We start from the raw sequence: 144,179 nt of genomic DNA on the forward strand, positions 1-144,179 counted from the left end.
AAATTTTCTATAAAATTTATAAAAAATACTATGTTTTTATTTTTATTGTTTAATTTTTTAGATAATAAAAATTACTTTTTTACCAAGAGGAAATGCAATTCCAATATATTGTTTGAATATTGGTTTTTAATATTGTGGTCAAATCAATTATTTATATATATATATATATATATATATATATATATATATCATTTATATATAATATATATGTTATTTATTATTTATTTATAAATATGTTATTTATATTGCATTTTTATAAACTTCGTATATGACAAAAATGGTTGAAAAATACTTATATTTTTTGTTTTTCTTTATTTCAGCTATTATATTTTCTTTTACTTTTAATAATTTTATTATTTTTTTAAATTAAATAAGATCGCATTAGATTCAGATATCCAACATCTTGATTGGATTCAGATTCAAATCAATATTTATGAGATCCGATCAGATCTTCGGATCGAATCAAATTCGAATATACCCTTATTCAAATCTAATCCAATCTATTTGCATCCCTACCAAACCACTTGTATACAATGACATAGCTAATTAAATCATTGAACCATTTGGCAAGGTTAGTGGGAGTCATGTGTTAGACATTAATGCTTTTTATTTTTTATCCTAATTTTTATCCCATTTCTATTATTGATGAAAATAATTCTCATTAATCACACTTTTTTATATGATGAATATATAATATTATAGAAAGTAACCAAAATTATCTACAAATTTTTACATTTTTTATAAATTTATGTATTTTATTATTTAATAATAACATCAAGTGTTGATCCATTTGGCATGGATAGTTGAACCACTGGCCCACCACTTGGAGGGAAAAACCATTTTTTTTCTTTTTTCGATTGATTTTAAATCATGTACTACATTTTCATCATCAACAAAAGTAATTCTTATTTCCGCATTTATTTTTACTGTGGCAATATCTAATGATGACGATGATAATAATTAGTAACCAAAAGACCTTACTAGTTGAACTGCTAACCTTATTTAACCAGGAAAATGGACTATGATTAAGACATTAATTCATTTTTTTCTTTGTATTTTAGTCATTTCTATCTATACTAACAATAATCCTTATTTTTTCAAACATATTTTTGTTTAATATGAAGAATATATAATATTAATGTATGTTCAATTTTTTTTATGAAATTTGTAAAAAAATCTATATTTTTATTTTTTATTATTTAATTTATGAGATAATAAAAATTACTTATTTACCAAGAGGAAATGCAATTCCAATATATTGTTTGAACATCGGTTTTTAATATTGTGGTCAAATCAATTATTTATATATAGTATATATATTATTTATATATAAAATATATGTTATTTATTATTAATTTATAAATATGTTATTTATATCGCATTTTTGTAAACTTTTAATATGATGGAAATAGTTGATAAAATACTTATATTTTTGTTTTTTATTTCAATTATTATATTTCTCTTTTTCTTTTAATAATTTATTACTTTTTAAAAATGAAATCGGATCGTATCAAATTCGAATATTTGGCATCTTGATTGGATTTGGATTTGAATCAATATTTATGATATTTGGTCGAATCTTTGGATCATATCATATTTGAATATACCCTAATTCAGATTTGAATCAATATTTATGAGATTTGATAGTTTAACCCCTAACCCACCACTTGGATGAAAAAACCATTTTGCTTTTTTGATTGATTTGAAATCATGTATTCTATTTTCCTTATCGATAAAAGTAATTCTTATTTTCACATTTATTTTTGTTTAATTTGGTGAATATATAACAATAGAATTATATCCAAATGCTTTATACAAATCTTATATTTTTCTTTGAGTTTATATACATATATATATATATATATATATGTATGTATGTATGTATGTATGTATGTATGTATGTATGTATGCATGTATGTAATATTTGTTACTTAGTTATGACATCATAGACTTACCCATAACCCATTTGACCTGGTATGTTAGATCATTGACCTACTTACTATCTAGGTATGGAAACAATTTCATTTTCAAACTGGTTTTAAATTGTGAATTTCATTTATATTATTGATAAAATAATTAGTATTTATCATACTTATTTTTGTTTATATTATTAGTTTATAATATTATAGATGTGCTCAAAATTGTTTCATACTTTTTATACTATTCTATTTTAAAAATTTATTTTTAATTATACATCATGGGTTAAACTATTTGATCTGAAAGGTTGAACCACTAACCCACCCCCTAAATAGGAAGATGATTTAATTTTCAATCGGTTTTAAGTTGTCTATTTGATGTCCATCATTAATAAAATTATGTCTATTTTATCATAGTTATTTCTTCATATGACAAATATAGAATAATAGAAACATGTCCAGTTTTTTTACAAAATTTCTTTCTTTTTCTATATTTTTTATATTTTTAATTTTGTATTATTTATTTATGACATCATGAAATTATCCATTTGACCCAAATAGTTGAAATACTTACCCACAGCCTAAATGGAAGATATGATTTCATTTTTAGGTTTATTTTAAAAATATAAAATTTCATTCTATTAATAATTATTGTGTATGGATTTATTAGTGGAATTTAATGATGATAAACAAAAGTACTTTTTATACTTCTAAAGTTGTATTATTTATTTATGACATCATGAAACTATCCATTTGACCCAAATGGTTGAACTACTTACCCACCACTTAGATGAAAAATATGATTTCATTTATATGTTTATTTTAAAAACATAAAATTTCATTCTATTAATAATTATTGTGTATGGATTTATAGTGTAATGATGATAAATAAAAGTATAAATATTGGATTGAATGAGAGAGAATGTGATTTATTTAATGACTTAAATCTAAGACTCAATGAGAGGTAATTGAATGCACTTAATGGTATTCTTTTAATTGCATTTTTTGCCCTTTCAATGGAGATGATCTAAATTTAAAAGAAAGGGTATTTCAGTAAAGAAAAATTCCAGAAGTTTGTACATTCTAGGAATTTGAAGAGCTTTTTTAGCGAGAATGTGAGCTACTTTATTGCACTCTCTAGGAACCCAGTGAACTGAGTAGTGAGGGAGATGATTTAAAAAGAGTTTGCAATCCGTTATAAGAGATCTGATGTGCCATGGAGGAGCAAAGTTTCCTTCCAACAAACTCTTGGGCTCCGTTTGGTTTGTGGGATAGGGATGAGAAAAGAGAATATTCTAAGGAAAATAGGGTGATGGGATGAGAAAAAAGTGAGACGTGAGATCCCAAAATTGTGGAATTGGGGTCGCACCAAAACTTTGCCACCTAGGTGGAAAAACTCGAGAAAACTCGAGTTTTTTCATCTTCATCCTCTGCCCCACCATTGTTGGTAACCACTGCCACTGCTAGTAACCACCTTCGTTGCTGGTAACCACCACTACTGCTGCTGCTGCACCATTGCCATTGCTAGTAACTACAACCGTTGTTGCACCACTGCCACTGCTGGTAACCACCGCCGCTCCTAGTAACCACCGTCACTGCTGATAACCATCGCCGCTGCTGCACCACCAACGCTGTTGCACCATCGCCGTTGTTGGTAATCATCGTTAAAGATGTTTTCACCATGGTAGAACCCTGATTGATGCAAACACAGATCAAAGGTTTTCTTCCATGGTAGAACTCATATCTAGGTTTGCAGACACATGTCGGAGTTTCAGTCATGGAGTTCTTTGTCTCTCCCTCCATCTTCCTTTTCTCTCTCCTCCCTCTTAACAATGTTTTCCTATTATTTTCCCATATAAAACCAAATAATGGAAAGGTAATTTTTTACACTTTTCCATCCCACAAAGCAAACAGAGCCTTAGTAACCACTTGAGAATCTCCCTCAATAATGACAGAAGTAATCTCAACATGTAATGCAAATTGACGGCTAGATAGAGATGCTTTTGCTTCCACTTTAATAGGAGATGCTACTAGGATTTTTAATGATCTACCAAAACAAAAGTCACCATTGTGATCACAGATTAAAATTCCAACCTATCCCACACTACTATCCAAAGCCCAATCAAAGTTAATTTTGACTGCAGGAAAAATTAGTTTGACCCAATAGGAAGGAGAATTTCTAATTCTTGTGGATTGATGCCTATTTTAATGAGAAATAACTCTAGGTAGAAATTTCTATGCTCCATCACAGTTTTGCACCTAGCTTTCCATATATGCCACATGAGGATAGCACAAATGGCAAAGATTGATGGTTGAGCTTGTTTTGTTGGATCTTCTAATTGAAACCAATGAGAAAACCAATTTTCTAATGACTAGTCATCATGCAACTCCAATTTGATGGATAGTTGAGATGCAAACCAAACCAAGTGAGAAAACCAATTTTCTAATGACCAGTCATCATGCAACTCCAATTTGATGGATAGTTGAGATGCAAACCAAACCCTTCTGGTAGTAGGACAATCAAAGAAGAGATGAGCAATATTTTCCACCGCTTCACCACAAAGAGAACAGATAGGATCTAGACCATGAGAGTCTCAAAGAACCATTGAACCTAAAAGCTTAAGTTGTTAAGTGAGGTCTTTGAATAAGTTTAATTAACTATAATGGAGGTGACAAGAATCGAACACTAGAGCACTTGGTCAAAGTGGCTTTGATACCATCTCAAAAAAACATTGAACCTAAAAGCTTAAGTTTGCAAGTGAGGTCCTTGAATGGGTTTTATTCTCTAATAGAGTATTTAAAAATGATTTTAGCATAAGGTAGAGCACTAATGTAGGCGCATTCAGCTGGCCTATACAAGGTTGATGCATGTCGACTAGAGGGCGACAGCATAAGGTCACCATGAGGACGCTCGGGGTTATCCGAGGTGGACCTACTGGACCCAATCGCAGGGCGCCGCGTGGCTTTGGCAGAACATTTTTCCAGGCCCTCGTATGGCTTGCATCTGGACTATCTGAGCCCAACTAACCCCTAACAAGTCCGAATTTAAATACAAGGCATCCCCTACAAGGTAATGGAGTCAAAACCTTTGTGATCTCTAGTGCTCTCTCCTCTAAGGGCTTAGTGTTATCTGAGACCTCATCTAGACCCCTCGACTCTGGACCATTGGAGTCTTTGCCTCAGGTTCCCACCCGAGGCCTCTGACACCTTCTCCCTTGCAGAGATTCACTACTGCGGGAGCCGTATCTCGTCCCTCTTCGGATGCCCTTCTTAGTACTAGCCCTCGGCCTCTACAATATCCAAAGGAGCAATTAGCCTCAACCTCCAGCCTTCGGCCTCAGCTTACCTCCTCTGGACCCTGAAAGCCTTCAGCCCTCCTTCAAAGCTTGGGAGTGAATTTGCTTTGTTGCCCTTGGCTAATCCAAGCATCAACAATTAGCGTCGTCTGTGGGAAACGTCGCTAAGACATTCCCATCTAACTTAAACTTTAAAACTCCTAAGCACTAATTACCATGGTACAGAGAAACAGGAACCCCCAGAACCTGGTCACCAATGAACAATTTCAGGCAGTCCTCGATCATCTGAATACCTCATGCAGTGCGTTGAGCAAGTCTACCCCCAGGAACCGCCTCGCTGGGTTGTTAGATCACCAGGGCCGATGTGAGCATGTTGAGCCCCCAGCACTCGGCCTAGCCGGCCCCAACGAGTTGAGCCCGCCGAATCCGGTAGCAGCCGACCTGCCAGCCCGACACTTGGAAATGTGAGACCTCCCAGCTGAAGAGAGGAAGAGCCAACGCTGTCCAAAGACAACCGCTATTCCTCGGAACAGCACCATCGACGCAAGAGGGAGAACTCCCAGGATGAAGGTGGGTACCTCGGCCGTCGTAGCGCCCACTCAAGGGCTGAGGGCTGGATGCCGTGCCTCTTCCGCACCTATCTCGGACCTCCGTGATGTCCTAAACGACCGCCGTGCCATATGGGAAGTGTGCATTCCTGCCTCGAAGCATTCCGAAGTCTGTGTTGACCCTAACCATTCCCGTGAAGATAGAGACGGGTGGTAATCTCCAGTCGACCCTCGGATTGCGAAGCTGTGAGCCGAGCTCGGGGCTGTCAAGGACAAACTTTTCATGTCCGAGAGAGCCAAGTCGGTTCCTCGGCCAATCAAAGCAATCTGACGGGAAGAATGGATGCCTTCAGCCTGGATATCATCTTTGAGCCACTTCCCCATCACTTCAAAGCTCCTACACTGGAGATGTACGATGGGAATTCAGACCCCGATGACCACCTGAACGTTTTAGAGTGCTCATGATACTTTATGGGTATTCCAACGCCTTGTCGTGCCGGACTTTCTAGGCCACCTTCTGGGGGGCCACTCGTCATTGGTTCTCCAGCCTCCCTCGGTCAATCAGCTTGTGGGAGCAATTTTCCAACCTATTCCTTGCTCACTTCATAAGCAACAGACGATGCCAGAAGAGCGTAGTTTCACTGGTGTCCATCAAATAGAAGCGGGGCAAGAGTCTACGGTCCTACATCAACCGCTTCAAGAAAAAAGAGCTCGACGTCTGAGACCTCGACCTTATGGTCTCCATGCACGCCACCATCAACGAGATCCTTTCTGGCTTGGCCCTCAAGTGTTTGGTTGCCAAGACCTCGCTGAAGACAAAGATCAAGTTTCTTAAGAAGGCCCAAAAGTACATTGCGACTAAAGAGGCTTCAGCTGGGGATAACTAGGAGAGGGAGGCCGAGCGCCACAGCAGAGCCCCCAAGAAGAAGAGGAAGAGTAGGGACCACCAACACCATAATAGCAACAACAACAAGGACAACAAGAAGCCACTGGCCTCGACCCTGACTTATACTCATTACACGCCACTCAACTCCACACTAGGACCCAGATCTTGATGCAGGTTGTGGAGAAGAAATTCATGAAGTGGCTAGAGAAGATGAAGAGGAACCCCAAGAGGGAAAACCCGAAGAAGTACTGCAAGTACCACCGCGGCACTGGCTATGACATAGAGGATTGCTATGATTTGAAGAATGAGATAGTCCCTCGTCCGCCGCGGGAACATCAAGCAGTACGTCGAGGGTGAGGTTGGTGCCTCGTCCTCCCTGTAGCAACACCAACAAAAAGCTAGAGTCATGACGTCATCACCGGGGGAACAACCTCGGGTGGAGCCTTGGCTTTGGCTTGCAAGGCCTACGCCAGGCAACTAAACATCCAAGGGCCTACCCCTAAGAAACCAAAGTAGCAAGAGACCCTCTCCTTACAGCCCCGCATGATGACGCTTTGGTGATCTCGGCTGTCATTGCAAACTTCATAGTCAAGAGGATTCTCGTCGATAGTGGCTCTTCGGCCGACACCCTCTTCTATGAAGCCTTCCAAAAGATGAAGATAGCGCCTGAGCGTCTCCAGCTAGCCGATGTCCCACTAGTTGACTTCTCCAGTAACGTGGTCAGACTGGAGAGAAAAATTATCCTACCTGCCACGGTAAGGACCAAGCCTCGGTAGGTGATGAGGATGAATGAGTTCTTGGTCGTGAAGATCATCTCGCCCTACATTGCAATCATGGGAAGGCCGACCATTCATGCACGTAGGGCAGCCATCTCCTCATACCACCTCGGCCTCAAGTTCTCCATCGAGCACGGCGTTGGAGTCATTCATGGGGACCAACAAGATACCCGCCAGTGCTATGTGGCAGCACTTAAGGGCAAGAACAAGGAAGCATCACCACTAGAGGGCCTCGACCTTAGGGAGGAACCAGCAAGCTGAGGCTAGCCATCCGTGGACCTCATCTCGGTTCCCCTCGACAAGGCTGAGCCCAAGAAAACAGTCCACGTTGGGTACAACCTTCCCCCAAAAAGCCTATCCGAATTGATAAGTTTCCTCAAAACCAATGACGATGACTTCGCTTGGTCCACCGCTAACATACCCGGAATTTACCCTTTGGTAATCACTTACATGCTAAGCGTGGATCTGAGCTCTAAGCCAGTTCGGTAGAAAAAGAGGAACTTTGCACCAGAGCGTTGGAACGCCATAGGAGAGAAAGTTGGCAAACTACTTGACGCCGGGTTCATCCGAGATGTATAGTACCCTAACTAGTTGTCAAGCATGGCTTTGGTAAAGAAAGCTAATGGGAAGTGGTGGATCTATATTGTTTCACAGACCTTAACCAAGCCTACCCTAAGGACAGTTTTCCTTTGTCGACGATAGACCACCTTGTTGATGCCACTGCAGGGTACGAACTACTTAATTTTATGGGTGCCTTCTCTGGGTACAATCAGATAAAGATGCACCCTGAGGATGAGGAGAAGACTTCATTCATCATCGAGCATGGCACTTACTACTACCAAGTGATGCCTTTCGGCTTCAAGAATGCAGGGGCCACTTACTAATGCCTCGTCAACAAGGTGTTTAAAAATTAGATGGGGAGGAATGTCGATGCTTACGTAGACAATATGGTGGTGAAGAGCCTAAAAGACGAGATGCACCTTGGACCTGGCCGAGACCTTTGACACCTTGCAGAAGTTCAACATAAAGCTTAATCCTAGAAAGTGTGCCTTCCGTCACCTCAAGCAAATTCTTAGGCTTTGTCATTACTCAAAGTGGCATTGATGCCAACCCTAACAAGATACAGGCCATATTGGACATGACACCCCCTCAGATGGTGAAGGAGACTCAAAGACTCACTAGTCGAATAGCTGCCCTCAACCGCTTCATGTCAAAGTCGGTCGACCATTGTCTGCCCTTCTTTCGCGCCATCAAGAACCTGAAAGACTTCTAGTGGACGGAGGAGTGTCATTGTGCTTTTGACGAACTCAAGGAATACCTCTCCTTGCCTCCCCTCCTCGCTCAGCCAGCTCCAGGAGAAACCCTATATCTATACCTAACGGCCGGGGATGAGGCAGTCAACTCAGTTCTGGTAAAAAAAGACAGAACACAGAAGTCGATATACTACATCAACAAGGTCCTCTGCGACACCGAAACCAAGTACGCTAAGGTGGAGAAATTGGCCTTCGCCCTTGTGGTCTTGGCTAGAAAGCTTAGGCCATATTTTCAAGCTCACACTATAGCGGTCCTAATGAACCAACCCCTTAGGGATGTCCTCACTAAACCCGAGACCTCAGGGCGCTTGACCAAGTGGGCCATCGGGCTCTCTGAATTTGACATACAGTACCAGCCAAGGCATGCCATCAAAGCACAAGCCCTAGCAAACTTCATAGCAGAATGCATCTTTAGCCAAGCCCTCCACCGAGCTCTCGAAGATGCTGAAGGGAATTGCCCAACTGAGGAGGCCCAACCTAAATGGAAACTCTTTGTTGATGGTTTGTCTAACGCCAAAGAAAGTGGAGCAAGCCTTATCCTCCTCACCCTAGATAACGCAGTCATCGAGTATGCACTAAGGTTTGACTTCCCGACATCCAACGATGAAGCTGAGTATGAGGCCCTCAGCATTGGATTGTAGCTTGCCAAGGACCTCCACTCCCTACACATCGAAGCCTTTAGCAACTCATAACTACTGGTGAACCGAGTCAACGACGAGTACGAGGCTAGAGAACAAAGCATGTCCAACTACCTTGCCAAAGTTCATGAGCTAGCTCGTCACTTCCAGCGCTACTCCCTACAACAAGTCATGTGAGCCGAGAACATAAGAGTTTATGCTTTTTCCAAGCTAGCAAGCACTTCAGGCGCAACCCTCGACTGCACGATTCGTGTGGAGAAGCTACCTCGACCCTTTATAGAAGAGGCCCAAGTCCTCCTGGTAGAGGCCAAACCATCATCGATGGACCCCATCATCAACTTCCTTTTAATTGAGCAGTTGCCTGATGAAAGGAATGAAGCTAGGCAACTTCGATTTCAAGTAGCCCACTACACCTTGCTGGAAGGAAAATTGTATAGAAGATCATTCACCTTGCCTTACTTCTGATGCCTCCACTAGGAGGAGGGTGAGTATGTGCTCCAAGAGATACACGAAGGCATCTACGGCAACCACCATGGTGGAAGAGCTCTAGCCTAAAAAACACTAAGGTAGGGGTACTTTTGGCTGACCCTTCACAAGGACGCAACCGAATTGGTACAGAGTTGTGACCAATGCCAGAGACATGCCAACTTATGCCATCGGTTGGCCACAACCCTCTAAGCTCTTAGCAGCCCCGACCCTTAGGCAAGTGGGGAATGGACCTCCTCGCCTCCTTTCATCAAGCAACGGGGGTAAGAAATACCTCTTCGTCGTCGTGGACTACTTTACTAAGTGGGTAGAAGCCGAACCCCTAGCTACCATCACAGCTCGGGCAATTCAGAGTTTATTTTCAAAGAATATTATTTGTCGCTTTGGCCTCTCCCACATGCTCGTCACCAACAATAGGAAGTAATTTGACGATGCCAAGTTTTAGGAGTTGTGCGCCTCCTTCGGCATCAAGCAATAGTACACCTCGGTACACCTCGGGAGGGGCAGAGACCCCTCACTAAAAAAAAAAAAGAGCAAAAGAGAGAAAGAGAGAATACACTGCACAAAAAATGCTTGTATTTTTCATTTATTCACCCTAAAGCACTTAGAAAAAATTTGTGGCCTCGGTGGCCGAGCACATGTACATCAAAAAGCAAAAAGAAACAAAAAGACAAGCAGGAAGAAGAACCTCGCCAAGCTTCGCCACCAGTCGGGGGGAGGGCAGAGTCCTCGGCACCTTCAAGAACCCCATCAATGACCATGACAGACCATTCGGGGGAGTCTAGAATCACCTTCAACCCCTTGACGTCAAAGTTAGGCATCATCTGTAGGATGACCTTCTTTGTGTCCTTGATGACATTCAGGTACGTCGCAGACGCATAGTCCATGAGGGCCTTCTGGTACCTGAAAGACTGTTTGAAGGCCTCCATCACCTCAGCCACCCACTTCTTAGCCTTGGCTGCCCACTCCTTGGCATGCGTTGCCCGCCGCTGAGCCTCCACAACAATGTTGTTGACGCTAACCCGGTCCTCCTCGGACTTCCTCAATGCCTCTTGCACCTGGTCGAGGCAAGCCTTCACGGTCTTTAGGTCATCCTCCAGAGTCTTCTAGAGTTCCTGCTTGTCCTTGTGAGCTGCCCTGAACTTGTCCCGCTTACTCTTGCCAGTGGAAACTGCCACCTAGAGCTTCTTGTTGATCTTCTCCAATCGGTCCAATCACTCTAGGGTGAGGCCCGTCTAGTCTCCCAGGTTGACGAAGTGGAAACAGACCTGCATCAAGCACCACCGGTAAGAACTACAACAAAGAAAGGAAAAATGAGAAGTACAAAGGAAAAGATGAAGACTAAAAGCTTACCTCAGCCAAGTGATAGAGCCCCTTGTCGCGAATGATCTGGGGGTCACTTTGCATCATCTCGAAGTGATCCCTTGGAAGGATCTATTTAACTCAGTAGGGCTTTTCCCACCCCCTCCTCAGTGATGGAATCCCCCTCGTGGATCTACCACTGGGGTGAAAGATTCTAACAAGCTGCCCGACCCCCTCGATGGGAGGTTTCTTTATTACGGTGACCCCAGCAGGACAATCACTATGGGCCACCTTCTTCGGCAGTTGCTCTCTTTGGGCCTCTTCTTATACGCCTCAGCCACCTTGGTAGGCCTCTTGTTCACCCCGGCCGGCTTCTTGCCTTCCTTTGTTGGTTCTGTGGATTAGCCCCCTTGGTGGGGAAAGACACCCACTCATCCCTTGTGGGCATCCTCTTGGCAAGCCCTTTTAGCGTCTGTCCTCCTGGCTTTTTGTTGGCTTGGGCCTTCTGCATGGCTCGGGCACTCTCTAGTAGCAACTTCCAAGCATCCATCGGCACCTATACAAACAAAAGAAGACAAGTCAGTATCATAAGACGAGGATGAAAGGAACGTGCTGAAAGACTACGGGACCTTTCCTACCAAGGGTGGTGAGCCTCGCGAACACTAGAGGGAGTTCCCCCTCCACCAAGGGTTGGGCTCGAACTCTCCCCAGCATGAGTAGATGAGCTAGATCAATGGTCTCCTCATCTCAAAGTGTGGGGGGACACTTCTCAACCATCATGCAGGCCTCTCCCCACCTTGACTTAAATGAGCAACCCTCGGGGTAGGACACAAAGAAGAACTTGCCCGTCCAATTGTGGATAGACGTAGGGTTGTCGACGGGTTTACCCCTCCGAGGCTGAAAGTAGTGCATACCAGCCTTGGAGTAATGATTCCTCGGCACAAACATGGCCCGAAACATCTTCGGTGTCAGCTCCACTTCTTGAAGCCGAGCCACCACCAACATGGCGACTATGGGTCGGAGAGCGTTTGGGACTAGCTGGTTGAGGGTGATCCCGTACCACCTCAACAACTCATAAATTAAAGGGTGAAGGGGGAATATAAGGCCAAATTGGAGAAAATGCAAATAAATACAGATCTCCCCCTCTTCGGGAGTCCACGACTGGCCACCTACATCGGGCACCCTAAGAGAATAGGACCGAGGTATGTAGTATCGCCGAGCCAAGGACCTCACCTGGTCCACATCCAGAGAACTATCAAACTCTGAACGTGGTAGGTTAGTCATGGCCACCCCTCGAGCAACGCTTTCGGCTACCGTCCTTGGGATAGGCTCCACGGTCCGCTCCCCCTTGGCTTGGGGGGACCCCTCTGGCTCCCTTGGCATCACAGGTGCAACGCTTTCACAGGGAGGGTCATCGCCTCAGTGGCTGCCCTCGTCACCCCTGGAGGCTACCCTCTCCCTCAACACCATCACCTCTCGCTAAGGGGAGACGATAGCTAGCAGACCTAAGGGAGAGAAGGGGTAGGAGTCTGAGGAGAGCTCCCTTCCAAGCCAGTCTAAAGTTCATAGCATTCGCAGCCAGAGTCAAAGTGAGACATGGTTCGAAGTGTTACCTAAAGATGAAAAAGAAAAAGAGGAAGTTGAGGTGTGTTGAAGAGTTGATGGTCTAGGAGCAGTGTTCACTCAATAGAAAAGGGTGCCTAGAGACAAATGTCGAAGAAAAATCGTGGCTAAGACCCCTATTTATAGAAGAATGGACGGCTTAGGTCCTACCGGATCCAACGGTCGCGAACCCTTTGCCTTCACTAACCATCCGCAGCGTGACACTCGGTGCTTAACCTCGGGGAGATGAAATGACGCCGAGCGAACCGATGGGCCCATTCTCCACAACCCACCGGTTTGGGTGCACAGGCTTGGTGGATGCGTGGACCAATTCGCCCTGAGCGCTTGTCCCCCCTACAGAAGACTCTCCCCGCACTAAACTCATATTAGGAATGACCCTGGCATGTTAGCTTTCGAATCTCGTATCGCGCACGGCCCCAGACCATTGCCGCATTAATACAAGGCACAGGCTTGGATTCTCCAGGCCCCCTCCACCTTAGGCTCCCTAGCCGGGGCCGAGGCATCCGCAGTTTCAACCATCTTCCACTAACTAAAATCAAGCCGAAGAAAAAGTGAGACGAATGTGACGCCACTACAGGGTACATTCCATTGAATGAACCCGATGGCAACTACCAACATCGACACTCCCTTGGGCCAAAGCTGGAGCCCCTTTCTGACCCCCACCTCGGCCTCGAGAGTGGGAGACAAGTGATGTAAGAACATTTGGATGGCCTATACAGGGCTGACGCGTGTCAACTAAAGGGTGCCAGCATAAGCTTGCCATGAGGATGCTCGAGGTTACCCGAGGTGGACCTGGTGGACCCAATCGCCGGAAACCGCATGGCTCTGGCAGAACATCTCACCAGGCCCACGTACGGCTTGCATTTGGACCATCCAAGCCCAACTAACCCCTAACAACTCCGACTATAAATACAAGGCACCCCTCACAAGGTAAGGGATTTGAAACCTTTGTGATCTCTAGTGCTCTCTCCTCTAAGGACTTAGTGCTATCTGAAACCTCATATGGACCCATCGGCTCCAGATTCACTACCTTGTGCATATACTAACTTGATCGTCGGAGTCTTTGCCTCGGGTTCCCACCCGAGGCCTCTAACACTTTCTCCCTTGCAAATTCACTACCGCGGGAGCCGTATCTCATCTCTCTTCGGACGCCCTTCTCAGTACTAGCCCTCGGCCTCTACAGTATCCGAAAGAGCAATCCGCATCAGCCTGGTTTACCTCCCGGAAACCCTCAAAACCTTTGGCCCTCCTTCAAAGTTTGGGAATAAATTTACTTTGTTGCCCTCAACTGAGCATCAACGAGCACCAACTAGGCATTGCCACAAAAAAATATGTACTCGTGGAGGTAAATGTCTTATAGTCCAAAATTACTTGCAAGAAATATTTCCAAATGCCAAACTTGATGATGGGGAATGTGCATACTGATCTGATAAGAACCGATAATTAAGCTGCTGATGAAGTAGTAAATTTACCATTGGTGGTAAGAGTCCAAATTAGTTCATCCCGAGAGTTAAGTGGTAAGGGCATATTTGTGATGATGTTCACATCTTTATCTGCAACAAATCCCCGTAGTCGTGAAGTAATTCAAGAGCTGGTGGACGGGTTGATGAAATAAGAGACTTTCCTCGTATAACCCGAAGGTGGTGCATCACATACTTGACCAAGTCATAGTTTGACGCGCCTTAAATTTAATAGTACAAAAATTGTCGGAATTACGAATATATTTGGAAGATAATACTTTCTCACCCAAAGTTTTGTTGAGGGTCTGTCAAGAATCTCCAGCACAATTTAAATAATAGAGCCCAATTTAACAGATGAAAATCTTTGAACCCAAGATCGCCAAGAAATTTAGGGCCCGTGTTTGTTTTGGAAGATTTTTTAATGGTTTTGATAGTCAAAAAATATATTGAGTTGTGTGAAAATTTGAACAGTCTGAAGTATATTTGGCAAATGCATGTCTTTTCGTGCATCTTTCTGTGTATTATCATATAAAAAAATATAAAAAAATATAAAATTTCATTTGGAATTTCCCGAAATTGGGCTTTTGACGACTAAATATTCCACGAACCATACAGAAATATACTGAAAATTGATCTGCTCAACTTATAAACAGCCGAACCATGCGGAAAGACACGCTAAACAGGCCCTTAATTAATAGCACAAATAGAAATCCACTTCTTTAAATAAACATGATGAGTGTCGTCATTAAGCCCAATTACCTTGCCCAATTACATCGGGAGCGTTGATGCCAAAACTACCCTTCCAACTCCATTATGAGATCTAATTCTTTCCGTAGAAGACGTTCTTCCTCCATCATAGCTGTAGTCCAGTTTGAAGTCTGAATAGTAGGTTGCAGAAGGTCTTTCTTTCAGTTTAGCATTTGGAATTTTTTTCTGTTCAACCAATGTTTCTCTCATATCACGAACTCTGATTTCCTTGGTTTGGCATTTGGCATTTGTTTCACAATTGGAATTTGGCACTTGGTAGACCTACCGGCGGCAACCAGAGGTGTTGTACTGGACTAGATTGTGAAAGAACGGGTACTGTGTTCGCTTGAGCCGTTGAGCGAACATTGTAGTTCTGAACGTGTTGGGAAGATGATACATATGGATCGTATCCAACCCATTTTCTAATTAACCCGTTCAAAACCCAACTGGTCATGTCCTGTTTGGAATTAAAGTGGCCAGATTTGGATCCATATTTCACCCTAACCCGAACGAAACCTGGCTACATTAATTTAAATTTTACTCATTTGTATTAATTTAATAATCCAATTATTAATTATTAGCAAACTATTAATTATTGATTATCAGTAAATTATTTCTAAATTCACGGTAAAATTTTTTGGTAAAATAATTTCAAATTATTGATTACTATTGTAAAATATTAATTAAATTATTGAAAAATAATAGATAATTATTTTTAAAATACAATTGTCATAATTTGAGTAAACTATTGATTTTTTTGTTAACATATATAGTAAAAATCACAAAATTTAATTTGCAAAGATTAACAGTAAATTATCAGAAAATCATTATTTATTAAAAATTAGAATTCAACAGTAATTAACATTTTTTGGGTAATCTTATTTTACTATTAATAAATTATTAATTTCAGTAATTTATTGTATATTTATTTACTAAAATTTATTGATTTAAATCTAATTAATTTATTGATTTTAATTATTGATTTTCCACAATTTAATTACTATAACTTTTTAATTTTAGTTATTTGTTTTAACATTTTCAGTATTTAGTTATTGATATATTTTTGTATTTTAATATTTCTAACTTCAGTTACTAAAAATTATAAATTCCAATAATTTTAAGATCAGTAATTAATATTTTTTAATTATATATTTCAGTGATCTTCTAGTTATTTATTTTAATATATTTTCAATAATTAGTTATTACCATTATTTTCAGTAACTAATAGTTTTGATTGTTTATTAATGCTTTTTACTTATTTGCTTCAATATATTTGATCATTAGTTTTTTTTAATTAATTCATATTAAAATAATTAAAAATTTACTCAAAAAGTATTAAAATTTATGGAAATACGAAACTTGTTAAAAATACTTAAAATTATTGAAAACTTACTGAAAATTCAACAAAAAAAATCGATTTTTGCTAAAATTTATGTTCCACTAAAAAAATAATTGAAAATAGTGGAAAACTAAGAAAAAATATTTACAAATAATTGAAGACTAAATATTATTTCAGTAAATAAAAAATATTGAAGAAAAATATTTAAATTATTTTTGGTAATCTTAATTTACTATTAATAAAGTATTAATTTCAGTAATTTATTGTATTTCTATTTACTGGAATTTAATGATTTAATTTAATTTTATTCATTGTCTTCAATTTAATAAATTTATTGTATTTTAACTATTTGGTTTCCATAATTTAATTATTTTAGTTACTTGTTTTAATATTTTTAGAAATTAGTATTATTTTTATATTTTAAGATTTCTAGGTTTTTGTTACTAAAAATAATAAATTTTAGTAATTAATTAATATTTTTACTGATATTTTAGTTATTTGTTTTAATATTATTTTTTAGTAGCTATTTTTTTAATAATTAAAATTTTCAAATTAAGATAAATAAGAAATATTAACCAGAATTTATCGAATGACACAAAACCGAAAAATAGTTTGGGTTGGATTTGGTACCACTTGACCCAATTGATATTGTTATAGAGCCCCTACCATGATTTCTTTTAACAACACCTATGCATCACACATGCATGGTCCAAACTAGTATATTAAAGCGAGGATGGACTCATGGACATGCCAGATGGCCTGCCTTTGCTTCATTACCCCAACCCTACAATTATAGGGGAGATGCATTATTCCCTTACCTAAACCCCTCTCTCCCTCTCTCTACACCTCTATAACCTTTCCAACACACTAGGAAACTTCTGCAAATTGCATTCTATTCTTAGTGCACCTTTCTTATTTTTTCATCAACCTCCTAATGTATATATCTTTCCATTTTCTTCTTCCTTCTCTCAACATATCCCTCTTATTCTCTCTTCTCATTGGAATGGTCACATGTTAGATGACCCATTTTTAAAACAATGTTGCATACACATGACCCATTAAACATAATTATTGCCTTTAATCATGTAAGGTTATATATACATGTAAAATTACATAACTAAGATGAACTACCCTAAATTAATATGAACTTTAAGTTAATTTATCTTAGATTAACTTAAGCTTCCCTAAATATAGCTAATTTAATTTACATAATTAAACATAATTATCCTAATTAAGTTTCATAACTACCCTAAATTAACATGAACTTAAGTTAATTTATCTTAGATTAACTTAAAATTCCCTAAATAGAGCTAATTTAATTAAAATAATTAAACATAATTATCTTAATTAAGTTTCATTAACCTAATAACTTAATTCAAGTTTAATCTTTTCTTGATGGGAAATTGTCTAAAACTCACCATGTCACTAATTTGACGTTAAACAGACTAACGAGTGTTAATATATTACCATTTTAATATTTAGACATAAAAAAAGAAAAAGTTCAAAAAATATTTTCAAATATAAATACATAAAAACATAGAAATTGCAAAAAATATAAAAATTATAGAACAAAATAAAAAAAAATATTTTGAAATTATAGAAACTATAGAAATTGAAAAACAAAATCAGAAAATAAAAAATATAGAAAAAACACCAAAAATTATAAAAAAAAACACAGAAATTACAAATAAATAACAAAAAATACAGGAAAATTTATAGATTGTAGAAAATAGAAAATGTAAAAAAACAGATATTATAAAAACATTGGAAACTATAACAAAACACTAAAAATGCAAAAAAAAAAAAAACAAGAAAATTGAAAACTGAAAAAGGCCATTTTTCTTCTAACGCGCCATTCAAGGGTAATTTGGTCATGAAATTTGTTATTTATACTAATATAGACACCTCTGTTAAGAAGCATTAACGGTGCACTAATGGAAGGTGAGCTTTGGAAAATAAAAACTTATTGACATGGTGAGTTTTAGACATTTTGAAAAGTTGTGGTGAGTTTAAAGAAAATGTTGAAAACTCATTGTGAGTTTTAGACAATTTCCCTTTCTTGATACTATCTTGTAAAGTTACCTAATTAAATTATGGCACTAATTTATTTTAATTAAGAAATTAACTAAAATTAGCTAATTAATAAATAATTTATTTGATTATTAGATAATTAAAGTATTACCTAGTTAAATTGAGTAACATAGCTATCCTAATCAGTTCATTTAATTAAGTTAAATGAACTTAAATTAACATAACTAATCAACTTTAAATTAAGTTACCATAATTAACCTTCACAACCTAATTAATGAAGTTAACCTTAACCCAATGTTTTAAAAGTCAAATTGAAAATGAAACCATTCTTGCCTCAGGGTTCTAGGTTGGCGGTTAAATTATCGGGTTTGAATGGATCCACTCATGATATTCATCAATGTTTTAAAAACTGACCCAGAATTGGAACCGCTTTGGTCATCGATTTTGGAGTCAATGTTTCGACCATCCAGTTTCAATGGATAACCCATTCCAATTTAAAAAAATAATAATAATTAAAATAAAAACAGCCAAAAACTATTGCCTAGGCCAAATGGGTCACTGGCTTGAGTGCCTTGGTCATTGACCAAGTCAATGTTTTTTGGTGTGTTAAGGGGGAAATGGAAAGCCTATACAACTTTCAGGCCGAATGGTTAGATCGTTCAGGTCAACAACTGTTTGAAAACCATGATATTCATCATAAATATAACAAAATATTTAACTCAGTTTGTGAACAGTTGTCCATTTCAAACAGTTAAATGATTATACAATCTAGATCAAAAGTCCATTGACCAAAATCAACTATATTTTACACAAAATTAATTCAACTATATTCATCATAAATATAACAAAATATTTAACTCAGTTTGTGATCGGTTCTCCATTTCAAGCAGTTAATGATTATACAATCTAGATCAAAAGTTCAATGATTAAACAAAAAATTTTACCAATTTCCCATTGAAAGAGCCAAGTTCAATGAACTTTGGTAGGGGAGGAGCCAAAACTTTTTATACTGGGGCCAAGACCTAATTAAATGGATGGAGACGAGAATAAACATGGATGGGACTTTAGGAGGAATAATCATTGGGTGGGAGTGGAGGGAGAGGGGAAATTTACATGGAGAGGGGTAGTATAAGTGGAGATTAGGGTTCCCCCAAGTCACCCTTGCTCTTCCTTTGATCTTTGGGGTTGCTTTACTCCTTGCTTATGTTAGAACCTTTTTCCTTCTTTATCCCAAAAAAAAAAGGTGAATTTGACTTAATTTGACCTAATTAGGAATGCCATAAGACTCCTAAACCTTAAATGGATGTTGCCATATAACTTAATTTACATGTATTGGAAACAAAGGTAAACCAATATGGCACCTGTAAATCATAAATGAGTAGATGAGATCATCCTAGTGGCCTAAAGGAGCTCCAGTCCAACAGTCTCGCACAGAATATGTGATTGCTTTATCGATATTTTCTTTTCTTCATCCTTTTCCTCTTCTACTTTAATCCTTTTCCAAATCATTTTCCTAATCACAGTTCTCATGCTTTGTAACCATCCTTATTTGGTTATCCGTTGAAGGACTTCTACACTAGGCTTTTAATTTTGGAAGAAGAGGACACACACACAAAAAACAAAAAAACACCAAGAGCCAAAATTTAATCATCATACAGCCATTTAAGGGGTACAACATGAATCGTTTATTTTGTGGTCAGTTTTAAAAACAATTCAAAACCATTTAATTTGCAAACAGAATGTTTCTTAAAACAAAAACACAAGAACATGTTATTGATTGTTTTTGTTTTCAAAACTGAAACCTAAAACATATTCTTGAGTCTAGTTTCAAAAACATGTTTTCGTCTGATTATGCAACATCATTTTTTGTTTTAAAAACCAATATATTGTTAGCGCCAGCCGCCCCCTTTTGTTTCTCAGAACCGAGTTTATATCTAGTCCCAACACACGAGGGTCCAACAACCGGTCTCAACAGTCACTGCAGCCGTGCATTGGGAACATTACCCTTGTCTTTCATAGTGAGATGTTTCCAATGCACAGCTGTGATGACTGTTGGGACCAGATCCGGATCACTCCGAAGTCCGAACCAACCTCTGCTAGTAACTCTTTTCTGAAACAGAACCAAAGCAACTACGTACGAAGGAAAGCCCTCTCAAACAGGCCAATTGCATTTGCTCATCCTACTAGTCTATCAAAATTATATGGAAAAAGTTGTTTGTTACTATGTTCGCTATCCTTAGAAAACCTATTCAATCCATCAGAAGTATACAGAAAGAACAAAATTACATGTTCTCTTATAGAGTGTGATTAAACATACTGATGAAAGGAATATTGAGGCACCAGGGAGAATCAGATAATAGATAAACTGATGCCATTAAATAAGTCAAGGGAGGCTATTAGACTGAAATTTCACTACCTTGTTCAAGGTCTATGACATTGAAAAAAGAATTAGAAACAAGGATCTAAGATTCAGGTATTTCTTCAGTTATGCTCGTCCCCGTTTGCATTAGTTGTATTACTAAGGGCATTTCCAGGATTTATGAGGCCATTTTTGTACAAGATAGCCAGCTCATGAAAATATGGGCATGTCTTTGCATTTTCAGGACGTGTCTTGCGACTTTCTATTGATCTCTTGAAGTATTTGTTGATGTTCTCCCATTTTTCTTTACACTTCTTAGCAGTCCGGCTATAGCCCATGGCAGACATTGCAAGAGATATCTCTTCCCACAAGGGGACTTTTGGGACAGTAGTTCGGAACTTATGGTCCATTGAGATTCTAAGCGTGATAAGGGCTTGTACCTCAGCTTTTGGCCATCTCCTGTTACTGGGATCAAAACTGTAATCTGTCTTATCATGTTTCTCATCTTGTTCTTCTCTAAGGTATGACAATTCTGGAGACTGTGGAACGTAGAACTGCTGACCCAAAACCTTTTGTATGAAAGAAAGGAGGGCTAAGCTACGAGATGTCTCTTGGGCCCTCATCTCCTTATCCTTCTTAATCCTCAACATCTCTTGCTTCTTCCATTCTTCTTCTCTGATCATCCTATCCCTCTCCCTCTTCTCTAATGTCTCAATCAAGTGTCTATGCATCTCTTCTTGCTTCTTGATTACCTTCTTCATTAAATTATCCAAGAAAAGATCAAGCTCCTTCCTTGTTTTTCTCTTCCTTTTCCAATTCATGGATTCTGTAATGTCCTCTGACATTGAATCATCATCATCATCATCAGAAGAGATGAAGTCAGACAGGAAATCAACTGGGTTGGTATCCGAGCTGATATTTTGTCTTGGATTCTGTACAGGTTCTGGGCTTTGGATTCTAGTAACATCCAATGACAAAGTTTCAGAACTAGGATTCTTGTTGTTCTGATTAAATAAAGCTTCAAGTTCACCAACAAACTTGTATGTTTTATCACCTTGGCCACCTGCTTGTCTTTGCTTGGTTCTCTTGTAATACTTGTAAATGTTCTCAAATTTCTCTTTGCATTTTTTTGGGTTTCTGTGGTACCCCAATCCCTCAGGTTTCCTGACCAAGTTCATAAGAACACTTCAGGGAGCCAAAGAAGAGGAAAGAAAAATAAAGATCAAGACATAATAAGCCTCAGAACATATAGCTGAAGCAATGGGAAATTGAGATGTCACAATTCATAAACAAAAAGCCTTTCAATGCTCATTCATCCGGTATCCAACTGATGATAGACCTCTTAGATTGGTCATTGCCTGAGAAAGAACAAAACGGCAGTCACATTTTAACCTATGGTATAATAGAGTTCAATGTCCAATTTATTCGATGAAGAGGACCATCTCATCAGTTTAACTTTTGTGTTATGGCCAAGGGAATAAATGCACCATTCATTAGATGAAGAGATCAAGGAACTGCTCCAACAAACAAGAATAAAAAATCTCAATTTCTGTAAGCAAAGGTTTAAGTCAGAAACAGTTTAATGAAAAAGAACAGCATAATCAGCTATCCTTGCTTTCCATTTTTATTGATCCAGTCATTTGAAATACTAGTAAAAACTCAAAAAGGAGAATATGCTAATAATACTATGACTTCCTCACTACAAAAGAAAAAGCTGTATATTTTTTGCTGCTGCAATGTTTGGAATGACTTCCAAAAGCATTGTTTCGACTTTTTGGATAAAATGATTAAGATGTCTCAAATTAAGTTGCTTCTGATAACGGGAAAAAAAGGAGAAAGAAAATGGGGAAGGGAGGTGGAACAAATAGCTTCGGGAGTGTCTTAACCACATAAAGTCAGGGTCTTGAGAATAGTGGAATGTCTCAAGCACCATATTTTAATAATGGGGAGGAGCCCTTTAACTCTTGAATTTATTTACCGTCTCACAAAAAAAGAAAAAAGAAAAAGGAGACAAGAATCCCTCTAGATTAGGAGGAAAGGAAATAACGATTCATCAAAAAAAAAAAAGGAAATAACAAAATTAGTGGCCTGATCAAATGCCACGTAAAATGGAAACATCCCTTTAGTTCTGGATATCATTTGAACAGACAGTGCCATCATCTCAAATGGATTCAGTTCAGGATGATCTAAGAAAAGGCAAAAATGAGTTCACTTCAAAAAAATAAAATAAAAAATGGTCTCTTTTAAACATTTTTTAACAACCTTACATCCCTAAAGAACAATTGGGAAGGGGTCTACTAATTTAGATGGTGAATTTGAACTGTAAAATTTAAAGAAAGAGCACAAAGGAATCCTTTCGTTTCAAGCGGCGTCCAAACAGGCTATATGCTTATCAATTAGGTCTTGCAAGTATATAAAACCAGTAGGAGAACGTATACCAATCCTCTGAAAAATTACTGCGAAATTAACAATTATTTTATCTACTATTATTTCCGTACTTATAGTTATAAGTAAAAAAGAACTCTTAGGGTAACAGAAGACAGAAAAGGCCTTTGCAAACCTCCTTTAACACACGAATTCCAAATTCAACCAACGGTCCAACGCCGTCTCCCAATGAAGAAAAGGAAAAGGAAAGGTTACCTGGATACGATCTCCCAAAGAGGTCCCTTAGGCTTTGCATTCCTGAACTCCGCATCCATCTCTGACCGTATTTTCAGCAGCGCGAGCGTTTCCGCTTGCGGCCACCTGTTTCCTGTGTCAACTACCTTCAGCAGCGCAAGCGTATCCCACCTGCTTCCAGATTCACCTTCCTTTTCAGGAAATTCTATTACTTCACCAGCGCTCGCGGGAGAACTACAACACTCCGTATTATCTCCACCGGTTCTCAGTGGAGGGAGCGTCTGTATCGGTAGCGAGGGCTCAAATTCGATTTCTGGTGGAAGAGCAACAATCGACTGGTGACAATTCAGTAAGTTTGCGGATTCAGCCTTTTCCCGGAACTCAACTTCATGGAAATTCGCCGGACAATCTGAATATTCAGCTGAATCTCCTCTGTTACCTCTAATTGGACGAAGCTTCTGGAGAGGCAACAGCGATCGAAATTCTATCTCGAGAGGAGATGAGATGGCAGTCCGATTGCCACACAGTAGGTCTTCGGCATCGGGAAATGACGATATGTTATCAGGAAAATCGGTGTGTGTCATTCTCCGCTCTTCGGTAAATGGTTGCAGAGAGGCTGTTATGGTAAAAAAAGGGCATACCAAGGATAAGGTTACCACTTACTAGGTCAGGATTAGGTATCGGGTGAAAGGCAAGTAAATAGGATATAAGATAGGGAAAATATCCGATAGGTACCTGTACTTTAGGCGAGTGCCAATTCCCTCCCCGAATATTAAATTTAATGCGGCAATCTTTTATCTTAAAACAATTAGTATCGGACTTCACTTACTTTTAACTGTCATGGAAAAACATACAAATGCCCCTTATGTTTCATCCAATTTTTTACTGTTCACCATCATTATAATACCGATATTGTTTCTCGCGACAAAAAAGAAAAGCAGAGAAAGAAAATTAGTATTCATAGAGTCAAAATTAAACAAAAGTTCACCGTTACTGTTCCTGCATGTTCATAGCCATTCTTCCGATCCGAACCATGGTTTTCGCATCATACTGTTCATCGTCACTGTTCCAGTCTGAACCATAGTTTCCACATCATACTATTCATCACCATTATTCACCGCCACTATGCATATGCTGCCACCGGATTCAGGGGATGGAATTTGTTATGGCCACACCATAGGCCGCACAGCAGTAGGCAGCGCCGCACAGCAGTATGCACAACCGATAGCGTGCAGCATGCACTCTCAGGCAGAAGCACGCACCACACGCATTGCATGGCAACATGCACCGCGCACACGACCGGCACCGCACGACAGCGGCATCATGAGTCGTGCGCACGCACTGCACGACAGCAGCATTGCGTGCACGCACCACGTGGCAGTGGCACCATGAGTCGCGTGCACGCACCAGGCAGCAGCAATAGAGCAGGGCCCACATGACAGCTCATAAGGGTGGGCCCACCCTTATCTGGACACGTCAAGCCAACTCGCCGCCAGTTTACCTGATCCTTATCTTATCCCTTATCCCTTATCTTTATCTTATCATAAGTAAGAGTTACCATTAGGAGTAGGTAATTAGGAGTTTGAGTTCAAGTTGGAGTTTGAGTTTAATTAGGAATTTCCTTCTGTAATCTCCTATTTAAGGAGTTACGAATTGAAATAAAGGCATTTGGTTTTCGTAGTCAAGAAAGAGAGTGAGGAGAGTTCGGGTGATCTCTTGGACAAATCACCTATTAGGAGAGTTCGGATGGTCTCTTGGACAAATCACCCACGAGATAGTCAAAATAGGGCCTGTATGCAAGGCCAAGGGCAAGGAAAGATCTGAGGTTCCTGCGGTGGAGCGACCCGTGACGCGATCCTACGCTCGGGCCCATAACATTTTGGTATCAGAGCCAAGCGTCATGGGTGACATGGAGCAGCTATCGTCCAAGGTTCACGAGTTGGAACACCATCTTGTGGAAAATCACGCGGAGGTAAGAGAAGTTAAAGAGGACGTCAGGGAACTTCGGCGTCTACGGGAGTTATACTTCTCCACCAGGGAAGGGAGCCCTAAAGGGGCAGCCACTAACCACAGCTGCCGCCCAAATCGAGTAGAGGGCTCCGGTGAGCGACAGAACGACACACCGACAGCAGCAATCATACCCAAATACAGTCGTCTGGAGTTCCCCTCATACAGCGGCAGCAGTAATTCACTTGGATGGTTGTACCGCTGTGAGCAATTCTTCCGCAATCAGCGCACGGAAGAGAAGGACAAGGTCAGCCTGGCAGCATTCCACTTGACCGATGAAGCACAGCTCTGGTTCTACCGAATGGAACAGGAAGAAGCAGGCCTTAGTTGGGGCCAGTTCAAGTCGTATTGCCTCCTCCGGTTTGGGCCCCATTAACGAGCAACCCCTTGGATGAGCTCATTAATCTCAAGCAGATCGGGACCATCGCGGAGTATCAGCGACAGTTCTAGACCCTTCTTGCCAGGGCCTCGTCAATACGGCCAGACCAGCAGGTGGATATGTTCATAGCTGGTCTAACCGAACCCCAAAGAGTTGATGTAGAGATGCAGAGCCCGCCTAACCTGGTCATGGCAATGAATTTGGCTCGGGCCTTCGAGCACAAACTACAGATCAGCCGAGGGCCGTTCAACATGGGATGCCCAGCAGGAACTTGGACAAACCTGAAGCCTACTGGAGGAGGGTCTTCGCTGGCAGCCAACAGGGAACCACTCGGAATGGCTCCATATCCAGCAGCCAGCCCAGAATGGTAGCCACAGACGAGCACTAATTCCAGATTAGCATCCAGCGTGGGGAGTAGCAGCGGTACACCCCCTATTAAGCACTCGACCAAGGCGGAGATGGCAGAACGTAGGGCAAGGGGGCAATGTTTTAATTGCGATGAACTCTACTTAGCAGGGCACAGGTGCAAGAGACTTTTCTTCCTCCTGGTAAAATAGAGGAAGATGAGGATGAACCCCCTCCATGGGAACCCAATCCAGGAGGGCAAAGCCATCTAGGATTCCTTCGAGGGTGTCTTCGACACCCAATTTGAGCTTGAGGACAAGCTCGTAGTTTGGGAGGGGTGTGATGTTATGGTCACACCATCCGGCAGGCCGCACAGTAGTAGACACCGCCTGGCAGTGCCGCACAGCAGCACGCACCACTGATAGCGTGCAGCATGCACCGCCAGGAAGCAGCACGCACCGAATGCACTACACGGCAGCATGCACCGCACACACGCCCGACACCGCATAGCAGCGGCACCATGAGCCGTGCGCACGCACCACGCGGCAACGACACCATGAGTCGGGTGCACGCACCAGGCAATAGCAGTAGAGTGGGGCCCACACGATAGCTCATAAGGGTGGACCCACCCTTATCTGGACACGTCAAGCCAACTCGCCACCAGCTTACCTTATCCTTATCCCTTATCTTTATCTTATCTTAAGTGAGAGTTACCATTAGAAGTAGGTAATTACACCCTAGTTTGATTTAGGTCAAACCAAAGTGGCTCCCACTGGCTTTCATAAAGCCAGATTTCGGTGGGCCTTAAATCGGCTAAGGTTCCGCACGTAACCTCTTGATGAGGTGTGGGGGCCACCACTGAGAGAGGTCATCCAATGACCAAAAGGGACACCATGGCAATGATGTGCATTCAGCCATGGTGTGCGCAAGAGCCACTGTCGAATGAGCATGGGCCAAGCACTTATGGCCCATGTACGCAACACATCACACATCCATACATCTCATGCAGGGATAAATTGATCCAATCAATTAATTATCTGTAAGGCCCATTGGAAGCCCGTTAAAATTCCATAATATTAACCATTAATATTATCTAGGTATATGGGCTGAATTAGGGTTACCCAGTTTGGCCCATATAGCTTTATCCTTTAAAATGGGCTTTTGCAATTTTAACTATTTAAAATTGGGCCTTTACAGGTTGGGCCGAATTAACCATTTAATTAAATATCAATCCTTAGGCCCATTAGTGGGAAAAAATAGGGCTGACTTTCAGCCTTGATTAAACCCTAGAATTGGTCCAAATAGTTTGAACCAATCTTGGTTCGAATGGGTCTAGGGTTTGATTTTTAATTAAATCATTAATTCAAAATAATCTGAAATTAAATAACTGATAAAAGAAAAACAGAAATTAGTTAATCAGGGTTGTTCACACACTCCATCCTGCAAAACAAAGGTTAGACCACAGATTGCAGTTTCTCAAACTGCAAATCACAGATAGCGAATCTCCCATCTGCGAAATCTCCTTCTCTGCGCCGCCATCTTCGATCCAAAAATAAAATTAAATAGAAATCCTATTTCTATTAATTATTACATCAGATCAAATGCCTATACATTGAGTCTAAAAATTAAAAAAAAATTATTTACAGACCAATTGTAATAAATAAATTCAATAAACTGCAAATCTTGCAGTTCTCCCTGCGCAAACCAAGATTTCGATCTCCTCTTGTACGAACAGCCCATGAATCAAGAAAATTATAAAGAGCTATTCTAAATAATAATCAGATTTATTTAAAATTAATTTCAGATTATTTGCCCATCTGTTTTGGGAACAAATTTCCCAAAACCCATATATGCGCAAATTAGGTAGAACGCCTTCTGCCTATTTGCGCAAGTTCAGATCTGAAACAGAATGGTTCAAGATTTGAACCATGGCTCTGATACCACTGAAGGGATAGGAAATCCATCATATGGACGCCCAAGATTGCGGAATAAAGGGGGCGAATTTCAAAAATTTTTTCCTTCCCTTCAATTGGGAATCGAATTCCCTATTTAGAAAATCATATTTTCAATGATCATTCTTGAACCATAAACTGAACCAGATCTGAACCAAAAGGAGGAGAGAGAGATAATACCTGATACAGAGAAATAATATCTCTCAATGGAGGTGTTCACACCCAAGGTAGATACCAAAATCTGCTCCCACTGAAGATGGTGCAGTGCAAGGTGGAGCAGAATCAGCAGTCTCCTTCCTAAGAACCTGATTCTTCCCAAGAATCACCTGGACGACTTGTGAATACAACTCCTACCAATCTTTTCTCCAAAAGATTGGAATCAAGATCCAATCTTGATTTCTCCCAAGCAATGGAGATCGAACTACTAAAGGCGGCGGCTGCAGGAAGGAGGCGGCTAAAGAGAATTTGTAGGGTGCAGAATTCTCTCTTCTGTGATCTCAGCTCTGAAGACAAGACTGTTGCTGGTGATTGTGTTGGGATGTCTGAAGGTTGCCGCCCCCTCTTCCTTTTATAGACTTAAAGGAATCAGCTCCTAATCCCTTTAGGAGTTGCTAACCCAAATCATATCTGGATTAGAAGTCCCTTTAAGATAAGGGATAATCCTTATCTTATCTGCAGATTAGATCAGCCATCTCATAATCTAATTAGGAAGTTTCCAAATCTAAATCTCATTTAGATATTGGACTCTCTGAGTGGATAGGGTGTGAGCCCAATCCTATCAGCTGATCTTATCTCAAAATTTGCCCCTTAAAGACTAATCAAATTAGCCCAGTTCGAAATGGGCTTAAGGCCCATTTAGGGTTATGTATTCATTAAGCCTTCCAAACTGCTGCCCAGTTAGGCTTCCTTGTATGGCGTGGGACCCAAACATTGATCTACACATCAGCCACATGGGTTCAGCCCAGCCTTTGTTACAAGGCCTGGCCGAATACACTGTTATGGACAGTGCACCCCCTGAAACCCATCAGATGGGCTCTATGGGCCCAACACTTACCCTAACTGGTCCCTGGGCCAAGCCACCTTGTAACACACAGGGACTGTGGGCAGATGCAAGATTAGCCCATTAGGTATTATCCTCAATGGCCTTACACTTAACCTCTCAGCCCATAATGATCATACACTGCCCGACAAGAGAGGACCTCTCCCTCGGCTGCAAGGAACAGTGTTGCACTCTCTCAAGTATGGATCCCAGGAATTAAAACCTATTTGCAAATCATTTCAAAACCATAAATTATATACTTTTATATCTCATATAAAATATATTTTGCAAAACAAATTTCAACGATTGAAATCGGCTGCCGGCAGTCTTGGTTTCCATTAGTGAGAGTGCATCCCCGATCATTACCTTTGTCCGACAAAGGGGCTGATCCTGTCACTATGATCACCCACTCAGATGAATTATCAGACTGTCCCAACATACCCAGGTTTTGACCCCCGCTAAGGATCTCACTGATTGGTACATCAAAGACAGCCTAATCCGACACTTAGTGCAGTATCATAATCGAGTCTAGGGGTCGGGTGTAACTTTTGAGTTTTGCCCATCAATCTCCAAGGTCCAGGGCAATACTGGAAATCTGGTCCAGTTCAAAGATTCAATTAATCCCACACTGTGTGTGCCTAGGGTCTCACCCTGGTAGCTGAGACAAGCCACCCCAATCGACTTGGTGGCACCACAGTGTCAGCCTTGTCAGGATAGGTCTCCCCAGACCAACCCACTGGCTATGAACATTCTAAACTAACACGAGTCTCATTAAGTGTCCGGTTTAAGGGTATTACACAGAAACTCATAAAGTGCATCATTTTGATTGAAGCTAAGGGCATACAAAACTGTCTAACAAGTTCGGGTGGTCTCTTGGACAAATCACCCACGAGATAGTCAAAAAAGGGCCTGTACGCAAGGCCAAGGACAAGGAAAGATCTGAGGTTACTGCGGTGGAGCAACCCGTGACGCGATCCTACGCTCGGGCCCATAACAGAATTCTTGCGGTTTTAAATCCAAAATTGGCAGTGGAATCAGAATCCTTGCAGTTTCAGTGAAGTTACATGTAAGGACTCCAAAGTTTCAACTCTTGATCTTAGTTCTATCCTGTTAGCCTCCGATTTTAAGTCTATTGCTTCGACTCTCTTAAGCTTGGAGCATTTGGAGTCATTGGTGCTGAAGCGTATGAATATTATCAGGAACCTCTCGTCAGCTTCGGGTTCTCGGTGTAGTGAGATGTTGAGCGAATTGGATCTGATAGAGAACGGTTTGTCTAGTTCCCTTTTGGACATTTCGCGTTTGTCTTCATGTTCGAGCTTGAAATCTCTGAACCTCTCGAGGAATTTGTTGGGTCCTTTGAATGGAGGGAAGGATAAAGTTTGGTTTCAGAATGAGACATCGTGAAGTTCATCTGCCTGTACCTCTGCGAAGCTACAAAGAGAGAGAGAGAGAGAGAGAGAGAAGAGAAATACAGAGAGAGATGGTGATGGGACCTATAAGTGCAACTCCGCCTGCATTTGCTGCCACTTGAATGTAAGAGTGTTGAAGTAAATAGGTGAGTAACAGACAAAGAGCAACAGAGAAACAGAGCAATGGAGATGAGAAAAGCAAGAGTGGTTAACGATGAAGATCACGATAACAGCACGCATGTGTTGTCCATTAGACGGATAGTCTTAAACTCTTTATCCTCCTGTTGGCCATGGTGGTGGCTAGCGACGAGCCCTTTGGATTCTGTTTCATTTTCCTTGAGAAAGAAGATGATGAATAGTGCATTTTTTAAGAGTAATTTTGACATTTTCAAATTTCTTAAATCACACATGAGGTCACGTGATATACATAGCTGATGGTCCATTAACAGTAGGTACTAAGTTGTCATATTTTAAAACTCGGGTACTAAATTGGTAGTCCGCCTAAAGTACAAAATACCTATCGGGAATTTTCTAATTGTTACTAAAATGTTTTGAAAATTAGGGTAAATTACTGAAACCTTCCTAAAATTTTTGGACCATTGTAAAAGCTTTCCCTTATTTTGGAAGGAGTATAAATGCAAGAGGGGGCTGCAAATTAGATTTCTGTGGGGGATTGCAGTCCAAAAATCCCAAGTGTAAAACCTTAAATTTTAGGGTGAAATACAAAAACCTCTACTGAAGTTTCTAATAATCATAAAAACCTCTCCTATAGTTTTATTTTAGTAAAAACCTTCCTTGGATTTTTAAATAATTAGACAAAAATCTCATTTCCGTCAATGACCAAAACGGAAAGCATCACCATTTTATGAAATTACTTGTCTACATTTACAAAATTACCCTTATCATACACCCAAACTCGGGGAAAATTGATGCTTGTTTGTTTGTATCACACACACCCAAATCCTCTATGCCTTCTTTCTTTTCTTCAAGTAGTGTTAAAACTAGGGGTGATCATTTTCTCCCAGCTCGGAAAATCCGGGCTTGGGCCTAGGTATTTTGTTAAGGCCCCAGGCCCGCATCAAGCCCACAAAATTTAGGGTCAGGTTTGGGCCTAATTTTTTAGGCCCAGCCAGGTCCAATATTTATAAATAATATATATCTTTATGTATATATGTTATTTAAAAATATTTGATAATTGATGTTTTATGTGTAAAATAGAGATTAATAGAGATTTGTAGGAGATTAAAGATTTTAATCCTACAGTCTTAGATCTTACCAAATTCTAATATAGTATTTAATGGAATATAAAAATTACTAAACCCTAATCTTCTCGGCTCTCGCTCTCTCTCACCAATTTCACAAAACCACCGCCACGCCCAATCTCTTTCTCTCACAAAGGACAAATTTTCTAGTGATGAAGACTCCATTGATGAAGATAAATCTGAAGTTGTGGTTGCAAGTTTTGGGTAAAATTGAAACCATTTTCAATATTTTATTACTTATTTATTTACATTAATTTGAACTATTTTTTTTAGTTTGGTAATATCTTTTTTATTTCACTTTTTTGTAGGAGTTGAATGGAAGATGGAGCCCCTTATAGAGATGTTTAAAATTGTTTTGTGGATATTACATGACAATGGATGGTTATTTTTTGATAGATATTATAGGTTCTAGGTTGATTTTTTGTTGATAGAAGAATTGGTTTGTTAAAATTGTCATTTTTGCATACCAATGACCAATTGAAACTTATAAATTACAAGGTATAATTATTTAATTTCTTTAATGTTAGAAGCTTTTATCTTGATATTAAGTTTAAAGTTTCTTATAGGTTACTATAATCTCTATGGCAATTAGTGAAAAAAATACAATTGTTTAATTTTAAAACTGAAATACACTAATTAGGCCCGGCGCGGCCTGGGCAAGCCTAAACCCGTTGTTATGAAGGCAAAGCCCTGCCCAACCCGGCCCATGATCACCCCTACTTAAAACATCTATTTCTGAACACGACAATAAACCAATGTTATCGATAGTGTTGTTAACATTCCAAACATCACCCTAAAGTTTAAATGTTGAACAACATCAATTTATGAACACAGTAAATTAACAACATATCAAATATGAACTTAGCTCTTTATTGCCAGATGACCGTTATACTCTTTGGCGAAGACAATAGGGGCGATCCCTTGAGGGAGCTCGACCTGTAAAATTGCGATGTGGAGGAGCTGGCCTCGTAAGCCAATAACAATGGAAGCCGCAACCATTACTACTGTTGGGCCAGTTAGAAAATGCACTGGCCATGACAAACGCTGCAACCGAGTTCCCACATGCTGGAGCGCCATAAATAAAAATTCCTTCTTTCGATAACTGAACTAATGCAGTTTCAGTCATGGAGACCTTCTTCCGATAACAGAACCGGCGCAGTTTCAATCGTGGAGCCGACCAACACAAGACCAGGAAGACCACAAGCAACGTGATCGTTGGTCCCACGTATCGGGCAATGGACATGGGATAATTGGCACACCTCTTAATTTACCAGAAATGCCACAGGCTATTGCCATCCAAGGAAGTTGTCGCTTGTAGTAAATGACTAATCCCATCAAACCTCAGTCAGCTCTCTGTTCAATCTTCTTGTGGCTAGAGAAGATTAACCATGGCCCACAAATTGGATGGCCATGTTCTCTTTGCTATTTTCAAATGGCTGAGAAACCAACGATTGAGCGCAGGGGACCGTTAATAAGTTATTAACGCTGGTCATTCGAATCCGACCAACACTCAGGCTGAATCCAACATTGTAATATAACTGTCTATACAAAGTACATACACGTTCAGATTCATTGACTGAACCTACCTAACCAGAACATGGCCATCCCAAGACTGGCGTCAGAGAGTATAGAGATTGATCCCTTTATTATTTGCCGCATCGACACGTCCCACTTGTATTAATGAAAAAGAAATACTCCATAAGCCAACGACCCAACGAGCATAACGACAAATAGTTAGATAATGGAAGCTTAAAGGGAAAAATCAGTTTTTCTTCGCCGAAAGCTCACCGGAAGGAAATGATGGACCAAATAACACCGAGGAGGCCTGAATACGTGTTTGCATGGTTTTTAAAAACGAACTGGTCAGGGGTCCGATTACTGGGTTGAACGATCTGACTGTTTGACCCGAACGGCTGGCCTATTCTGACAAAAAAAATTAAAAAAAATTAAAAATTTGAAAAATGGTCAAAACCGTTCAAACGGTTAACCAGTCGGTTCAGCAATTTGCTGACCAAAATCAACGGTTTTGGAGGAAAATGAAGTGACCGGTTCCTGGTTTTTCCGGTTCGACCGTCCAATCCGGTCCGGTTTTGAAAACAGTGCGTGTTTGTGCCATGTTACTTAACAAAATCTTTAAATGATGCCTCAGGGGTAATTTTGTAAATACAAATGTTTTCTCTTTGGGTTAGCTTGAGGGGTAATTTTGTAAATATAAACATTTTCTGTTTGTATTATTGACAGAAGGGAGGTTTTTGTCAAATTCTTTAAAAATTCAGGGAGGCTTTTGCTAAAGTAAAACTATAGGGGAGCTTTTTATTATTGTCAGAAATTTCAGGGGAGGATTTTGTATTTTACCCTAAATTTTTCATTATTTTGTATGTATTTGCGTTTATACTCTTTGACAACACTTGCATGTAGACCCCTCTATTAGAAATTTAGAATTCTCTAAAAAAGGTATGAAATGTCCAAAATTCCCATACAATTAATGGTGAGAATGATTTCTACAAAAAATAATACAAACTTTATGAAAATAAAAAGGGGAAAATTCCCAATTAGTACTCTATACTTTGGGCCTTGTGCCACTTTGGTCCCTAAACTTTAAAACGTGACAATTTAACACCCAAACTTTCAAAACATGTCAATCTAATACCTATTGTTATCCAGCCATTAAGTGGCATTTAAAAAGGCACAAATGCCCTTCGAATGTCATCTAATTCTTTTTATCAACCATCCAAACGTCGATAAAAAGTGAAAAGTCCCAATTCTTTGCCTTTTCTATTTAAGAAAGTTGGGGTCATGTCTAAGGGCTTGTTCGTTACCTCTTAACTCTTATCTCTTAAAATGAATCTTTTAATTTTAAGAGAAAAATGATAGTTCATTTCTTCTTATCTCTTCTCTTAAAATGCAACCATACAACTTTTTGTTTTCTAATGATATCCCAAAAAGACAAACAAAAACTCTCATATATGGGGTCAAAATGAATATTTGGTAATTTTCAGAATTCAGAATTCAAAACAACATTCTTGCATTCAGAATTTAGAGGAAAGAAAAGTCCACCAATACCAATAATCCTCTTAATGTAATTATGCAATTTCAGATGTTAAGACTTTAGAGCAAACGATCAAGCACTAAGTGGGCATTCTAGTGACCCCAACTTTCTTGAATAGAAGAGGCAAGGATTTGGTACTATTCATATTTATCAATGCTTGAATGGTTGATACAGAGAATTAGATGAAACTCGAAGGGCATTTGTGCCTTTTCAAATGCCACTTAACGGTTAGTTAAACATAGGGGTGAACAAATGGTTTATTCGGTTAAAAATCGAACTGAATAAACTGAAATTTTAAATGAAAAACCAAAACATTGAAAAATCGAAATAACCAAAACTGAAATTTTTTGTTATTTCGGCTAAAACCAAATTTCAACACTATATTTTAATATATATTATAGTGTATGTTTTAATATAGCATATATTTTAATACATAATATAATACAATATAACATATTTTATATGTATTATATGTTAATATATATATATATATATATATATATATATATATATATATATATATATATATATATATATATATATATATATATATATATATATATTATAGATAATAAAGTTCGATTAATTCAGTTTTTTCGATTAACCAAATTTCTAAACCTGAAAATTGAAACCAAAACCGAAATAACCGAACCAAAAATCGAAAAAATTGAACCAAAAAAACTGAAACACAAATTTATGGTTTTCTTTTTTGGTTTTAACTGAATAATGCTCACCCCTAGGTTAACAGTAGATATTGGATTAGCATGTTTTGAAAATCCGAGTATTGAATTGTTGCATTTTAAATTTTGAGGACCAAAGTGGCACTAGGCCCAAAGTACAGGCTACTAATTGAGAATTCTCCCTAAAAAAAGAGAAAATTTAAAACTACAATTTTAGCTTTGAATAGTTGATATAAAGGACAAATTTAGAAAATAAATCAATTTTAGAAAAAAGATTAAAAGGATTTAGGGTAGCCATACATATGTAGAAAAAAATGGGAATTAAATATTTTGATCATAGTTACCGAATGGGTATTTGGACATTTATACACCTCTTTTTAGAAGATCTAATAAAAGGAATCTACTTACAACTATGTCAAAATATTTAGAGGAAGTGATTGTAATCATCACATTTCAGTGGAGATTTCAGCAACAATCAGAAATTTGATGGGAAGTTTCAACGATTTACCCCAAAAAAATATTTGGTTCTCCCCACATATTTCATATTTACTAAATGGTCCTTGGTTTAACCAAATCAAAGTGTATAGTCCTTGACAGGAACACTCCCTATGGTGTAAGAAAATGGATACGCAAATTACTTCAATTATTTCGGACATTTTTTACGATTGACAACCATTATTCTTACCGTAGCTCCTCGTTAATATCCGTCAGCATATGCTATCATTTGATATTATTATATTTTTAAAATGTCAAAATTATCTTTTTATGATCGAAAATACCCTTCGGTCTTTAATTACAAGTTCTCTTCAAATTATTTTCACGAAGATATCCCTACCGCTTATAGATTCTCCTCCATCGACTGTATCCACAACCACGGCAAGCCGGGAGTTGCAGTGAGAAAATGGGGCTAGGTGGCTGAGTTCGATACTTTGTAATTTACATTAGACTTCATATTTTGTATTCAGCCCGTATGGGAATGGGGTAAAGCCCATATATGATAAATCTCAAAGCTGGTATCACATTAGCTCTTTCTTTTGCTGGATTCGTTTATGGAATCATCAGAAAAGAAGAAGACTATTTCCTAGAGTTTCCTTAGAAGAAATTGAAGAGAGTTTGTCTGAAACTGATAATTCCTTGGAGGAACTTTGCGATGGGGAGAACCTTCATAACCTCAACTTAACGTCTTTACAGTGTAGAAAAGAAGAGGAGCTCGACCCAGATACTGAGGTCGATGAATCAATGAAAAACTCTGTAATTCAAGATGGGCCTGATTTTGAAGTTGGAATTTTCACGCCTAAAGAGCTGAGCCATTGCTATTCAGGAGAGGGAACGAGAGTTAGAGACGGAATTTCTGAAAGACCAAGAAATAGAACTCCGGGACATGTTAAGTACGATTTCTAGTTTTTTGGTAAGAAATGATTTTGGGACTTAGATCTTTAGTTGATAGGGCAGATCTGGGCGGAGAAGAAATGTTACATTTTGAAAATTTGAAGAAAATCAAGGGTAAATAGTTTTTTTTATCTTTCCAGTACGGGTTTTCAATGGTTCTCCATTGTCAAGAAATGTCCAAGATATTTTAAGTAATTTCTTAAGACTCAGTTTGGAAGGAGTACAAATATAAATATGTGCAATACAAATACATACAAAATAATACAAAAGACAAGGTTTTACACACTACAAATTTCTATTTGTACTCCTTCTAAACTGAGCCTAAAGAGTAGGATAAGTTTGTGCCTATTTGCTAAGTATATGTTTGGCATATGCAACACTGTTTTCTGATGTGTGGGTTGGAAGCAACGTTTTATGAGAAAACGGTACCTTGTGTTTTCACCACCACCATCGCCGCTGCAACATGCAGTAGTGGTGGTTCGATGAGTAAAAATATTTAATTATAAATTATAAATTATTTTAATATTTTTTATTAAACATTAATTATTTTTTATTAAATTTACTTGCGTTATTTATTAATTATTAATTATTTTTATTAACTAGTAATTTTTAATTATTTCATTAATTTTGAATATTTATTTTAATTTTTATTTGTGTACATTATTAATTAGTAATTATTAATTATTTTAATATTTTTATAATCATCAATATTTTTTAATTTTAATCATTTCATTTATTAATTAGTAATTATTAATTTATTATTTTTTATTTGTATTGTTTCAATATTATTTGGAGGTTGAAAACTATTTTTTATGAGATAATGTAAATTGAATTTAATATTTCCAAATAGTATGTTTTAAGGATAAAATAGTAAAACTAGTAAATTTCATATGGTAAAGGGTTGATCCAATGCATACAAACTTATGGATTCAAATCCTCTAAAAAGTAGAAAAACATATATGCCTCTTTTTAGATTTTAGACACATTTAATATCTTTTTACTTTTAAGATCTGAATTTTCAGATTTACCGAACCCCACCTTAGTTAAAAACTATGATGTTTCCAACTACTTCAATTGCAAAGGAGAGTGTACTGAGGTATTTGATTAAAAAATGTTTTTATAAGAGGTAATGACTAATAAATTGGTATAATGCACTAATGAGGAGTGTTTGGAAATGTTGGCATTAGATTAATTATTGTTACATTTTGTGTTCATCAATATAAATTTGTAAGAAATATGTGTTGTCATATTAAATGAGTGTCGTTTCAATTAAACAAATGCATGTGTTTTATTAATCATTGCCATGCCATTTATGGTTGTGACATCAAATTTGACATTTTAGGTATAGAAGCAATTGTTTGTGTTAATCAACTAAAAAAAACTTATTCCTGTGGAAAAACCTCTCCCACACACAAATTTGAATTGATTAATCCAAACACCCTTAAAGTTGGTGCATCATTCTCCATGGATATTACTCCATTGCAAGACATATGTCCTATCTTCCTCTAATTTTATTGCATTTTCTACTGTTGCACAGAGGAATAAAGCTTGCTAAATCCCAACAACCAGTTAAACCTCTTAAGTTTGTAATTAATGTTTAAATCAGAGTCACATAAGATTTATGGCATAAGAAGGACTTGTTCTTTTGGTGTGTTTTGCACATATGATGTCTGAAAAGTAACATTTTTTCATACTTGAAAATTTTCTTTTAAGACTTCTTGTCACATTGTTCTTTTACTACTATATTATTATTAATATTTTTTACTATTTTATTCTTTTATTGTTTTTTATTATTGTATTATTTGTTTATTATTATTTAAATATTTTTTGTTAATATTTTTAATATTATTATTCTTTAAATATCCATTCGTATTCAATCATATATGGGTGCAAAATGATAAATTATCCACTTTCAGAATTTAGCATTTGCATTATAAAACAATATTTTCTACATTCAAATATTAGACAAAACAAAAAATCATGAAATTTTTAAAGTACTTTCTTTTAAGAGTTTTTTTTTCTTTTTGCTGTTCAAACTTCAAACTTTAAACCAATAGAACGCCACCTAAGTTTAGAAGGTTTTTCCAAACATCATTATGAGACATATATCATGAAAAACAAATAATCATTTTGGTCCTTGTATTCACTCCCGTTGATGGAAAATCTACAAAAGCAATTAGGGACGAGCTTCTCTTACACTGGAATTTTTCTTGACTAAAATATCCCTATTTTGAATTTGGTCCCTCTTTATTATGAGAGCAAAAAGATAATTTAACTACTACTTTTATTAAAATCATTCTATTCCCTCTCATTAAGTCTTATATTTAAGGTACTAACTTCCATTTCCTTTCATTAAAACCCATATCTAAGGTACTTTTTCTTGACTAAAACACTCATACTTTTGAATTTGGTCTATCCTTAACAATGAGGGCATAAACTATAATTTAAATTACTATTAATTTTTATTTCATTAATTTCCCTCTCATTAAGGTGTTAATTCTCATTCTCTCCTTAGATTCTTTATTGAGGTGTTTTGACCTTTGGTTTATCGCCAAAATATTCTACTAATTAATTTTATATATAACAATTTAATAACATATGATTTGTATATTCAAAATCAACATGAAAACTAAATTGCCTTTCATTTGGGTAGCGGGTAAATTGTCCAACAATCCGCCTCCAATGGGTCAACCAATGGTCTCATAGTTAAATAGTAAAAAATTAAAAATAACAATAATTTTTTAAAAATTATGCACATATATAATATTATATTTATCATATTAAACAAAAATAAGTTTGATAAATAAGAAGTATTTTTACTAATGGTGGAAATGAAATGAAAAACTTATAATTAACCTGGAAATGGAATTATTTTCCCATTCAAGTGGTGAGTCAATGGTTTAACCTTTTATGCCAAATAGGTAAACCCATGATGATATAATTAAATAGTAAAAATTAAAAAGTATATATAGAAATTATAGAATTTTTGTAAAATATATTTGGATACATCTCTAATATGTATTCATTATATTAAACGAAAACAAGTGTGATGAATGAAAAGATTATACACTTGAAAGGAAATTTGTTTTTACATCTAATTGACGGTTAATAATCCAAAGGGTGCAACTTAGGAAAGCTTAACTCAAGTCCAAATTGATAGAGCTCACAATTTTAGATAATATTGATTTGGATTTGCAGTCCTCGAGTTGGGCTTAGACCCAAAAGTTTGGGCTTTTTTCTTTTTGGGTTGGGCCCAAGCCTAGCCCTTAGATAGATAAGTCAAGCTTGACTAAATACATACATGCATATATACATACATATTTGCATACATGGATGCATAGCCCAAGTCCAAACCCAACCAGAGTGCATAATTTAAGTTTGAATTGGGCCTAGGGTGGATAGATCAGGCTAGGCTTTGGGCTTGAGCCTAAGTGCCTGAAGCCTAATGCAAAGGGTTGGGGCTGGGTTGAGCTTAAACTCAACCCCACTTACCTAACTTGCACCATAATGGCCCGATTAATGATGTCATAATTAAATAATAAAAACTTAAAAATAAATAGAAATAGAAAATTTCCAAATTACACAACAATTATAGCAAACTTTGCATATCTAAAATATTATGAATTTATCATATTGAACGAAGATAAGTGTGATAAACACGGATTATTTTTAGAATTAATTGTGGAAATAAAATAGGAAATTTAAACCTGCCCAAAATGAGATTATTTTGTCTTTCAAGTCAAATAGGTCAACACATGATGTCATAGCTATATAATATAAAACTCAAATAAAATAGAGAGATATATAAAATTATAGAAAACAAAAAAAATTGTAAAAAAAATTATGCACATGTATAATATTATATATTTATCATATTAAACAAAATAAAAATGATAAATAAAAAGCAATTCCTATTAACAGTGTAAATGAAATACAAAAATTTTAAATCCACTATAATACCATGCTTTGATGACTTATCTTTTTAATGCATTTTGATAAAGACATTAAATTATTATTGTTATCTAAAATTACTATATATATATATACATATATATATAGCAAGATGGTCCACATAACCTTGCTTCTCCTTGCTCCATTACCCCAACCCGGCATTCTCCTTGATTCTCTCTCTCTCTCTCTCTCTCTCCTTCCCACCACTCCCAATTACCCATTTCAGCACCCTTTCTCTTCATTACTCTCCCTTTACATTGGGTTCTCTCTCTCCTCCCACAACTCATGCCTCTCACGTTTTATAACAACCTAACTTCTCTCCTTAATTATCTCAATATATGTTTTATCCTCTCCTTCACTTATATTTCTAATTCCCCTCTATTCTCTCAACTTTCCCATAAAATAAGGCCATAATTTATTAAGACATGGTTTCCAAATCAAACAATATTTATATCTATAGATGTGATTTCAAGCAAAAAGAGGGGAATAAGGGGAATTCGATATTTCCTATATATTCATGGTATTTTCCATTATTGTTAAATAATCTATTCTTAAATAACAATCAATTGCCAAATAATTCATTAGTTATGAAAATTATTAAAAATTTCTGGAAATATTCTACCAAAAATTAGTAAATAATTATTTTTAGAGAAACAATCCATTATTTAACAAATACTAAATAATTTAATCTACCAAAAATTAATAAACAATCCATTGTTTAATAATTTTTTGTTATTAATAAATGTTCAAAATTTCAATGTTTAGTGTAATTTACATTAATCATTGTAATTTAATAAATTTTCATTAAAATTTTACAATAATAATTTATTGATAAAAGATATTAATAATTAGTGTAATTTGCTAATTTCTATAAAATCAATAATTATAGTTAACGATTATCAAATAATTTAGGGAAACTCTTTAACTAATAATCCATAATTATTTTTAAATAAGTAATTAATCTATGAAAAAATATTCTCCAAAACTATTTAAATAATAATCCATTATTATTATTCAACTAGATAATTATTAAAAAATTTAGGGAAATTAAATTTGGAAATTAATATATAAAAATTTATTTCTTAATTATTCAAATAACAATCCGTTATGTTCTGGACCGAACTGACTTGTTCAGTTTTAATATTTAACCGTGCCAAAACCAAATTGATGCAACCGGTTAACCGGTCGATCGATTTACTGCGGTTCAGTTTTTTGGTTTTTTATGCCCTAAAAAAATAGGGAAAAACAGACAATCGAAGAGAACTGAGAGATACAATAGAGCCTCGAGGTTGTGGAAGCAGGAGGGATTGCCAGTGTGACCGAAATAGGAGGGATTGCCAATGTTGTGGAAGCAGGATGGATTGCTAGTGTTGCCGAAGCAGGAGTGATCGCCAACGTTGTGGAAGCAGGAGGAATTGCCAATGACGCTGAAGCAGGAGGGATCACTAGTGTTGGAGCCCGTCGGTGATTTGGTTAGAGGGTTAAGCGTCGAAGGCTGTTAGTCCATTGGGGAAGAAGAGAATCGGGAGAGTGGGAGTTTGAGAGAGAGAGAGAAAGAGAGAGGGAAAGAAATTAATGGAAAAGGGAAAGGCGTAGTGGGTGTTAGACAGGCTGTTCGCCAGTATGCCAGACTAGTAAACTGAAACCTGAAAGTCTCAGTTCAGCAATCTGAACACTCTTAGACTGTTGAACTTTTTTATTTGATTTTCAAAAAATATATATATATAATATATAATATATATAATAGTATATAAATATATTACTGTATATATATCGGTTGGTTCGGTTAATCACTGGTTTTTTTTAAATGGTTAACTAAAATCAAACCGGAACTATCAGTTTTTTGAAAACATCGAACCGAAACCGAACTGATCAGTTCAGTTAACCGATTTTCTGTTTAGTTTTGGTCGGTTCAGTTTTTTTGTTTTTATTTCTCACCCCTACTAATCAATAGCAATTTCAATAATTATCATAAAACATTGTAATTTATTCTTATTTAATTAGTTATAGAAAATTATTAGAATTGTAGGGTTGGTAATTTTACCTATAAAACTAAAGCAAGGTCTAGTTGAACACTTTGGTTGTTCAGTAGGCTATGGAACCAATGATAAGGTTCCACAGCAGTAATAAAATACGTGGGACCCCCACCTTTCATAGTGGGGTCCATGAATTTTATTACTATTGTGGAACCTCATCATTGGTTCCACAATCGGCCGAATAGCAAAAGCATAAATGGGGACAAGGAAAATATTTTTGCCCAGGGATGGGTTTTGCATATAATTCCTCGAACCCGATGGTAAATTAGTAAAATATCCATAGATTTAATATTTGTTTTTAAAATATCTCTAAGTTTTCCTCATATTCTTATAATCTTAGGATCCCATAATTTTATTTATAAAATACCCCCACATTGTTAATCCCATTCCTAAAATACCCCCAAATTCTCATATTCTTATTTATAAAATAATCATAAATTAGATTTTTTCAAGTAATTGCCTTAGGGTGGGGAAAATTTGGGGATTCCTCATCACTGACGGGAAATGGGTGCCTTGTCGAACCTACCTCGCCACTAAGGTTCACCTAATTGCCACGTACGTAGGTCATTGGTTTCAATGTACAAGCAAACGTATTGATCGGGCATATTTCACTTTAAACAGGGATACCAGTATATATATATATATATATATATATACATTTATATTTTTGTTTGTCATCATTAAATCCCACTAATAAATCCATACACAATAAGTATTAATAGAATCAAATTTTATATTTTTAAAATAAAAATAGAAATGAAATCATATTGTTCATGTAGGTGGTGGGTAAGTAGTTTAACTATTTGGGTCAAATGGAAAATTTCATGATGTTATAAATAAACAATACAAATTTATAAATATAAAAAATACTTTTGTTTATCATGATTAAATTCCACTAATAAATCCATGCACAATAATTATTAATAGAATGAGATTTTATATTTTTTAAAATAAACATAGAAATGAAATCATATTTTCCATTTAGGTCGTGGGTAAGTGCTTCAACCATTTGGGTTAAATGGATAATTTCATGATGTCATAAATAAATAATACAAATTTATAAATATAAAAAATACAGAAAAATTTTGAAAAAATTGGGCACGTTTCAATTGTTATATATTTGTCATATTAAAAAAATAAGTATGATAAAATAGACATAACTTTATTAATGATAGACATCAAATATACAACTTAAAACCGATGGAAAATTAAACCATCTCCTTATTTAGGGGGTGGATTAGTGGTTCAACCTTTTAGGTCAACTAGGTTAACCCATGATGTATAATTAAAAATATTTTTTTTAATAGAATAGTACAAAAAAATATGAAACAATCTTGGGCACATCTATAATATTATATACTAATAATATAAACATAAATAAGTATGATAAATAATAATTATTTCTTCAATGATATAAATGAAATGCAAATTTTTAAACCAGTTTGAAAATGAAACCATTTTCAATGATCTAACATTCCGGGTCAATGGATCAATCTATGATGTCATAATTAAGTAACGAATATTAAATACATGCATACATACATACATACATAAAATCAAAGAAAAATATAAGCTATGTATATAGAATTTTGATACAATTCTATTGTTATATATTTACCATATTAAACAACAATAAATGTGAAAATAAGAATTACTTTTATCAATGATGAAAATGGAATACATGATTTAAAATCAACTGAAAAAGCAAAATGGTTTTTCCATCTAAGTGATGGTGGTTAAACTATTCATGTCAAATGGATCAACAAATAATGTTATTATTAAATAATAAAATACATAAAATTCTAGAATATATAGAAATTTGTCGATAATTTTGGGTATATTGTGTAATATTATATATCCATCATATAAAACTGTGTGATTAACGAGAATTATATTCATTAATGATAGAAATGGGATAAAAATTAGTATAAAAAATAAAGAGCATTAATGTCTAACACATGACCTGACTAACTATGTCATGTGGTTCAATAATTTAATTAGCTAGGTCATCGTAGGCAAATGGCTTGGTAGGGATGCAAACAAGTCAGATCAGGTTTGAATTAGGGTATATTCAAATCTGACTTGATCCAATGTTCCGAACCTGAACCCAAACCCGAACCCGATCAAGATGTTGGATATTCAAATATGATACGATCTAATTTAATTTTTTTTAAATAAAAGTTATTAAAAGAAAAAAAAAATATAACAGTTGAAATAAACAAACAAAAAATATAACAAATTTTCAACTATTTCCATCATATAAAAAGTTACAAAAATGCAATATAATTAACATATTTATAAATAAATAATAAATAACACATATATTATATATAAATAATTGATTTGACCACAATATTAAAAACCAATGTTCAAACAATATATTGGAATTGCATTTTCTCTTGGTAAATAAGTAATTTTTATTATCTCATAAATTAAATAATAAAAACTATAAATATAAATTTTTTTATAAATATTATAAAAATTTGAGCATAAATTAATATTATATATTCTTCATATTAAAAAAAAATATGTTTGAAAAAATGAGATTTATTGTTAGTAAAGATAGAAATGGCTAAAATATAATGAAAAAAATGAATTAATATCTTAATCATATTCCATTTTCTTGGTTAAATATGTTAGCGAGTCAACCGGTAAGGCCATTTGGTTGCTAATTTTTATCACCATCATCATTTGATACTATCACGTGCAAAAATAAATGTGGAAATAAGAATTACTTTTATTGAAGATGAAAATAGAATACATGATTTAGAATCAACCGAAAAAGAAAATAAATGATTTTTTTTTATCCATGTGGTGTGTTAGTGGTTCAACTATCCATGTCAAATGGATCAACACATGGTGTTATTGTTAAATAACAAAATACATAAAATTCTAGAAAATGTAGAAATTTGTAGATAATTTTGGTATATTCTATAATATTATATATTTATCATATAAAAAGTGTGATTAATGAGAATTGCTTTCATTAATGATAGAAATGAGATAAAAAAAATAAAGAGCATTAATATATAGACTATTAAATCATGTATTTCATGGCAAAACATCTTATTTTCTCTATTCCTAATAATGTCATGATGATTCAAAGCTCAAATGTTCCCACTTGAAACACCACGGTACCAACTACCAATATACAAAACATCGTAAAAATAACTTTGTTTAATCATCTTCTCAATATATAGTTGTGTTTGGTTGCGATATAATTTTATTTGCATTATTACAAATGTATGGGAGTGCAAATGAATAGGATGCAAATTCTGATTTAATTTTATTTTAGGTTTTACTTTATTTTATTTCAGTCTTATTTTACTTCATTTATAATGTAATTAAACAATATATATAAATTAAAATTTAAAATAATAATAAATCAGAATTTGCATCCAAATCATTGGCCACCACCATAATTTTGTATCACCGTAAATAAATTTGCAATGCAACTAAACACAGAAGTACAACAAAACAAAGTCTAATACTTTTGTACAAAGAACTTTGACCGACTCTACGGATCGATACTGTTTTTGTTAGGTCTAAATTATAACTTTTGTTTATCATAGAAAGAAAAGGAAGATAATAAATCAATAAATTATCTTTATTTTCTTTCCAAAAAAAATGCCAATGTGGGTATAGATGTGGAGTCAATCTTCCTCCCTCTTCATTTTGAGAGTACTGTGTGTAAACCAATAGACTGCTTATTAGAGCAAAATCAATTCACTTTACATCTATCGCTTTAAATATTCAAAAACGAAGTTGACCTCCCTGGTTGTTTTTTTTGTTGAAATAACCTTAGATTAAACAGAAGAGAACAACAAACAACAACAGAAGAAAGAGAATCCAACAAAGCAAACAGAAAGAAAGGAAAACAACGAAACCACTAAGAAAAACTACAGCCTACAGGAAAGCACCAAAGCTTAATGGAATTCGATCCACAAATAAACTAGACGAGCTGAGTACTGCAACAGCCAGCCTGTGGGCTGTCATGTTGGCTTCACAGGGAACCCAAACAAACTTCACTATTTATCTAATGAAAGCATTGCACTTTGACCCAGTTCGTTGTTTATCTCCAACAACCCCCTAACAAAAGAAGCTTTCCATCTTCTAGTATATTTCTCCATCCCAACACATGGTTTTTAAAATCAACCCGGTGATCGAACCGGTCAAGGGGTCCGGTTATCGGTTCGAACGGACCGACTGTTCAATCTGAATGGTCGGCTCATTCTGACAAAAAAATAAAAAATTAAAAAAATTAAAAAATGGTCAAAACTGTTCGAACGATTAATCGGCCGGTTCAGCGGTTTGCTAACCAAAATCAACGGTTTTAAGGAAAAAGTGGTTTTGGGAAAAAAACAAAACCAGTCAGGTGATTAGTTCCTGGTTTTTCCGGTCCGGTTTTGAAAACCATGACCCCAAGACTGATTTGCTATTTTCTTTGCATAGAGAAAATGGTCAGTGGGCTAGTACCTTGCTTTCAAAGTTCTAAATCTTCACAAAACCTCCAAGCAAGCTTAGCTAAGAGGGTTAGATTGAATAGATGACGATCCCTAACTCCTAGGCGACCATCACCTTTACTTTTGATAATTTGGCTCCAAGATGTCCAATTCAATTTTCTTTCCCCCACCAAAAGAGTTTCTCTGTAATTTTTGAAGATTTGAGCAAATTGTTTTTGGCAGGAGAAAGCTAGACATACATTACTAAGTCAGGACAGCAGTGACCATTGATTTGAGAAGGATCTCCCTTTCCAACTTGGGAAAGTAAGGAGTCTTTCTAGCCTAAGACTTCTAATTCCACTCACTTAGATAAAAGGAGAGCAAATAATAGGATCTAGCTCAACTTTGGCTCGACTCAAAGCTTGTAAGCTCTAGCTTGACTATGGGCCAAATTTCCTATAAAATTAATAGAATACAAATATAAAAAATATTTTTTATTTTATATATAAAATTTTAAGAATCATAAAAAGTAGTTATTATTATACATATAAAAACTAAAATATTATTTGTATATATGTATATGTATATATGTATGTATATATGTATCTATAGGCCCGATTAGACTTGGGAGCTTACGAGCTAAGTTATATTAGACTTGAATTCGTCTCTCTTTCTCTCTCTCTCTCTCTCTCTCTCTCTCTCTCTATATATATATATATATATATATATATATATATATATATATATATGTGAGTGTGTGTGTGTGTGTGTGCGTGTGTGTATGTATGTATGTATAGGCTCGATTAGACTCACGAGTTTACGAGTTAAGTTATATTAGACTTGAATTTGGCTAGAAACTTGATTTAAACAAAATCGAACCGAACTTTTCGTGAACCAAACTTGAATAACTCGTGAAAGGTTCTATTCGTTTCCACCCCTAGGAATAAATAACTAAGAAAACAAATTCTTAACTTCATTTAGTATCATGATGATTGCCAAAAAATAAAAAATTTATGTAGATAGATGTGTTTATCATAAGAGTGCTTGGAAGGAGCATGGAATGAGCATAGTTTTTCTGTTTATGACCTATCAATTAGATAGGCCCCACCAAAAATTGCCTAAAATCCAATTACTTGTAACCGTAAGCCATCTGGCAAAGCTATGTCGAATAGGATTATGGGTCCTTGTAAATATATTTTTTAATTTTTGTTTAAAATAATTTTAATGTAACCGTTGAACAGATGGTTAGGTCAAATGGTTTAACGATTCAACTGCCCAAATCAACGGTTTTTTATTATTTCAACATTTAAAAAAAGGGTAAATTACAAAAACTCCCATGTACTATGGGGTCTATGACAAAGACCCCCTTGTACTTTATTCCCCTTGCATTATGACCGTGAGACAAAGACCCCCTTCCGTTCGTCTTTTGTCCGAAAAGGCTATTGCAATATTTTTTAATCCTCATATTACCCTTGTAATAACTATTCGGACAATTAGAATAAAAATATTATTCATCATCCCTGACCTCACAATATTACAGTTCACCTCTGTTCCTTCTTCTTCCTCTTTCTTTTTCCCCTTCTTCTTGTTCGTGACATTAGAGATCATCGACTACCGAGATTATACAGTTCGTGACTATGCCTATAGTCAAATCTTTAGAGCTCCGGCTTAGCCCCATAAATTCAACTTTTATAACACCATGCTCGCTGATCATTGACACTCCCTTGGATGTCAATTCAATTTCCTATAATCTGAAGAAAATGATTGGTGTATGTGTATTTGCTTGATAGTTTTTGTCTTCTAGGTGGGTAGATTTCTGTGGAATATCTTCTCTCATACCTACTGCGAACACTAGGTTTGGGAACCTTGTTTTTTATCTCTAACATGCTTTAGAAGGAGGTTTTGCTCAAAATTTTGGATTCCTTCTTTGTGATACTTTTACTGATCGTTCTCTATGATATATAATGTTTAGATCAGCAATTAAGTTGGTCAATAATCAACCGTTATTTCTATTTTCTTTAGTTTGTTTTATTGTCCGGCTTCAGTACATGAACTTCTCTTAGGGGTGAACTTGAAATGTGTGAGCAAAGATGAAAATGACGTAAGTGATTCAAGAAGCAGGGCCTCAGCTACTTGTTTTATAACTCTAACTCCTTGTGGTGCAGGGGAGATCATTCCGTTTTAGTTTCAGTGAACTCAAAATGGCCACAATAAACTTCCAGCCTGACAGTGTTTTGGGAGAAGGGGGATTTGGATCAGTTGGATTGATGAAAATGCACTTACTGCTACCAAGCCCATAACAGAGATGATTATCGCCGTGAAGAGGCTTAACCAAGAAGGCCATTAGGGTCATAGGGAATGGCTGGTGAGTATTCCCCTTCTTAGGCCTTTCATTGTTCAATATCTGGTTCATTCTCCTACTTTAGGGGATTGTATCTTCATGTTCAAGTGGTAGTACCCAGAAATTCTTAGTTCAGTAAGGATTTCCCATCACTCATCGAGGTGATTGACATTGGAGAGACCACTTCTAATACCTCTACCTGCAAGTCAGAAGCTATGGATTGGATATAATGTCCGTTTCCTCTCTTGTTTACGTTAAGCAAAGCTTCTGTGGTCATTTTCTCGGTGGATGTTTATATTGTCACGGACAATAAGAAGGGGAAGAAGAAAATGAAGAAAAAAAGAAAGAGGACGAAGAAGGAACAAAGGTGAACAATAATATCGTGAGGTCAGGGAAGATGAACAATGTTTTTCTCCCAATTGTCCATTATCACAAGAATAGTATGGGGATTAAAAAATATTGCAACGGCCTTTTCGAATGAAAGGCTAACAAAAGGAGGTCTTTGTCTCATGGTCATAGTAAAGGGGGTCTTTATCGCAAAACAAAGTATAGAGGAGTCTTTAGCACCGACCTCATAGTATGGAGGGTCTTTATAATTTACCCAAAAAAAAAGCAATTCAAAGGATAATCAGAACCGGCATGACATCATGACTGACTACTGGGTTAAACAGTTTGACCATCTGGGTCAATGCCATTTTTAAAACCTTGTCTTAGCTTGTTACGTGGGAGAAAATTCTTAACAAAATTTATGAAATCCTTTTAAAGTATTTCCCCTCAATTTTTTTGTTTCTCTTTATATTCATTCAAACCAGATGCAACCTCGATGTTGTTGCTTAATTGTAAGGAGGTCTTTATAATTTACCCAATAAAAAGTGATTCAAAGGATAATTAGAACCGGCACGGCATCATGACTGACTACTGGGTTAAACAGTTTGACCATCTAGGTCAATGCCATTTTTAAAACCTTGTCTTAGCATGTTACGTGGGAGAAAATTCTTAACAAAATATGTGAAATTCTTTTAAAGTATTTCTCCTCAACTTTTATGTTTCTCTTTATATTCATTCAAACCAGCCACAACCTCGACGTTTGTTGCTTAATTGTAAGGAAATTAGGTGTTCAAGTTCAACCACAAGGAAATGCATCTGAAAAAGCTTTCACTAGATGGAATTCTCAAAAAAAAATTAAGGCCCCGTTTGGTTCGTGGGAATAGGGGTATGGAATTGGAATCGGAATGGACTATTTTGATTTCAACTATTTGGTTGAGTAGAATTGGAATCCTATTCTCATTCCTGCTGGAATAGAATTCTTCTATATGAGAGAATAACCATTCCCTGTTCCTCTCTTGAGAATGAAATCCTATTTTCATTCCTGTTTGAACCAAACAAACTATGAGAATAGATCATTCCAATTCTAATTCTGAAAATTTTCTATTCTAATTCCGATTACAGCTATAAACCAAACAAACCCTAATAAAATTGATCAAATGGAACCATCATCTTCCTTGGATAATGGGTGTGTAAAACTTCCCTCAAGAAAAATGGGTGTGTAAAACTGCCCATAATAATGCCACCCTAATAAAATTGGTCAAATGGAACCATCATCATCACTATTCCCAATCTCACTAATTGCAAAGTTCAAGCAGATACCTCTGCTTTCCACTCCAAAAAGTTACACGTGGAGTTCATTATTCTTTTGTGCAAAGGGAAAAGTATACATAGGATCCATTGACACAACCTGGAAACTGGAAAGCCTGCATCTACCTTTGCTTCTATATATGTGGTCTGAATCTGTGCTTTGTATCAAAAGGGTGCCATATGATCAATTCAACTAATCCTACAAAGTTACTCCAAATTTTAGCTTGAGCCCTTTACTGTTTGTTTTGAAAGAAAAGGTAGGGAAACCTATAATAAATTATAATAAATTTGTATAGAAAAGGAAAAGTAAATTTTAATAATGAATGAGAGGCTTTTCACCTGAGAAGGTATGTGCCATTAAATTCTCGCATTTTCTTATCTCTTAAGAACTCTAAATATAATTCATTAATTTAAGCATCGGAATATCCACTCTGGGTAAAAATAACTCGAGCGCTCTAATTCAACATCTTTTGTAGAACAGTACAATTCGACCATCCTTAGCTCGGCCATCGACAAGGCAAGCATCTGACTTGGCGTCCAGGTCATCAGACATGTGAGAGCTGCCAAATCGTACTACATCAACAATGATATAATGCATCCCTTTAATGCTAATAAAATAAAAAAAAATTAAAAATAGAATATCAACCATATCGATAAGCACCATTAATACCCACTTACTAGTATTGGGTATATGAAAGTTTTGATCCTTGGTTACTTGCCCCATTCAATATTGCATCAGTGATTAGAAGAATGCAATGCCTATCATCCTATAGTCTAAAGCCTCTAAGGCTAAGCTGGTCACTAATCAGTTGGCATCCCTCTCATTGAGGAGGATTGATTGAAGTTTTTTTTCCTAGCCATTAATCATTTGGCATTCCTTGAGATCCCATTCCAAGCAGATTCCAATTCTCATCTAATTAAACTTATATAGTAGTGGGAACAAATCATTTTGATTCCAATTCCAATGATTTGGATTTTGGTTTCAATTCCAATTATAAATCAAATGGATTCTAGCTATATACAGTGCATCTGTACATGCCCCATGGCACTAAGGGTGCAAATGAATTTGATCATGATCCAATCCGATTTGAATCCAATCATATTTTTCTTGGATTTAGGTCACCCTATGTCATATTTTTTGATTGGATAATGGGATCCGATTTTAATCGGTTTGGATTCGAATCACCCCTATTCGATCTAAAAGGATCCAATCCAATTTGACCTATACATATGTATATATTTATAAACATATTTACTTATAAAAAGACATATATATTAATATATTTATTAGTACATTTATTTATAAATATGTTTATGTTGCATTTTTTGTATTTTTTTATAAAAAGACATGTATATATATTAATATATATGATGAAAATAATTAAAAAATATTTATACTTTTGTTTTTATTTATATAAATTGTTATGTTTTTTCTTTTAATAATTTATTAAAATTTGTAGATTTTGAATTAGATCGGATTCAAATATCTGACATTCTTAATGGATTGGGATTCAAGTAAGCATTTGTGAGATCTGATCGGATGAAATCTCAAATTTGTGTTATTGGATCGGATTCAGATATACCCTGATCCAAATATGATTCAATCAGTTTGCATCCCTACATGGCACATCTAAGGCTCTAAGCATGCACCCGAAACATCTCTTGTAGAATTTACATGAGCACCCCACAAAACATGCCCAAAACACATCTCGAACATGTATTGGGAACATCTTCCATGACAAGTGTGGGAAGTATTTTGAGTAAAAAACTTAAAAGATACATTGGATTTCTAAAAATTGACTTAAACATACCTTGAAATTTAAAATAGGCATAAACATACTTTGTGACTCTTTTACCCTTCATTTTATTGCAAATTTTCAAAAACAACCAAAAGGAAGATACTTTTATTGACTATTTATTACGTTAATGGGTGGACCTAAAAAGATTTTGCGGCTTCTCCTAATGGGTGCTCCAAAGGAGAAGTGGACCTCATAAGAAGGAATTGTCCTTAAGGTTGGGATTAAGGAACAAATGAAGCTTGATACTGAATCAGTGATGTCTTGTCTTTGCATTCAAATGTGGATCTAAAGGATAGGACAAGTGGAGGAGCATATTTTCATGGCAAATGGATGGGGATCGAAGGAGGCGAAGGCTTGGTTAGCATTCAAAAGGAGCCAACAGATCCCGAAACACGACCATAACCCAATGGCACTCGATACAATGGTTCAAAGGGATGAAGAAATTGTTGATGTCAAGCCTCTTGCAATCTTTTGTGCTGACACATTGAAGATTGCAGGCCTGAAAAAAATACATCATAAATGTTGGGCAATCTTATATTAGAATACAACCAATTTGAAGGAGCCTACAGTTCTAACAAGACTTCTATTGTTTTGTATATTGAAGACTAGTGCTGGGCACCACCAAATTTCAAGTGGTTGTTGTTTAAAGAAGTTGAAGTTTTTGATAGAAAGTGGGAAATTGATTAAGGTAAAGCTCAAGTAGTATAGGATCTCACTATGGTCATCATCTTTCCTAGAAAGTAAAAACCTCCAGAGTGCTAATACAGGAGAGAAGTAAAAGGGATTATTTTAGAGAGAAAAAATCCCATCTATTAAAGGGATATAAGGGTAAAATAGGATTTTAAATTTACATATGATGTTAATTGGTTGAGGGTATGTTTAAGTTTATTTTAAACTTTAGGTATATTTAAGTCAATTTCTAAAAACTTAATGTTTATTTCCGTTTGATTCGCAGTTGAAATTGGAATCAGAATAGTCCATTCCCATAGTGTGTTTGGTTCAGACAGGAATGAGAATGTGAATTAGAATCAACAGGAATAGAATTTAATTCCTAAGGGAGGGGTCGGGAATGGCCTTTCTCTCAAATGGGAGAATGCCATTCCAGCAAGAATTGGAATAGGATTTGAATTCCACCCTAACCAAACAGTTGAAATCGGAATAACCCATTCCAATTATGATTCCAGACTCTTATTCCCGTAAAACAAATGGGGCTGTAGTCTTTTACCCAAAAATTTGCAATACATGTTGAGATCTACTTGTGTGGTGTCAATTTGAACTCTTTCTTATTCACACGCACTGTTGAGATGTTTTGTGGGATAAGGAGGAGCTACACAAGCCTAGGGGTAGCACAGTCTCAATGATCACACCAACAAATGAAATCTAAATGCCTAGGGAGAGAGGAGGGGCTTAGGATGAGAGAGAGTTTGCTTCGAGAGCTTTGTGCGCCATCCAATCAGTAGCCTAGTTTGCTTCATGGAATGCATGAGAATACACTGCTCCATGGTCCAGCTTCTCCTCAAGCTTTTTGCAATCGTTAATGATGATTTTAATTCTCCATGGAATCTCGATTTTCTTTTTAAGGGATGAAATGACAATGAGAGAATCTCCCTCGACGCAGATAGGCTAATATTTGAAGTTGAACGCCATGTTATGGGCTTTCCAAGCGGTCCATGCTTCAGCAAGATTGATGGTGGTATTTCCTATTGGATAGGCTTTTAAATCCAAGACATCGCCCGGTGGTTGTGAGCAATGCAATAAATGATGCATCAAAATTGATCTTAATCATGTCTGAGCTTGGCTTTTTCCAAAATATAGATTTTCATTTTTTATTATCATTGCACCTTGTAAAATGAGGGCAAGAGTAGCCTAACTCTTATAGAAGGAGAGAGCTTGCTCAAGAATCCAAGAGGATCATTGCTTCTATCATTAAAGATTGCATTATTTCTATTCTTCCACACAAACCACAAAATAATACCAATTGTTTCTCTATCAAAGTAGATTGTTTGGTGCACTTTAGCCACCAACTCTTTATGGACTACTTTTCCAATAGATCTGCCAGACTCGGACCTAGTGGCATTCAAATCTACTTAGCTAGAGGACAATATTTGAAAATGTGATTAACAGTCTCGTCAACTCCATAGAAACTACAACCTTCCTTTACCAGAACCCCTCCTTTTTTGAGGTCCTTTGAAGGCAGCCTATAATTCATAAGCAAATAAAGGAACATTTTAATTTTTGGGGGAATATTCAATCCCCAAATTTTATTAAGGTAGTTACAAGATTATACCTGTCGTTTGTCCATCACGCAAGTCTCTTTGTAAGAAGTTTTTAGATTTCACACCTGCGCCCTACAAGGGGGCCCCACAACGTTCCACGATACATTCCCTTTAGACCTATTCATGGACCGGGCTGGGTCGGGATTTCACTCTATATTAATAGATTTTTCTAAGGCCTGAGCCCGAATCCGGCCTTCATAAAAAGTCCAAAGTCTAGCTCATGCCATTGCTATTGCTGAAGCGGCTGAATAGAGAGAGAGAAATTATAAAGAAAAAATAAAAATGTATTCTAATAAATATTATATATTTTATATTAATATATATTCTAATAAATATTATATATTTTATATTATATAAAGTACATATTATATATTTTATAAAATATATAATGCTAAGTCGGGCTGGGTCAGGCTTTTTTGATGAATCTCGAGCCTGGCCCGAAACATAGTCGGGCTTGCTATTTTGGGCCCGAGGTTAGGCCCGTGGGCCTAATTACATGTCTAAGCCTGATCGGGGTGTGGGCTGGGCTGTTGGGCTACCCGGTCCATGAACAGGTCTAATCCCCGTCGTGTACTGGGAACATTTCTCGGTGATAGTACTAGAACCAGTGATATCATCATCGGGAGATGTTCCCAATACATGGTGGGAGGTGTGCTATGGGTAGACCTATTCATGGGCCAGGCTCGGGCCTAGCTTTTGCTAAAATTTATATAGGCCCAACCCGAAGCCCGAGCCAAACATAATGTAAAGTCAAACTCAAAGCCCAGCATATGAACAGGTCTAGCTGTGGGATGTTGTGGGAAGCATATTTGAACTCTAGTTTTTACAGTAAAGTTTCCTTTTGGGTTCAATCTCTACACTAAATTGTCTTCTTTGGGGTCATTAAGGGATGGAAATACTCCTAATTTTACTCCAAACAAGGGAACTAAACTAAAGACCCGGGTTCTTTCCAAACACCCCTATCATGGTCAATGCAATCCACTATTTCTTCTAGAGCCTAATCCCTAGCCCATCTATCATTCCAAAAATTTATTGATTTTCCATTTCCCATCATCCCCGGAGGATTCCCTACAGGCCCACGAAACATTTTTTTCCTTAGTTTTCCAAAGGTCCCCTTTACCTACGTATTTGCTCTTAATAACTTTGACCCAAAAGTTGTTGGTATTTGTAATGATTTTCCATCCGAATTTAGTAAGATTTGCCCCATTAACCCATCTTAGGGTTTTAACACCAAGGCCATCCCAATTTTTGGCAAGCAAACGTTGTTCTAATTCATTAGGTGAATAGGTCGTCTATCATTTTTATTAGATCATAAGAAACTTCTTTGACATCTATTTATTTCATTAATATTCACTAAAGAGATCTTAAAATATCTCATTACAAATTGGGGCATAAAACTTATGGTGGAGTTAAGCAAACTAACCTTCCACCCTGCAAGTTTATTGTTGATTTTTTCCTTTAATTGATTAAAAGTCCTTTTTATTACCCTTCCCGAGATCATGGTAAGATTCTGATTTTGATTTAAGGAGAATGCTTATGCATCCGGACAAGATTCTTTGAAATCTTCCAGGGATAATTTTTGAAAATCTGAAGGTAGATTTTTCAAAACATGGGAATTGCCCCCGATGCGAAGAAAATTGGTTGAGAATGTCTTTTATTTGATAACAAGCTGGGATAGTGTTTTTTGCAAAAATAATACAATCATCATCAAATTACAAGGACTACCCCTCGAGGCCTTACACCCTATTTAGCTTTTGGGTTTGACCTCAGATAACACAAATAAAACTTCTTGTTGGACTGCGCTTTGTGGCCGATGGGAATTCCTCCCCATGCCCTATCCATATGGGTAAGAGTTCAAATCTGTCCCATAGAATGTGTCCAAAAACGTCTGCACATCTCAATAGTGTATTGAGAATATTTTAGAATGACAAATATAAAAAATGTTTTCAATGCACGCTGAGATGCGCATATAGAGCGTTACTGGGGCGCATTCAGTGGGGGCAGATGTGAAATCTGTTGGAAAGGTTTCATTATTTGGGAAAAAACAGGCTGTTTTGAAGTAATGCACGATACCTTAGTATTGATTGTGAAGTAAAAAAATATTATTGCAATTAATATTATTTTAATTACAAGTAATAAATATTAAATTGGGTAATATAGGAAGCTTCCTAAACATCAGAGTATTATCGCATCTGTTACTCGAGGAGCGCTCCCCACATCTACCCACACAACATGGGCAGTAAGTAGATGCTCCCAATGCACGGCTGCAGTGTCGCATCCACAGGTGTGGGGACTGGAGATGTTCTCAATAATCAATGATCAGTACGATAGAGAGGTAAGCGTGTGGTTGAGTAGCGGGCACATGACATGGTACAGGGATTGTGTCGCAGGCCGCTTACAAGGTCAGCTTCAAAGTTCAAACCTTTTGAGTCTTTCGTCTCTGAAGAAGTCTGAACTCACGAAGATGGTGATGCTTTGTTGACAATATACAAAAAGAAAAAGCAAAAGAAATGATAATTTAACATTTGCAGATGCTTCGATATTTCTCTCGAACTTTGGTTATCTTTTCCAAAACTAGATATCTCTGTGTTTCGGCAAATCAAAGCTTAAGCCTTCCAAGGAAAACCCCGTTTGGTTGTCTTTCATTCCGTTTCGGCGTTTCCAAAGGTATATTGCCTTATGTATCTTTTTATTATCGGTTCCTCTCTTTTCATCTCTAAGCTAATGAAGCAACCCAGACGTGTGATTCTATTACATATTGACATGAATTATAATCAATTGCTTGTGCATGATTGAGGCAATTAGATGCTTAGGTCTTGATTTTGCAGCAGAATGTTCCGGGTTCTATTGTAGGTTGTGATGCCAACTTCATTTGAAATAAGAGACAATCACCAAGCAAATAATTCAACTAAAAGTATCTTTCTTTCACCTAAATGCATTGTTTGATGAACTGATTAATTGAAAGGAGTTATCCTAGCTGGGAACTCAACTAATTTTATCCTTATTTTTTTAGCTTTGACTTGTTCATTAATTCTTCATTAACTCATTTCGAAAGGAAACATTCATGTTCAAAACATCCTTTTCTTTGTTGAAGCCATTTTCTTGGTTAATTCAGGGGTTGAGATTATAGCTGCAAGTTTTTCTAACATTAGATCCATGTCAATTTCAGCAAGTTCACAGTCGATCATGGAGAATGTGGTAACTGAACACAGAGAACAAGAGGTTCTACTACGTAGTGCATCCTATGATGATTTTGAAGGTGTCATTGTAAACATGAAAGACGCTATGGACCCTGCGGTTTTTGTTGCTTCTCTAAGAGCTTCAATATCCCACTGGAGGGAGCAGGTGGTTATTATGCATTAATGAGTCTCTTCCGTTTTAAATTGGTTTCTTCTTTCTTTTCAATTATTACATTCCTATAATCAATACACAGGAATAGAAAATGTCTTTGTTTGGCTGTTATATGTTAATAAACTCTTGATAAGGGTTACAGCTCCACATGGTTGGACCAGGTGTCATTGTTTGGCTGTTATATGTATAGCTAGGTAGTACTTGCTCATTATAAAATGTCTTTTCAAGTTAGCATGATAGTTATCCTTCCCTTGTGCAGTTATGCCTATTTTACCCTGATGTTCTTCATCCCTCACACAAATTATTGTTGTTTCCTGGGCCCACAATCAATCATTGAGAGAAGTGTTTCCATCCTTGTTCTGTCTGGCCCAAAACAGGGAATTGAGGGGTATGGTGCCCTGTCATGAGACAATTTAAATGACTAGGAAACCCAAGACCTTATGAATATGTTACTTGTGCTACGGCAGACCCAGCTTGACTCATCCATACAAGACAGGATGAGATATTTAGATGGAATTGGAAGCCTTGGGTGAGTACACTGTCAAATCTTTCTTCAGGTTTGTGAACTTGTCCAACATTAGAGAAAGTTCCCTGGTCTTGAATTTGGAGACCTAAATGGCCATTGAAGGTGAAGTAGGCATTTAACAGAAGAGGCATAGTCATAAATAATCACTGTGTCTTTTGCCAATCGGAGAGAGAGAGAGATGATGTAGCTCATCTGCTAATCTTGTGCCCTCTCACTTATTGTGTATGGTGCAACTTTATACAGATTTCAGGGTGACAATGGTGCTCCCAAAAGGTCTGGACTCTGGATTCCCTGATAGCTGCTTGGTCTGCTAAGGTGTTCAGTAGAAGGGGCTCAAGACTATGGCTTTTAGTTCCTCGGGCCCTTTGCTGGGGTATCTGGTTACGGAGGAACAGAAGATTTTTTTCCCACATTGATTGGGCCAAGGTGTTAGATGAAAGGCATGAGCCAGTAGCAGATTACAAATCAGTGGGAAGAAATTCTTTTTGTTGATGATATAAATGGATGGCTAACAGTAACTTTTTTTTTGGCAGCTATTACACTTTTTGATATTTCTTTCCTTTCTACAGTGTTTTTGTGTACAGAGGTTATGATGTATCTTTTTGTCATATTTATAGTTATTACAAATCATACTTTGTTTACCTTTCAAAAAAAGTTTCCTGGGTTTTTAAGGGAAGCTCACTAAATGATCCAACTATAAAACCTGCTTTTTATGTATACATTGGGAATATATTTTTTTGATAAATAACAACCTTTTATTAAACTTCCAAAATAGAAAGAAGTACAAGGGGGTGGGGGGGGGGGGGAACTCTCTTAACCCTCCCCAAAGAAAAATAATTCAATTACATATTGGCCCAAAATAGTTGTTCCCTTACCAGTTACCACCCCTTGTTTATTTAGCAAGGGTATCCACAAAAGAATTAGCACACCTCTTTAGCCATTGAAACTGAATCTCCACGCCTTGTGCTAGCCGGTTGAACATTCTTTTTTCATTAGCAAACTTCCAAAGGCCTTTCTTTTCTTCTTGCAGCCATCCTATAACAAACTTTGAATCCCCTTCAATAATGAGTTTGCTGCAGCTCAGTTCCCTTGCCTTCTTCATTCCTTCCATCACAGCCAGAGTCTCAGCTCGTAGAGAATCGCCACACCAATAGGGCCAGAAAATAGAGCAAGGATTTTTCCATCTTCATCCCAATAGAAATCTGCTGAATTAAAAAATATAAAAGAAAAGGGTATTTTCTTGAAGAGAGAAGGAAGAGAGAAGAAGAAGAAGAGAAGAAGAAGAGAACTTGAGAAAGAAAGAGAGCAATAATCTGGCCGCCCCCTTCAATTAATACTTATATTAGAAATATAAAAGGAGTACAAAGACTATTATGCCCTTATAGGGCAGAAAAACATTAAAAGGCCTATAAAAGACTCAAACAAATAATAAAATTTGAACTCACATAACTGCTATGGTCCTCACTTCCTATCTAACAATTAACATAAAACAACTATTCTTAAAACCACACAAAATTGACTAATCTTCAACACTCCCCCTCAAGTTGGAAGTAAATGTCACACATACCCAACTTGCGTAGGTCATGTTTAAGCTTGTTCTTTGCAACCCCTTTAGTGAGGACATCAGCCAATTGTAACTCTCAAGATACATAAGGCAAGCAAACTTTTCCAGTTGTTAAATCTTCTCTTATGAAGTGCCTATCAATTTCAATGTGTTTTGTCCTGTCATGCTGAATTGAATTGTGGTCAATATTGATTGCAGCTTGATTGTTGCAGTATAGCATCATAGGTTCCTCTACTTTTACCCCAATCTCACTCAATAGGGATATAACCCAAGGTAGTTCTGAGACACCATGAGCCATGGACCTATACTTAGCCTCTGCACTTGACCTAGCCACAATTGCTTGTTTTTTACTCTTCCATGAGATCAAGTTTCCACCTACAAAGGTACATATTCCTAATGTAGATCTCCTATCATCTCAACATCAGATTTTCATGATTTGAGAAAAGGATACCTCTGTCGGGGTGCTTCTTTAGATATGCAAGTATTCTCTCAATAGCTTTCTAGTGTTGAACCCGAGGTATATGCATGTACTGACTCACAACACTGACGCCATAAGAAATATCTGGTCGTGTCATACACAAATACAATAGTCGGCCCACCATTTTTTGATATCTCCCCACATCTTTTACCAACTCACCATCCACAACATTGATTCTATGGTTTAGATCAATAGGAGTGTCGGCTGGTTTGATTCCCAACTTCCTAGTCTCCCGCAATAGGTCAAGTACATACTTCCTTTGAGAAATGAAGATCCCATGCTTGGATCTTGCAACCTCAATCCCTAGAAAGTATTTGAGCTCACCAAGATCTTTGATCTTAAATTCTTGTTGCAATATTTTTTTGAGAGCATCAATCTCCTTCAAATCATTTCCTATAACCACTATCTCATCTACATACACAATCAAAATTGACACAAGAGCATCTCTCATTTTCACAAAGAGGGTGTGATCAGACTTGGTTTGTATGTACCCAAAATGGGTAAATGCCCCTCTGAAACTATCAAAACAAGCCCTAGGTGATTGTTTCAGGCCATACAATGATTTTTTGAGTTTACTCACCTTTCCTTTACCAACATTTTCATAAAAACCTGCTGGAATGGCCATATGTATCTCCTCTTGCAAATCACCATTGAGGAATGCATTTTTAACATCAAGCTGAAAAAAGGGGCCATGAATAGGTGGCTGCTAGAGACAAGAGGATACGGACTGAACTCATCTTAGCCACCGAAGCAAAGGTTTCCAAATAATCAATGCCATAGGTTTGAGTATACCTTTTTGCAACCAACCTTGCCTTGTACCTCTCTATCCTGCCATCGGCCCTGTACTTCACAGTGAACACCCATCTACATCCGACTGTCTCATTGTCTGGAGGAAGATCAACTATTTCCCAAGTTTGGTTTTTAACCAAGGCTTCCATCTCTTCTTGTATAGATGTTTTCCACTCAGGTTTGGAGAGAGCCTCAATAACATTCCTGGGTATAGACATAGAATCCAAGGAAGAAAGGAAAGCTCGGTAGGAGGGTGATAAGGCACTGCAGGAGAGATGGTGTGAAATGCAATGGACTTTACACTTTCTCTTCCCTTTGTGAAGTGCAATGGGAAGATCAAGGTTAGTGGGATTAGCTGCAACAATAGTGTTAGGTACATTAACATTATCATTAGAAAAAATAATAGCTCAGGCTCAAGAGGAATATCTGGAACTGTATTTGCTGAATTTGGAGCCTCAGAAGGACTAATGGAGAGTGGTGCGGGTTGAACATGTGTGGAGTCGACCATTGTCTGAAGGCGCTGATATTTCTGTGAGGCTGCTCATAGTGGCTCAAGTAATGAAATTGATGGAGGTGCTGATGGTAAAACTGGGGGGCACAAAGGAAACAGGAAGAGGAACAGATTGTGAGTTCTCCTCCCCAAAACTCTCCCCTTGGGGAGAACCATTCGAGAAAAAGAAGGTAGACTCAAAAAAAGTAACATCTATAGTGACAAATCTGCTCCTCGACATAGGGTCATAGCAACAATACCCCTTTTGGTTTTAAGCATACCCAAGGAAAACACACTTCTTAGCCTTAGGATCCGATTTCTTGTGATGGGGGCCAAGAATGTGAACAAAGGTAACACAACCAAAAACCCTCAGAGGTATGTGAAACATCTCCCCATCTGGAAAAAGAAAGTTGAATGGTACCTTAAACCCCAAAGTTCGTGAAGGAACAGAGTTAATCAAGTGTACGACTGTAAGAACTGCATCTCCCCAGAAATGGATAGGAACTGAAGCACACACCATAAGACTTCTTGTCACCTCCACAATGTGTCTATTTTTTCTCTCTGCTACTGCATTCTATTGCGGTGTATATGCACAACAGCTCTGATAAATTATACCATGCTCCAAAAAATATGTGGTCAAATCCTTCTCAAAATATTCTCTGGCATTATTTGATCTGAAGGCCTTAGTTCTCACTCCAAATTGTGTGAGAACCATCTGGTGGAACAGTCGTACCAATTTAGGAACCTCATCACGGGATCTCATTAAATATGTCTGGGAATACCTTGTATAATCATCCATAAACAAGAGGAAATAATGGTACCACCCATGGAAGGAATATGATATGCTCCCCATACATCACTGTGAACAACATCAAAAACAAAAACACTTATTTTATTACTTGGTTTAAAAGAATGTCTATAATGTTTTCCCAACTGACAACTTTCACACTCCAAGGTAGATAACTGGACAGACTCAAACAACTTTGGAAAAAGAAATTTTAAAGAACTAAAAGAAGGATGACCCAACCGATTATGCTAGAGCATAATCTGACTCACTGACTCTGATCCACTACTACTGTTGCTGCTAACATGGTGGCTTTGATGTCTCGAAATCTCATCCAGAAGGTAGATTCCATTCACCTCACGACCACGCCCAATCATCTTCTTTGACTCCAGATCCTGCAAAACACAATTACCAAGAAGGAAGGTCACTGAACAATTCAAATTTTTGTCAAAGAACTAACAAAAAGTAGGTTGGTATGAAGTCTAGGAACATGTAAGACAGAAGATAAAGTAATGTCATTGGTCACTCTAACTGCCCCCTTCCTAGCAATGGGAATATGTGAACCATCTACAGTAGAGACTCTATCTCTACCAGAGCACAACTGATAAGAACTGAAAAGGGTAGGTACATTAGTCATCTGCTCAGATGCTCTTGAGTCTATAATCCAGGGAGGTCCCTTCTTACTTGAAGTGGATGCGAAATTTGTAGTTGCATATGAACTACCTGTATGAGCAAAAGAGGTGGTGTAGTTGGCTCCTGCACTATGTTGTCCATCTGAAAGGCTAGAACTAGTTGTATCTTTCTTATTCATAAGCTGTCCAAACCTCTCCAATTCTGTTCTAACTGCTGCTACTACAATGGATTCCCAATCAGTTTGGGAAAGAGGGGCCGAAGAGTTTCCTGTAGTGGCCACATTTGCATTTCCCTTCTTGTTCTTGATCTGAGCAGGCATAAGATGTGGATGAAGCTTCCAATAAGTGTCTCTGGTATGCTTAGCCTTCTTACAATAATCACACACCAAGTCCTTATCCTCCCTCCTAGTCTCACTGCTCCCCCTGTCTCCATTTGGCTTAGGTTTGGTTGTACTAACCATAGCTGACTGGTCAATCTCAGGCTGTCTCAGCCTGACATTCCTCCTGCTCTCCTCTCTAGAACCAAAGGCATAGGCTTAAGAGAGTGTCACACTCTCCCTAGAAAGGATATGCTGCCTAGCAATGTCAAATACAGGGTTTAGCCTTGCCAAGAATTAAAAAACCCTATTTTTCTCTACCAGTTTTTGATAGGTTGCTGCATCATTTACACTTTCCCACACCACAGTTTCTAAATGATCTATCTCCTGCCAAAGGGTTTTTAGCATGGAGAAATACATGGCAAGGGATTTATCTCCTTGTTTTATACTGATAACCTAATTCCTTAACTAATAGGCTTTGACTACATTCTACTTCTGAGAATAGGTTTCAGTCACTCCATCCCAAATCTCCTTTGCAATTTTAGCCCAAAGAAAATTTTTGCTAATGTGAGGTAACATAGAATTACATAGCCGGGACATCACCATGTAATTCTCCTGTACCCATCGAGAAGAATCTATATCGGGTTTCTTCTCCTCCCCAGTGATGTACCCTAATTTTCTGTGGGCACCAATGGCCATCTTGGCTGATTGTGCCCATTTTAAATAGTTTGTACCATCAAGTTTTACTGTAGTAATGATATCAGACCAAAAAATATCACTACTACCTCCAATGCCCAGTCCCATGGTATCGGTGGATTTCAGCCTTGATACTCCAACTCTCCATCTTACTTCAAACAGTTCAATAGTAGGAAAGAAATAGGTTGAGAGCCTCCAAGAACAATTCAAACTCACACACACAGGAACAAACCCTCCCGGAAGAAGAAAACCCTATCCGGAGAGAAATCTCTCTCCCAACGTCTCCCAACAGAGAGAAGAGTGAATCGGCCACTCTAGGAGGCCCAAAAAACTCCAGAAACCTAACCGCCCTTGCAGAAAAACAAAAGAAATCCAATGATACCTGAGTGCCCAAGATCAGATAAAAAACCAACAATCCAGATTTTCTAGGACTCTTCCCTGTACTCCAATTCTTCCTGATTTTGATGCCAAAACGAAGATCACCTTACTGATGACTTGATCCCACCAAAAAATCTAAGAACTGGGCAATCTATAGTAGATTGATCAGCCCTTTATTACTTCATACAGTCGGCTGATCTAGGGCTGCATGAGAAAACTCCAAGAACCCTAGTCAAAGCTCTGATACCAAGTAGAAATCTGCTGAATTAAAAAAATATAACAGAAAAGAGTATTTTCTTGAAGAGAGAAGGAAGAGAGAAGAAGAAGAATAGAAGAAGAGAACTTGAGAAAGAAAGAGAGCAATAATCTGGCCACCCCTTCACTTAATATTTATATTAGAAATATAAGAGTACAAAGACTACTATGCCCTTATAGGGCGACATTAAAAGGCCTATAAAAGACTCAAACAAATAATAAAATTTGAACTCACATAACTGCTGTGGTCCCCACTTCCAATCTAATAATTAACATAAAACAACTACTCTTAAAACCACACAAAACTACTCTTCAACAATCCCTAAAGGTTCCTCCAGTTCCAAGAGGCCCCAAATTACCTTCACTACTCCCATCAAAATTCAGCTTAGTATGACTAGAGGCTGAAGGAGACCAAATGGGGCTTATCTTGGTTTTAGTAGGTGCTGAGTTGGCCACTTCCTTTCAATTTCTTCTTATCATATATGTGGAGATATTGTCAAACATATCTATAGATTTCATCCAATGCATCACTCTAATAGTAATTGTTTCAATAATGACCTCCTTATTCCTCTCCTTTTCATTAATGATCCTTGAGTTTCCTTCCTCCCACATTGTCCAACATATGGCAGATCTAACACATCTCCAGAGAAGTCTACCCATAGTTTTCAAGGTGCCAAGGTGAGGCTAGGCGACAGGGGGGCGCCTTGTCGCCTAGTCGCCTAGGCGCCCGCCTAGGCGATGGATTTTTTTAAGTGAAAAATACATATCCTAGGTAGTTCCCTAGGTTCCATAATCATCTTTCCTTAATAACTATCCAAAATTTTCATAAGAAAATTATAAACTTCATGTTTATGCCTAGAAAACCAACATCTTTATGAGAAGAAAAATAAAGAAAAGAAAATTCAATAAATATGGGGACTGAACCCTTATTTTTGTTTTAGGAAAAGAAGAAAAGAAAAGGTGGAAGAAGAAGATGTGGAGGAAGAAATGTGTTGGTTAGACAAAACTTTAAGTTTTTCCCTTATTGTTTCAAATTCTGAAATCTTTGAGGGTTCAATACCGAAGTTAGCAATGTTTGTGTTGATTAAACCCTAACAAATACGAAAATAATAAAAAGAAATTAGTTTATAAACACAAAAATGAATATTTTTGTTTAATAATGTCTATTTTATAATTATAATCTCAAAAAAGTAACAATATAAAGTATTTTATAAGACAGTATACAAAACTGCTAGGCGACTGGGCGAGGTGAGCCTCCAAGGGCGCCTTGTCGCCTAGGCGTCGCCTTGACAACTATGAGTCTATCCCTCTTCTTTGGCCACCTGAAAAAGGAAGAGGTGAACAAGCTTTGTACATCTGGTGGGGGCGTCCATCTGCAGCCAAATAAAGAGGAAAACCATTCCCAAATATATGACACAAGTGAGCAAGATATTAGTAAGTGATAGCAATTCTCACCATTTTCCTTACAAAGGCTGCACAAATTAGGGGATAGGCACCAATTAGGTCTTTTTCTCTGGAGCAAGTCACAAGTGTTACATCTTCCTAGAAAGGCTTCCCAAGAAAAAGCATCAATCCTTGGGGGAATCGGTTTGCTCCAAACTTCCGGAACTGCAAAGTCTTTGCTGGAGCTATCTGAGGGTTGTGTTGAGGCCTTAAAAAAGGAGGCACAAAATTGTGAATAAAGTCTATGCTGGAGCTATCTGAGGATTGTGAATAATATTTGTTTTTCATCAAAATTTCCTGTTTCCCAAATCCACATTCAATCCCCTTCCCAAGTCCCTTCCAACAACTTCCCGACTCTCTCTCCCCTTTCTTTTCCCCCAATGTATATTCATTGTGAAAATTGTATTTGTGTATGTTTATGTCTATGCACGTGCATATGTATAGTGTGTCTAATAGCAGATTTGGTAGTATTTGTGTATGTGTATGTCTATGCACGTGCATATGTATTGTGTGCCCTAGTTTTTTATAAAGACCTTTTCTTGCACTTCTCCTTATTTGTACTTTTATCGTAGAATTCTTTCACCTTCTTACTGATTAAAAGAAGAAACAACCTGTTGTATCCCCATCAAATAGAGAATCTTTTCCACTTAAAGATGACTTTATGGTTTTTGTTTTAATAACTTAGTATTCATTGTTTTGGATACATTTTTGCAGGGAAAGAAGGGTGTTTGGATTAAGTTACCTATTGAACTAGCCAATCTTGTTGAAGTTGTTGTGAAGGTAATTAATAATTTAATGTTCTTGTTGTACCTTCTTTATTGTCTATTGAGAAGTTAACTTTTAACATCAACAAATCTTCTCTCCTATAAATCTTATGAGGCATTTGGTAATTGTCTCTATTGGTCTTTTTTGTACATTTTTTTGCCTCATTTTTCCTTCCATCTGACATATTGATATGCAGGAAGGGTTTTGGTACCACCATGCTGAGCCAAAATACATAATGCTTGCTTATTGGATCCCTGAAACTGCCAATTCTCTCCCTGTGAATGCTACACACCGAGTGGGTATTGGTGCTTTTGTGATGAATGATAAAAAAGAGGTATTCTATCTCTTATGCCTTTTGTTATTTGTTGCGATGATTCTGGTTAAATGAACAAAAAGTAAGAGGAAATTCAAGTCAGTAAATGATGTCCTTCCTGCTTTTCTCTTTGAGATTGTCAAACTCAAATGGGTTTGGCATGTAAAGACTTGTTTGGTCATATGATCTTAACACTCTCATTTGTTGTATTGTTTTGATGGTGAAATAGATATGAACTGTCCAAATAGATGTCTTTCGACTTGGACTGGAAAATATCATTGATGGGTCTCATTTGATAATGGGTCTCTACCTGCATTTGCATGTAGCATATTTGCATGATCCACAATTTCCTTGAAACATACAAAATTTCCCAGTTTCCTAGGCATGAAACCAAAACCTCAAAAAATCCAACAATTCCAAACTTCTCTATATATCACCTAGGGAGGAATTGGTCTTGCCAAACTAATTTTATAGGAAACACTACCAGAGTGCCAGGAAGTATATAAGGTTTTAAAGAAGGAAAAACAAGAAAAAAAAGTTGGGTCAGTTGAAGTTTCTATAATATGGTCTAGAGGCATCAAGAAAGATACCATCCAAGGAGTGCACAAGGTCCATGAAGAGGTGGAGAGAGGAGGGACCAGGGGAGCCTTGGTCCCCTTGAAGTTCCCCACTTATATTATTAAGATAATAGACTAATAGTCTTTATGGTTGGCCGTGCATCCAAAGTACAGTTTGGCGATTGTAGCAAATTACAACTGCTCTAATAGTCTATAGTTGCCTCCCTTCCTTAAAAAAGAAAAGAAAAGAAAAGAAAAAGAAGCCCTCGCTTCGCTCCTCGGTCCATGAGAAATGAAGTTTCATGCACCCTTAATACTTTCCTCAATTTTAAGTCCCAGGTTAACTTAGAAGGAGAAAAATAAGCACATTGAGACACATTTTTGTTCTTATTGATGGTAAGAAAACAAAGGCTAGAATATCTATCTTTGAATGGTTCAGCTCTCCACTAAAGGCCCTCTCAAAGTCTTTTTTTTTGGGGTGTGTGTGTGTGTGTGTGTGTGTGTCTAAAACATCATATTTTATGTGTCAAAGGAAGGCCACTGAAATACTTGATATTTCTTTTCAACTTACAAGGAGAAGAAAAAGAAGACCTAGTGGCTAAGAAAACATTTCACCCATCTCCTAGACATAAGTACTTTTTTGTTTTATATTTTGATTAGAAACAGTAACTTTCATTTAATGGTCAAGAAAAAATACAGAAAAAGGACACCATTTTTTAGGTACTTTTGATGCTGTAGTTTGTTTGAATCCAATAGGAAATGCCAAAGTCACTTCCCTAATAAGGAGCAACTACTAAGAGCTAATCTCCCCAAGCCCAATTCTCCATGATTCATCATTTTACAAATAGTATTCTAATTGATCAAATGTAATTTATTAGTGTCTCCAAATTCCTATAGAAAGTTTCTTATGAATCTCTTCAGTCATTTTTGCAACTTGATCTAGGAAATTAAAGACCAAAAGGAAGTAGATGGGATGGTTGGCAAAGGTAGGCTTGATCAGAGTGATCTTACCCTCTAAAGAGGTGCAGTTATTTTCCCATATTGTAAATTTCTTGGAGAAACTTTCAATTGTAGGGCTCCAAAAATTAATAGATCTTGGATCATTGCCTAGGAATAGACGTAAATAACTTAAAAGGCCACTCTAACATTTTTTTGATCAGCAAAGAAATTCATTTATTAAATTAAACATTTGAAAATAAGTAATAGGTATATGGATCCCATAAACACTAGGTTACAACAATGCCCAAAATAATAATCGTCTATCAGCTCCCTGCTTGGCTAACAGATCCACTAACCCATTTGCTTCCCTTTTAACCCATCTAAAAGTAGAGTTATATTTCTTTGCAAGTTGATCAATCTGTCTGAAAATGAATCTGAGTTTCCAGAGTGCTGACTCAATTTGCTTTGCCCATGTTACGACCGGAAGGGAGCCTCCTTCAATTTCCAATTCTCTTGCCCCTAATTGTTCAGCAAACTCCAGTCCTTGCAATAGTGCTTTTGATTCAGCCTGAATTGAGTCACCAAAATCGGTTGGTCCTGAAAACAAGGCCATTACTACTCCTTGATGGTTTAGAAAAACTCCCCCTATTCCTACTCTTCCTGGATTGCCAAACAAACAACCATCAAAGTTTAGTTTTAGTTTATTTAAACCTGGTGGTTTCCACTCCATTCTTATATTTTCTCTATGTGGTTCTGAGAATGCCACCTCTCTCCAATTTCTTAAGAAGTGATCAGTAGGAATATTCTTGAAAGTTCCAACGTTTTAACCCTATATACTGATATGATTTTAATGGCTTCAATCACCTCCCCTAAGGATTTACTTTTCTCATTGAAGATTTCTTTCTTCCCAAATAGACCAAACCAAGGCTGCACGTGCTACCTTTCACATACATCTTCCCCTTTTCTTCTATTGCCTTAGGAATTTTGGGTTGAAAAGGCTTACTACGTCTTGTGGGGGAACCCATCTGCAATCAAAGAGAGAATAGAAATAGTCCCAAATACAAGAAACAAACAAGCAGGAGAAAAGTAAGAGAGAAAGGGCTTCACCACAAGCCTTGCAAAGAACACACATGAGGAGAAAGGGAAGTATTTGTCCTTCTTCTCTATAGCACATCATAGATGTTTACCTTCCCTAGGAACATTTCCCAGCAAAGAGCTTGTACTTCAGGAGGAATTGGTTTGCACCGTATTTCTCTCACAGGAAAATTTACCCCCACAAAGTTCGATTGGGCAAGCATGTTAAAGAAAGATGCATAGGAAAACAAGCCATCAGAAGTTGGATGCCAAATTCTATTATCAAGGCCATTTTGATCTAGGCAAAACATTTCCAATTTTGACAAAAGGACAAGGAGAGAATCACATTCATTGTTTCTTAATCCCCTTTTGAACCCTTAGTCCCAATTGATTCTAGTTTCTAAGGGTGCAACAACCCTAGCTATAGTTTCATCCTTTAGGTTTGAAAGAGAGTAAATGATAGGGAATTGCAAGCAAAGTGGTTGGTCCCCCAAGCCAAAGGTTTTCCCAAAATAAAATCTTATTCCCACACCCAACATCAAGATGGATGAAATTAGTAAATAAAGGCAAGATTTCAGAGATTGCTTTCCAGGGGGAATTTGGTGCTGCATTAGCCTGCTACTATTGCATCCTAGCCATTATCTGTTGCATCGTGAATGCTTTCAATGACCCTGTGCCACAACCTATCTTCCTCACGGGGAAACCTCCACAACTATTTTCCTAGTAAGCAATATTTATCTTCACTAATTTCCCAATCCCTAACACGCCTTGCTCCTTGGGTCTACAAACCTATTCCCATTTTAGTAAATGGTCTTTTTTTCCTCTCCTGGCTTCCATAAGAAATCCCTCATTATCTTCTCTAGCAACCTTGCTAATTTTTCTGGGATTCTAAAGGTGGATAGGAAGTAAGTGGGCAAGTTTGCCAAGGTGGACTTAATCAATGTAATCCTTCCTCCCACTGAGATGTAGTTTCTCTTCCACATGGATTCCAGCAGCCGGCCGGTCGGAGCGAGAAGTATGGGATATGTCTGGTGTTTCTTCCATCAATCATCCAGATCTACGCCGTATATCAACAGATCATGGTTTCGAGGGTCATCCATTACGAAAAGACCTTCCTCTGAGTGGATATGTGGAAGTACGCTATGATGCGGCTAGCTCAGTTCGTGAGTCTAGTTCTGTTGAGTAGTTCAGGAAGTCCTTTTGTAGGCTGATCTTCTTTAGTCACAAAACTTCTTCCGATAGATCGAATAGTAATAGTAAATCTATTATAGCTTAGGAATACAATACTTTTTATTTTCGTAGATCGGACTTTGCCGGGTATTCCCACGTAGTAGTTCTTTCCTATACTTATTTTAGTAGGTAGTAGCTCTAGTAGCAAGTTTTGCAGGAAATTGTAGCGAAGGCAAAGCTACTGAAGTAGCTTTGTGCAAGTTGAGTAAGCGATAGCTCATGCAAACGCTATTGAAAGTGAAGTTCAGTAGCCTGAGGAGTGTCTTCGAATCTTTTTTAGCCGCCAAAGCACCTTTTCGGAAAAGTCCAGTTTTACACCAGTTAACTTACCACCTAAAGAGATGTAATTCCGCTTCCAAGCTGCTAATCAAGGTTAAGTAGTTCATCCAGAAAGCCTTTGAACCAACTCAACTCTTCCTTCCCCATGACAATCATTGCTTTCTTATCTTCCCTAATCTTCAGACTCCTCTTGCCTTGTGCTCTTGCTTCCTCGAGAAGGATCCTCTTCTTTTCCATCTTGATCACTTTTTCCCACTTGTTTGTTTGGATGAAGTTGTCCATTTTACGCAGGTTCAAAAAGACATTCATCAGTTATAATATGCTAACTACTAAGGCCACTCACTACCTGCATTGCATCTCTTCTCCAAATTAATTTTCAGATTTGAAATTTTCTTGAAGTGACTAATTGATTCTAGACCTTTGAATTGACAACTTAATTGGTTTAACATTTTGGTATGATTCTCGTAGCTGTTTGAAGTTTCTATAATTTTTTGTGGATTTTTTTCAAGGAGAAAATTGTAGAAATTCTAGATTTGATTTGGAGCTTTATACAACATGTTTAATGGAGTTTTTTGTTGCAAAACGTAGACCATTTGGGTCGCTTTACGTTTTGGGAATGACAAGAAGTGGCCCCATAATTTTCTAAACCTTAAACAATTTTTGGGAGATTCTTCTCCCTTTATTTTTTCGTTAACCTAGTTTTTGGTCTCCTTATGACTCTTAACCAATGGTAACTGATGGAGCGCAATCCGGTCGGTCCTAGCTATCAACGATCTTGCCTCTGACTGGAGCAAAAGGTGCCTGAAACGGGGAAGAAAGCGAGTAGTCTCCAGGGAGGAACCCGGTGAGAGTGCTCCGAAGCTCAAGTTAGTATTCTCTCAAAGGCAAGATAAGAAACCAGATGGCGCAAAGTTATCACGTACCTTCCTTCTTGGGGGGAAGAGGGCCTTTTATAACCACTTCGGGCACTCACTCCCAAGCTCCTGTTAGGTCGGGTATCATTACCTCTGCACTTCTGCCAGTTCGGGTGTCATCACCTATGCTGGGGCAGACAACCGCCACTGCTCTCTTTGTCGGAGCTGTCTCTGTGACTAGAGGTGGCGTTGGCAGGTGGCCATTGAAGTGCGACTGTCAAGCGTCAGATCCTAAGTTAGTCAGGTGTGCCGCCTCAGGTTACGAACTCCTTTGGTGTTAGGTACATTTGTTCAGTTTGGTGGCCTGGAGACGAAATGCTGGAGTGGTGTGCAAGGTGAAGTCTTGAGTTCGGATAGAAGTGTGGCCCGAGCTGCCCTGGGGTGGGCTAGTTTGGGTTGTTGCCCTCTGCGCTCCTCGTAAGGCTCGGGGTCAAAGGGAGAGTTCGGGCTCCTTTTGGGGAGCTTAGACTACTGGTTCCTCCTCTCGGAGCTCGTGCCTTGGGTGTACTGCCGTGCCGAGCTGTTGCTTCTGCTAGGTCACCCTTGGTTGCTTCTATGTGTTGGGTGGTCAAGAGGTCGGGCCAAATCTTCCTTCATCAATTGTCCCCCATTCCTCGCGCTATGGATCTTGCCCTGGCGCGGGGAGTTCGCGAGGTGATGGGTGGATTTGACCCATACTTCAAACCGGTTGACTGATAGCGTGAAGTGTGCATTCGTTAGGAGATTTCCGGGTTCCTCGAGCGCCAAAAAGTCAGAAAATGCGCCAATCCTGTCTTTAAATGCTGGGAGACGTGACAACGCGCGTTATTTCAAATTTGAAAGACGCGCCACTGGGAGACGTGACAGCAGGCATTATTTCAAATTTGAAATACGTGCCGCTGCTGCCTTCAATGATGGGAGACGTGCGCCGGCGCTGCTTCAGTTTCGAAAGACGTGCGGCCAGTCACGTCTTGGTCTTATGAGGCATGCGGTCAGCTTGATCGTGGGCCGTTGGATTTGCCTCGATCAAAGCCATTGGTTTTCGGTCACTGTAGGTATAAATAGTGGGGGACCCCCAATCGCTTTTCATTGCCATTCTCCTACGTTTGCTTCTTGAGCTCGTGTCCAAGTTTTAGCTCGCGTCCAAGTTTTTAGCTTGCGTCCAAGTTTTTTAGCTCGCGTCAACCTTCCGTAGTCCGTTTGCTTTTTCCGGGTGAGTCAGTACTTTGTTCCTGGTATTCTTTTCCTCCCGATGTCTAGCTCAGACAACTTAGACAGTTATTCGAGGGGGTCAGATGCAGGTTCTACGAACCGAGCTGCATCCCCCGACAGCCTTAGCGAGCTCGAGGTAGAGCTCGAGGAGGAGCTCGAGGAAGAGATCGAACCCGTAGGCCGAGTCGCCTCAGGTAGTTTGGCGTCCTCCTCCCGTCGAGGTCGGACATTAGACAAGTTTGGGCCCTCAACCATGACGCCTGAGGGGCTGTACTCCCTTATCACCCAATTCAACCTGCCTAGGGAGTATACTTACTTTATACCCTCGGGCGACTTCCCTTGGGAACACAGTCCTGATGAGATCGTGATATTCCGGGAGCAGCTCAGTGTTGGGCTGCGCCTACCTTTCCACCCTCTGATTGTCGAGGTTATGAACCACTTTGGCGTCACCGTTGGTCAGCTCCACCCGAATTCTATCCGCAATTTGGTTGGGACTATCTCCCTCTTTTGCGAACACATTTTGCCTTTAGACCTAGAGATCTTTTCTTCCATTCTAATGCTTAAGAAACAAGCGGGTCCACTTCCCGGGCGTAGGCGGGCGTACTACCTGTCTCCTCGCCCGGGATTCAAGCTTTTACACGATCTTCCCAACAAGGTCCCGGCGTGGAAACGGGACTACTTAGGGGTGCGAAGTGCAACGGGGTGGCCATTCCAAACCGGGTGGGGGTTGGCTGCCCCTGATCCTGGTGTTACGCTAGATAGGGAGACGAAAAAGGGCCTCCGGGAATGGGCCCAGCTTGGGCCAAAATGCCACTATTATTTGACGGAGGCCAAACTCATCTAGGCCGGCCTGAGTTTGGGTAGGTTCCTTGCTCAGAGACTTGCCTTTTGTTTTGCTTTCCGTTCTTTCGTTTTTTTGGCTAAGTACCTCATCATTTGACCTGGTGGTGAAGTGCCTTGGCGATGAGCTACTTAGTGGCGAACTCCCTGGTGGAAAACTGCTTGGTGGCGAGCTCCCTGGTGGAGAGCTGCTTGGTGGCGAACTCCCTGGTGGAGAACTCCTTGGTGGAGAGCTGCTTGGTGGCGAACTCCCTGGTGGAGAACTGCTTGGTGGCGAGCTCCTTGGTGGAGAGCTACTTGGTGGCGAACTCCCTGGTGGCGAACTGCCTGGTGGCGAACTCCCTGGTGGAGAGCTGCCTGGTGGCGAACTCCCTGGTGGAGAGCTGCCTGGTGGCGAACTCCCTGGTGGAGAGCTGCCTGGTGGCGAACTCCCTGGTGGAGAGCTGCTTGGTGGTGAACTCCCTGGTGGAGAACTGCCTGGTGGTGAACTCCCTGGTGGAGAGCTGCTTGGTGGCGGACTCCCTGGTGGAGAGTTGCTTGGTGGCGAACTCCCTGGTGCAGCGCAACCCGACTGCCCCATGCATGAGGTGATCTTCTTTCCTTTGTAGGCAGTGGGAGCTGAGGGACCTGTGAGAATTGAATCAGAGGACCCGAGGGTATTTTCCCGGCGGGGACTCTCCGATGCTTAAGTTAGCACTCTAATTGTAGAGAGCTTGAAGAAGATATTGGAGAAATGAGAGAGCTAGAGAGTAGGGATTACCTCTATTTTTTCCATCTTCCCTCCCCTTTGGGGGGTGAGGTCTTTATATAATGGAGTCATCGCGGGTTAGGTGGGTGAAAAGCCTTCAAACGGTAAGACTTGTCACATCCCGTTAGAACCGGGGTACGGTGGTGAACTCCTCGAGGTTGTCAGGCTGGTGCTTGTGTCAGGCGGCCAGGTCGGCGCCTGGGCCAGGTTGTCAGGTTGGCGCCTGTGTCAGTCGGCGGGTCGGTGTCTGGGCCAGGTTGTCAGGTAGGAGATCTTCCTGCGATACGCCAAACTACTCTTCTGTACCGAGCTACCCTACAAGTGGCGAGCTGCCTGGGGGAGCTATGCCGAGCTCCTTGGGCTATGCCGAGCTGCTTGTGGCGAGTTCTACTGAGCTGCCTGGCTCCTTGGCGAGCTTTGGTGAGCTATCGAGCTCCTTGGCGAGCTCCTTGGTGAGCTACCGAGCTCGTGGGGTATGCTTACCGAGTTCATCGGTGGGCGTCTCATGGGCAGCTAGGTCGGCCAGGTCGGATCATGTGCCAGGCTGATCCAGGTCGGCCAGGTCGTGTAGGCCGCGCCAGGCAGCGTGCAGGCCGCGCGCCAGGCAGCACGCAGGCCGCGCGCCAGGCAGCATGCAGGCTGCCCGTAGGCTGCGTGGAGGTCACGCCAGGCCGGCCAGGCTGGTGCCTAGGTGGGACACCAACTTGGTAAGTTGTTGCCTGGGTGTTGCCTAGTTTTCACGAGGTGCCACGTGTCGTAATTTCATTGGAGGGCCAAATCTGCCCTCATCATTTGCCCCCCGCTCCCGAGTTGAGAGTAACTCAGCGAAGGAAGTAGATTTCTTTTGGCCCGTAAGTCGATGAGCTAGTAAGTACTGATCCAATTCCTTAGGCTTTGGGAGCTACCTGTATGTGGCGAGCTGCCAGTAAGGTGAGGTCTCCGCCAGTTCAGTAGTGTAGCCCTTAGGCTCTAGGGGCAACTTATAGTTCACTTTTGCTGATTTTGCTCATGCTGAGGAAGCGACTGGGTATTTAGCAATAGTGTGGCCCGTAGGATTTGGGAGTGACTCGTAGTCTACTCTTTTTTGACTTTGCCCGTGTCGGAGAGGTGATCGGGTCTTAAGTAGTAATGTGGCCCGTAGGCTTTTGGGAGTGACTCGTAGTCTACTATTTTTTGACTTTGTCCGTGCCGGAGAGGCGACCAGGTCTTAAGCAGTAATGTGGCCCGTAGGCTTTGCCTGTGAGGTGCCGAGCTGACCAGGTGTTGAGCTACCTGTGAGGTATCGGGCTGACCAGGTGTTGAGCTACATGTGAGGTGTCGAACTGACCAGGTGCCGAGCTGCCTGCGAGGTGCTGAGTTGACCAGGTGTCGAGCTACCAGTGAGGTGCCAAACTGACTAGGTGCCGAGCTACCTGTAAGGTGCCGAGCGACAAGGTGGGTGCCTTAGGGCATTGCGCTGCATCAACTTCGTAATGCCGGCCACCCACTCCTACAAGAAGCTACTAGGAGCTCGACCTTCGGGGGCAGCACTACTAACTTTAGGTCGCCAGCTCACACGGGAGCCTTGGAAGGCTCGATCAGTAAGGGCGCCTATGTAGTCTGTTGGCCGCCAACTCCCACGGAAGCCACGAAGAGCTCATCTTTGTAGGGGGGACCTTGCGAAGAGGATTGATGAGGCTTTATCTGAATTGAAAGTAAGGTTGTTAGAGCTACTTAGTTTGTTAGCTCTCTGCATGGTCTTTGAGTTCATAAAAAATGTAAACTATAAAGCGATAGCTTCAATTTCTAAAAAGTGAGGACTTAGCTTTGGTAAGATGAGAACTTAGCTTTTGTAGGATGAGAACTTAGCTTTTTGTAGCGTGTTCCCACAGACGGCGCCATTGATGTAACCGTTTCTGGTCACGTACCAATTTTTGTGATGTATCAATTTTTTTGGCTAAGTACCTCATCATTTGACCTAGTGGTGAAGTGCCTTTTGGGCGAGGGCCCTGCCCCCCAAGTGTCCGCCGCACAGACCTTCATGAGTGTCGCGGAGTACGAGCTCGGCTTCGGAAGGTCGCAAGCAACGTAGGTAGGGGAGCGTGTAGGATCGTCGGTACAGCCGTTCGTCTATTATGACATATTTGGCTGCCTGGCGTTGCACCCTTCTGGCTGCATTGCGATCCGCAGGGAGGGTCCCATCTAGCAAGAAGCTCGCGAGTGGGTCGATCCAGCTCGGCTCGGCTTCAAGGACAGGAGCGACCTCCTCTGCCCCCCCCGAGAATGCTAGGCCGAGGTAAGTCCTCTATGTACATGGTTCTCATGGCGTTGTGAATGGTGCTGGCTAACCGGGACAGGGCATTGGCCTCAGTGTTCTCTGAGCTCGGGATTTGCTTGATGAAGTGTGACTGGAAGTTAAGCAGAGCCTCCTTTACCTTTGCCAAGTAGGCGATCATAGTTAGCTCGCGTGCTTCGTATTCGCCCGTAACCTGGTTGACCACAAGCTTGGAATCGTTGCAGATAACTGTGTTTCGCTCTTACCTCTTGCACTAGGGCCAGCCTGGCTATCAATGCCTCGTACTTCGCCTCGTTGTTGGATGCCACAAACTCAAAGCGTAGCACGCATTCAATTTTGTGTCACCCGGGCCGCGTAGGACTATTCTAGCCCCGCTGCTCTGTTGGTTCGAGGAGCCATCTACGTGAAGGATCCAGGGCTCCTCATCCCAGTTCACGTTTGGCCTAACTAGGAGAGATGTCACCCTGGCTGCTACCTCACGGGGTTCGGAATCTATTGGCCTGGGAGCTCCGGGCTCACCTAAACTGGGGATCTCGGGCTCAACCGGCCTAGGGACTTCGGGGATGAACGTGCACTCGGCGATGAAATCTGCTAAGGCTTGGGCCTTAATAGTAGTCCGTGGCTTATATTGGAGGTTGTACTCGCTGAGCTCGATGGCCCACTTCGTAAGCCGACCGGAAACCTCGGGCTTGAGTAAGACTTCTCTGCTCCCTGCAAAATTTTACTAACAAAATAGATGGGTCGTTGGACCCGGTCTACTTTTATTAGTACCGAATTGACCACCTCGTCGCTTGCCGAGAGGTACAGTTCTAAGACCTCGCCCTCCTTGGGCCTAGTTAAGACCGACACACTAGCGAGGTAGTTTTTTAGCTCGTTAAACGCGAGCTGGCAGTCTCGGGTCCATTCGAACCCTTTGCCTTTAATTGCTTTAAAGAAAGGCAGGCAGCGGTCTGCCGACTTGGACATGAAGCGGCTTAGGGTGGCTATGCGGCCATTTAGCCTCTGAACCTCTTTTACTTTTTGGGGTGGTCTCATATCTAGGATGGCCTTTATCTTGTCCGGGTTGGCCTCAATACCGCGCTGGTTGACGATGTACCCTAGGAACTTACCCGAGGTGACTCCGAAGACACACTTGTTTGGGTTTAGTTTCATGCTAAATTGACACAGAATTTGGAAGACAGAATGTAAGTCTTGTATTAATTCATGCGAAAACGGTGTCTTGACGACCATGTCGTCTACATAACATTCAATCTTCGTGCCAATTAAGGGTTGAAACAGCTTATTCACGAGTCTTTGGAAGGTCGCCCCAGCATTCTTCAGTCCGAAGGGCATGACCTTGTAACAATACAGGCCGAACTTGGTTATGAAGGTGGTTTTTTCCTCGTCGGACTGGTCCATCCTAATTTGGTTGTAGCCCGAGTAGGCGTCCAAGAAGCTTAGCAACTCATGTCCCGAGGTTGCATCCACTAGGCGGTCAATTCTGGGGAGGGGGAAGCAATCTTTCGGGCAAGCTCGGTTCAGGTCGGTGTAGTCAACGTACATGCGCCACTTGCAGTTTGCCTTTTTTTATCAGAACTGGGTTGGCTACTCAGCTCGGGTAATGAACTTCCCTTATGAAGTCTGCTGCGAGGAGCTTTTCAACCTCCTCATCAACTGCCCTCCAGCCTTCTGGGGCTAAGTTGCGTTTCTTCTGTCTAATGGGTCTGACTATAGGGTCAGTATTAAGTTTGTGAGTTATAAGGCTGGGGTCAATACCGGGCATATCGGTCGCGGACCACGCAAAAATATCTAAATTTTAAAGTAAGAAACTTACTAGTTCGGATCGTAGAGGTTCCTGGATGGAAGCACCAACCTGTAGTGTCCGAGCCAAGTTCGCGGTTGAAGTTGGGATTGTGATCGTTTCTTCTGTGGGCGAAGCTCGTTCTTCGCCTTGCTCCGTAGGCCGCTCCAGTTCGCGGTCGTCGGCCACCTTGGTTTTTCCCTTTAGGGCGGCAACATAGCACTTGCGTGACTCAAGTTGGTTGCCCCGCGCTACCCCCACACCGAAGTCTGTAGGAAACTTCATTGCCAAGTAGTAGGTGGAGATCACTGCCCATAGGACATGAGTGATTGGCCGCCCTATTATGGCATTGTATGGGGAGGGGGTCGCGACCACCAGGAAATTGTGGTTGAGTCTAACCGCACAGAGCCATGTGCCGACTTCCACAAGTACCATTATTTTCCCGAGGGGCCTGACTTCCTCTCCGCTGAAGCCCACCAGAGGAGTGTTTGCGGGCTTCAACTCGCTTCTCTGCAACTGAAGCTGGTCAAACGCCAACTTGAAGAGAATGTCCGTCGAGCTGCCTTAATCAACAAGCACGCGCCTGACTTCGAAGTCGTTGATCCTTACTTTTATGACAAGCGCATCATCGTGTGGGTAGTGGACCCCTCGCGCATCGTCTTCCGTGAAGAAAATCGGTTCCTCCGTCTTTGGCCTCTTCGGAGGGTTCTGTTCTTCTCGGGCAGCTTCGCGAAGTGATGCCCGGGTTGCTGCCGAAGTACAACCCACTACTACCAAACCTCCCACTATCACGTGGATGGTTCCCCGAACTGGCCTCTCTTCCGAGGCTGTCTTTGCGATGGTTCGGCCGGCCTGCTGCTGGACTCGGGGGCATCCTTACCATGCTCCCCTTGCCGACCTGTCTTATTATTATTATTATTATTATTATTATTATTATTATGCTGTACAAAATTTTTCAAGTACCCGCGACGGATGAGACCCTCTATCTCGTCCCGGAGATTATTACAATGTTCGGTACTATGACCATGGTCTCTATGGAAATTGCAGTACAAGTTTTTGTTCCTCTCGTTTTGGTTCCCTTTTAGGCGAGGTGGCTACTTTACGTACGAGGCGTCTTTGATCGTCATCAAGATCTCAGCCCGCTTCGTGTTCAAGGGCATGTAGTCTGTCCGACCTGCCATGGAAGCTCGGAATGGCTAGCTTGGTCTCGACGCCCGAGCTGGATCCTTCTGGTTGTCGCCTTGATTGGGGAGTTCTTCTCTCTTCCTTTTTTCAAATCCGCTCCCAGTCCTTTGGTTGATCTCCTCCTCCGTTCGCATGAACTTGTCCGCGAGCTTAAGGAACTCAGCAATGGTCACGGGCTGTTTGGCCACTATGTGCCACTTGAACTCCTTGTGTGCTACCCCCATCTTGGCTGCCGCGAGCTGAACTGTGGGGTCCAAGCGTGGGATCTGTAGGCATGCGTCGTTAAACCTCTTGATGTAGCTACGGATGGGCTCCCCTTCCTTCTGGACCATGCCGAGGAGGCTCTCCTCGGTCTGGGGGCACCACTTGCTGGTGACGAAGTGTGTGGTGAAGACTTGCACGAATTGGGCCCAACTCCTTACTGACCCGGGGGCCAGGTTCCTGTACCAGGTGTGAGCCACTCCTCTGAAGGTGGTAGTGAAGGCTATGCACATACATGACTCGCTGGCCCTAGCCAGGTGCATCTGGGACTGGAAGGCATCGACATGGTCGCTGGGGTCAAAGGACCCGTCATACTTGTCGAGTGGGGGGAGTTTGAAGTCTCTGGGCATAAGAATTGCAAGGAGTTCTGATGACAGGGGGGAAGGGATTGAGAGGATTGGGGCAGCCTTTACCTCTTCGGAGCTCGTTTCTTCACCTCGGAGCTCGGGCAGGACGCGGGTTGCAGTTTGGCGGCTTCGCAGGCGGCGCCTCTGTTGCTTGGAAGGCCCGGTGTTGGCATTGCTTGCCTTGGTGCTCCCAAGCTTGATGGGCCTGGACTGCTGGGGGTGGTCCGCGGCTAAGGCACTGAACCGGTTTTCGGTGTGCAGGGGCCCGTCCTGAGAGCGGCGAGGTGATCTTGACTTGATGGATCGGGTTCCTGGTCCGCTAGCGCGTGGCGAGGCGGGGGCAGCCGCTCTCTCTCTCCTGTTGGGGGATAAAGCCTGGCTTCTAGAGGGGCTCCGAGCCTGGGGGGCCTGAGCTTGGGAAGCCTCCTAGTGGGTGCGCCCGCCTTGAGGGGAGGGCTTGGCTCGCCTAATGGCGGGGTGTCGAGGTGGGAGCTGACTTTGAGGCAGTTGGGGGAACTGCTGCTGGTAGTGGTATTGGGATACATGGTGCAACATCTGCTGTTGGTAGATTTGATGTTGTTGAAGCTGCTGCATTTGGGCTTGGATGGCCCGCATGCCATGCACCAGGTCATCAAGCTGGTTCTGGCTAGTTGCCAGGGGAACAATGGTTGGTTCAACAAAGGTGGTTCCAACAGGGGGAGGAAGGGGGACGTTCATGGCGGGAAGATTCACGGGAGCCACTGTTCGTGGCGCATTCAGGCTGGGGATCCCATCCACCGGAAGGGGGATGGTGAACTGTCCGATGCACACCACGGGGACTTGAAGTTGTTCCCCGGTGGCGTTCATCTCCGTGCTATGTCCGGCATTGCTGGAAGAAGCCATGGGTGTTGGAGTTTCTTGGAAAAAAAGGTGTTATGAAAGTTTTAGAGGGAGGCTTTTAGAAGCGTTTCCCACAGACAACGTCAATTGATGGAGCGCAATCCGGTCGGTCCTAGCTGTCAACAATCTTGCCTCTGACTGGAGCAAAAGGTGCTTGAAACGGGGGAGAAAGCGAGTAGTCTCCGGGGAGGAACCCGGTGAGAGTGCTCCGAAGCTCAAGTTAGTTTTCTCTCAAAGGCAAGATAAGAAACCAGGTGGCGCAAAGTTATCACGTACCTTCCTTCTTGGGGGGAAGAGGGCCTTTATAACCACTTCGCGCACTCACTCCCAAGCTCCTGCCAGGTCGGGTATCATTACCTCTGCACTTTTGCCAGTTCAGGTGTCATCACCTCTGCTGGGGCAGACAACCGCCACTGCTCTCTTTGTCGGAGCCGTCTCTGTGACTGGAGGTGGCGGTGGCAGGTGGCCGTTGAAGTGTGGCTGTCAAGCGTCAGATCCTAAGTCAGTCAGGTGCGCCGCCTCAGGGTACGGACTCCTTTGGTGTCAGGTACGTTTGTTCAGTTCGGCGGCCTGGAGACGAAGTGCTAGAGTGGTGTGCGAGGTGAAATCTTAAGTTCAGATAGAAGTGTGGCCCGAGCTGCCCTGGGGTGGGCCAGTTCGGGTTGTTGCCCTCTGCGCTCCTCGTAAGGCTCAGGGTCAAAGGGAGAGTTCGGGCTCTTTTTGGGGAGCTCGGACCGCTGGTTCCTCCTCTCGGAGCTCGTGCCTTGGGCGTACTGCCGTGCCGAGCTGTTGCTTCTGCCAGGTCACCCTTGGTTGCTTCTACGTGTTGGGTGGTCAAGAGGTCGGGTCAAATCTTCCCTCATCAGTAACCTAACTAGGTCTCCTTGTGTCTCTTAATTGTGTCGTAACCTATCTTCTTGGGTCCTTTTACTTTGGTTGAGTATTGGGGATCCCTTTGGTTGATGAGAAAGTGTTTTTATAGAGTACGAAATCATCCAAGGATGTATAAATGGGTTCTAATGTACTCTCGGGTAATACATATATTTCTAGTGGTATAATAACCACTATTAAACTTGATGAAACCAACTTTTTGGAGTGGTCCCAATTTGCTAAGGTTATCATAATAGGGAGGGGTAAACTGGGATTCATTATTGGAAAGGAGGTGAAGCTAAAACTTGAAGATTTGAAATTTGCAAAGTGGGAGCAAGATAACTTCCCTTGTAATGTCATGGCTCATTTGCGCAATGCAACCTCATATTGCCCGTAACTACATATTTTTTCCAATTGCTAAGGACATTTGGGATAGGGTTGTTGCCACTTACTCCTAGGTTAACGATACTACTAGAGTGTACCAACTTTAGAGGGAGGTTTGTAGTATGCATCAAAGGGAGAGATCTATGGCCATGTATTTTTCTTCTCTATAGTTTATTTGGGAATAAATGTATCACTTAAAGGCTCTACTGTGGAAGGACCTTGAAGATGGTGAAACTGAGTTCAAGGTTCAACTTTGAAAATGAGTTAAACATATTTTGAAACAAAAGTTTGTTCCGAAATAGACTATAGAGAACAAACAAACGAGATTGGACTCTCTTCTATTATCCTATTCCTCCTTCCTCTCATTCTTGTAACGATGGTATTCCTTCTCCTCCTCCTCCTCTAGTGTATTGGCCTCGGTCCCAGTAGTAGTTTTTCGTCGGGTGTAGGAAGAGGGTAGCTCTTGAAGTTGAATGCCTATCACAATTTGATCTCCTAGAGTTCCAAACTTGGGTAATCTTGAACCCTCTGATAATTTTGTTATTGATCCTAACCTTGATCTTTCTATTGCAATCCGAAAAGGAAGAGGGCATGCAACAAGTATCCAATACTAACTGTGTTTTATGATGCTCTCTCATCCTTCTATTGTGCCTATATTTCTGTCATTTCTTTTTTTTTTCCATTCTTCGTAGTGTTACAAAGGCAATGTAGTCCCCTCATTAGAAGGAAGCTATGAATCAAGAGACGGAGGCCTTAATAAAGAACCAGACTTGGGAGATTGTTCTTTGTCCCAAGGATAAGATTCCCATCAGGTGTAAGTGGGTTTACACTATTAAGCACAAGGCAGATGGCTCAATTGAGAGGTACAAGGCTCGGCTTGTGGCCAATGGATACACCTGGACTTATGGCATTGATTATTCGGAAACCATTGCTCCAGTTACTAAAATGAACTCTGTTCGTGTGATCATGCCTTCCTTAATGGGGACCCACAACAACAAGTTTATATGGACTTACAACTTGGGGTAAGCTTTCCTAACTGTGAAGGAAAAGTTTGTTGCTTGAAAAATTCCTTGTATGGGCTCAAACAGTCCCCTAATGCCTAGTTTAACAAATTTAGAAATGTTGTCTTAAAGATTGGATTCTCTCAATCTTAGGTAGAACACACCTTGTTCATAAAAAGAGTTTATGGTAGAGTAACAATGTTGATGACATTGTTGTGATGAGCGATGGCATCACATGTATATCTCAGTTAAAATCCTTCCTTATTTTAGAATTTGAGATTAAGGATCTTAGTGATCTCAGATACTTTCTTGGCATTAAAGTTGTAAGATCCAAGAAGGGGATCTTTCTTTCACAAAGGAAGAATGTTCTTGACTTGCTCCATGAAGTTGGGAAATTGGGGCGTAAGCTTGTAAAAAATACAATTGACCCTAACTACAAGTTGAGTGCTATTAAAGGAGAATATATGCATGACTAGACCTGACATATCTTATGTCAGAGTTCTTCTAAATAGAGGGATATATCAAAGATTTGTGGCTTGTCTCTAGTATTTTTGTTTGACTAGACCTGACATATCTTATGCTGTTAGAGTAGTTAGACAATATATGCATGAACCCAGGATATCTCACATGCAAGTAGTTAATAGAATTTTAGCTTATCTAAAAGGATGCCCTGGTAAAAAGGTGTTGTATTCCAATCATGGTCATCTAAAAATTGAGGCTTGCACAGATGCTGGCTGGCAGGGTCCATTGATGATAGAAGATCTACATCTGGTTACTATGCCTTAGTTGGAGGCAATGTGGTTTCATGGAGAAGTAAGAAACAATCAGTTTTTGCTCATTCTAGTGCTTAGGTAGAGTATAGGGCAATGACTCATGGAGTGTCTGAACTACTCTAGTTGAAGACTTTATTGACTGAGATAGGCATCCAAGTAGATACTCTAATGAGACTTTATTGTGACAATCAAGCAACAATATATATTGCTCAGAATCCTGTTCACATGATCGTACAAAGCATATTGAGGTGGATAGACACTTTATTAGAGAAAGAATTTCTACCATAGAGATTTGCCTTTCATTTGTAAGACCAACTAGTTGATTGCCTCACTAAAGGAGTTCACCATCCAAAGTTTGTTAAGAACCTTGTCAAGTTGGGCATGATTGACATATATGTTCAGCTTGAGGGGGAGTATTGGTAATGCTTGGGCAAGGGTGTTTTAGTCTTTTCATCATCTTTTTGTATTTGGGTGCCCAAGTAAGGGATTTCTTATAATTTTTTCTTCAAAGTATAAATAGTAAGTTTGAGAGTGTGAATATACACACCTCTCATTCAAAACCTTCTTCTTCTACAAACCCTAGATCAACAACTCATGCTAAAATGTTTGTTTAAAAATTTAGTTCAATAGTTAATTTAAGACTTCACTAATCATAATAGTAGTTAATATGTCCTCACAATTCAAGATGGAGATGATTTTTGAGAATATTTTTTTGATAAATAGTAGAAGATTTATTAAAGATCAATAAAAGGAGTTAGGGTCTGCTGACCACAGCACATTTCTGGCCATGTTCATCCAGCGGCACATTGGGAACATCTCTTGTACTTCATATCACCGATATTCCCGATGTGTGAGATTAGTGTGGCCAGCAATGTGTTGTGGTCAGAAGATCTGGACTCCAACAAAAGAGTTACACAGCGAAGGCTTCCCACCAAGAGGCATGAGATGCAGCTTCAAAAAACAAAACAAAATAAAATGATTTTTGAGAACCTAAAAGTGAAGGAATTAGGATATACATTGGTTATATTTGGTTTTTAAGGATACTCACTTTTCATGATGATAATTAGATATTCCTATCAATGTCTATTTAAGCTTTTTTCTATTGTTTATTTTATACAAAAGGATTGTTATTTTTCTAGGTTTAGTGCATGATTCTATCTTTTTTAATATTTCTAAAGTTATATAAATAAATTCCATATTCTTTCCTATTGTTTCTCTAGTTTCCTCAGATTTTCTGGATACCTAAGCAAAATTTATGTAATCCCTTATTTGCACATGGTGAAATGCCTAAACAAGACTGAAACTTTGAACCATGGTATACTGTAGTGGCTGGAAAGAAGGCTCCCTTACATTTATCTAACTTGACTCTTCCACTAGGAGACTTATAGGATTGTTTTGTGCTTTTGTTTAACCTTCTTTCTTCCACTGTTATATTGCTTTACTAATTCTACCTTCCTTTAGGGCAGCTTCTATCTAGACTGTGGTCTATATTTTCATTTTCTTAACCTAGTTGTGATGGCTCAGTTGTTTTCGTTCTGCAAATTTCATTGTTTGGTAGGTGCTAGTAGTCCAGGAAAAGAGTGGCAAATTCCGAGGAACAGGTGTTTGGAAGTTTCCTACTGGAGTTGTTGATGAGGTCTGTTCCCTGAAATTTGTGATTTCATCTTTCTTTAAAGAATATGACAAAACACATATTTTATCTTTCACCTTTAAATGAATACTTTTATGATAGGGTGAAGATATTTGTAAGGGGGCAGTCAGGGAAGTCAAAGAAGAGACAGGAGTAAGTGATAAGCATACAATACATGGTTTTGAGCGAACCTTTTAGTCCAGCAAAAAAAGTGAACTTTCTAGTATGCATTATTTTCAATATATTAAAGACAGTATGGATGATCTTACTGTGAGTTTTGGTTTCTATTGTAACAGATTGATGCAGAATTTGTTGAAGTACTAGCATTCAGGTAGAAAATCATCTCTCTTGCTCTCTCTCTCTCTCTCTCTCTCTCTCCCTCACACACACACACATTAAACAAAAAAGGGTGTCATTAATTAGGTATATTCAACTGCTTTTACATGGTAAGTTGGTAACTTGATTCAGCCCCCATCTTGGGATTCTTTAACTATTGTCCTTCCATTATTGAATTAGCGTATTGATGTCCTCTTGAACCTTAATGCTGTGACTCAGAAACAATCTTTCTTTCAATTTGTCTTCCATTAAGTTGGGGTAATAATTTTATTAGGGGTGATCAGGAGCCAGGCCAGATTGCTTGCACAGGTTTGGCTCAGGCCTGTTGAATTCACCTTTTTTTGTTCTCACGTTCAAAATCACATGGTTCACAACTTATCTTCTCTGGACAGGCCAGGATGGTTATGATGGGCAGAATATAGTGTTCTAACTCTTAATGGGGATGTAAATGAAAAACATAAGATATAACATGCCATTTTTTGATATGTGAGCAAAAACAACATTAATATAAATGTGTGAAGATGAGCAATAATCCTTTTACAAAATAGACAAGAAAGCTTTACAGTATAGTATCCTCTACACCCAAAATAGTATGCCACCAAATTACAAATCGAATCCATCTGACTAATGCTGGCATCTTCCCAAACTTGAGTAAGATCTTTGTCTTTATCGTAAAAAAATTTGGTGAACAAGACAAACAGCATATAGAGAGGATAGTTTCTAGTGGTGAAGAAATAAAGGGGGCGGGGGGAGAAGAGAGAGTTAGAACTTAAAAAAGGAAATAATGTTTGGAGGGATGCTGGGGTGGGATTTGATGATTATCAGGTAAGGGTAGGGGTGGGTGATTTTTGAAGTGGAGGTGGGGGTGGGAGAGATGATAGAAGAAAACAGGAGCTATACAATAGCAATGAAGTAACAAGTAAAAACTGGAGGATGGGGTAATAGGAAGGGTGGGAGGTAGGGGTGGGGGAATTTGCACTTGGTTTTGAAGGAAAAATAGAAGGAAGTGAGAGTTGGATGTGCAAATAAGAGTGGTAAAATGAAGCGGAGGGTGTCCTAGAGATGTGAATTATTATGCTGAATAGAAGTCATCCAAGGAACCATGGAATTTAGTTGTGGCATGCTATTTTTGGGAGACATTGGTGGCATAACATTAATTGATGAAACTAGAGACTTATTAAATGCAAAATTGGATCTATGGACAAGTGCCCTAGAAACAAGAGATTTTACAATAAGCAGGATTAAAGCAGAATATATGCTGATATGAAAAGTAAATTTAACAATAATAGGACTGGAAATTATGGCACCTTTAGGATTGGAGATCAAAAGGTATCTAAATATGACCTCTTTTATTACCTTTATTTAGCAATCCATAACAAGGGAGAGATTGCATAGGATGTTGTCCATAAAATTAGAGTAGGAGAATACCACTTAGACCAAAAGAAAACTTTTGTAAAATGGTTAAGCAAGTAATTTGATTGAAGTGGTAACTATAAGGGTGGCACATTGGGTAAAAACTTTGAAATTTCTTGTAGATTTTAAGCCAGAAGACTTCTTCAGATCATGGGGAACAATTGCAAACATTGCTTCTAGAAGACCTATTGTAACTGAATTCTTCTGGTCCCTCCGGATGCTGGGTGGAAGAAACTACACTTTGATGATAGCTGTTTGGGAAACCCTGTCCCATTGGGTATTGGTAGGGGTGTTGGACAGTTTTGTATGCCCTTAGCTTCAATCAGAATGATGTACTTTATGAGTTTATTGTAAATGAATAAAAGTGCATATTTGATTCATGTTCCCTTGGTATGTTTCTATGTAATACCCTTAAACTGGACACTTAATGAGACTCGTGTTAATTTAGAATGTTTACAGCCAGTGGGTCGGTCTGGGGAGACATATCCTGATAAGACTGACACTGTTGTGCCACCAAGTCGGTTGGGGTGGCCTGTCTCGGTTGCCAAGGTGAGACCCTAGGCACATATAGTGTAGGATTAATTGAATCTTTGAACTGGACCAGATTTCCAGTATTGCCCTGGACCTTGGAGATTGATGGGCAAAACTGAAAAGTTACACCCGACCCCTAGACTCGATTATGATACTGCACTAGGTGTCGGATTGGGTTGTCTTTGATGTACCAATCAGTGAGATCCTTAGCAGGGGTCAAAACTTGGGTATGTTGGGACAATTTGAGAATTCATCTGAGTGGGTGATCACAGTGACAGGACCAGCCCCTTTGTCGGACAAAGGTAATGATCGGGGATGCACTCTCACTGATGGAAACCAAGACTGCCGGCAGCCGATTTCAATCGTTGAGATTTGTTTTGCAAAGTATATTTTATATGAGATATAAAAGTATATATATTATGGTTTCTAAAATGTTTGCAAAAAGATTTTAATTCTCGGGATCCATATAAGTAGAGGGTGCAACATTGTTCCTTGCAGCCGAGGGAGAGGTCCTCTCTTGTCGGGCAGTGTTTGATCATTAAGGGCTGAGAGGTTAAGTGTAAGACCATTGAGGATAATACCTGATGGGCTAATCTTGCATCTGTCCATAGTCCCTAGGTGTTACATGGTGGTTTGGCCCAGGGACCACTTAGGGTAAGTGTTGGGCTCGTAGAGCCCATTTGATGGGTTTCAAGGGGTGCACTATCCATAACAGTGTATTCGGCCAGGCCTTGTAACAAAGGCTGGGCCGAACCCATGTTGCTGATGTGTAGATCAATGCTTGGGTCCCACGCCATACAAGGAAGCCCAACTGGGCAGCAGTTAGGAAGGTTAAATGAGCACATAAGCTTAATGGGCCTAAGGCCCATTTTGAACTGGACTTATTTAATAAGTTAAATATGGGCGAATTCTGAGATGGATCAGCAGATAGGATAGGGTCTTAACCCTATCCACTTAGAGAGTCCAGATCTGAATATGATTCGGATCTAGAAACCTCCTAATGAGATTAGGAGAAGGCTGATCTAATCTGCAGATAAGATAAGGGTTTGTCCTTATCACCTAAAGAGAGGTCTGATCCAAATATGATTTGGATCAGCAGCTCCTAATTGGATTAGGAGCTGATCTTTTAGGGTTACAAAAGAAGGAGGGGGCGGCAGCCTTTAGATGACACACATAATCAAATCCTCTTCAGAGCTGAAATCACAGAAGAAAAATTTTTGCAATCCCTGCAAAGATCTTTCTTACCGCCTCCTTCCTGCAGCCGCCAGACATCCAGTTCGATCTCCAGTTGTGGGAGAAGTCAAGATTCGATCTTGACATCAGTTCTTTGAGAAAGAATTGATAGGAAGCTGTGCTCATGTGCCATAATGCTGTTTCTTGTGAAGGACATAATTCTTGGAGAAGAATACTACTGATTCTGCTCCATCCTGCATTGCGTCATCTTCAGTGGGAGCAGTCTTTGGATCCTTCCTTGGGTGTGAACACCTTCGTTGGGAGATACTTTTTCTCCGTATTAGGTATATTCCTCTCCTACTCCTTTTGGTTCAGATCTGGTTCAGTTTATGGTTCAAGATTGATCATTGAAAATATGATTTTCTAAATAGGGAATGTGATTCCCAGTTGAAAGGGAGAGAAAAATTTTTGAAATTCGCCCCTTTATTCCGCAAGATTTGGGCATCCATACGATGGATCTCTCATCCCTTCAAGGGGAATAAGGGAAGAGAATGGAAATATCATTGCCATGTTCTCAGGCCCTATTCAGCATGGCGATGTGGTGAATTCAGAACTGAAGGTAGCAGTATGGTGTTGAGAAAGCTAAAGAGTTGGGGATTAACAAGTTGATTATTGAAGGGGACTCAAAAGTAGTTGTAAACTGGCTGAAAAAAAGGGGAAGGAGCAATCTGGAGGCTAAGAAATGAGCTCAGGCACTTTAAGCAGGCTTCTGAAGACATGGAAATTCAAATTAGATGGATTAGGAGATCAGCTAATAGCATGGCTGATGGTCTAGCTAAGCAAGGAGTTCAAAGACAATCTATGTTCTGGTCTATGTTATAGTTAGTGGGGTTTTCTTTGGGTCCTTTAGGGCTTGTTGTAATTAATGAACTTCTTTGTTGGGTTTAGCTTGGGACTGTATTGTATTAGTGGGCTTTCTGTGGACTTTTCGTCTACCCACAACTTCTTGTTGTACACATCCTTTTAAATTTGTGTTGCTGATAAAAAAAAAATGTACAGAGTTAGGTGTTTCATAATCTATAAACATTTTAGTTGGATGAGTGGGAAGACTAGAAATGTCAGGATTAAAATTGAACTTATTTGATGGAACTTAGGAATAGCTCTAATAGGTGATAAAATGAGGGTAAGTAGACTATGATGGTTTGGTTATGTGCAAAGAAGATCAGCTATAGCACTAGTGAGCAATGTTTTCAACCCACCGTTGACCTAGCTGGTCTAACTGTCCAAAGTCCAAACTGTCACTCAGCCATGATTCTGGGTTCAGTTCTCTTAAAACTTGGCATTCAGTCAAAAACCGTTCACCTGTTCAAAAACCACCTGACCCAGGTGGTTGAACTGTTGATCTGTTTGACTTGGTGATTGGGTCACGGCATGGGGTGCACACTAAAAGTGAATGCAAGCTTCCGAAGGTCATAACTTTTCACTTGGATGTCCAGTTGGGGTGATCTGTTTTTTTATTTTTGGATAACTTTTTGAGCCCTGTTATTTTTGTAAAAAAAACCCTTTTTTGGCCTCAAATTACAATTTTTAATTTTTTAAATTAAAAACTGAATTAAAAATATAAATTAAATATTAAATAATACATATACTATATGTAGAATATAATTATGCATTATTTATTGATAAAATATGTGTTTATATACATATATACATATATGAATATGCTTATATATAGAGAGATGATGTGGCATGGTCTGACTGTTCAACTTGAAGACTGGTGCCCACAACCTGGAGGCAAAAATGTTTTGGCCTCCGGGTCGGTTTTTAAAGCATTGCTAGTGAGGTGAAGTGATCTATAAAAAGTCGAGGGGTCTAGAACTAGGGGAAGACCAAAAAGGACGTGTTGAATTAGTGAGAAATGATTTAAGAGCCCATAATAAAATGGACATGGCACTGAACATAGCAGAATGGTGGAACAGGATTCATGTAACTGATCCCATATGGTTGGGATAAGGCTTAGTTTAGTTGAGTTGTGTTATTTTTGGGAGACAGTTGCTATTGGTTTGATGTTATTGACAGGGAGTTCTATGTTTAGTATCTTCTCAGATTAAAATAGGGGTTCTTGGACACGGGAGGAATGGTTGTTTTCTCTCTCTTCTCCCTTGGTGAGTTTTAGGAATGGTTGTTTTTTCTCTCTCCCCTCTTGGTGAATTTTTATCACCTGGCTTTGTATTTTCTTCTTTTTCTTTTAATAAAATTTTCCTTTATTATCAAAAAAATGTGAAGATACATTTCCTTCCTTATATGCACTAGAAAATGGCACTTGGAATCGTAACCCACAGCTAGCCTGTCTAGATCCAAAATCCACTGCTGGCCATGATAAGCAGACCTCTCTAACTGAATGGTGAGAAAACCAGGAGAAAACAATCAGGAATAAGAAGAGTTTCAAAGTGGGGCTGCCATGGACACTGGAGAAACAGATGATATGCCGATTCCTCCAAGTTCTTGCACATGAAACTTTGATTAGGAATGACAAGACCTCCATTGTTAAGTGGTCTACCATAAGAAGCTCATAAAAAAGGAGCTACAAAAGCCTCTATTGCAGGTGGGACCTGCTTGCCCCAAGCACAGTCTGCATTTATAGAATTAATTATGCTTATTGCTAGCCACATAGAAAGAGTGGACCTACAAATTTCCATCAGGATTTCTCCTTCCATCAAGGAAAATGTAAGAGCTTGATCATTCTTCTGAATTAGAACCACACATTCATTAATTTCCCTACTTTATTGAGTTTCAATAAACAGCATAGGTGTCCTTAACTGTGTTGCCCACCTGGGCGGAAGCGTGGTATAGTTTTGTACATAGTTTGCACAATTTACTAAAGACACTCCAATTATCTTCTTAAATATGGATTTTTATGACATCCTCCACTTAGAATTCCATGGAGAGCTAGAAATCATAAGGACCTTCTTAGACTCTAAGAGCTGACAGACCTAGAATACCAACCAAATGGAGCTTCCCCATTCTTGGGTACAATGACTCTTGTCCGTCAGGTTGTTGCCTGTTGTCAGAATCTCCACAGCCACTTACCCAGATCAATTATTTGTTATGTCCATATTTCTAAAACTCAACCCATCATAATAACATAAGCAATCCAGGGCTCTTCAGCATGGATATTTGGTTGGGAGCCAAAAAGGGCCTCATTAGTTGTCATGCTGACCTCTGTTCTTGAGTTAAATTTCATCTCCAAATCACTTGCCACATTCCTACAATAAGCCCTTGTTTTGTGGAAATTTTTAGGCCCCATTTGCTTTTCAGGAAGTTACCTGGGTAAATGCACTTACCAGGGTAAGTATTTCCTGGGAAATCTTAACCGGATCAGTGCATTTACCCATGTTATTTTATTTCTCAGGTAAATAAGAAAATGACCATTTTTTCCATAAAATGCCATTATTAAAAGGGGCAATTTTGTCCTGTCCAAGTGTTGGCAACTTTGCCCCCAGGTGGGAAAGTTATCCACTCACCTTGGAGACCCAGGTAAGTGATACCCAGAGAAAATAAATTTTCCATGGACCTCACATAAATCTGAAAAAATAACATGGTATCTTGGTCAATGGGAACCAAAATCCCATTGACCAACGTTTCCCCCTCTCAAAATCCAAAAAAAGAATGGGCCCTTATATTGAAAAGTTGTAACTTTGAATGGCTACTATTTTCTGCAGAGATCACCAATGAAAAGTGACACACAAGGCTAACACACTGGTGGATTAAAAACTTGGCCAATGTAGAGGGTTACCTACATGATGGATGGTTAGAGTCTGCCACATCATTCCTCCATGTGGAAAAAATAGGGCAGGCCATGTAGGGAAAGCTTCTTACCTGACCCAATTAATCAACTTTTTTTTTTCCCTTCATATAATGAATAATGACTTGTTAGGTGTGATGGCAAAATCTTTGACTGACAAGTATGAGGATGCAGGTTCAAGTTTTAGTAGAGCACCCACCTTATGCTAAAAATGCCAGTGATTAAGTCTTTTATCAATGTGACCACTCCCAAGATCCCATATAGCTGGGGCCGGCATCAGGTGACGACCTTTATATACCAGGCCTAGATCTTTGAAGTCAGCACTTAGCTAGTCCTATATCTGGGCCTAGGCTGAGACAGGTCTTTGACAAAAAATATAGGCCTCAGCTCTGAATTTCTCAACTGGCGGTTATTATCATCCTTGGTTCTCTCTCTCCCTCTCTCTCTCTCTCTCTCAGACAGACACATGATTAAACATCTATGGCTATGAATTATAAAACAAGCCTTCCTGTATATATAGAAAATAGAAAAATAAACATCATAGAAAAGATGTTTGTTTACAATTTTACATGCTTTACTGAATTTGATAAATTTGGTCCAAATGTACAGGTTGGAGGAAAAAAACAGAAGAAAGCAATGAAATTATTATCCACGATAAAAGTATTATGCTCAAATAATAGATAATGCTTAAAATAAGGATTGTAAATAGATAAAGAAACGGAATAAACAAATTGAAGCTGTATAATGTATTAGTTTGAAATGCTACTTTGCAGGTAAAGGTCTATATTGCACTCTGATGAATTTCAACTAGGATCAGTTACATCACATTCATAATTATTGGAAGAACATCCAGAAAAATGTCTACTGCCGGGATGGTTGAAACTGCCTCCTGAATATGCACTACATATTGATGTTTTAGCTGCCATGTATTGGCACTAATTACTAATGATGTATGTAATGACAATCATGTAAAAGGATATTTCCTTTGGTTTTAGTATAGAAGCATGTCATCTGGAAGTTTACTGGTTATCCATTTAATGTGTTTTTCCTAGTATCTGTTTCAGTTATGAGGCCTTCTCAGACTCTTTTTTTGTACTTAATAGGCAAAGCCACAAGTCATTTTTTGAGAAGTCAGATTTATTCTTCCTGTGCATGTTGCGTCCTCTCTCCTTTGAGATTCAGAAGCAAGATTTAGAGATTGAGGCAGCCCAGGTAATTCCTGATTGATTGATAACAAAATATGAAGCTTCTTTCACAATTTTGAGAAAAGGTTGGAAAGTATTCCACGTAAAGTAGCTTAGATGCTTTAACTTCACTGATCTATGCAACCATTTACTTGGTTTTCGTCTTTCATGTGTACTCTGTCTCACCTCTTTGAAATTATTCTTGTGGATTTTAGTTGTCTGACAAGACATAGTATGGTAACCTCTTGGCAAAAGAAAAGGAACAGTAACTAAAAATAGATGATGGATTTTAGAGTCGAAAGTGGAGAATGTGAAGTTGTTCTCTGCTGCTTAAGCAATATACAGTGCATGTATACTGGTGTCTCTATTGGATGGGCTCCGCAAAGTATTTATTTTGTTGCTCAAAATTCAAACTAGGCATGGATGTCCTAGCTAATAGATGTTGTTCTTTAGACTGCTTGATTCTTTTCTATACTTACATGTAGAATAGTGCTGTGCACAAATGTCTATATTAGGTCAAATGAAGAATAACTTCAACAATGCTTCAATGTTTTCCTTCTTTATTCAGAATCCTCAGGTTTTGTTTCTCTGTTTTTGCTTCAGTGGATGCCAATTGAAGAATATGCAGCTCAACCGTTTGTCCAACGTCACGAGCTCTTCAAGTACTTTTCTGACATTTGCCTAGCAAAGATAGATGGGGCGTATGCTGGGTTTGCCCCTATATCTACAACAAGTTTTTCTGCTAAACCTGGATACATGTACTTCAACACCCGGGACTTTAACCATTATCAGAAATCTGGTAACCATCCATAGGAAATAATTTTTTCAAATGTCAAATACTATAGCATTCCTTATGTATCATTAAGTAATTTTTTTTGAATGTAGCTTTTCATATTTCTTCATCTTATGCTTAAAAGAGAAAGTGTAATTGGTATTAAAGAAGATGGGTGATCTGGCTGAAAAACGAGATATAATGTGTTTGTTCATGCAAATAAAGCTAAACATGAACTCCGCACTTCACGAGATCAACTGACATGTAGATAGGAGTGTGACGAACTGGGCGACCATGTGGCAGTATGGCACCGAATCCAGAATTCAAAAGGAAAGAAGACAAAGAGTCCAAATTACAAGTGAGAGATTGAGATCAAATATCCAAGAGTTCTTTGATTGCCTATAAAAGTCGGTGGTGATGACTGGTGAGGCAAGATAGAGCACCATCCTCGTCTCCTGTTTTCTTTACGCTCCATCTCTACTGTTAATAAAGCAATCTTTAAGAGGTTGGAAACAGGATGTCACTGGTGAAGTTCTTACTCCTTGTTGCTCTTTGGCTTTCAGTCTCCGGTGGTAGCTGTGGCGAGACTGGGGAAGTTTCCGGTGATGGTACCCCATCATCGAATGCATGCTTCGATTGCTCTACCTGTCCGTATCCATGCCATAACCCCTCTCCACCACCATCACCACTGCCTGAGTCAGGCTACCCATTATATGGAACTCCACCGCCTGCTGAAGAAAATTGCCCACCACCACCACTGCCTGAGTCAGGCAACTCAATACATGTAACTCCTCCCCCACCGCCTGCTCAAGACAATTGCCCACCACCACCTGTTGCTCAGTGCTGCCAATATCCCCCTCCAAGGCCTTACCAGTATCTACCTTACAACAACTATTCAGCTCCTTTGCCTTCTAACAGATTCATGAATTTTATTGTCTCTTATATTATCTTATTCTTCGTTGCTTCTCTTCTCTAGGTCTAAGGGATCAGTTTGTTTCAGTCTTTCAGGGTCGTATTTTTTTCTTTTACACTGTATCGCATGTCGTTTATTGAATGTAATAAGCCTTCTTTAAAAATAAATGAAATCTAAAATTTGAAGATAGGTTTATTCTTTATAGAGAACGATTTTTCGTTTGTCTATAAACTGACATCTGACTAATTCAGTGTTGGACTGAAAACTTGTGTCATCTCATAACTTAAATTTAAGGTTCAAAGTGTCAGTGTCGCAAAGGGTGTGTATATAGAAAGGCAATTTTAAGCTGATTACTTGTGTTGATGATTGAAGGTACAAAAGTATGTCTTATAAGAATATATACTATATATATTATAAAAAGAGGCATTTTTTAGATACATATTAGTATGATGCTTAGCAATTGATATAACAAATTTGTATGTATCATACAAATGCTTTAATTCTGGTGCATTTATTAATATTGGTTGTACGCTTAAATTTAAATCTCAATCAGTTAAAATCTGTTTATTTATTTTTTGAAATGGATATAGATTTTTTTTTCTAATAGATTAATACTATCAATGAGTTCAGCCGATATAAACTGATTTTCAATGTAAAATGATACCACTGAATGGGAGGAATTACACAAAATTCAGTACCACGTGCCCATCCCTTGAAAATCCAATCCGATACATTGTATGTTGTATATTGGCTGTGTCAGTGTGTTTTAGGAACATGTATCGTAGTTGTATTTATTATTATTTATGAGATATTCTCAATATAAGGTGGAACATCTTTCGTACTAATATAAGGTGGAACATCTTTCGTACTAGTATTTATTATTATTTATGAGATATAAGGTGGAATGTGATTGTGAGTTCAGTATGAGGTGTGCTTTACGAGGAGAAGATCCCAATTCCGCAGCAGAAGGTTATGTTAGCCCAAAGTGTTGGTTGGGGATTTTATTCCAATAAACCAACTAACACACCAACGATGAGCTCAAATGCTAGCCCGATATTAATAAGAATTTTCAGCTCAGGCACCTTGCTTCCATTGATGGTGGGAAAACAACCAAACTACAAAAACCTACCGCATGTATAATCCTACCGCATGCGTACTTGCAAAGCCAATTTAATAAAACTGCCAAGACATGACGATGAATAAAACTGCCAATTTAATACAAAGACATGACGATGAATAAAACTGCCAATTTAATACAAAGACATGACGATGAATAAAACTGCCAAGACAATCATAAAAATCTCTCGACAATCATAAAAATCTTCTCTATAGTTTTATTTTAGCAAAAACCTCCCTTTTATTTTTTATAAAATTAACAAATACTTTCGTTCTGTCAATGAAAATGCCTTCAAAATGCCTAATTTACCTTTTTCTCGAACACTGTTCATCTTCTTCTCTGTTCGAACTGAGAAGCAGAGGCAATTACGACACCCCTTTAAATTCGATCTCTTCCTCTTCTCTCATATTCTTTGGGATGATGATTTCTTGTTCCCGAAGTACCAGTTATGGGTGATGTTCTCAGTGGTGGCGACAATGACAGAAGTGTTGCGGTGAACCTAGAGCATGTCCTTGGCCAAGTCGATGGCGATCACTCCCGCACTGCATCTCATTCCACCCAAATTAAAGCTCCCAATGTTACCTCTTAGCTTGTACTTGTTGATAATCATGGCAGACAACAAAGGGGTTGGATTGAACAAGGTACAGTTCACGACTAGTATACCGATGTCCTTAGGCTTCACAGAGGTATTGGAGAAGAGGTTTTCTAGAGTGCCAAGCATGACCTGCTTGGCTTCCTCCCTAGCGTTATCCATCGTTGGTCGTGGAGGAATGTAGCGCATCGTGTCAGCAACATGCGTCTCCTCGCCAAGTCCGGACCATTCGAGGATCTCGTGTTGGAACTTGAGCGAAGAAATCCATAGTGAGCCTTGAGTGTTCCATGAAATCCTTGAAGTTAACCCTCAGGGCTAAGGGAGGGAGGTAGTAGGAAAAGTCCACCAGATACACCGGGCGTGGTCGCATCACGAAATAGATGGTAGCACCCAATACAAGCAGTGTAGAGGAAATGGCGACACTCACCAAATTGTTCTCAAGCTAATGAGATAGCTCAAGGATATCCTCTAAGCTCAACTGCAACGCTTGGACCAGGGTCATAATTGATGAAGGAAGATTTGGCTCGACTTCGTAATTACGCAATATGTGGCAAAGGCAACAGCTCGGCATAAAAGCATGCCTAATGCACGAGCACCAGAGGAACCAGTGGTCCAAACTCCCTACCAGCAGTCCGAACTCCCTACTGGGAGCCTGAACTCTCCCTTAGGCCCCGATCCAAACCCGAAGGGCAGTAACCCGAACTGGCCTGCCCTATGGCAGTTCGGGACACACCTCTCCGAACTGGCCTGCCCTATGGCAGTTCAGAACACACCTCTCCGAACTGGCCTGCCCTATGGCAGTTCGGGACACACCTCCGAACTCAAGACTTCACCTCGCTCACCACTCCAGCACTTCGCCTCCAGGACGCCAAACTGAACAACCGTACCATGCTTGACATCGAGGAAGTTCGTATCCAGGGGCGGCACACCTGACTGACTTGAGATCTAACACTTGACAGCCGCACTTCAAACGGCCACCTGCCACCGCCACCTGCCACCGCCATCTCCAGTTACAGAGACGGCTCCGACAAGGAGCAATGGCGGTTTTGTCCCAGCAGAATGGATGACACCTGAACTGGCAGAAACACAAAAATAATCATACCTGACCTAACAGAGGCCTCGGAGTGAGTGCTCGAAGTGGTTATAAAAGGCCCCCTACCCCCAACAACAAGGTATGCAAACTTTGCCCCATCTGGTTTTATCTTGCCTTTGAGAGAATACTAACTTGAGCTTCGGAGCAATCTCACCGGGTTCCCCCCGGAGTTCCCTCATCTTCTCCGTTTTAGGCTCCCCGTTGCTCCAGTCAGAGGCAAGGTCGTTGACAGCTAGGACCGGCCGGATTGCGCACCAACAATTGGCACCGTCTGTGGGAAACGCTTCTAAAAGCCTCCCTCTAAAACTCTCTTACCTCATCCTCTTCTTCCAAAAAACTCCAACACCCATGGCTTCTTCCAGCAATGTCAGACATGTCACAGAAACGAACACCACCGGGGAACAACTCCAAGTTCCCTTGGTGTGCATCGGGCAGTTCACCATCCCCCTTTCAGTGGATGGCACCCCTGAACCTTCCTGTCTTGAACGTCCCTCTTTCACTCCCTATCGAAGCAACCTTCGTTGAACCAACTGCTGTCACACTAGCGACCCTCCAGAACCAGCTGGATGACCTAATGCAATGCATGCGGGCAATGCAAGCCCAAATGCAACAATTCTAGCAGCATCAACTCCACCAGCACTAGGTACTACACCACCTCTCTCAACACCATTATCAGCAGCAGTTCCCTCAGCTACCCTTGAACCAGTCACTGCTTCCACCTCGACATCCTGTTCTGAAGCCGGTTAAGGCCTCCCCTCGGGGTGGACGCCCTCACCGAGGAGAAGCCTCCCAACTCCAGAACCCCCCTAATAGCCAGGCCTCATCCCCAGGCCGAAAGGAAAGAAAAATTACCCCCGTCTCGTAGCTCGCAAGTGGGTCGAGAACCTCGCCTACAAAGTCAGCACCTCGGCGCTCCAAGCCTGAGTTCCCTCTCACGGAGAACCGGTTCAGCACCCTAGCAGCAAACCAACATTCCAGGCCCATCGAGCTTGGCAACACAGAGGCCAGCAGTGCTAGTACCAGTCCCGCTCAACGAAGGCGTAGGCGAAGTCACTTAACTGCCACCCGTGTCCTACCCAACCTTAGAGGTAAGGAAGAGACGAGCTCGGACGAGGTAAAAGCTACCCCAATTCTCTCAGCTCCTTCCCCCCTCGCATCAGAACTCCTAGCAATCCCCATGCCCAGAGACTTCAAGCTCCCACCTTTGGACAAGTATGATGGGTCCTTTGACCCCAACGACCCTGGGTCAATAAGAAGCTGGACCCAGTTCGTGCAAGTCTTCACCACACACTTTGTTACCAGCAAGCGGTGCCCCAGAACCGAAGAAAGCATCTTTGGGATAGTCTAGAGGGAAGGAGAATCCATCTGGGGCTACATCAAGCGGTTCAATGAAGCATGCTTGCGGATACCGTGGTTAGACCCCGCAGTACAGCTCGCGGCGGCCAAGAGAGGGGTAACGCACAAGGAATTCAAATGGCACATGGTGGCCAGCCAGCCCGCGACCATGGCCGATTTCCTCAAGCTCGCGGACAAGTTCATGAGAACAGAGGAAGAAATCAACCAAAGAACCGAAGGCGGGGTCGATAAAAGAAAAAGGGAAGGTGAGCCCTCCAATCCAGGCGATAGAAGAAACCAGGCCCGAGAGGCGAAACCAAGCCAGCCGTCTCGAGCTCCCTTAGCAGTTCGGATGGATTACACGCTGTTAAACACAAGGCGGACCGAGATCTTGATGACGATCAAGGACGCCCCCTACGTAAAGTGGCCACCTCGCCTAAAGAGTAATCCAAACGAGAGAAATAAAAATCTATATTGTAGTTTTCATAGAGATCACAGTCATAGTACCGAAAAGTGTAATAATCTCCGGGACGAGATAGAGGGACTTATTCGTCGCGGATGCTTGAGAAATTTTGTACAAAACGATAATAATAATAAGGCAGGTCGGCAAGGGGAGCACGGAAAGGATGCCCCCGAATCCAGCAGCAGACCGATCGAAGCCTTGCAGCGACCACCTCCAGAAGAGAGGCCAGTTCAGGGAACCATCCATGTGATAGTGGGAGGTTCGATGGTAGCAGGGTGCACTTCGGCAACAGCTCGGACGTCAGTTCGCGAGGCAGCCCGAGAAGAACAGAACCCTCCAAAGAGGCCGAAGACAGAAGAACCGATCTTTTTCACGGAAGACGACGCGCGAGGTGTCCACTACCCCCACGATGACGCGCTCGTCATCAAACTAAGGATCAGCGACTTCGAAGTCCGGCGCGTACTTGTGGACTCAGGTAGTTTGGCGGACATCCTCTTCAAGTCGGCGTTTGACCAGCTACAGTTGCAGAGAAGTGAGTTGAAGCCCGCAAACACTCCTCTGGTGGGCTTCAACAGAGAGGAAGTCAGGCCCCTCGGGAAGATAACAGTACCTATGGAAGTCGGCACATGGCCTTGTGTGGTCAGACTCAACCACGATTTCCTGGTGGTTGCGACCCCCTCCCCATACAATGCCATAATAGGGCGGCCAATTACGCATATTCTGCGGGCAGTGGTCTCCACCTACTATCTGACAATGAAGTTCCCCACAGACTTTGGTCTGGGGGTAGCGCGGGGCGACCAGCTTGAGTCCCGCAAGTGTTATGTTGCCGCCCTGAAGGGAAAAACCAAGGCAGCCGACAACCTTGAACTGGAGCGGCCTACGGAGCAGGGCGAGGAACGAGTTTCGCCCACAGAGGAAACGGTCGCGATCCCGACCTCGACTACAGATCCGGCTTGAACGCTACAGATCTGTGCTTCCGTCAAAGAGCCTCTACGAACTGAGCTGGTGAGTTTCCTACTTCAAAATTTAGATATTTTTGCATGGTCCGCGGCTGATATGCCCGGTATTGACCCTGGCCTTATAACTCACAAACTTAACACTGACCATGTAGTCAGACTCATTAGACAGAAGAAACGCAACTTAGCCCCAGAGCGCTAGAGGGCGGTCGACGAGAAGGTCGAAAAGCTCCTCGCAGCGGACTTCATAAGGGAAGTTCATTACCCGAGCCGGGTAGCCAACCCAGTGCTGGTGAAAAAGGAAAATAGCAAGTGGCGCATGTGTGTCAACTACACCGACCTGAACCGAGCTTGCCCAAAAGACTGCTTCCCCCTCCCCCGAATTGACCGCCTAGTGGACGCGACCTCGGGACATGAGCTGCTAAGCTTCTTGGATGCCTACTCAGGCTACAACCAAATCAGGATGGACCAGTCCGATGAGGAAAAAACCAGCTTCATAACTGAGTTCGGCTTGTACTGTTAGAAGGTCATGCCCTTCGGACTAAAGAATGCTGGGGCGACCTTCCAAAGACTTGTAAATAAGCTTTTTTGGCCCTTAATTGGCACGAAAATAGAATGTTATGTAGATGACATGGTCGTCAAGACGCAATTCTCACAGGAATTTATACAAGACTTAGATTCTGTCTTCCAAATTCTGCGTCAATTTAGCATGAAACTGAACCCCAACAAATGTGTCTTCGGTGTCACCTCGGGTAAGTTCCTGGGGTACATTGTCAACCGGCGCGGTATTGAGGCCAACCCGGACAAGATAAAGGCCATCCTAGATATGAGACCACCCTGAAAAGTAAAAGAGGTTCAGAGGCTAAACGGCCGCATAGCCGCTCTGAGCCGCTTCATGTCCAAATCGGCAGACCGCTGTCTGCCTTTCTTCAAGGCAATCAAAGGCAAAGGGTTCAAATGGACCCGAGACTGCCAGCTCGCGTTTGATAAGCTAAAGAGCTACCTCGCCACTGTGCCAACCTTAGCCAGGCCCGAGGAGGGCAAGGTCTTAGAATTGTACCTCTCGGCGAGCGACGAGGTGGTTAGTTCGGTACTAATAAAGGAAGTAGATCGGGTCCAGCAGTCCGTCTATTACATTAGTAAAATTCTGTAGGGAGTAGAGACGAGATACCCGTAGATAGAAAAGCTAGCATACACACTGGTAATTGCAGCTTGGAAACTCCGCTCGTATTTCCAGGCTCACACTGTCATCGTCTTGACTGACAAACCTTTGAGACAATTCTTACTCAAGCCCGAGGTTTCCGGTCGGCTAACGAAGTGGGCCATTGAGCTTAGCGAGTGCGACCTCCAGTACAAGCCACAGACTGCCATTAAGGCCCAAGCCTTAGCAGATTTTATCGCCGAGTGCACATTCAGCCTCGAAGCCCCTGGGCCAGTTGACCCTGAGATCCCTAGTTCGGGTGAACCCGGAGCTCCCAAGCCAATAGAGTTTGAACCCCATGAAGTAGCATCCAGTGTGGCATCTCTCCTGGTTAGGCCAAGCGCGAATTGGGATGAGGAGCCCTAGATCCTTCACGTAGATGGCTCCTCGAACCAGCACGACAGCGGGGCTGGAATAGTCATATGTGGCCCGGGTGGCACAAAATTGGAATACGCACTACGCTTTGAGTTCGCAGCATCCAACAACGAGGCAGAGTACGAGGCACTGATAGCCGGGCTGAACCTAGTGCAAAAGGTAAGAGCAAAGCACATAGTCATCTGTAGTGATTCCCAGCTCGTGGTCAACCAGGTTACGGGCGAATATGAAACACCCGAGCTCTCTATGATCGTATACTTGGCGAAAATAAAAGAGGCTCTACTCAACTTCCAGTCACACTTCATCAGGCAAATCCCGAGGTCAAAGAACACTGAGGCCGACGCCCTGTCCCGGTTAGCTAGTACGAGTCACAACACCATGAGAACCGTGTACATAGAGGACTTACCTCGGCCTAGCATTCTCGGTGGGGCAGAGGAGGTCGCTCCCATCCTTGAAGCTGAGCCGAGCTGGATCAACCCACTCGCAAGCTTCATGCTAGATGGAACCCTCCCTGCAGACCGTAATGCAGCCAAGAGGGTGCAACGCCAGGCAGCCAAATACGTCATAATAGACGAACGGTTGTACCGACGGTCCTACACGCTCCCCTACTTGCGTTGCCTGTGACCTACTGAAGTCGAGCTCATACTCCGTGACACTCATGAAGGTCTATGCGGCGGACACCTGGGAGGCAGAACCCTCGCCCAAAAGGCACTTCGACAATGATACTATTGGCCAACGGTGAAGACAGAAGCTGTCGAGCTCGTAAGAAAATGCGACAAGTGTCAGAAGCATGCCAACATCCACCATCAGCCTGCTTCCGGCCTCAAATACCTCACCAGCCCATGGCCCTTTGCGCAATGGGGCATCGATCTCCTGGGGCCATTCCCGCCAGCAACAGGTGAGAGAAAGTTCCTAGTGGTGGTAGTAGATTACTTCACAAAATGGATAGAAGCTGAACCTCTAGCAACAGTTACAGCCCGAAACATACAGAACTTCTTTTAGAAGAGCATAGTATGTCGCTTCGGGCTACCTCGGGTACTGATCTCCGACAACGGCAAATAGTTCGGGGATATCAAGTTCCAAGAATGGTGCTAGAATATGGGAATTCGTCAGAACTTCACATCGGTCGCACACCCGCAGTCGAACGGTCAGACAGAAGTAATGAACATAGCCATCCTGCGCGGACTAAAAGCACAACTAGACCGAGCTAAAGGGTTGTGGGCGGACGAGCTACCAAGTGTTTTATGGCTCACTGGACTACAGAAAAAACTGCCACGGGAGAGATCCCCTTTAACCTCACCTACGGCACTGAAGCGGTAATCCCAGCGGAAATCGAAATACCTACACTACGACTAGAAGCATATGACGACCAGACAAACGGAGACGAGTTACGTACCAACCTCGACCTACTGGATGAGGTAAGAGACCTCGCGCACATCCAGACAACGGCCTACCAGCAGAAAATAGCTCGGTACTACAACGCCAGAGTAAAAAAGTGGAACTTCTGAGTCGGCGACCTGGTTCTCCGTAAGATTATGGTGCCCGAACCCGATGTGGGCAAACTTGGACCAAATTGGGAAGGGTCCTATAGAGTAAAGAGAGCGCTTGATGGGGCATACGAGCTCGAAACCTTAGAAGGCAAACAAGTACCCCGAACGTGGAACATCGTCAGCTTAAGGCGATACTACCTATAAACCACCAAGCGAAGTGGATGAAATCGCTACCGGATCCTAAGGGCTAGGATGCCAAGCTAACGAAGGAACCTCGGCATAGGCAAGAAAAGAATAGTCAGCCGAAGACAGGCGAAGCGGAGTATTAAACATTGAAATAGGTCACGCGAGTGCAGTGACCCGGGCAAGAAACTGATCGGGCATATGGTCAGTTCGGCAAATACAATCAGTTTGGGAGAGAACAACCAACACTTGACCAAAAGAGAAGTCCATTCCATTACAAGATAAGGAAGAGTACATTTGATAAAAAAAATTGCATTTCACTGGCCCGGAGCTATTTCATCATCAGAAGGCACTTCAATGATACCCGAAGGTCTTGCCTCGCCCTCAGAATTTTGCTCACCATCAGTAGCATTGGCCATCTCCTGAGTTATGCGTGAAGTGGATATGACACTGATATCAAGCTCGGGGTACGTGTTCCGAATCATTCACCGGCTCAGTTTAAATCCCCTTCTGTACGAGTCAACCATCAGGTCATCAAAGCGCGGCGAGGCGATGTACTCATCAACGGCCTTCTTCTTGGCATCTCCGATGCCTTGGAAAAAGATCTGCGTTTTCTCCCTTATGTCCTGAAGGTATTCGACCCGATGCTACAGATCTAGCCTCAGGCCTGCCATATGCTTCACAACCATCCCCATGGCCTCGGCATCCCTCTATGACCTCACCTGCCTGGCCATAGCAACGTGAGCTGCCTCCTCAGCAACACGAGCAGCCGCCTCAGTAGCTCGGGTAGTCACCTCTGTAGCACGGAAAGCCTCTTCGGCAGCTCGCGCCTGCCTCGAGCTCCTCTCCACCTGGGCCGCTAAGGAATGAATAGAAGAGTTCACCTACCAAAAGGAAAGAACAAGTGATTAAGAGAACGATAGCAAGAGGGTAGAAAACAAAAGCCCGACAAGAAATCTGACTCACCACCATAGCATGAGTAGCAGCACGGCAGGTGATCTGGTTCAAAGGAAGATCGGTCTAGGCCGTGATCTCCTCGGGGAAGGTTGCCTCCCTACTCTTCTGAAGAGCGTAGTTCGGCGACAGCACGCTCCTGAATTCCCCTTGAGCTCCCGAGCCTGAGGGCCCAACTCGCGTATGAGCGGACCTAGAGTAAGCGGGAGCACTAGACTAGGCGGGAGCCCCCGTGTGAGTAGTCTCGGCATAAGGGGCCCCTGCTGCTTCTTGCGTTGAAGGAGCCATCTCGGACTCCCTGGGCGGATCCTCTGACGTGTAGTTTGGAACATGATGCTCCACATCCTGGGGCAGCTCGGCACGAGTTCGCTTGGCGACCTGCTTCCTCCTCTTCATGCCTTGGAACAGGTGCCCACCGCGAGCCCTCTCAGAGTCCATCACACTCGCAAAAAAGAGTTCGACATCAGAAAAAACGAAAGAACAAAGCGAAACAAGAAAACCTCTGAGCTAGGAACCTACCCGAACTCACCCCAAAGTAGTCTCGCTTTCACGCCGGGACCTTGTTGGGAAGTTCATGCAAGAGCTTAAAACCCGGACGAGGAGACAAGTAATACGCCCGCCTACTTCCAGGAAGAGGACCCGTTTGTTTCTTAAGCATTAAAATAGAGGAGAACTCCAAGTCTAAAGGAAAGCCTTGTTCGCAAAAAAGGGAGATTGTCCCCACCAGGTTATGAATGGAGTTTGGGTGAAGCTGGCCGACGGTAATACCGAAGTGGTTTATGACCTCGACAAGAAGGGGGTGGAAAGGCAGTCGCCACCCCGCAGCGAGCTGCTCCCGAAATATAACGATCTCTTCAGGACCATGTTCCCAAGGAAAGCTTCCCGAAGGAATGAAGTAAGCGTACTCCCTAGGCAAGTTGTAATAAGTAATAAGGGATTGGAGCCCCTCAGGCGTCATGGTGGAAGGACCAAACCTGTCTAACATCCGACCTCGACGAGAGGTAGATGCCAGACTGTCTGAAGCGGCTCGGCCTATGGGCTCAAACTCTTCCTCAAGTTCTACCTCAGGTTCGCTAAGGCCATCGGGGGATGCAACTCGGTTCGTAGAACCTGCATTAGACTCACTTGAAAAACCGTCTGAGCTATCCAAGTTACACATCAAGGAGAAAAGGTGGATTTTAGGAAAGTACTCACTCGAAAAAAGGTTTGAACAGACTTCAAAAATTGGAACAAGCAAAAAACCTTGAAGGCAAACTAAAAAGCCTAGACGCGAGCTCAAGAAGCAAAACGCAGAAGTGACAAAGCGACTGGGGTCCCCTACTATTTATACCCACAGTAACCGAGAACCAACAGTATAGATCAGAGCCAATCCAATGGCCCGCATTCGCGCTAACCGCACGTCCCCTAAGGCCGAGACGTGATTGGCGCACGTCTTACTGAAACTGACAAAACACCGGCACACGTCTTTCTGAAACTAACAAGATGACAACGCACGTCTTTCTGAAACTGATAGTACGACTAGCGCACGTCTCCTCGCCTTTCAAACGGCAGCGGTGCATTTTTTCAAAATAAAAAAGACCCGCTGTCACGTCTCCCAGCGGCACGCTCTTTTGAAATTTGAAATAAGTGCGCACCGCCACGTCTGTCAGCATTTGTAAGCAGGTAGGCGCGTCTCCCGCCTTTTGGGCGCTTGAAAAACCCAAGGAACCCTGACAACACATCTCGCGCTACCAAGATTCGAAGTACGGGACAAATCCACCTACCACCTCACGAATTCCCCACGCCAGGGCAAGACCCTTAGCACGAGGAGTGGGGGGCAATTGATGAAAGAAGATTTGGCCCGACCTCGTAATTACGCAATACGTGGCAAAGGCAACAGCTCGGCACTAAAGCACGCCTAATGCGCGAGCACCAGAGGAACTAGCGATCCGAACTCCCTACCAGCAGTCCGAACTCCCTACTGGGAGCCCGAATTCTCCCTTAGGCCCCGAACCAAACCCGAAGGGCAATAACCCGAACTGGCCTGCCCTATGGCAGTTCGGGACACACCTCTCCGAACTGGCCTGCCCTATGGCAGTTCGGGACACACCTCCGAACTCAAGACTTCACCTCGCTCACCACTCCAGCACTTCGCCTCCAGGACGCCAAACTGAACAACCGTACCATGCCTGACACCGAGGAAGTTCGTATCCAGGGGCGGCGCACCTGATTGACTTGGGATCTGACGCTTGACAGCCGCACTTCAAACGGCCACCTGCCACCACCACCTGCCACCGCCATCTCCAGTTACAGAGACAGCTCCGACAAGGAGCAGTGGCGGTTCTGTCCCAGCAGAAAGGATGACACTCGAACTAGTAGAAACACAGAAATAATCATACCCGACCTGACAGAGGCCTCAGAGTGAGTGCTCGAAGTGGTTATAAAAGGCCCCCTACCCCCAACAACAAGGTATGCAAACTTTGCGCCATCTGGTTTTATCTTGCCTTTGAGAGAATACTAACTTGAGCTTCGGAGCATCTGATAAGGAGCAATGGCGGTTCTGTCCTAGTAGAAAGGATGACACTCGAACTGGTAGAAACACAGAAATAATCATACCCGACCTGACATAGGCCTCAGAGTGAGTGCTCGAAGTGGTTATAAAAGGCCCCTTACCCGCAACAACAAGGTATGCAAATTTTGCGCCATCTGGTTTTATCTTGCCTTTGAGAGAATACTAACTTGAGCTTCGGAGCAATCTCACCGGGTTCCACCTGCCATCGCCATCTCCAGTTACAGAGATGGCTTCGATAAGGAGCAATGGCGGTTCTGTCCCAGTAGAAAGGATGACACTCGAACTGGCAAAAACACAAATAATCATACCCGACCTGACATAGGCCTTAGAGTGAGTGCTCGAAGTGGTTATAAAAGGCCCCTTACCCCCAACAACAAGGTATGCAAACTTTGTGCCATCTGGTTTTATCTTGCCTTTGAGAGAATACTAAATTGAGCTTCGGAGCAATCTCACCGGGTTCCCCCCGAAGTTCCCTCATCTTCTCCATTTCAGACTCCCCGTTACTCCAGTAAGAGGCAAGGTCGTTGACAGTTAGGACCGGCCGAATTGCACACCATCAATAACCATCACCCGAACAAGAGATAAACTGACAAGATATTTCATCAAGTAATGATACCCCAACTTCACATATTTAACGCTCACGCTTTGTAAGAAATCTGCCAACCTCCGACTCTGTCGGTTTTGAACGTCTCTTCCTTCACCGGCACCACCATTTTCGGCGGCTTGAACTCCGACTCCTTCCATAGCTAATTGGTGACTGAGCCTAGTGGTTTTAAACACTAATTGAGCGGTGAAATCATTAAAATAAATGCATTTTTATGTAGGCAGCAAACCAAGCTTCAAAATAGCTCACCCAAAAATTAATTGCGTATCCTGTGCGTATCCTGCGTTCCTCAGCTTATTTGAGGGTTTCTGTGCGTATCCTGCGCTCCTCAGCTTATAATTCAGTCCAAGCTTCCAATCATCAAATTAATTGCGGACAAAGGAATAATTAATGCAAACACACAGTAGATCATTAAGATGGTAGAAAATAAGGAGAAAATGGCGGAAAGGGAGAGGTTTCGCATGAAGCACCGCCGCTGCTGAGAGTTGCAGTGGCGGTGGTAAAAAACAGGGGCGGTGGAAGGGGAAAATGCCAGAAGAAGAAGAAGCAGAGGAAGAAGAAGAAAAAAGAAGGAGAAGAAGAAAAGGAGGAGAAAAAGAACGGAAAAGAACAAGAATTCGAAGAAGATGAGAGAAGAGGAAGAGATCGGATTTAGAGGGGTGTGGCCGCTACTTCTCCTTCTGCGTTGAATGGGAAGAAGATGAACAGTATTCGAGAAAGGGCAAAATAGGTATTTAAAAAAGTCATCTCTTTAATGCTTTTCGTCTGGATCATTGACGGAAGGGAGGTATTTATTAATTTTGTTAAAAATAGAGGAGAAATTTTATTAAAATGAAACTTTAAGGGAAGATTTTGCATTTACTCTTTTTTTTAATAAAAAAAATCAAAACAATGGGTGGCAGCTGGTTTACCATTTCTATTGGAAGAATATAAGTTTATACAGAAAGACACAACTTATTAGATTATTAACTTCAAGTTGGAGTGGTATTCAGTTGTTTATATTTTGCTTGAGCAGATAATATATTGAATGCAATAAGTCACTAACCCTGTCGTTGGCAGGTTTTCTTTGGTTTAATCCACATGATCGGATAACCAACTCCATAACATATATATCATGTAAGTGAAGGTGTCGTCATAATTGCCAAACCCAACAGAAACAGAGTAAGCAAAAAACTAATTTCCATGAATGTTGAGTAATCAGCAATTAATTAATGAATATAGGTACAATGTCATCACTGTGAATTCATATTAAACCTATGGGCATTTTGATAATTGGGCGGATCACTCTACCTATATTATGCTATTAACCTTGGTACCCATCAAGCTGGAGTTGGACAAGTTGCAAAGCGAGAGGGCGATCGAATCGACATCGACTCATCCAGTCATCATCAATTCTTAGGGGAATCACTGCGGTGGATCGATCAGCGTTGCGGCGATCAACGATGGTTATCTTCCAAGGCAAATGGGTTAAGGTCAGTGTCTCTGCTTTTCTTTCTTTCTGATTCTTCTTCTGCTGGGTTTACTTCACCTAAACTTTAGAAAGCTTTCACAAATTACCCATGAATTTCTGTGATGCATCTTTAAAATTGCGCAGTGGAGTTGGTAGATTGGACTATTCGGTCTCAGGAAAGCCCGAGAGAGTTCAGTTTACTTCATCGTGTTGTGGGTTGTATTTTTCTTGAATTCGAACGATGCTGATAATTGATCGAGTTGATCCTTTCTCACTGAAGGGAGATAGCCCTAATCCCCCAAACATCTTAAAAGATTGTTTGAGGTCTTAAACCTCACCTTCCAGGGTTTTGGAAAACTGGTTTTTCCCAATTTGAATGGTTCTTCCGTGTAAACCACACATTCCTCGTTTTTCTTATCCATTTGTTTTTTCTGTTACTCTGTGTTGTTATCTGCGATTTGCGAACATCAGCTTGGACAGAAGGGGACGGGGCCGGGTGCGAGAAGCTCACATGCCATCGCAGTGGTAGGGCAGAAGGCTTACGTTTTCGGTGGTGAGTTCACGCCACGTGCCCCTGTTGACAACAAGCTTCATGTGTTCGACCTCCACGACCTCTCATGGTCCGTCGTTGATGCCACCGGAGACAGCCCCCCGCCACGGGTTGGTGTCACCATGGTCGCTGTTGGTGGGACCATCTATGTCTTCGGTGGTAGGGACAGTGGCCACAAGGAGCTCAATGAGCTCTACTCCTTCGACACCTCCACCAGCGAGTGGACCCTACTCTCCAGCGGAGACACAGGACCTGATCACCGGAGCTACCATTCTATGACCGCCGACGATCGCCGGGTGTACGTTTTCGGCGGCTGCGGTGTTGCCCGACGACTAAACGATCTTTGGGCGTTTGACATCGACGATCGCAAGTGGGTCAAATTCCCGGTACCTAGGGAGAACTGCCGGGCTCGAGGTGGTCCTGGTTTGGCGGTCTCCGGCGGGAAGATCTGGGTGGTTTATGGATTCTCGGGCGAGGAGCTCGATGATGTACACTGCTTTGACCCCATCAGTGAGCAGTGGACAGAGGTGGAGGCAACAGGTGAGAAACCATCACCTCGAAGCGTATTCTCAACGGTTTGGATCGGGCGATACATATTTGTTTACGGTGGTGAGGTGGATCCGAGCGACAAGGGCCACCTGGGAGCTGGCAAGTTCGCGTCCGAAGTCTACGCGTTGGACACGGAGACGCTAGTGTGGAGTCGATGGGAGGATGTGTCAGATTCCGAGGAGCATCCTGGGCCGCGCGGGTGGTGCGCATTCTCTGCCGGACGGCGAGATGGTTGCGAGGGATTATTGGTGTATGGCGGAAACTCGCCGAGCAACGACAGGCTTGACGACATATTCTTCTTTACTCCTTACCTTGATGACGGGGATAAGAAGTGATGATGATGATGATGAATGAATAGTCGTGTGTGTGTGGTTGTGTGGGTATTGATGAGGATGCAACTTGTGGGTAGCAGATTCAGAGGCGTGGGTTGAAAGTTGTCTAAGCAGTAAGCACGCTTTAAGGTGGTGGACATTGTATCAGAGACAAAAGGATGTGAACATATATCTATCTATTCAAGTCCAAGATGGAATAATATGCAATTGAATGTGTGATTGTGGAATCTTCTGTTTGTTTTTTTGGCCTACTTTACTTCTTGGGACTCTTTTCATTTTATTTTTTTTATTAAATGGGACTCTTTCCATTAGATCCACGGTTATTTGTTTTCCATATAATAGATGTTTTTTTTTTTTTTAATTTTCGTAAATAAATATTGTAATTTTTTAGAGAACCCATAACACCTCCCCTCACTTCATTAAAAATAATAAAAAAGAAAACTTCATTGATAATGTCTAAAACTACCATTGACTTATTAAACCTCCTTTCAAGACATATTCTAATAAATGGCAAATTAAAAAAATGCGGTCATTATTATGTAGTCATGTAGTGTGGTATTCACATATGTGTATTTTAATATATCCAAAATGTATTTAAATAATGACCGCTTTTATAAATTAATAAAAGAGAAAATTTTCGATTAATACCCTGTAACTTAGGCCTAGTGTCACTTTGGTCTTCGAATTTTAAAATGCAACAATTTAGTATCTGAATTTTCAAAACATGTCAATCTAGTACCTGTAGTCATTAATCAGTCAATTAATTAGCTGTCAAGTGGTATTTAAAAAGACACAAATGCCCTTTGACATGTCATTTAATTCTCTTTAATAACCGTCCAAACATTGATAAGAAATGAACAGTTTCAAGTCCTTGCCTCTTCTATTCAGGTAGCTTCAACTTTCTTGAATAGAAAATGCAAGGATTTGGGACTATTTATTTCTTATCAACATTTGGATGGTTGATAAAAAAAATTACACTCGAAGGATATTTGTGTCTTTTCAAATGTCACTTAACAACTATTAGATTGACACGTTTTAAAAGTTCAAATGTTGAATTATTGCATTTTAAAGTTTATGAATCAAATTGACACTAGACCCAAAGTACATAGTACTAATCGGAAATTTTTCATTAATAAAATGACACCGTTTGTAACACTGATCCACAGATATGGACCAGAAAAAATGTTGAGCATGTTGAGCATGAAGATATATCAATTTAGGTTTTGGTATAATAAGTGAACGGTCATGATCAATATTTAGATCTTAGTCAAGTTTCCATTTCTCTCTTATTTTCTCTATTAGACATACCATAATGAACCTCACTGCACACCTAGTTCTGCCACTGGGAGGAATTCTTCGACCACAACAGAACCATCATCCACTGGATAGGAAACCTCTATATTAACAGCATATGTAATCTCCCAAGAGTTCTGCATGAGGTTGCAAACTTTAACCCGTGTATGACTGAAAATTTTCAAGTTGGGCAATCCAAAATTCCAAATTTCATCCAAACTTGCATCATACGTCTTTTCTTCCTTTCTATCTTTTCTTATAAGTCAACTTTGTTTTAATCAACACTTGTACACTCTCCATCGGCTTCACTGCAGACATGCCTCTCATTAATCAGCACTAGCTACCTCAGCGTCACGTCTTTGGAAATTGGGTAAGGTGTGGTATCAGAAAATACTTTTTTTTTAAATGTTTTTCGTTTTTCTGCTGTTGCTAAATCAAATGTTGATGTGTTTTGAAAAATATTTGGCTATGTTTGGTTTGAAAGAAAAGATAAGGAAAGAAAGGGAAAGGTAAGGAAACTCATAGTAAAGGTTTTCTATATTTCCTTTTCTTTTTCTACTTTTCTCTTTAAACCAAACACAGCTTTATATCGCATCAATGATAAAAAAACGAAAAAAAAAATGAAAAACATTTTCTAAAAAAATCACATACCAGAAAACAGTACTGGAGAAACAATACAAATTCCAAGCATTGCCTAAGTTGATATAGGCGCGAATAAGGGTGTCTTACTAGTTTATTGAAGCCTTTCAATTCAATTTATAATAATTTGGATTAACTGAAGGCCATGATAATATAATGACCATGGAATCAATGATAATACCTCATGCGAAGCATAAATGCTAAGTGAGAGATTGAATGATTTAGCCCTATGATTGGCATGGGGTTGTGGGGCCCCAAAATTTCACAAATTGTTTTCAATGTTCAAATGAAAAAAGAAAGGAAAAGAATACATATGATTTTTGATAAACTCTGAAGAAAAGGGATTCATTTCTACCTCCATTTTGTGAGGGAGTTACATACCTCTATTATAGAATTTCAATCTTATGAAATTGTTGCTTTCAATGTCGTTGCTAATTAGGTTTAACAGTAACAGTTATCGTCAAAGCGAGTTATAAAGTATCTTTTATTTTCTTTTTCTTTTTTTGGTTTATCAATAGAATTTGTATGTTGTTTTGATTTTAATTGAAACTTTCCTTTTCATTAAGAAAAAAATTGTTATACTTTTATTATTATTGGTAAATTGTGAAAATATTTTTAATTCTTTAAAATTTTGAACTTTTAGTTTCATACGTCATAAAATTTCTAAGCTAAATGAGTAAATTTTTAATATTAGCTTTAATTATTTTCTCCCATAGAGCCTACCTACTATTATTTTTTCTTTTAGTAGTTTCATTTACAATTGTAACTATATATATATATATATATATATTTCTTTTGTGGTTTTGATTGGTATGTGAACTTTGTTTTTAATAGAGATATGACAAAATGGACGGTAGGGAATTAGAATCATTAGAATAAACCATTTTATGGAATTACATATTATAAAAGGGTTCATTTTGACTAATTTTGAGTGCATATCTGCTACTGTATTTTCCTTCCGCTAAATCTTGGGTCTGGATCACTAGTTGGACCTGGGCTAGGCGGTTGGGCCCCTATAGTTTTCCATCTGTTCCAGTTCTACCTTTCAACTTTCAATACCACGATTGGATGCATCGTTCCTTCTGGTTGTATTGCATATAATTGCATTGTTTTTTGGCCCGTCTAATGTTTTTGTTGGACAGGCAATGAGTTTTGGGGACCCAGACCCATCTATGGGTTCTTCTCCTCAAACCCAATACCCCCTTTTTATTCCTTAATAAATTTTATGAAAATAAAAAAAAATGTATATGAGAACTATATATAATTACTTTTTACAATGATTTTCTTCTTTTTTATAAGCCATATATAGTGTTGGTAGTTGAAATTTCATATTTGCCTTGGCTTCAGTTCAATAAGAGGAGCATCTCAGCTTCGGAAAAATGGTAAATTGCTTAAATCACTCTTAAAGTTTTTGACTATTGCTGAAACCTCTCCTACAGTTTGGTAATTGTAATTACCTCCCCTGAACTTTCAGACAATTGCAAGTAGTCCCCTTATATTAGAATGCTCTTACAAAGATGTCCAAAATACCCATACAATTACTATTGAGGTTGGTTTCTACAAAAAACAATACAAACTTTATAATCAACAGAAGAAAAGATAGAAAATTTAAAGTTGTAGCTTTACCTTTAAGCGATTGATATCAAGGGAAAATTTGAAAAATAAATCAAATTCAAAAAAGAGATTGGAAGGGTTTGGTCTAACGATTCATATGAAAAGAAAATTTGAAAATAAATATTTTGGTCAAAAGCAACTGTGCAGGTAGTATGGACATTTTTATTTATTTACTTTTGAAGGCAAACATGCTTTTCGTCAAAGTGATGACAACCTAAATTCATTCAATTAACCTACTCGGTATTACAATCCATTGGCAGAATGTCAAGAAGAAAATCAGGAGGAACAGGCCAAATACATACAGATGAGATAAAAAGCGCATTCTTGGCGGTGCTGCATGGTTAGAAACACAAGGTGTTCAACGAACCAAGCAGTGAGGGATCCTAATTAAGAGCAGTTTGAAATCTTCAATGAAATCCCTGATCTTCCAAGGAGAAGGAGAATCAGGCTACAACAAACTCTGAAACAGTAAAATAATCACCCTCGAGTATAAGTGAAGAGGCTCCCAACTCCAAAGCAAACTTAGAGCTAAAAGGGCCTATTAGGTTTTGGTTGTAGTTTCAGCTAACTGTGGGTGCATGCAAAGTAGATAAAGTATTCTAGAAAAGAAGATCTACATGCAGTAGATTGAAGTAAGGCAGAGAGCAAAATAGAGCAAGAGAAGGGTTGAAATCTTCTTCTGGCGTATTCTGATTTATTTTTGCAAAGAGTAATACAAGAAAATGGTTTCTTGAGCAAGCCAAATAAAAGCTTCTTCTATACACTTCTTACAACTAACCCATGTTAACAAGAAGTGAAAAAAAGACCCAACTAAAATTACCTTTTACATGTTGTAGAAGAAGACAAAAGAAACATAAAACATTTTAACTTTTCATTTATACATTAATCGTAACACTCTCCCCCTTAATGTGTTGTTGTTGTATTTCTAATGCTTCTTTTTGTTCTTCAAACTTTTTCTCTTGCAAATGGCTTGGTGAAAATATTAGTTAATTGCTCTTGGGTCCTGTAATATACTAGTTCCACTTCTCTATCTTTAATGGCATCATGAATGAAGTGATGTTTGAGAGTAATGTGCTTTGTTCTGCTATGAAAAGCTTGGTTCTTTGACATAGCAATGGTAGATTTGTTGTCGGAATGGATCACCGTTGCACCCTCATGTTTCTCATTAATATTTTCCATAATTCTTCTAAGCCAAAATTTGAGATGTTGCCATTGAGACTGAAACATACTCTGCTTATATTGAAGATTGGGCCACTCATTTTTTCTTCTTCAAGCACCAAGAAAAAACACCACTACTAAAGGAAAAACAATAACTAAAGGTGCTCTTCATGTCATCAACACATCCTCCCCAATCACTGTAACAAAAACCAATCAATCTTACTTCATTTTCTTTGTCATATCTAATTCCATGATCCGTGGTGCTTTGCACATACCTTAACACTCTTTTTACAACTCCAATATGAATGTGACTAAGGTTGTTCATAAGTTTGGATAGTAAGTTTGTAGCAAACATTATGTCTGGCCTTGTAGTAGTGAGATAGAACAAGTTTCCAACCAAGCTTCTATACAAGGTTTCTTCCACCTTTTTACCACCATCTTCTTTTATTAATTTCTCATTGACAACTAATGGAGTAGCTACAAGTATGCATCCAAACATTTTGAATTTTTTGAGAACTTTTTCAGCATACTTTGACAAATGAATACATCATCATTACCTTGATAAATTTCAAGAAATTGATGTAACAGTTCCATATTACTCATTTCGTATGTTCTCACCATTTCATTTTTGAAATCTTCAATCATTTTCATATTATTTCCAATAAAAATTAAGTCATCAACAGAAAGAGCAACAATGAGAATATCATCCATACCTTGTTTCTTTACATACAAAATAGGCTTATTCTTGCTTTTGATGAACCCTTTCTCAACAAAGTAGGCATTGATTTAACTATATCACACTCTTGGTGCTTGTTTTAACCCATAGCTTTCTTCAACTTGTATACCTTGTCTTCTTTGCCTTGAATAACAATGCCTTATAGTTGTTCTGCATACACATCTTTTAATTTTTCATTCAAGAAAGCTGGTTTGACATCAAGTTGCCAAAACAACAAACCTTTGTGAGCATTAAGCGCAATGAGAGTTTTAACAGTATCTAATCATGCTACGGGAATAAAATTTTCAAAGTAATCAACATCGACATGTTATACATAGCCCTTAGCAACTAGTCTTGCTTAGTTTCTTTGCATAGAACCATCAGAATTATCCATCACTTTGTAGATCCATTTAACACTAATCACTTATTTGTCATTTGATCTATCAACTAACTCCCAAGTTTTACTATTTTCTATGATGGCAACATCATCTTCCATTGCTTTTTTTCCAAGCTTCTTCCTTGATAGCTTCTTCAAAGTTTTCCGATTCCATAGCACAAAAATTGCACATTGCGTAAACATCATTCAATCTCCCAATTTTTCTTGGAGTTAAGCTAGATGAAGATGAGATTGAACTTAGAGATGATTGAGAAGCTCCTTCATCATTTTGAGTTGTATTCTCTTCAAAATTAGACACGGAATGTGTTCTTCAAAATTTTCTTGCTTCCAATTCCAAACAACTTTCTCATCAAATAACACATCTTTACTAATAATCATCTAGTTTGTTTTCAAACTATATAACCTATAATCCTTCGACATAAGGTTATAGTCAACAAAAATACACTTCCCATTTGTTTCATCAAGCTTTGATCTCTTCTTTTTTGGAATTTGGGCATAGCATACATAGAAAACACGTTTAAATGTCTAATCGATGCTTTCCTTCCACTCAAAATTTCCAATGGAGTCATTCCTTTAATAGAAATAATGGGGCATCGATTCATCAAACACACAGCTATGTTAACAGCTTCATTCTAAAAACTTTTGGGAAGTTTCTTCTTATACAACATGGATTTAGCCATCTCCATCACAGTTTGATTCCTTCTCTCCGATACTCCATTTTGTTGAGGAATATAATAGACTGTAAGTTGCCTTTCTATGCCTTCATCTTCACAAAATTTATCAAATTCATTTGAAGTGTACTCGTTACCACGATCACTTCTCAATTTTTTAATGTAACAACCACTTTGTTTCTCACAAAGACATTTAAGTTTCTTGAATATAGTAAACACATCAGATTTTCCCCTCATAAAATCAAATCAAGTCATTCGAGTATAATCATTGATAAAAAGAATGAATACCTATTTTGAGAATGAAAGGGAGTTCTCATGGGTCCACACACATCGGTATGAACTAATTTCAAAATTTCGTTGGCTCTATGCAATTTTGTTTGGAAATGGTTGTCAATGGTGCTTTTTAAGTGCACAATTTTTACAAATTTCATGCTTTTCTTTAATGTGTGGAAGCTCTTGAATCATCTCCTTTTGTGATAGCAACTTCAGCCCCTTGAAATTTAGGTGGCCAAATCTTCTATGCCATAGCCATGATTCATCAACTTCCTTGGCATTCATAGCAACATTTCTTGCATAATTAAACATTAGTGGAAAGCTTCTATTTGTCTTCATTTTCACATTTTCCCTACATGTTTCTCATATTCATAAATAGTACAACCAAGATTTTCAAAATGGAATGAATAACCATGCTCCAAAGATTGTTCAACACAAAGAAGATTCTCATTCAACTTAGGTACAAATAACACATCATGTATAAACTTTCTTCCTTTCATTGTTTTAACACCAATTGTGCCTTTTCCCTTTACTTTAACAATTTCTCCCATTTCCCAATTTTACTTTTAAGCTAAATGATGTGTCTATGTCAAGGAAAATATTTGGGTGCCCCTTCATATGATTACTACACTTGTTATCCAAAAACCACACATCATTATTTTCTTTTGTGGCGCTTTGACATGCATAAATAAATTCCTTCATCTTCTTTTTCTTTTATAAAATTTGCTTGCTAATTGTTTTTCAGTCTACAATCTTTTTGTGGATGCCCAAACTTTTTACAAAAATGATACTATGGCTTTCCTTTAAACCAACAATCCTTGTCAACATGACTATTATTTTTTTTTTTTTGCAAGTAGAATACCGTTGTAATGACCTTTTATCACTAGGCTTTCTATCAAAATTACCTTTGCCTCTTCCTCTTAGGTTTCTACTTCTTTCTCTTCCTCTTATAAATCTACCTCCTTTATAGGAGTCTCCTTTTTCATGTTTATGAGTTGTGGATGTCCCATCATGACTTTTGGAACTAACATTGAGCTTAGATTAGAATGCACTCTCTATTCATTTTTTGGAGTGTCATGCCAATCTTTGCTCATATGATGTTAGTGATGCCAATAGCCCTTGAACATTTAATTTAGTGAGATCCTTCATTTATTTAATGACAACTATAATAGGATCAAATTTCTCAAGTAAACTAATTAAAATCTTCTCAATAATCCTCCTATCATCACATTTTTCACCATGTGCTTTTATTTGATTTATTAACTCCATAAATCTACTAAAATAATTATTTAAATTTTCACTTTCCTTCATTCTCGTATTTTCAAAATCTCTTCTAAAAGATTGGAGTTTAATGGCCCTTACCTTTTAGTCTCATTGAAACACTTGTTGAAGTGTATCACAGGCTTCCTTTGCCTTTTCAGTGTTCATTATCTTTGGAAAAATAGGTTTACTAAATCACTCATCTTTGAATTATTTAAAGTGTTTCTGCATTCTTTTCTTGACCTTCAGTTCTTTTTGTTGAGTTGTTGTAAGATTTGCTATATTTTCTAGTTTGTCATATCCAAGAACAATAATATTCCATAAATCCAAAGACCAAAACAAGGTTTTTATTTTAACATACTAGCAATCATAGGCTTCTCCATCAAAAATAGGAACTTGGACTGTGCTGAAATTAACAACATAAGTGATGGCCTTGATTAATTTGTTGTCCACAATTAATTTTTTCTTCAACTTTTCTTGCACCCAAACTTGTTCCAACAAACCTTGTAGCTCTGATACCATTTGTTAAGTGTTGGCTGTAGTTTCAGTTAACTGTGGGTGCATGCAAAGTGGAAAAAATATTATAAAACAGAGGATCTACATGCAGCAGATTGAAGTAGGCAGAGAGCAAAACTGAGCAAGAAAAGGGTTGAAATCTTCTTCTTACGTATTTTGGTTTTCTTGCAAAGAGTAATACAAGAAGATGGCTTCTTAAGCAAGCCAAATAAAAACTTCTTCTATACACTTCTTACATCTAGCCTAGGTTAACAAAAAGTGAAAAAAAAGATCCAACTAAAATTACTTTTTACATGTTATAGAAGATGGCAAGATAAACATAAAACAGTTTAACTTTTCATTAGCACATTAACCGTAACAGGGCCGCCTATGCTTCTAGCTGAAGTGGGTCTCCCAACGACAATTTAACTGATCTAGTAAAATTAAAATTTCCATTTGAGTCCCTTGAAATGAATCCATCTCAACCTACCAACTGATTAGAAGCACAGTCAAAATTAAGTTTGAGAAAAGAGGAAGGGGGGCTTTCCAAAGTCTTGAGTGAATTAGCATGGCACTAAATGAGGTAATAGAAGAAGTATAATAGAGAAGAGTCAAGATGATGTGTATTTGTGATTGAGAGGCCATAACCACTGAGGATTAAACGACTGTCTTCCATAACCTTCTTACAACGAGCTTTCCAAATGTGCCACGTGCAGATTGCTGCTTGGGGAAAAATAGACAAATCTGTTGTTTTGGAGGGATTATCCAACTGATACCAACTATTCAATCAGTCTTGTACCGTTCAATGGGGGTTAGAATCAACCCGCAAAGATAAACTAGAGGCAAACCAAACCCTCTTAATAGTAGGGCAAGAGAAGAACAGACGAGAGAGGGTTTTCTCTTCTAATTCACACAGGTGACAAATAGGACTAATATGTTGAGAGCGTCGAGCCAAGGAGGTTACAATAGGTATGGCTCCTACTAAGCATCTCCATAAAAACATATGAATTCGAGGCAGAAGATGCTTAATTTTCCAAAACATTTTGCAGGTCATTTCACCAAAAGCTAAGCTTGATAATGAAGACTGTGCTTCTTGAGAGTTGAGAGGAAAGGAAGTTATAAGCGGCTATCAAAGATAGATTTCCATTCTGGGTTCCTATCCAGACGAGAATTTCATCAACATTAGGGAATAAGCTAGAAGAGATGATCGACTGTGAAGGAGCATCAAAAAACTCAACAAGGCAGGTTGTCATCCATCTATGCGAATATGGATCAATGAAATTAGCCACACGAAGAATGGGCACATGCATCATGTTGAGGAGCTGAGGTTAACAGTTCAAGTGCTGCACCGGCCATTAGGAAGCCAAGGGTCGTTCAAGCAATCAATTGACTAGCCGGTACTAACGATCCACCTAGATCCTTTTTTCAACAAGTCACAATAGTGTAACATGCCGTGCCAAGTTTTTGCCGATGAACTTCTTGAAGGAACTGTCTAGAAGCTATGAATGGGGTACCCAAGTATTTAGAACTTAGAAGAAAGAACTTGAATCCAAAGATTATTTCCTAGCTTCTATTATAAATCTCCAACATAATTTCAGCAATAAAGCCACATTTAATTTGTGAAAATCTTTAAAACCCAGTCTACCCCAAGACTTTGGGGTACAAAAAGAGCTCCAGTTATTAAGAAAACCGGTGTTGATCATTTGAGAAACCCCACCAAAATTTCTGGGTTAATCGAGTTATCTGATCACATTGTGAAGGAGCAAATAACTTAGTAGAGATTGTATAGGTTGGTAAGGGTTGAACGAGCAAATAACTTTCTAATTGTCCAACCTACTTCAAACTTTATGTAAGAACAGTTCAGCATCCTCTCTACTTGTTCTGATTTCATGAAAAGGGCAACCTAGACACACTTCATCTCCTTTCATTAACGTCACACCCAAGAAATTTGTGATACATACACGTCCTCTACGGTGAAATTTCTATTAAAAAGATGGAAGATTTCTCAAAACTTGTTGGCCTGACTAGGAACAAAACTGAAGCAGAATAATTTTTGTTAACTTCTCGTCTAGAGCTTTGTCCACAAAGAATATCATCGAAGTACATGGTATGGTTTTTTTTTCAGAAAAGTATGGACAGGTCCCAATACAGATTTTTGAATTCCACTGCAGAGCTATAAACATTCAAAATGTCAAAATCCTTCACTCTATACACCAATGCCTGCCCGTGAATTGGCATCAATTCTGTCGCACCTAACACAATTATACTTAATTTGGGCCTGGAAATTCTGACCCTGGGCTGAACCGTCATTCTCCCTTCTTTTTTTTTGGTAAATTACATTATATGGTTCAGTGTTAATCCTCCAGAACCAAGTCATATACCCTTGAGTTGATGTCTTCGGAGGCCCTCCAACAACATTCTTGATAAAACATTTGCCCCCAAAATAAAGAGATAAGGAGACATTGGGCATCCTTGTCATAGCCTTCTTTGGGGTTTAAAAGGTTTCAAGGGCTCTCCATTAATAAGGATAGAGTAGAAATCAATAGCCATGTAATTATATATTGTTGTAAAAATAGTAAATAGAGAGGCAGAATGAAACTTATCTGTAATCACTTTCCAAATCGAAGTTGCAGTAGTGTGAAGTTGTTGCAGGAACTCGAAACTAGGAATTGCAAGAAGATGAAGGGCTGAGTCGTGCTACTTGGTCACTCTCCTTAACACCGTATTTGCCCCTATGGTGCAGCCGGGTGATTACCAGTTGTTAAGATAAAACAGTCCACAGGCCACTGGTAGGCATGCACTCGCTTACCAGACCTTCGCGAACCACTGAAGAATGATGCTTAGATTTTTTAGAGAAAAGACTGTCGAAAAATGGTGTGCATGTGTGTGTATGTGTATAGATTGGGCCGGCCAGCACTTTTTTTATAGAGTGCTCTCAGACCCGAATGGACACAGATGTGTCCTTTCAGATAGGAGCCTCTTCAAAATAGTGCATTTGTTCGGAAAGGCACAAAGAGGAAGAAGAGACACAAAAAAGAAACAATTTATTTGAAAATTAAATTTGAATTTGAAAAGACACATTTTAAAATTGAAAATGTGTAATTCGGATAAAAAAAATTGATTAAGTGTATTGTGCGTACACGTACACGTGCCCGACTTGGCTCGGCTCGGTGCGTGCATGTGAAAAGCACCCCCAACCTCCCCTCACATGCATGGAATATCTCGCTTTCCAAATCGAAGTTGCAGTAGTGTGAAGTTGTTGCAGGAACTCGAAACTAGGAATTGCAAGAAGATGAAGGGCTGAGTCGTGCCACTTGGTCACTCTCCTTAACACTGTATTTGCCCCTATGGTGCAGCCGGGTGATTACCAGTTGTTAAGATAAAACAGTCCACAGGCCACTGGTAGGCATGCACTCGCTTACCAAACCTTCGTGAACCACTGAAGAATGATGCTTAGATTTTTCAGAGAAAAGACTGTCGAAAAATGGTGTGCATGTGTGTGTATGTGTATAGATTGGGCCGGCCAGCACTTTTTTTATAGAGTGCTCACAGACCCGAATGGAAACAGATGTGTCCTTTCAGATAGGAGCCTCTTCAAAATAGTGCATCTGTTCGAAAAGGCACAAAGAGGAAGAAGAGACAAAAAAGAAACAATTTATTTGAAAATTAAATTTGAATTTGAAAAGACACATTTTAAAATTAAAAATGTATAATTCGGATAAAACAAAATGATTCAGTGTATTGTGTGTACACGTACACGTGCCTAACTTGGCTCGGCTTGATGCGTGCATGTGAAAAGCACCCCCAACCTCCCCTCATATGCATGAAATATCTATAGTCCTCTCCTCCTCTAGGTCCCTATCCATAGAAGGAGCAAAACTACAAATATACTCCACTCCCATTCCTTTCCCAAGCAATGTGGGACAATGAGTCATTCAAGGGAGGAAAGGACAAAACAAGAGAGGGAGGAGAGAGATTCTTGTAAATTTGAATCTCCCTCCAACATATATCAACTGGTAGAAAGTAGACGAGAATCCTCTCATTTGAAACACTTGTAATAAGAAAGGCCATTCCATACAATCATACGCTTTAGAAAGGTCTATTATCATTTCAAAAGGCCAATACGACCATTTTTCATGAATACTATCCAAAATTTTTGGACATTTTTATACATCTTTATAAAAAATTCTAACAAATAGGGTCTAATTGCAACTATACCAACAAGTTTAGGGGTGGTGATTGTAGTTACCAAACTTCAGTATAGTTTTTATAAAAAAAAAAGTAGAGGTTTCAACAACAGCCAAAAACTTTAGGGAGATTTCAGTAATTTACAAAAAAAATTATGACGAGCATATAAATTGGGCAACAATTTTTGAAACATTGTAAAAGTTTATGTTTGAAAAGTTGTTAGGGAAACTGAACAATTTTCGTTTTCCTAAGGGTAAAATACAAAAACCCTCAAGTTTTTTACAATCATAAAAACCTCCCCTGTAGTTTTACTTTAATAAAAAACTTCCTCGAATTTTCATAGAATTTGAAAAAACCTCCCTTCCATTACTAATCCAAATGGATATTGTTAAAGTTACAAAATTGCCCTTGATTAATTGTCCAATGTCATTACAATATTTTAAAATACTAGAATTGCAAATATTTCTAGGTTTGTGGAATTCGATCGATGTTGTAGGGAGAACCCGAGCATGTTGACCGTTTGCTCTTGGATAATTGTGATGGTTGGAGATTTGTAACTGATAGGTTCCCAACAATGAAATCAAATAATAGAAGATCTGTAATTAATTGGGGGTTATGAGAGGTGAAGAGGAGAAGTGAATACGAGGAAGTTGCTAAGAGGTGATGAAAATGGGGGTTATTAGGGGAAAGGCTCGGCCGTCGCCTTAACTGTTGTTGCAAAAGGGAAGGAGACCCAATACATTGTTGGGGGGATGCAAAGAGAGAGAGAGAGAGAGAGAGAGAGAGAGAGAGAGAGAGAGAGAGAGAGAGAGTAAAACAGAGGGAAGAAAGAGAATGGGAAAATGAGAGAGAAAAGGGAGTAGTGAGGAGAAAGCAGACCACCACTGCTGAGAGTTGCAATGACAGTCAAAAGAAACAAAGGAAGGGAAAATAGAGAGAAGAGGAAGAAACAAAAGATGGGGAAGAAGAAAACCTAACCTGTCACTGTAGTCTAACCTACCCCGAACCAACGAACATGGCCTTCCTTGTTTGTTGAATCCAATTGTTTGAAGTTTCTTGGGGTTCTTACTAGAAAACGAGAAGTATGAGGGTCTCACCATACCAACATTTCAAGTATCTTCCTTTCTTTTTATCCTTGCCTTTTTTTCGCTTTTTTTCGTTAAATTTTCTTTGAGCAAAATAAGTGGGAAACAGAGAGAGGAGCTAAAGAGTTACAAAAACGTGGCTTATGAATTGATTTCAGTGCTCTAATGTGGACAAAGCACTTACTTTCAGTTAGTTTCCTCAACCTATTTAATCATCTTTCACTATTTCGTGTGTATATGATTGTTAGACAGTGTGTGCCCTAAATTCCAACAAGATTAATATACAGATACATTTATTATAAATAAATAAAAGTACATTACTATTTCATGTTAACATTGGTAGGTTTCTGTGTATTTATCCCTTAAACTAGACACTTACAAGACTCGTATTAGTTTAGAATGTTCTCAACCATTGGATTGATTTAGGGAGTTTATCCTACCAAGGCTAACATTGATGTGCTACTAAAGAAGTTGGGGCAGCTTGTCTCAACTGTTAGGGTTAGATCCAAAGCACATGTAGTGTGTGTTTGGATGAAACACTAAACTCGGACCATTTTCCAATTATGCCCTGGACTATGGAAATTGATTGGCAAAATTAGAAAGTTACATATAACCCTGGACTTGATTATGGTACTGTACTAGGTGTTGGATTGGGTTGTCTTTGATATGCCAATCAGTGAGATCCACTAAGGGTCAAAACTTGGGTATGTTGGGGTAGTTTGAGAATTCACCTGAGTGGGTGATCATAGTAATAGAATCGACCCCTTTGCCAGACGAAGTGAATGATAGGGTTTTCACTCTCTCTTATAGAAACATAAACTATCGGCAATAAATTTCAACTATGTTTGAAATATGATTTTGCAAAATATATTTACGATACATATATATTAATGTTTTATGAAAAATGTTTGAAAAATGTTTTAATTCCTGTGATCTATCCGAGCAAAGAGTGTCAAACTGTACCTTGAAACCAAGGAAGAAGTCCTTTAAGTGTAAGAGACCATTACAATGCTGATTACCTGATGGGCTTTATCTTACTTAAGTCCATTATCCTTGGGTCTTAATAGGATGGCGGAATTCAATGATCATTTAGGTGTAAATGTTGGATTCATATTGAGTCCATAATGATGTGTTCAAGGGTTCACTGCATTTAGCAATGAATTAAGCCAAGCCTTTTCACAAAGGCTAGGTCAAACCCATGTAGAATTATGTGAGGTCATTGTTGGGTCTCATGCCATACAAATCAGGCCTAAGTTGTTCATGCAACATCATGGGTCGGGATTCTTAGCAGTAAATGGGCCTATGGCCTATACTTGAAAAACCATCACACTATTAGCCATAGCCGTTTATTTCTGATTATCTGCTATTTAATTACAGATATTATTGTGAATCATAACTGAGAATTTCATATCATTACCTATGTGAACTGATGCATGTTTTGGACACCAAACCCTAGGCCGATCTGGCCTAGTTTTGGTTCAATCTTGTTGGGCCGAACATATGGTTCTTTGGGGTCTGATCACAACCCCTAGGATCACTATTTAAGTGATCAAAAATCGACTTAGGCCAGGGGTTTGTTGGCCCATTCCATGGACCAATTCAGCCTATACTTAAAAAAACATTTTATGTTAGATCAAAGCAAGACTAGCCCATTTCAGCATTGACTACTATATGGGTTGAACTGTTTTTTGCAGTTGATCCTATATATCAAGATAAAATTATTAGATAGTTTGGTCCATTGACGAACTGATTATGTGCTAATCTAAATGGATATGGGTTTCACAAGTTTTAAATTGATATGAATCAATTGTGTATGTGTATGAGATGTGTTGAATGGATATGATTTGTTCATGGGCAATAAGTGCTTGAACCGTATATTGACCTATGTGGCTCTCTATGATTATCATGGTTGAATGCACATTATTGTCATGATGCCCATGGATCATTGCATGGTCTCTTTTTCAAATGGGCCCCCTCATTAGCTTCCTTCCCAAGAGGAACCTCATGAGAACCCTAACCCATTAAGGGCTCATTTGACTATGACTATGAAAGTTAGTGGGAGCCACTATGGTATGACCTAATGGGACTAATATACATGTTCCCTCATGATTAATATAAGTACAATGAAATAGGGAGTGCCATAAGATGATATCTTTAAATGCCTTTCATCATTAGAATGAAAATGGGTTGAATTGGTGGGTGGAGATGCACCACAAAATTGGGCTATCCATTTCATTGAGACAGTCAATGGGATTGCATCATGAGATGATATGGGCATCATAGACTAATAGAAAAGGCTTATCCTAAAATGGAATACTCTTCCACAGTGCCTTGGGGCTCCCAATATGATAGGCATGCATTTACCAGTTAGAAATGTTTAAACTAAAATGACAATAAACATTGTCTGATAGAGGCTATAGGGAAAGCTTATTGGATAGGCGGATATGTGATCTTTCACGGAAAGTGATGGGGTTATGCAGTTGAAACAATTGGCCCCATGCACATGTGATTTCCCATATTTCTAGGGACATGAACTATGTCCTCGTCATTGAGATAGCCTCCTTGGATAATTCTATCTAGAGACAATTTGTCAAAATTGATATCTGCAAAGATATCCTGGATAGTATAAAAACCATCTATGAGATAGCCTCCTTGGATAATTCTATCCTCAAGTTGTTGATGACCACGAGGATAATCGATCCAGTTCATGATCATGTCATGTGGACGATATGTTATATGAATGAATTTGAGGCTCTTGGCTCCCAACTTAACAATGACACCAAGACTAATGTCGTCCTGAACTCTCTACCCTCGTCCTTCAATCAGCTTGTCATGAAATACAACATGAATAAGTTAAAAGTTAGTTTCCAGGAGCTCAACATTATGTTGCAAAGAACTAAATAACTGATTAAGAAGGATAAGTCGATAGTCATGCTTGTTGAAGGTGGCAAATCTGGTATGAAGAAAAGGAAGGTTAAGAAGAAGCATCAGAAAAATGGAGACAAACCAAAAAAGCAGAAGAGGGACAAGTCATTAGATGAATGCCACTTCTACAAGTAGACTAGTATTAGAAGATGAATTGTCCTCAATATCTAGAATCTCGCAAGAACAAAGAAAGTAATTTCAAATTTCTTGTCATAGAAACCAATATGTTAGTCACTTTTACATCATGATGTATTGACTCTAGGGCTTCCACTTATGCATGTAATACATTAAAAGTAGAAGGCTAATTAATAACGAGGTTATGCTTTACTTCAATCTTATTGATTCAAATGAGAAGACAACATACAGTTGGACTGACGCCATCTTCTGCTCTTGCCTTCTCCTGCTATTGTCACCATTACCAGTTCGATCTCTACCTGTAGGAGCAATCAAGAAGGGTTCTTGATATCACCTTTGGCATAAAAGGTGATATGAAATTGTTCTCACTCGCTCTCCATCAGATTCTTGGTAAAGAATCAGGTTCTTGTTGAAGAGCCATCTTGTTGATTCTGCTCCACCCTACGCTGTGTCATCTTCAGTGGGAGTAGTCTTTGGTAATCTCCTTGGGCATGAACGCCTTTGTTGGGAGTTACTATTACTCCATATCAGGTATATCCTTCTCCTACCTTTTGGTTTCAGATCTGGTTTAGTTTAGGTTCAAGATTCATCTTTGAAAATGCAGTTTTCTAAAATAGGGAATGTGATTCCCACATGGGAGAGAGATTAGGGTTTTCTATTTTATTCAATTCAAATTCGAAGCTGATTGCGTAGAAGGAAGTAGTTTCACAGATTAGGGTTCAACTATCTGTGATTGTAGTTTGAGAAATTACAAACTGTGAACTAACATCTGTTTTGCAGAGTAGCAGATCTACGAACAACCCCTTGTATTGATTCTTGAATGTCTTTTATCAGTAATTTAATTTCATATCATAATCTTAATTAAATCTTGAATTAAAAATCAAACCCTATACCCATTCGAACCAGATTAGACCAAACTAGTTGGACCGAATCTGTGGTTCGATGGGGGCTATTCTTAGCCCTAATTTTTCATTCTTGGGTCTAAGAGTTGATGATTAATTGCAATATGTAATTCCGCCCACACCTGTAAAACCTAGTTTTAATGTGTTAAATTTGCTTTAGCCGATTTACTACATAAAAGCTATATGGTCCGAACTGCTATTTGCAATTCAGCCCATATACCTAGATAATATTAATCAGTAATATTATGGATAATTATGGGCTTTAATAATGGGTTTTACAGATATTAATTGATTGGATCAATTTTGTTTCTGCATGTGATGTATGGATGTGTGATGTGCAACGTTCATTGGCCATAAGTACTTGGCTCATGCTGATACAATAGTGGCTCTAGCGCACACCATGGCTGAATGCACATCATTTCCATGGTGTCCATAAGATCATTGGATGATCTCTCTTCGTGGTGGGTCCCACACCTTCCCAAGAGGAATTGTGCAGATCCCTAACCATTTAGGGCCCACCTAAATTTGACTTTATGAAAGTCAATGGGAGCCACTTTGGTTTGACCTAAATTAAAGTAGGGCGTAATAATTTTGTACCCTCTACTAAAATATGAGTGCATGTGATAGGGAGATTCATATGATGAACTCTCTAAAAGCATTCCATCATTAGCATGAAGATGAGTCCTTTAGTAATGAGGAAACGCACCATAAAATTGGCTTATACATTTGCTGTTGGATCTGTTGGATTGTTTCATAAGATGATAGGGGCGTTATAGACCGATGTGGGAGGGGCCTATCTTAAAACGGAGGACTCTCTCACGGTACCTTGGCGTTCACGAATATGATGGGTGAGCACTCACTGGACAGAAATGTTTAACCTAAAATGGCAATGAACCTTGTCTGATAGAGGCCAAAGGGAAAGCTCATAAGATGAGTGGATATGATCATTCATAGAATGTTGGTGGAGTTGTGCGGCTGAAATAGTTAGCTCCATGCACCCTATGTGATTTTCCACATTTCTAGAGACATAATTCGCTGTCATCGTCACTGAGATAAGAGGAAAATCTCAGAGATGAACAAATGGGAATCGAACATAGATTAAAAGCCATATCTATGTAGATAACATGAATCAAATAAGGTTGTGGACTAATGTATGCTTTTTATCAGAAATGGCAAGCAGACAATTCACAAAATTGTTGGATGACAACAAACTTAAGGGCCCTAACTATGTTGACTGGTACCGTAATCTTATGCTGGTCCTGACATCAGAAAAATTGGACAAAGTAGCTAAAAATCTTGCCCCAAAGCATCCGAGTGAGAGGGATTCTGAGGCCCGTAGGAGGGACTACTAGGAATGGGAAGAGAAAAATTCTCTAACTTGCTGCTACATCATAGCATCCTTAGATAATCCAATACAATGACAGTTCGATCAGATCGAATTGTCCAAGGATATCCTGGAACAGTTTAAAGACAATGTACGAAGAGCAGAATCGTTCTACTCGGCAGAAGGTCTTGAAGCAGTTCATGACCACACAGATGTCCAAGAACCAGCAGGTTCATGACCATTGTCTTAAGATGATGGGTTATATCAATGAACTTAAGGCTCTTGGATCCGGGCTTGACCATGTCACGAAAGTGGATGCCATCCTAAATTTTTTTTCTCCTTCAATCAGTTCATCATGAACTATAACATGAACAAGCTAAACGTTAGAATTCAGAAACTCAACAGTATGTTGCAAAGGGACGAGGAATTGATTAAGAAGGATGAGCCCATTGCCATGCTTTTTGAAACCGGCAAATCGGGCAAGAAGAAGAGGAAGGCAAAGAGAAAACCTTAAAAGAATGCTACTAAGTCCAAGAGGCAGAGGAAGGACAATGCATCAGATGCTTGTCACTTCTGCAAGCAGGCCCGCCACTAGAAGAGGAACTGTCCTCAGTACCTGGATTCTAAGAAATAAAGTAATTTCGAATCCTTTGTCAAAGAATCCAATTTGTTGGTAACTTCTACTACCTAGTGTGTTGACTCTGGGGTTTCGACTCATGCGTGTAACTCACTACAGGGGTTCAGGATAAGCAAAAGACTGAGTGACCAGAGAAGTGACTCTTTACTTGGGGACTTTTGCAAGTGTTGCAGCTATAGTTATAGGAATTGTAGAATTAATTTTCAGAGAATGAATTATTGTACTAAAAGATTGTCTTTATGTACAGAATTTGAGAAAAAATCTAATTTCTATTTCGAAACTGTGTGCGGATGGATATTCTGTTTTCTTTAGTAACACGATTACTATTAAAAGAAATAAGAAAATCCTCGCATACAGAGAACTTGAGAATGGTCTCTATGTTCTCCATCATTCTCTTGAAACTAACATAACCAAAACTATGTCAGATGATATCCCCAAGAAAAAAACCTGTGATACAGTTAATCCCATGTGCCTATGGCATTACCGACTTGGCCATATTAACATAGATCGCATCACGAGGTTGGGAAAGGATGGTCCTTTGGATTTTCTAACTGTAAAAGATCTTTCAACCTGTGAACCTTGCCTTCATGGTAAGATGATGAAATGGCCATTTAACGGTAAGCCTGAAAGATGTACCGGCACGCTTGACCTTATACATACCGATGTATGTGGTCCCATGAGTGTTAGGACACGTAGCCAGCACGTTTATTTGATAACATTCACCAATGATTACTCTCGATATTGTTACGTGTACCTAATGAGACACAAGTCTAAATCATTTGAAAAGTTCAAGGAGTTCAGACAAGAGGTTGAGAAATAGTTAGGGAGAGAAATTAAGACCCTTTGATCGGATCGAGGAGGCAAGTATCTCTTTGACGAATTCAGGGACTACTTGAAGGTCAATGGGATAGTATCATAGTTAGCTCGTCCTGCTACACCACAACTAAACAGTGTGTCAAAGGGGAGGAACCGGTCTTTATTGGATATGGTCCGATCACTTCTCGAACACTCAGAGTTACCCATATCCTTTTGGGGTTATATGTATTGGAGAATATGATATACGTACTGAACCGGGTTCCAACCAAATCAGTTCCGAAGATTCCCTATGAGCTTTGGACCGGTAAGAAATCAAGTGTGAGACACTTGAAGATTTGGGGTTGTCCGGCACATGTTAAAAGAATGAATGCGGACAAATTGGAATCCAAGATCAACCGTTGCCTATTCATAGGCTACCCCAAAGGCTCTATGGGTTACCTATTCTTTGACCTAAGAGAACAAAAGGTGTTCTGTAGTCGAAATGCCCATATCTTGGAGGATGATTACATCCTGAACAATCATCGTCAAGAAGTTATTCTTGATGAGGAGAGTTCAGGGGTAGTGGGAGATGTCCCACAAACTCCAGGTAATGACCAACCCTAGAAGATCTACCCGGGTTTCCAGGCCTCTAATTCATTTCGGCTATGACTAAGATAGTTACTTGGTGGAAGCCACGACCAGTGAGGAGGATCCTGTGACTTATACGAAAGCTATGTTGGACATAGATTCTTTGAAGTGGGTAGATGCCATCATAGCTGAGATGGACTTAATGGAGACCAATGGAGTTTGGACTCTGGTAGATCCGCCCCCTAGGGTAAAAGCAATTAGTTGCAAATGGATCTATAAGACGAAGAAGGGCCCCGATGGTAAGGTTGAGACCTACAAGCTCGTCTTGTGGCGAAAGGGTACACTTAGAAAGAGGGAATCGATTATGAGGAAACCTTTTTTGCTGGTGGTCATGCTTAAATCCATTAGGATCTTGCTAGCTGTAGCAACATACCATGATTACGAGATTTGGCAAATGGATGTCAAAACTGCGTTCCTGAATGGAGATCTTAGTGAAGATATCTATATGTAGCAACCGCAAGGTTTCATAGCTGCGGGTCAGGACCACGTGGTATGTAAATTAAACTGATCCATATATGAACTTAAGCAAGATTCTAGGAGTTGGAACATCCGGTTTGACTCTACCATCAAAAAGTTTGACTTTGAGCAAAATTCAGATAAGCCCTGTGTTTATAGGAAATCCAGTGGGGATAAGGTTACGTTTCAATCAGAATGATGTACCTTATAACATTTAATGTGAATGAATAAAGTACATATTTGATTCATGTTATTATGGTGTGTTTCTACGAAATACCCTTAAACTGGAAACATATGAGACTCGTGTTAGTTTAGAATCTTCACAGTTGTTGGATAGATCTGGGGAGATTTATCCTACCAAGGCTAACACTGATGTGCCACCAAGTTGGTTGGGGTGGCTTGTCTTAGCTGCTAGGGTGAGACCTGAGGTACATGCAGTGTGGGTTTTCTTGAAACCCTGAACCAGACCAAAATTCCAATATTGCCTTGGACCTTGGAGATAGATGGGCAAAACTAGAATGTTACACTTGACCCCTAGACTCGATTATGATACTGCACTAGGTGTCGGATTGGGCTGTCTTTGATATGTCAATCAGTGAGATCCTTAGAGGGGGTCAAAACCTGGGTATGTTGGGATAGTCCATGAATTCATCTGAGTGGGTGATCATAGTGATCGAATCAGCCCCTTTGTCAGACAAAGTGAATGATCGGGGATGCACTCTCTTTGATGGAAACCAAAGCTGCCTGCAACCGATTTCAACCGTTGAAATTTGTTTTGCAAAATATATTTATATATATACGTATATGTATATATATATATATATATATATATATATATATATATATATATATTATGGTTTCAAAATGTTTTAATTCCCGAGATCCATAAGAGTAGAGAGTGCAGCACTATACCTTGTAGCCGAGGGAGAGGTCCTCTCTTGTCGGGCAGTGTTTGATCATTATGGGCTAAGAGGTTAAGTGTAACACCATTGAGGGTAATACCTGATGGGCTAATCTTGCATCTCCCCACAGTCCTTGGTTTTTATAAGGTGGCTTGACCCAATGACCATTTAGTGTAAATGTTAAGCCCATTAAGAGCCCATGGTTTTGAGCTCAGGGGTTCATTGTCACCTACAGTGAATTCGGCCAGGCCTTGTAACAGAGGCTGGGCTGAACCCATGTGGCTGATGTGTAGATCAATGTTTGGATCCTACGCCATACAAGGATATCCAACTGGGCAACAGTTTGGAGGATAAGTGAGCACATGGACTTAATGGGCCTAAAGCCCAATTCGAACTGGATTAATTAGATTAATTAAAGAGGGGTGGTTCTGGAATTTAGATCAGCAGATAGGATAAGGGATTGTCCCTATCTACTCAGAGAGTCCATATCCAATTAAAGATTTGGATTCAGAAACTCGTAATTAGATTATGAGGGTTGATCTTTATCTACAGAAAAGATAAGGGATTATCCTTATCTCTTAAAGAGTGTCCAGATCCAAATACAAGATTTGGATTAGGAAACTCCTAATGGGATTAGGAGAACCCCAATTCATCCTTCAGTCTTACTGATTCAAGAGAGAAGACAACATATAGTTGAACTGACACCATCTTCTGCTCTTGCCTTCTCCTTCTATTGCCCTCATTACCAGTTCGATCTCCACCTGTAGGAGTAATCAAGAAGGGTTCTTGATTTCACCTTTGGCAGAAAAGGTGATCTGAAATCGTGCTCACTCACTCTCCATCAGATTCTTGGTGAAGAATAAGGTTTTTGCTGAAGAGCCATCCTGTTGATTCTGCTCCACCCTACGTTGTGTCATCTTCAGTGGGAGCAGTCTTTGGTAATCTCCTTGGGCGTGAACACCTTCGTTGGGAGTTACTATTATTCTGTATCAGGTATATCCCTCTCCTACCTTTTGGTTTCAGATCTGGTTCAGTTTAGGTTCAAGATTGATCCTTGAAAATGCAGTTTTCTAAAATAGAGAATGTGATTCCCACATGGGAGAGAGGGAAATTTTTGAAATTTTGCCCAATAGTCAAACGAACTTCAGAAGTTGGAACACCCGGTTTGACTCAATAGCCAAACAATTTGATTTTGAGTAAATTTTGAATGAACCCTCCATGAAAGATGTAGGAATATTGACTACGGTGAAAGTATGACTTTCATAGCAATTTTCCATGAAAGATCTTGGAGAGACCTCTTATATTATAAGACTTTGACTCTATAGAGATAGATCGAAAAGGATAATTGGATTGTCCTAATCTACTTATATTAACAAGATTGTCAAAAGATACAACATGTAGAACTCTAAGAAGGGATTCGTTCCTTTTAGGCTCCAAAGGAATATTACCTAAGACCCTTAAGGAGATAGAGGACATGAGAGAGGTCCCCTATGCTTTAGCCATAAGGAGCATCATGTATGCTATGTTGTGCACACGACCAGACATTCCTTAAGCCATTAGTGTTGTAAATAGATACCGATCTAACACAGGACAAGAGCATTGAACTATTGTGAAAAACATACTAAAGTACGTATGGAGGACCAAAGACTATTGTCTTATTTTTTATGGAAGTTCACTACAGATGGTCGTGTATATAGATATCTGAATACATTTGGGGTCCTGTGTAGTGAATTAGAAAACTAGTCCATGATCAAGGCCAAGCACATCGCTAAAGTGAGGCTACCAAATAGCACTATGGATGAAGAAATTCATCTGGTAATTTGGAGTTGTACCACATCACCCATTCCATTGTTGTTTGACACAGCATTGGTTCTACGGGAGATTGTTAGTAGAGGAGGCATCTAGATTCAGAATGTAGCATTAACGGAAAATGTGATAGACCCGTTGACTAAGCTGTTGACATAGAAAGTGTTTGCGAAACACGTAGATAGTATGGCACTAAGGCTTATACCCGATTGGATCTAAGTGCAAGTGAGAGTTGTTAGATAGTGTATGCCCTTAGCTCCAATCAAATTAATGTACATATATATTTATTATAAATAAATAAAAGTACATTATTATTTCATGTTAATATTGGTATATTTTTGTGTATTTACCCCTTAAACTGGACACTTATGAGACTCGTGTTAGTTTAGAATATTCTCAACCGTTGGATAGACTTGGGGAGTCTATCCTACTAAGGTTGACACTAATGTGCTACCAAAGAAGTTGGGGTAGCTTGTTTCAACAAACAGGGTTAGACCCAAAGCACATGCATTGTGTGTTTGGATGAAACATTGAACCTAAATCATTTTCTAGTTATGCCCTGGACCATGGAGATTGATGGGCAAAATTGAAAAGTTATACATAACCTCGGACTTAATTATGGTACTACACTAGGTGCTGGATTGAGTTGTCTTTGATATGCCAATCAATGAGATCCATCAAGGTTCAAAACTTAGATATGTTGGGGGTAGTCTGAGAATTCACTTGATTGGGTGATCATAGTGATAGGATCAGTCCATTTGTTGGAGAAAGTGAATGATAGGGTGTACACTCTCTAATGGAAACTTAAACTATCGGCAATGAATTTAAAATGTGTTTGAAATTTGATTTTGCAAAATATTATATATATATATTAATGTTTTTTAAAAAATATTTGTAGAAGGTTTTAATTGTCGGGATCCATCCGAGCAAAAAGTGTCACACTGTACCTTGCGAACAGGGGAGATGTCCTACCTTGTCAGACAGTGTTGTGATCATTATGAGCCAAGAGATTAAGTGTAAGAGACCATTATAGGGTTGATTACCTGATGGGCTTTATCTTACTTAAGTCCATTATCCTTGGGTCTTCATAGGATAGTTGAATTCAATGATCACTTAACTGTAAATGTTTGGCTCATATTGAGCCCATAATGATGTGCTCAAGGATTCATTGCATTAAGCAGTGATTCGCCAAGCCTTTTCACAGAGGTTGGGCCAAATCCATGTAGACTTATGTGAGGTCATTGTGGGGTCCCACACCATATAAATCAAGCCTAAGTTGGCCATGCAACATCCTAGGCCGTGAGCCTTAGAAGTAAATGGGCCTAAGGCCCATAATTAATAAGATTAAGTAAGTTGTCACATGACAACTTGCTCTGGGTCGAATTTGGATTTGGAAATGGGTATAGATCACCCATCCTCTTAAGAGGATAAGGCTTATCTCTTAATAGAGTCCAGATCCAAATTAGATTTTGATAATCTCTTAATTTGATTAAGAGAGTGTTCCATAAGGAGATAAAAGAAGAAGAAGAGGCGAACCGGATTAGAACACTACTCTCTCTTGTTCTCTCTTCTTCTATTTTGTCTTCCAAGAAACCCTATCACGACCTAGGCTTTCAAGAACTGACTTAGATTTGTTTTCTTCTTTGTTTTTGCAAGAAAACCTCAAAAGAAAATCAGGTTCACTTACCTCATTCGATTTAAGCAAGTTGGATCACAGTTTACTGAAAACAATGTTGCTGAACCGGTTTCACCTACACATTGCGCCATCTTCAATAGAGGCGTGAACTTCCACCTTAAGATCTGTATCTATAGAATTTATATGAGGTATATATCACCCTCTTTGTTTGGTTTGAGATCTAATCTGATTCAATGTAAGATCAATCTGGAAAATTCAATTTTCAAATTCACCAAGAAATCGGTTCCCGTAAGGGTTAGAAAAAATTTTGAAATTTTGCACAGCCATCTAGTATGGTTTGGCCATCCATATGATGGATTCTAAACCTTTCCAGCAATGATTATAATCCTCTATAATGTCTTTCTAAACAAGAAGAAAAGAGAGTTTGGCAGCTTATTGTTATGTTTTTCCTCCTTTCTCCCTTTTCATCTGCTCGGATCTTTTGTTTTAATTCTCTCTTTCTCTCAAAGTAAAAGCATTGAAGCTGTCACAATGTTGGGAATCGATGGTTTCCTGTGGTTTAACTGAGGTTAAGCTTGTATGATGGATGGCGGTTCTTGAGGTGAGAAAAAGATAGAATATTCTTTCCAATTTCTTTTACTACTTTCTCTTTCACTGGTTGATTTGAGTTGTTGGTAGCTTTAAAGGCGTTCCAGAGAGATGAATCTCTCTTTCTCTTTCTTTTTCTGTCTTTTAAGCATTTTCCTCAAGAAAACTGAATTCATAATAGAAGTATGTGATTCTTCTTTGATTGTTTAATCTCTCTAGGTTTGTGTTTACTTATTTAATTATGATAATGCTTGTGGGTTTTTTAATTATTGATGATGAACAATTATGGATTGGAACTAGTTTTTGTTTTATTACAAGTGGGAACTTTGTTTGTCCTTGTTTCACTTCTTTCCTTCTTCAATAGTTAGGGAAGTTTGGTTTTCCTATAAACTGCAGCTTGAAGTCTCTATTTTGTTTCGTAAACAAAACTACAGATTTTCTATAAAGTTTTTTTCTTCATAACAGCTATCTATTATCCAAGAAAAACTTTTGCTCCACCGTTACTGTTATAAGAATCACTATTGATATTGTAGAAGGGTTGAAGTTCATGAACGATAATGGTGTCACATACAGATACAGACGATCCTATTGGATAAGTACGGGCAATTTTGGTATTTGAAATATTTTAATGACGCCCTAACGATTAATCAGGGGCAATTTCATAAATTTATCGGTTTTCTGTCTAGATTTGTGATAGAAGAGAGGTTTTTGTCAAATTCTAGGGAGATTTTTGTTAAAGTAAAACTATAAGAGAGATTTTTATGATTGTCAGAAAGTTCAGGGGAGGTTTTTGTATTTTATCCTTTTCCTAAAAGTGAATGTTGTTCATGTTAGGGAAATTGTCAAAAACTCACCATGAGTTTTCAACATTTCTATTACTCACTACAACTTTTCAACATGTCTAAAACTCACTGTCACTAACTTGATGTTAAAGAGACTAACGGTTGTTAATATATTACTATTTTAACCTTCATAGAAAAATATAAAATATATACATACATAAAATATAAACATATATTTTAATATTTAGATATGAAAAAAAGGAAAAAGTTCAAAAAATATTTTCAAATATAAAATACATAAAAACACAGAAATTGCAAAAATATAAAAAAAATTATAGAAATTGCACACAAAATAAAAAATTATTTTCAAATTATAGAAACTATAGAAATTGAAAAACAAAATCAGAAAATAAAATTTGTAGAAAAACACAGTACTTGCAAATAAATAACAAAAAATACAGGAAATCTTATAGATTGTAGAAAATAGAAAAATGTAAAAAACAGAACTTATAAAAAATTAGAAATTATAAAAAACACTAAAATGTAAAAAATGAAAATTAAAAAATGAAAAAGACCCTTTTCCTCTAACTCGCCTTTCAAGGGTGATTTAGTCACAAAAATTGTTATATATACTGTCATGGACACCTCTGTTAATAAACACTAATGGTACACAAAAGATGAATTTTAGAAAATAAAAACTTAATGAGATGGCGAGTTTTAAATATTTTGAAAAGTTATGATGAATTTAAAAGAAATACTGAAAACTCATCAGTTTTAAACAAATTCTCTTCATGTTAATATGCAAATGCGGGATTTTGTACACTTGGATAAATCAAAATGATCTTTTTTTTTTCGAGTTTGGACAAATGAATCGGTCAGGTGTACAAGTCTTCAACATGTTTAAACAACCAACTGCCTTCAGCATAATTTCTATTAAACGTTCAACCTCCACGTAATAGTTAATACCACAATAAGCAAATCAATGAACCGGTGATAGGATCTTTGGATTCTTGATTGATTGACTAACAGACAAAGAACGGAGGGAGTGATCAATTGAGCCTTTTTTTTTATATTATTTTAATTGTTTCTTCGGATACAATCACAACCACCGTACTGGAGATGTCTAAAATTAAAAACTATAATAAATAATTTAATACTCTTCAGGTTGAAATTGGGCCAAGAAATCGGAGTCTCAGAGCAGAAGTTACTCGAAAGCCGACACAATCCTCAGGAGTAGGAACCCTGCCCCTGCCGGCTAATCCGGTTTAATTCATCCACTCCCGTCCATCACGCCTTCACAAACTCAAGAGAAATAGAATTAAAGAACAAACTTATAAGATTTTTATGACATAATTTTATTATTCACATTCGTAGAAGTTTTTTGTTTTTTCAAGAAAGAGGAAGAAGAAAAAAATCCACCAAACACTAAATCATAAATACAAACAATGGTAAATGTAAAAAACGACCCCATGGTACAGGTGTCGCTTATTTCTAAAGGGGAAGAAAAAAAAAAGTTCAGAGGCACAAAAATTACACACTCAAATCAACCCTACACCTGTTATCGAAAAAAAAAGAAAAAAAGAAAGAAATAAAAAACCTAGATCAACAAAGTCAGTAGCAACACACCCAAAACCGCTACAGTCCATCTCGCACCGTTAAATCTAACACCGCCGTTGTCGTCAGCCACCGTTTGATCAGCCGGTTCACCATCCGGGGACATGGACTCTGGTACCTGTGGCGGTGGTGGTGCATGCTTCGTCGGTGCCTTGGGAGACTTAGCAACCTTAGGCGCCGGTGCTGGAGCCGGCGTTGGCGTTGGCGAAGCCTTGACTAACTCCTTCGGTACCAACACTTTGTCGATCGTGTATATCGCCACAGGCTGCTTGTCCAGCAACGTCCCTGTTATCTTGGCCGTCACGATCTTCGTCTCCAATGTCACCAACTCGCCGTCGTTCTGAATTGTGAAATCATAATTATTGGCACCGTCCGTCGCTAACGTGTTCACAACTCCGTTATTCGACTTCAGCATTGGCATGGAATAGTAAACTGGAATTCCGTGATACAGCAGCAACGAATTCTTCCCATCCGCCGTTAGGTTCTTGTATTTGGGCATGAAATCTTTAAACGCCTGGTCAGTGGGGCAGAACACCGTTAACCCTCCTACAATGTTGTCGTCAAACGTTTGCTCAGCTCCGGAAGCCACTAGCGTATTTGCGAAAACCTTACAACCTTGCTTTGACATTAGAGATGTGAGGTTTAACTGGCTGGGGCCTGGAGTGGGGGCTTCAGCTTCAGCGGATGCCATGATCTTGCTGATCTGGATGACGGAGATGTTGTATGGGATCTCCTCTACAGATTTGACGAAGGTGGCGTCTAGGTTGCCGTGGTTAGATTCGGCGCCAAAGCCGACCTTACCGCCTTTGAGATCGGTAATGTTGACGAAACCAGAAGAGCCCGGGGCGGAGCCAGTGGCTTGGAACATGGTGGCAGTCAAGGCCGTACCGTTTGTAATTTGATGCAACTTCTGTGCACCAAAATAATCGAGGAAAACGTGAAGGGATAGGACGTTTTTGATGGTGTAGATGGAGAGCTGCTTGGAGAGGAGGTCTGACATGCCGCCATTGTCGACTGTGCAGACCGTGATGGTCTCGCGTTGGTTGATCTCTACGGCGAGGTGTGTGAGAGTTAGAAATTGGTTGAAGATCGAGAAATCGGGGTTCTTTTCTAGGATGCTCGTGATATTGTGTGCATCGGTGACCCCGGCTAAAAGCAGGAGGAGAGAGAGAACTATTGTTTCGGTGGCCGCCGGGAAGAGCTGCATTATTTGAGCGAAGAAGAAGAAGAAGAAAGCTGGCTGGGGGATGATGGGGGAGTGTAGGACTTGGACTTAAAAAGTTGAGTGGAACGGAGAGACAAGACTTGGTAGTAATGAGCGAGTAAGTTGTGGAGATCTGGAGTAGGTAACTGGAGAAATGTCCAACAAATTAGAGAGAATTACGAGTAAGGCCACTTCGTTGGTATTGTGGCGTTCGACACGGCCCACGGTGAAAGCTGCATGCCAATTGCCAAATAAAGTTCCATACTTCTTATTACAGAAGTTTTATAGCAAGACAGCCTTAGAGGGAATTTGACCTCGTGGTGGGGCCATGGGAGGGAGGAATGCCTCAACTTACCAAAAGATCCGAACCCAACTCCATCACTGACACTGAAATACTGAATGCATGGACGTGGACCCGCGGAAGCTTAACATGTCACAAATTTGGTTTTCTTTTATTCGCGCCAAATCTAGGGTGGGATCCATTCAATGATTGGTCCTGATTATCATGGAACATGTATACGGGGGCTCTTCATTTTGGGGTCCAATGAGATTACTAGATCAGACTCTCTATTCTAATGCGCCTTAAAAAAAAGAAAGAATAAAAAATTAGTGTAATGGTGAGTTTTATTTTCGATTTAGTAAGGGAAAAAATTTATTATTGAGAATGTCATGGGGGAATGGGATGAGTCGTATAACGGGGACATAGTTTAATCAATTAATGGCCCGTTTGTTTTATGGGAATAGGGGTTTAGAGTCGAAACGAGAATGGATTATTCTAATTCTTTTTCAAAAATACCAAACCAAAACCAAATCAATTGATTCAATTCATCACATTTTCTGATTCAAT

General features: G+C 39.7%; 4 protein-coding genes and 3 pseudogenes across 5 annotated transcripts; 4 read left to right on the plus strand and 3 right to left on the minus strand.

Moving 5' to 3' along the window:
• Window positions 1-6,814: 6,814 nt before the first annotated feature.
• LOC148875051 (uncharacterized) lies at window positions 6,815-9,376 on the plus strand. The gene is made up of 2 exons (XM_088963392.1): window positions 6,815-6,988; window positions 8,735-9,376. Exons 1-2 carry the CDS (start codon window positions 6,815-6,817, stop codon window positions 9,374-9,376), a joined length of 816 nt encoding a protein of 271 aa, XP_088819518.1.
• Window positions 9,377-20,627: 11,251 nt separating this feature from the next.
• Window positions 20,628-24,183, minus strand: LOC148875052 (trihelix transcription factor GTL1-like). Its single transcript, XM_088974903.1, has 2 exons — window positions 23,361-24,183; window positions 20,628-21,884 (listed from the first exon to the last, which is right to left on the minus strand). The coding sequence occupies exons 1-2, from the start codon at window positions 23,921-23,923 to the stop codon at window positions 20,843-20,845; spliced, it is 1,605 nt and encodes a 534-aa protein (XP_088831029.1). The 5' UTR covers window positions 23,924-24,183; the 3' UTR covers window positions 20,628-20,842.
• A 29,034-nt stretch (window positions 24,184-53,217) lies between these two features.
• On the plus strand, window positions 53,218-53,899 carry LOC148875053 (telomere repeat-binding factor 1-like; annotated as a pseudogene).
• A 3,616-nt stretch (window positions 53,900-57,515) lies between these two features.
• LOC148875054 (nudix hydrolase 2-like) lies at window positions 57,516-96,674 on the plus strand. Its single transcript, XM_088964133.1, has 9 exons — window positions 57,516-57,997; window positions 58,500-58,675; window positions 67,748-67,813; window positions 67,995-68,132; window positions 87,197-87,274; window positions 87,371-87,421; window positions 87,565-87,599; window positions 95,630-95,738; window positions 96,314-96,674. Exons 1-9 carry the CDS (start codon window positions 57,862-57,864, stop codon window positions 96,521-96,523), a joined length of 999 nt encoding a protein of 332 aa, XP_088820259.1. The 5' UTR covers window positions 57,516-57,861; the 3' UTR covers window positions 96,524-96,674.
• Window positions 96,675-98,751: 2,077 nt separating this feature from the next.
• LOC148875055 (3-ketoacyl-CoA synthase 4-like) lies at window positions 98,752-110,491 on the minus strand (annotated as a pseudogene).
• Window positions 110,492-111,636: 1,145 nt separating this feature from the next.
• Window positions 111,637-113,417, plus strand: LOC148875056 (Galactose oxidase/kelch repeat superfamily protein). Its single transcript, XM_088964132.1, has 2 exons — window positions 111,637-111,781; window positions 112,231-113,417. Exons 1-2 carry the CDS (start codon window positions 111,752-111,754, stop codon window positions 113,191-113,193), a joined length of 993 nt encoding a protein of 330 aa, XP_088820258.1. The 5' UTR covers window positions 111,637-111,751; the 3' UTR covers window positions 113,194-113,417.
• Window positions 113,418-141,832: 28,415 nt separating this feature from the next.
• On the minus strand, window positions 141,833-143,456 carry LOC148875057 (fasciclin-like arabinogalactan protein 2 pseudogene; annotated as a pseudogene). Its single transcript, XR_016105115.1, has one exon. The product of XR_016105115.1 is annotated as a fasciclin-like arabinogalactan protein 2 pseudogene (transcript).
• Window positions 143,457-144,179: the final 723 nt, after the last annotated feature.

Source organism: Nelumbo lutea, chromosome 1, assembly GCF_056320005.1.
Source record: "Nelumbo lutea isolate HS-2025 chromosome 1, American lotus-T2T, whole genome shotgun sequence".
Classification (NCBI taxonomy): Eukaryota; Viridiplantae; Streptophyta; class Magnoliopsida; order Proteales; family Nelumbonaceae; genus Nelumbo; species Nelumbo lutea.

Coding starts and splice junctions, on each gene's coding strand:
- LOC148875052 (XM_088974903.1), bottom strand. CDS start 23,923: ATGACACACACCGATTTTCCTGATAACATATCGTCATTTCCCGATGCC. Junction 21,885..23,360: donor CTTTGGGAGATCGTATCCAG/GTAACCTTTCCT, acceptor GAACTTGGTCAG/GAAACCTGAGGGATTGGGGT.
- LOC148875054 (XM_088964133.1), top strand. CDS start 57,862: ATGCTTCGATATTTCTCTCGAACTTTGGTTATCTTTTCCAAAACTAGA. Junction 67,814..67,994: donor TTGTTGAAGTTGTTGTGAAG/GTAATTAATAAT, acceptor ATTGATATGCAG/GAAGGGTTTTGGTACCACCA. Junction 95,739..96,313: donor TAGAGATTGAGGCAGCCCAG/GTAATTCCTGAT, acceptor TTTTTGCTTCAG/TGGATGCCAATTGAAGAATA.
- LOC148875056 (XM_088964132.1), top strand. CDS start 111,752: ATGGTTATCTTCCAAGGCAAATGGGTTAAG. Junction 111,782..112,230: donor TCCAAGGCAAATGGGTTAAG/GTCAGTGTCTCT, acceptor TGCGAACATCAG/CTTGGACAGAAGGGGACGGG.
- LOC148875051 (XM_088963392.1), top strand. CDS start 6,815: ATGCAGGTTGTGGAGAAGAAATTCATGAAGTGGCTAGAGAAGATGAAG. Junction 6,989..8,734: donor CGCCGCGGGAACATCAAGCA/GTACGTCGAGGG, acceptor GACGAACTCAAG/GAATACCTCTCCTTGCCTCC.